Below are 144,179 nucleotides of genomic sequence, written 5' to 3'. Positions count from 1 at the left end.
TTGTCTCAACTCCAGAACTCTGTCCTCTCTCACCAAAGATGAGATTTTCTTCACTTTAGTTTTCCAATCTATAGATTTAAACACTTGCTATTAATTTCACCAAATAAGCAGATCTATGGCTTACATGACTTTCAGGGCTGAAAATAGGTATGTTTGACAAGTCAAATCTTTTCTTTTCTCTCAATGATAGATGGTAATGGAAACACAAGCTCTCAGTTCTGCTCTCAGGAAATAGCAAGGCATGGGGGTCAGGGATGTGAGCTCTAGACTGCAGGAGACTTCGGGAGACTGCATCTGAATCCCAGCACTCTAATTAGTTAGACAGGGCAGGAAAAGCAGGCATCAGCTTCTCCATACTTATTTCTCACCCAAAGACCCTGTTAATAGACAACTCTTCAGAAGAGGTAATGGATTAAGATAATGGTGTGCAAGAATCAATCACTTATAAAATAATAGCATTTAATATATTCAAGTTAGTACTAGCATGGTTGATTTTTTTTTTGGTAAACATTTTATATATAATCTTTTTGTACCATCTCAGCATTCAAATAAGGTGGGCATGCAGCTGTTTTTGTATTACCCAGTTGACTGATTTGCTTGCTGTCAGTATTGTTATATGGTAAAACCATGACTTGACCTTGGAAACCTGTCTTGAAAATGTGTGTGTGTTTAAAAACTTTATAGTGAATGCATACAGTTTTTGAAAAAATGCTAAGAGTTTAATATGAATGTGCACTGTCTAATCATATATTTTTGTGAGGACTATAAATTGTGGTTTACCACAACTGAAGTTGAAGTGAGCCTGAAGTGATAGACCCAGGTTGGACTGAATGCATTACTTTTGAGATGGGGTGGCACTGTGTTGCTCATGTTGGTCATGCACTTGTAAATTCTAGATGTCTTCCTGACACAAGCTTCTAAATTAGATTCTGGACCCATAGACATGGACCACATTTTTTGAATAAAAGGATTTCTTTTCCAGCTGAGTGTGGTGGTGTGCTCCTGGGATCCCAGCACTAAGGGAGGCAGAGGCAGGTGGATCTCTGTGAGTTTGAGGCCAGCCTGATATACAGAGCAAGTTCCAGAACAGCAATGGCTACACAGAGAAACCCTGCCTTGAAAAAAACTTAAAAAACAAAACAAAACAAAACAAAACAAAAAAACCCATAAAAGAATATCTTTTCCTATCCTAAAAGAAGTTGTAATTTTTGCTCCTTTCTTGCAAATGTATTCCTTAATTTCCCCTTACCTGTTCATTGACTCTTTTGCAGAAGATGGCAAGCATGAAGACAGCACCAATTGGAGGCCCAATGTAGCTAGAAAATGATCCCGTATAATGGAACAGCTGTCCATTTTGTGATACCTGTACCAATGGGACCCACAGGATGCTGATGACGATGAGAACAATGCCAAATACCCTGTCAGGAAAACACAGTGATCCAAAGATGAAACAAGAGCATTGTGCAGGCCTCCGCCATTCCTGAAGTTAGTCTTCTGCTCTTTCTTTGTTTTTCCAAGCAAAGTCAAGCTGCTTGACCTCACATGAACCCACATCACCCCTAAGAATTACCTGGTAGTGAAATGTGAATGAGTAAACTCAATAGTTAGCTGTAATATATTCATTTGTGAGATTATCTAGCTACTCCTGAAATGAACTAAAATTTCAGCAATTGACTATCTTTTCGATGCATACATCAATTAGAAATAAACATTAGATTATTTCTATCTATCACTAATCCTTTATATGATAAATAAAACAGTTTAATCTTTTTCCTTTTCTCTAGGTTGAGGAAAACTGAGTCAATTTACAGAGGTTAGCACCCAAATATCACACATCTCAGATGTTGTGTGGCATGGCAAGAAATGGTAACATACGCTTCCTAACTTGAGTATTTCAACAACTAAAATGAATTTGTTAAAATTCTGGTAAGAGGTAAAAAGATATTAGAGGTAGCCATCTTCCGTGAGAGGTGACCTGCTCTTGGAAACCCTAGTGTCCTAATTTACTGTAAGCAAGCAATTTGCTAGATAGTGTGATCTCCTAAGTAAACGTGATGGTGGGTTGAAGGGGACACCAAGAGTTCGTCAGGGAACGGAGGGACAAGGGTTTCATTTAAGCCTTACAAACTGCTTTACTGTTACAAATATTGGAAAAAAGAACAAATAATAGAAAGTCTTGGTGTGCTGCCTAGAAAACTAAAGATTCAATCAAGCATCCCACCACTTATCATTATCTTCAGAAAATAAGCCACACATTCTGCCCCTTTGCTCCAGGGCCTTCTCTCTCACGTTGAATAAAATCAAATTCTTTGCTGTAGTTAAGCGAACCTGGTGCACTTCTCTCAGCGTCTGGGTAAACTTGTGTTGCGTTACTCTCATGTGCTCCTCTGTGCTAACACGACTATGTTGTTGACTAAGGCACCATGTCCTGTTCACTTACTCCTGTACAACAGGTGTCAAGTCGAAGATAGATGCAAACGGGGCCTCACAGTATCTAGAAATTGATCCTAGGTAATGAAAATGCCGGGACAAGTAGCAAGATGACAAGTACAATGGTAGAAAAATTATTTGAATACTAAATAAAAACACGGATACATGAAGGCTAAGACTATCAGAAGAATGGATTCCTTATCGTTTCTTTCCCAGAGAGCCATGGGTCTCCATGCTGAATCTTCTTCATTATACTTCAGATATCTATAGACGTTGTTCCATTTTTTTATCCTGCTCTGAATTTATTCGCAGAACTTATGGCTGTGTGCTAGAGAATCTGGTTAATTATTTATTTTCCTCACAAATCATAAATCTCTTTAAGAAAAATTTAAAATATCCATATTTTTCTCATATTTTTGTTATGTGAAATTGTAGCCTTTGGAAATAATTTCCCTTATAGGGAAGACTAATTAATTTATCACTGAAATGTTAACAATGATTTTTAGTAGAACTACTCCATCTTGAGCCTCATGAAATCTAGGCCAGCACCTTCTCCATCAAGTAATTCAAAGGACTTCTTTCTCTCTCTCTTTCTCTCTCTCCCTCTCTCTCTCTCTCTTTCACTTCATTGGTAAAGAGTCAAGATCCAGGTCTAGTGAACTCTTTGCCTTTGCATGCCAAGTGGTTAATGTGTTAACATTATTGCTGCTAGTGCCACAAAAGCTCAATATTTTGAACATGTAGTCTATCCTTACAGACAACGTGACTGTAAACTTGTTAAAGCTCTTCTACTGTAGACTTCCATAGATGCTGTACTGATTTGCCAGATGGAGAGTGTCTCTACCCTGGAAGAACTGGGGCACCAACCTCCAGCTTTCCTCATTGTGCAATCTATGGAGAACGAGCAATGCCAGTTTCCTAATGGATATACTTCAGTTGCCAAGCCACACAGACGCACAATCCCTTTTCACCATAGGAGACACACATGGATATATTGCTCAAACTGAATAGTGTAAAGAAAAAATGATGTGTCTGTTATTTTATCACTTTAACTTCATTTAGAGTTATTCACTTTTGCAAAAGACATGCCTTTATTTTCAAGATCACTTTCCATATGTCTTCTTGATCAAGACTACTGAATCTTTTAAAAAATATATTAGGTTGAGAATGAAAGATACACACAGACACACAGACACACAGACACACACACACACACACACACACACACACACACACACCAATCTCCGTGATAGAAGTACATGTTTACATACACTAACAGACATATACAGAAATACTGCGGTGAGAACAGATGGCCAGGAACAGTAAAGTCTAATATATTACTATGCTGGAAGCCTATACAGTGATTAAATGAATAGTCATGCTGCACAATGCAACATGACTGAAATCATGAATGAATTAGAAAACTCACTGTATCATTCTAGTTACGATAGCCAAACCAGGGAAAGGTTGAACAGTTTGTGACGTTACTAGTTGAGTTGTTAGCTCTGGAAATGTGGGACCCAACAAGAGGTTTGGTGTCCTGGTAATTTCTATTTCTTGACAAAAGTTGTGGTTACAGGAGTATTTGATTTTTAAGAACATAACTTTGCCATGTTTAAAGTGCTCACCATATATTTTACACTTTCATTTTTGAAACCATTTACAGAATGGTTATAACAAATAGATTCTGCTTGAACATTATGAAGGAGAAAACTATGTATGTCAGCTAATCTTTCTTGCTTCCTTAGATCTCACTGTCTTCAAGATTCCCCAGCCTGCCCAGGGTCTCCTGGTTGACACAATGCTTCAATCTCTTGGACCTCTCTTTTTGAGTTTCTGTTTCTGTTTAACATGGCTCAACCTTTAGTGAATGCATCTGGTAAATATCTTTGTGTAAGTTTGCAGATACAGTAATTGATCATTTCCATACAGTATGCATAGAAACTTAAAGGAAATTTAGCTATCAGACTTATAGTGTGGAGGATATCCCGTTACACAAGGATAGACTGAAAAAAACATACATATGGTGGAGGGATAATAAAGAGGGAAAAGAATAAGTAGGTTTGGCTATAATTTTAAGTCTGTAAAGACAAAGGTTGAACATTCCCTAATGATTCTTCCCCCTTCTAGAACTACATTTTTAGTTTTGCTGAATTCAAAGACCAGTGATCTGTATTTCCTATCGATATCCACCCTCCTCAGAGGAGTCTATGCAGAGACCAGGTTCCCCTACCGTCCAGCTATCATGAGCTCTCTCTCTGATGCCTTCTTCCTCATCTTCGCATAGAGGTCCATGGTGAAGAGGGTGCTGGCACTATTGAAGATGGAGGTCAGGGTGCTCATAAGAGAAGCCAACATGACTGACAGCATCAGGCCTCGCAGTCCTGGGGTCAGGAGAGGGTGCAAGCTCTGGTTAGACAGCAGGTCATTCATGGTTTATGAGTGATTTGATCAATCAAAGAGCCATTCAAGGATAAAACAGTCACAGAGTTATTAGCTAATCTGATTATCAATGTACATCATCTCTGAATGTTTCTTGGAGATTAAATCATTTAAAGCACATAAAATGTCCAGAAAGTTATTGAAACACAAAAGCTTCAATATGTGTTAGGTACCATGATTATTCATATAAAGTGATTACATCATCACAGAATAGTTATAACAAGTGTTACTCAAATGAACCATATCTGAATGTAAAAATAAAATTTGATAGTGAAATCCTTGGTGTTTAATGTGAGAGTTCAATTTAAAAATATAAAGCTGTTGTATGGCTGGTTAGCTTCTATGGTCTAAACTTAGCTTATGAAATGTAGATATCCAGATATATAATCCTCAGGTTATAATATTCATTGCTCAGGTTTAGCTTAGTATTAGTTTAGTGCTAAATGTTTACATAAAGGTCATGTGCTGGGAACCACCTTAGGTGATACTGCTGAAAAACCTTCATGGGCAAAGCTGATGGTCTTGAACCATTGCAGGAGCTTAACCCTTCAGTTCCTTCCCTCCATCAGTTATGACTCCAGGCCTCCCAGTACAGGGTAAGATGACATGCATTTGACCTTGAGTATATGGGTTATTGTTCCTTTAGTTTGAATAAGCTTTTGTATGTCAAGGAGGAAAAATGGCACAAAAGTGTCAGACAAGACCCCAGGCCACTTAGGTCTATCAGCTCTGTACTTGCTCTGTTTATGTTTTCCACAGCAATGATCAGTTTCTGAAATTCAGGATTTCATAGGTATGGCTTATTATCTAGACTGTAAATCCACAGCGAGTTCTAAGGTGTAGGGTTTTGGAAGGGTGTGTTTGTCACTGTATATTCAAATACTGATTTCTGTACCCAGAAAGGTTATGGTCCAGACTTTGACCTTGTCATTATTAGGAAGCATCTCCTGCCTTGGTATGTTGTAAGCTTTGTTCATCACCTTCTGATTGGTTAAATAAAGAGCTGAACAGCCAATTGCTGGGCAGGAGAGAATAATGAGGAACCTCTAATCCCAGGGAGAGATTCTTGGGTGGAGAGAGAGAGAGAGAGAGAGAGAGAGAGAGAGAGAGAGAGATGGCATGATGGACAAGGATGAAGAATGGGAAGCCAAGGCAAGGCTAGGATGGCAGGTAATGGGCCACATGGCTGGGGAGTAGGCCAGGCCACTACTGACAGGTTAGAATAGCTGAGTATCTGCCCAACTATAGAGCCTGAAGCTTTAATGAAGATAAAGGTTTCTGTATCAGAATTCAGAACAAGGGCAGGCAAAGCAGAAACCTTGCATTTTACAGTAGGGCAATCATACTTATTTTACTGATAAATTATAGGATCCAAAGCAAAGCCTGAGAAATGGCAAACACTTCGGTACAAAGCATGTGCACTGAGAGATATTGGTCTAAAGAAGTGAGGGTGAAAGTTAATTTTCAGTCTTCTGACTTTGCCCCTTTGTAGCATTACAAGTTTTCCTTGGCTAACAAATCATTTAAATGTTAACTGATCTGGGAGACAGCCCTCATCCTGAGCAGTTGTTCTTTAAGAGAAATTAGCTCCATCCAGGTTGTGACTGAGTCTCAAGAACTATCTGATGAAAAGGATGGAACTAAAGGAAGGGTCAGCAGAGAGTCTGCCCCAGTGTTCCCCACGTGGGCTGTGTATGCCTCTAGACATGGTGTGGGTGTTTACTTACCATCAGGCATCAGTTCCAGCACCAGGGTGGGGTAGGCATAGTTAGTGCAGCCAACCTCGGTGCCACACTGTTTCACACACTCAGAAGGCACGACACAGGCCACCTTATCTGAGAAGAGACACAGTTCATTGAGCAGGACCCAGCTAGGTACAATCTGCAAAGGGACAGAGGGAATATGCAAGATCACAGATGGGAGAAGCTATGTTTGTCTAGAAATTGGATACTGAACTTTAAATTCAATACACTAATGCTTAGCTTGGAAAAGACAGTGAACCCTGTGTAATCCGTTGACAATTGAAATGTCTTTCATTCATCATAAAAGATTGGCTATATTTCCTTTACATTTCATCATAATGAAAAAGTGATTTTTCAAGAAAAATATTTCAGTAGTAGTCATTCTCATCTGACTCAGAAACTTATTTCTCCAATACAGAGGAAAAAAAATTCAGTTTTGAAGTTCTCTCAAAGACCAATATGTGAATATGTGCCCCCAAGACCTTGGTCAAAGATTGCCACATCCAATCACAAAAGGTCAAGCAAGTCATCCTCGCTCAGTTCTGCCTCATCCCCAAGTGTAGTCCTGGACTACCTCAGATTCCATCCACAAATGGAAACAGGATGCACAGTTTCACATGTCTGCAAGGACACAGGCAGCACTATGAAAGCGATGCTTAAGAGTGCCAAGTCTGCCAAATGTTCCACCTCCGAGTCTTTTCCCAGAGGTGCCTTTCTCCATCGAACCTACAGAAGTTTCTCTTATCTTAAAACCACAGACATCAGCATAGAGAAGAGGAGTCATGTGTCCACGGCTTGCCTGTGTACAGAATGCGGCTGATCATCCCTGGCATCACCATGATGAACATGGGCAGCAGCTTCAGGTAGCCACACAGGATGCAGGCAGCCTTCACGTGAGACATGTTCTTGCCACACAAGCAGCGCTGTACAATGACCTGCCGGAAAAAACAATGCATTAGTGTAACAATCCAACAATGACTATAAGGAGAGTGAGACTACACTTTCAAGGCTTAATGTTACAGTAAGAAATTATATGGCTAGGGCTGAAGACACGGCTCAGCACTTTAAAGCTCTTGATATTTTTCATGCAGAGGACCTGGGTTCAGTTCCCAGGAGCCACAGCCATCTTCAACTCCAGTTCTGGGAGAATCCAATACTCTCTTTTACCTCCATGGATAGAACACATACAGATTGTGCACATACATACATGCACACAAAACATTTCCCATGGACACGTCACAGTCAGAAAACCATGAAAACAGTGCATTGAGTCATTCATTGCTAGATTTCTTCAGACTACTCTGAAACCTCATCTGGTTAGGGATTGAAAGTGATAGAGTGGATAGGGTCCCGAGCGCAGGGACTTGATAGACATCCTTTAGGGTTGAGTGTTCCAAAGACTCTCACTCTCTGCACACTGTCTGCCTGTGGGTCTCTGTATTGCTTCACATCTGCTGCAGGGGGATGCTTCTGATGATGGCTGAGCAAGGCTCTGACCTATGAGTATAGCGGAATGTTGTTAGAAGCTATTTTGTTGCTAGATTTGTTTGTTTGTTTGTTTGTTTTAGCCAAACAGTAGTAATTGGTTTACCCTAGGTCCCTGGGCTGTCTGGTCTTAGGTTGTGGCCACTCAGCCAGTGTCATGTATGAGTTCTATCTCATGTAGCAGGCCTTAAGTCAAACCAAATCTTGGCCGATGACTTCCTAAGCTTTGCTTCACCATCGCATCAGCGCATCTTGCAGGCAGGTGACCATTGTAGATCGAGGGTCTGTAGCTGGGTTGGCATTTACCTTTCTCCTTTGGTAGCATGCAGAGTACCTTCTAGTACTATGAACAGAGTTTGTTGGGGTGAAAGTTCTAGGCAGGCACCAGCTCAACTTCTCTGTCCAGTGAGTTGTGTAGGTATTGTCTTCAGCAGTAGGCCCTTACTGTCCATTTGTGCAGGACAACCAATGGCCTTGGCAATAGTCTGGGTTTTTTGTGGGTTTCCATAAAAGACTTTTACCATTCCCAGATCCCTCTGCTCTGTATGCCTGAGCTCATGCTTCCTAGCTGTGATGCTAATGGGCTCTTATTCCTCTGGAGCCACAAACTCAAATAAACCCTTCCTTCTAGTAGTAGTGTTGGTCACAATGATCACAGCAACAGAATAGTACATGGTTGAATAAAAGAAATGGGAAAAAAAAGCAGAGAAGAATGTTTTGTTGTTGTTGTTTGTTTGTGTTGGTTTTTAGAAAACCCACTGTATTATTCTAGTTATGATAGCCAAAACTAGTTTTCTCTGTGTAGACCTGGCTGTCCTGCACTTGCTTTGTAGACCAAGTTGGCCTCGAACACAGAGAAATCCAATAACTCTGCCTTTCTTATTGCTGGAAGTGAAACCTTGTATCACCATGCATAGACAGAAACCTCTATCTTCAAAATTATTTACATTATGATTCATAACAGTAGCAAAATTACAGTTATAAAGTAAGCACTAAAAATAATTTTATGGTTGGGGGTCACCACAACATGAGGAACTGTATTAAAGGGTGATAGCATTAGAAAGGTTGAGAACCACTGCGCTAGAATGTTTTTATCTATTGTCTATATTTTGACAAGTTGCTCCTAAATTTTTCTCCAGTTTTCACAATCCATCACCACCATCTTTTTGAGACAGGGTTTCTCTGTGTAACAGCCTTGGCTGTCCTGGAACTCATTCTGTAGACCAGGCTGGCCTCGAACTCACAGAGATCTTCTTTCCTCTGCCTTTTGAGTGCTCCACTTCCTGGCCTGTCTCACCATTTTGTTTTTGAAGGACAGAATTTCTGAGCATAATGTTTTGGTTGGCACATCTTTTCCCTTAAGATTTTTTGAACATAAGAATTTTACTTTTTTCTGGTTTTCAAGAGTTCCATTAAAAAATCAGTTCATCCTCAGGGGGCTTCTGTCATGTGTAGAAAGTTACCTTTTTTTTTTTCAGCTTTCAATAATTTTTCTTTGCATTTATGTTTTGACAGTTTGACTGTAACGTGTCTTCATGTGAACATCTTCTGAATCATTCTATTAGCTGTTCCATGAGATTTATAGCTTTGCATTTCTATTTCCTTTCGCAGACTTGAGAACTTTCCACCACTATTTCTCTGGTTTTTATTTTGTATTGTTTTGTGTTTTTTTTTTTTTTGTCTCTATGTGTCTTCTCATTTTGGTACAATGGTAATGGGCACATTATTCTACTTATTTGTGTCTCCCCTAAAACAATCTCATTACTTTTTTACATTTAGTTACCATAGTATTTCTAGTGATTTTCTTCAAGATTGTTATTTATTTATTTATTTATTTAACTTGGTGTATCTGCATATTTACTTTTTAGCTCGGTTATGTCTCATATCCCTCAATGACTTGTTACTTTTAAATATTCTCTATTTCTTGTGAGGTTCCCAGTCTGGCTATGTGCTGCCTTCCTCTCCTCCTTGATCTGGTTCTAAGCATTCTTTTGAATACCATGCTAGATAAATCACATAGCTCCATTCCATTATGAACAGTTTATGAATATTTCACTTACTGTTAGCCGGAATAGCTTTTCCAGTTTCTACATTTTTTCAATCCTTCTGCCCATTTCTGAGTATTAAATAAAAGAGTCAAGTCTCCAAATTTAAGTAAACTGTTCTGTATGGGAGCCATATTTCTCTCATTAGCAAAGTGTGTCTTTCATTCCATGTTCCCCTGAAATCTTCTAAGACACACTGTTAGCAGCTTGTAAAAAAATCTGTGTGAAGTCTTGTTCTTTTGTTTAAGGAGATAGGAGGGGGATAGAAAGGGAGTATATTATATTATTATTATTGACATATTTAATATAGCATTGATATATTATTATAGATATAGCAATATTATTATTGGTATATATTGATGTATTAATATTATTATTGGTATGTATTATCGATACATTATTGCTGCCACAGCTTGTTGAAAAATGCTGTGAGGGTCTTTCACCAATCTGCAGATGTTTTGAATCAAAGTGAGCAGTGATTGCCAAGAAATTTCAAGATAAAAGTAAGACTTGTTAATTTAATGAAAAAGGATAAAGCTAAAGGAAACCATAACACAGACATACAAGTGTTTCCTCTGTGTGTGTGTATCTGTGTGTCTGTGATAGCAAATAATTACTTTTACATAATGACAAAAGTTTTAGACTGAACGCCGATTTCAAACATTGGGATCAAGGTCTGTAGAAAGATGGGACACTCAAAGACTGGGTTGTCCGGGAAGACTGGGAACTGAAGAAGAAAGTTAAATTCTCAACTAACAGAAAAGCCAAGTTTAAAAACCCTATTTAGTGTGTCACTTTAGAGTACTGATGTCAAAAAATTGTATCAATTCTGATGTGTCACAATATACCAAATCCAATGGTTTAGAGAATGGAAATAAAGTCCAACAAACTTAAGCAAAAGAACTGACGTGTCCCTCTCTGAGGGGGAAAAACAGTACAGTGAGGAGGGACCAAAACATCTATTTCTACAAGACAAGACAAAGAAAAGTGTTTGACAGCTTAAATATTACTTACATGTGCAAAATAGAGGCTAGAGGCTTTCACATGAAACAGGAAAACTAAGAATGAACACAGTCACACATGCAAACATACATGCTCACCTGATCTGCACACCAGTACCATATAGCTAGAATGGTCATTCCGAATATCAGTCCTGGCCATGGGATGTCACCAGTGATGGGATCCCGGAAGATGTGGAAGGCATCTGGCTGAGGAGTGTAGCACTTGGGGCTGATGGTCAGGTTGTCCCCCTCGACCACAGAGGGAATGGCGTTCATGTACTTCTCTGTGAAGCTCTCATAACCACCGACTTCAGCAAATGCTAGAAAGGCAGCAGATCAAACACTGTGAGAATGTTTCAAACACCTCATGTTCACGAGTGCTCCACTGCAGCGAAGGTACTTGAGTACTTCCTGTTAGCCTGGTCATGTCTTCAGCACTTTCCCCCAATGATCCATGGTGCCTTTATTTTTCTCCACTGGGATTGTCCATGGTAGAATATTGACATTCACAGAGAACTCAGGACTCACACATTCAAAAAAAATTACACAGTTCAAATAAAGTCACCACTTAATAACATTTGCCTAGTACCAAAGCCCATATACCTCCCTAGACTTTCCATAGTTAAAACATGGCCATTTTGAAGCAATGGAACTCTGTTATGGTTTTACACTTCCTCTGTCAATTACATTTTTACTCATCACACACCACACACACACACACACACACACACACACACACACACGGACGGACACACACACAGATTCACACACACACAGCCATGACAGCTGATACCAGAAAAAGTAGCTTTCTACCCTTTCACAGCTGCATTCTGTCCTTCCTCATCACCAAATATTACCCCCTTTCCATCACTTTTCTAAATGTTATGCTATACCCACATTTATAGTGTTTAGATATATACATGTACACATCAAGGATAGGATCTTCATTGAATGAAAAGATGTGATGCTTGTTTTTTGTTTGAGTCATTTTGCTGAATATTGTCCTGTCCATGTCCACCTACTTTTCTGCAAATTCCATAGTGAAGCAGGAGAAATTCTAATTCTTTTGAAAAGGACAGAAAGAAATGGCTTCCATTCTGGCTTTGGAGCCCAAGTGATATAAATTTTATTATAGTTTGTTTTTCTGATTCAACACTGTGTTTGTCCTTCCTTCCTTCCTCCCTCCCTCCCTCCCTCCCTCCCTCCCTCCCTCCCTTCCTTCCTTCCTTCCTTCTTTCTTTTTCCTCCTCATCTTTCTTTTTTTTTGTTGTTGGTTTTGTAAACCAGGCTGGCCTTGAACTCACAGAGATCTACCTCCTGAGTGCTGGGATTAAAGATGTGGGCCACCAATGCATAGTGCCTTTCTTTCTTAAGAGACTTAAAATGTCTAATATGTACAGAATAACCAATAAGCAATAGGAAGTAGACAAGGAATAACTATAGTAGTTTTATCTTGAAGTCATGATGGGCAGACACTGAAATTCAGTACTGAACAACAGAACCACATTAAAAACCAGACAAAATTTAAAAGTGGGACAGAGGGAGAGAAGGTGGTCAGAGTACCTAACATGAAGGATGGAGAAGATGCAGAAGGCATGCTGTATGAAATGAGGGTTCTAAAAACAAAATTACCTTTGTTTAAGGTTTTTTTCAAGGCTGATTGGTTAAAACTTCAGTGATTGGGGAAAACTGGGATGCCTCAGGTCTTATCTTGTGGTGTCTTTTGAAATGGGAGCTACAATTTCATATGAACAGGTATGAGGCAAGAGAGAGGCCTCTGTATTAGGACAGGAAGGGAAAGAGAGGAAGAAAGAAGGAGAGAGACTGAGGAGTAAAGAGACAGAGGCAGAAACAGAGAGAGACATGCAGAGGGGCACAGAGAGAGACACACACACATAGGGAAAAGAGAGAGATTGTGAGAGGGAGGGGGAGGAAAGGAGGGAGAGAGAGACAAAGGCAGACACACACACACACACACACAATCTGTAAGAGAGATGGGAAATCCTGGAGTTTGCAGAGCATATAAGCAACTATAAATGTCTTTCTTCCCATCCAGCAGTCATGGTAAATGTCATTTGAGAGAATTATGTCTGAGTCTGAGCTTGAGAGTCAAAATTCTGAGTGCAGATAGGGCTTTTGGGACTCTTCCTTCCCACTGGGTCACCTATCCAGTCTTAAGGGGAGAGATGCCTAGTCTTATTGCAACTTGATATGCCATATTTGGTGGTTATCCTTGGGACCTGTCCTTTTCTGAAGGGATAGGGGTGGGGATGGGGGACTAGGAGGAGAGGAAGAAGGGAAAACTGCAGTTGGGATGTAATATATGAGAGAGAACTAAAGATATATATATATGCCAAAAACAATGCAGAAAGTTTTGACTCTTTATATGTATATAAAGTAACTTTATATATAAGTTTATACATATATAAATATACAAATATATAAAGACCAGGTATGTAGACAAGTCAGTGCTGCCCCTGAGAGCTGATCTAGCTACAGGAGAAAGACTTCCAGAAACAGAAGTGTAGCTCAACATGGCGGGTACAGTGTTCAATACTTGTCTGTTAGAACACATTCTAGCATGGAGTTGCGCAGGGGGAATTTTGAGTGATTGTGCGAAAACTCCAAGAAAACAAGGCTCTTGTGACCTGACTTTCTTAAAAAACAAAACAAAACATAAATTGTTCATGGAATGTGCTTTCATGCCTTTCCCAGGTGTAGCAGATAGGAGTGAGTTAACATTATATTATTTATTACAACTGGCGAATGTTATGAATTTAAATGTGTCTATGGAAAAACATGTTTTTGCTATGTAAAGCTTGTCTTTGTGATTGTACATTTACTCAGGTGACTCTACAGAAGCTCAGAGTACAAACTGTCTGATGCTCTGAATAAACTTAGCTATTGCTTGTGCTACACCCACGCCAGTGTCACCATAGCAGCATGTGCTACAGGGCGGGAGACATGCTTTCTTCGGAAATTCACTCCCTGGAAGGTCCCTGGCAGACCCCCCCCCCCCTGTCTGGCAAAGAGACGTGTTCTGAGTTTTTCCACTTTTTCAGTTGCGGTTCTGGGGCTGGATTAATGAGTTTTTTGATCTTTCTCTGTGACTCCTGAAACAGCACAACTAATTTTATAAAGAAATTTATTAGTAGTAGATTATTAAAGGCTTTAATAAGAATAAAATGTAAAAAGAATAAGCTTAAGAAAAGTAATAAATCAGATTTAGTATCAAAAGACATTATAGGAATAGTAAAAGAAATGATGAGCTCCTTCTTAAGAAAAAATAACATAAGAAGTACAGCTGGCACGAGTTTACCCCTCCCTTCAATGTCTTGTTTCTAAGGAAGATTATAAATCTTTGGCAGGACATATGGGAGGATGGTTAACAAAGGATGGTTAATTAGATTTTGATACAGAGAAAGATTTTGGCAGGCATCTGACTTAGCTCCTGACTTTCCTCTTCACTGGTTAGCAATAATGAAACTACATTTGAGGTTTCTTTTTCTTTGTTTGCTCTGATCAAAAAGTTTTTAGGCCAAGATTTCTTGTGGGCACTGCTTTATGTTTGACTACATTTTGAGTTAAAATGTAAACTTTGTATTCTTGGTAAAAGTTTGAATGTTCTGGGAAGTATGCCAACTTTAAGGTGCCTTTTGTGAAATCATTATAAAAATACTAGCTTGATTTCAGTAAAGTTGCAGCAGAGCCAAAACTATCAAGGTGTCTCTGTCTGTCAATTCATCGCCGAATCCGTGTCTTCCTGTCCAAAGCCTTGTTCTCCCTTGGACGCCGGGAGCCAGACTGGGTCGGTCCGTGGCAGCTTGAGACTCTGGTGTCCCAGGTCCCACTGCCTCTAGAGCAGTAAGCATGTATAAACTTGACACGATCTAGAATGATCTAGGAGAAAAGCTCCTGGGACATATACCAAATATTAGAAAAATTTTGCCAAGAATTCCTCCAACAGGGAATTAACATACAGAATATTTAGTAAACACAGAAACTCCCAGAACTTTTGTGGTTGAAACATGATTGTCATGACCTTGAAGCCAATCCAGTGAATTCCAGGCATCCATTACATACTGAGACCATTTTTTTTAACTCAAAAAATGCAAGCATGAAAATAACAATTAATCCAACAATCTGGTGCTATAAATGGGCAATGGCACTGAACAGTTTTCAAATAAAATTCTAATAATCGTTAAGCACATAAAAGAATTCAATATCCTGAGCCATCACCTAATCCAAACTCAAACTACATTAGGATTTTTCCCCATTTTAAACTTAATTTTTAAAATTTCCTCTTCCTCCCCATCTTCTTCTTCATCTACACAACTTTGTGGTTTTTTTCCTCTTAAAATGTAAAACAACATAACCAAAAAAAAAAAAAAAAGCCCCCCCCTCCAACTCTCTCCTCTCCTCACAAAAGCATGGAGTCTGATTTTGGCCCACTACTTCTGAGCATGAATCCTGCCCTGGAATGTGACTGATATAAAGAAAACTAATATTTCTTCACCTAGCAGATATCAGTTATAAATAGCTTCTGGGTTAGGAGTGAAGCTTTATGGCCTCTTCCCTTTCTCTCTTCTGGGGTTTGTCTGGCTTGAACCTATGCAGCTCTGTGCATGCTTTCACAGTCTCTATGAGTTCATATGTGTATCACTCCTATTGTGGCTGGAAAATCCTGTTTCTTTGCAGTTTTCCATCACCTTTGGCTTTCTGCCTCCTTTTCTTCATGAGCTCCTGAGCCTTGAGGGGAAGGGAGTGATAAAGACCTCCCATTCAGGGATGAATGTTTTAAAGTCTCTCATTCTGTATACATTACAGTGTTACGGGTCTCTGCTAATTCCCTTCTGTTGCAAGAAGAAGGTTCTCTGATGAGGGTTGAATGATCCACTGATCTATGGGTATAGCATATGTCATTATGAGTTATTTTATTGTTAAATTCACTTAGCAGGATAAGAAGAGTAAGTTTTCTCCTAGGGCCCATGACAGATCTAGTCTCTGGTTACTGGCTTGATCAAGTTTGCAAAGCTGATTTCTATCTCATGGAGTGGGTCTTAAGTTCAATTTTAAAAACAACAACAACAAAAGCGATTGGTTACTCCCATAATATTTGTGCCACTATTGCACATTGTGGAAGGCACCAATCATTGGTTGGTGGTCCTGGGTTCTATAAGAAAGCATGCTGAGCAAAGCATGAAGAACAGCTAGTAAGCAGCACTCCTCCGTGTCCTCTGCAAGAGCTCCTGCCTCCTGTCCTGTCCTGACTTCTTTCAGTGATGAACAGTGACGTGGAAGTATAAGACAAATAAGTAAGCAAGTCTTCCTCCAACTTGCTTTTTGGTTATGATGTTCCATTGCAGCAAGAGAAACCCTAACCAAGACAGGAAATATGGGCTCGTTGGGGGCGCGGTGTAACAAGATGGGTGGGATTTGAGCTTTCAAGAGATTCATAGCACTCTCAATGTCCTCTTTGCTTCCTGTTTGTGAGCTCAAAGCTTCTGCTCTGCTACCTTGCTCCTTCCACCAAAGATCATGAATTCATATACCTTCCAAGCCCCAAGCAAACCTTCCTTCTAAAAGTTGCTTGGTCACTGTGTTTTGTCACAACAGGAGAAAAGCAACTAAGACATAAGTTTCTGTGACAGGCTTGACCATGGTGGGAATTTTGGAGGAATGTGAAAGGTTTTAGGACTTTGGACTAGAAAAGCAGTTGGATGCTATGAGTAGAAATTAGTGGGCTGCCCCAGTGCAAGCTAGAAAAACGCAGTGTGTTCTAATAATCTACACATCTGTTTTTGTGCCAGTACCATACTGGTTTTATTATTATGACCCTGTAATATATATTGAGATCTAAAATGGTAATCTGTCAGAATTTCTATTTTTTCTTCTCACGATTGTTTAGCTATCTGGTGTCTTTTGTGCTTCCATATAAATGTTAGGATAGGTTTTTTTTTCTATTTTTTTTTTAAAGATGAGATGAGAACTTTGATTGGGACTGTGTCAACTCTATAAATAGCTTTATAGTTATTTTACCAAATGTTTTTTCCCCTAGTGTCTTTATCTTTTTCTTTGGCGGTTTAAAGTTTTCATTGTGTTGTCTTTCATTGTCTTGTTTAGCTTCATGCCTAGATATTTTGTTTTCTTTGAAGCTGTAGTGAATGGAAGAGTGTCTATGATCTCTTTCTCTGTATGTTTGTTGTTGGTATTTAGAAAGGCTATTGATTTTTACAAACTTATTCTGTGTGCTGCCACCGTTAAAATGTTTGATTATTTCTAGAAATTTTTTTTTTGTAAATTTTTTTAGTATTTCTTATGTATAGTATTTCATTTGCAAATAGGCATAGTTTGGTGGCTAGTACCACCATCCCTGGCTCCAATGATTTCTTTTCCCATTTGTATGCCTTTAATTCCTTTCCATTCCCTTATTGATCCAGCTATTGTTTGAGCATAATTATCTAGTTTAACGCCAAGATACAAAATTGAAAATAGCAATCATATACTCATAAAAAATCAAGAAATTTAAGAAAGACACATCTAGATGAACTGAAAGAAAAGAAACTTCCAAGGTGATGCACAAGAAAACATAAATACAAGGTTGGAGGAGATGATGAGGAAAAGAGTACAGAATTTGAAAATGTCATAAGTGATGGAAATTTGAAAAGGGCTCAAGCTGAAATGAAGATGGAATTGAAAAGTATACAACCCAACTAGAAAACTCCAGGGAAATCCTTTCAAACAGAATGGATCAAGAAGACAAGAATACCTAGGAGTGGTATAGCTGGGTCTTGAGGTAGCACTACTCCTAGTTGTCTGAGAAAGCACCAGATTGACTTCCAAAGTGGTTGTACCAGTTTACATTCCCACCAGCAATGGAGGAGGGTTCCTCTTTCTCCACAGCCTCTCCAGCATGTTTTGTCACTTGAGTTTTTCATCTTGGCCATTCTGATGGGTGTAAGGTGAAATCTCAGGGTCGTTTTGATTTGCATTTCCCTAATGGCTAATGAGGTTGAGCATTTCTTTAAGTGTTTCTCTGCCACTCGATGTTCCTCTTTCGAGAATTCTCTGTTTAGCTCCATTCCCCATTTTTTAATGGGATTACTTGGTTTGTTGCTTTTTTCTGCTTCTTTAGTTCTTTATATATACTGGATATTAGCCCTCTGTCAGACCCAGCTATACCACTCCTAGGTATATACCCAAAATTTGCTCAAGTACACAACAAGGACATTTGTTCAACCATGTTTGTAGCAGCTTTATTTGTAATAGCCAGAACTTGGAAACAACCCAGATGTCCATCAATGGAGGAATGGTTACAGAAATTGTGGTATTTTTACTCAATGGAATACTACTCAGCAATCAAAAAGGAGGAAATCATGAAATTTGCAGGCAAATGGTGGGATCTAGAAAAGATCATTCTGAGTGAAGTATCCCAGAAGGAGAAAGACAAACTTGGTATATACTCGCTTATAAAGACCTAGAAGATATGATAAACATAATGAAATCTACACACCTAAAGAAGATAATCAAGAAAGTAGACACGGGAGAAGGTGATCAATCCTCATTTAGAAAGACAAATGGGATGTGCATTGAACGTATGACAGGAGTCTACTGCAAAAGGCATCTGAAAGACTCTACCTAGCAGTGTTTCAAAGCAGACACTAAGACTCATAACCAAACTCTCGGCAAAATGCAGGGAATCATATGAAAGAAGGAGAGTTAGTATGATATGTAAAGGATAGGAGCTCTACAAGGACCAAATATATCTGAGCACAGGGTCTTTTCTGAGACTGACACTCAACCAAGGACCATTTATGGATATAACATAGAACTTCTGCTCAGATGTGACCCGTCGTAGCTCAGTAACTAAGTAGTTTTCCAAAGTAAGGGGAACAAGGACTATTTCTAACAGGATCTCAAGGGCAGGCTCTTTGACCTCCCCAGGGGAAGAACAGACCTGCTAGGCCACAGAGGAGGACTTTGCAGCCAGCCCTGAAGATACCTGATAAAACAGGGTCAAATGAAAGGGGAGGAGGTCCTCTCCTATAAGTAGACTTGAAAAGGGGCAGGGAGGAGACCAGGGAGGGAGTGTGGGGTTGGGGAGGGAATGAGGGAGCAGGATACAGCTGAGACACAGAGTTAACAAAATGTAACTAAAAAGAAAAATAAAAATTAAAAAAAAGAAGACAAGAATATGAGCCCTTAAGATAAAGTAGACAGTTTAGATGCTTGCTCACATCTGCCCAGGAAAAGTTTATGTGACAGTGACTACCAAGAGATGAATGAGCCTGGTGCTGCCAGGACTGCTATTTCCCCTGTCCACCCACAGTTTCCATCACAGCCAAGAACCCCAACCAAGTGACTGGATGGTTAACATTACTGTTAAGAGAATTATAGGATATGGAAGTATGACCCAGTAAAACTGGGAGACAACATCACAGAAGAAGCAGTCAGAAACATCTCTCATAGCTTCCCATGGCACGGCACACTGCCATCACTTACCATAACCCATGAGAATGAAAGAGCCAACCAACATGATGAAAGTCTGGATAGAATCTGTGTAGATCACTGAGGCCAGGCCCCCTGTGGGGAGAAAATAATGGACAGGATGTTTTATCCATGCACACTGATTACCCTGTCTTCAGCACTGGGCTCTATTCCAAACACACAAATGAGTCCATGTAACATAGCTCCCATGTGAGTCCCAGCTTCTCTTGACACCAGTTTCTCCTCAGTGTTCATTGATGCATTTAGTTCATGTCCTCTTTCTCCTGTCTTACTGAGATGCAAAGTTCTGTGAATTATGGTGGAGTTCTGTCTTGGTGAGTTTTTGGATATTAAATAAGGGAGAAGTGAAGATTTTATGCTATGAAAGTTTATCATGACACTCTACCCAATTCTCCTCCCCATTTGGGTTGATATATCTTATCTCAGAAAACCTTGTTTGTTTGGGACACATCATTGTTTTATTAGTTGGAGTCCAGAAATAATTACTGACTTGTGTATTGTAACAATGCTGTGTGGGGCCTATGATGAGGAAGCAAGAACGATCCAGGAAATCTGAGGTCAGGCCCCCAGTCCTCGTGAGTCTGAAATTGTGTTCAGTGTGCAGCAGTGACTTCAGATTATCTTGTTCCGACTTTTATTTTTTCCAAGTCAGCTAGTATAACCTATCGCAGCTGTTTTAAAATGTGTGCAAATGCTTTTAGTTTAGTAGGCAAGAGACACTAGACCAGCATCTTAGGTTCAGGAGAGTCTGTTGGATCATTGCCACCCACCTTCCCAATCAACCTACCCCCGCAGTTCCTCCATTTCACTTGTGACAATTGTGGCTCATTCTGTGATCCACCATGTTTATATCTGTTTAGCCTCGGCTTACATTTTCTAGTGGGATGTTGAAACTTCCTCATCTAAGCCTTCTATGTATTCTATCAGCATAATTTTAAATGGTGTTTTAGTTACCAACACACAGCTGAGTGAAACCATGAACTCCTCAATATGTCTCCACACCATTTTCTTTTATTTTTCCTACTTCAAAGCTTTCCCTTTCTTGCTCTTTTTTCAAACTCATGGCCTCTTTTTCCACTAAATGCTGTCCTATGCATGTATGTTATATGCACAAATACACACACGTACATTTCTAAATATAATCTTCTTAGTCTTTATACTGTTTTTGATCAATCTTCTTGCATCTAATGAGGAGCATTGTGTTGTTTTTATTGTAATTGCTGTGCTGGCCCTGTGCTTTATTCCCATGGTGCCAACAGAATGGTACTTCAATTTGGCAGTCACAAGGCTAGCACTGAGGTCTCTAATCACAGACAGTAAACAGAACACATTATTAATGAGTCAAACAAGAGGCAGACTCACCAGCAACTGTGTAAAAAGCGGTGATAGCCAAGAGGATGAAGACTGCCAGGTAGAGGTTTAATCCCATGGCCAGTTGAATGAATATGGCTCCAGAGAATATGGTTGCCTAGGAAAGCAATAGTTGGGATGAGAAAGAAGCATGCATTTCAGGCCTCTGTTTGTTCTGCTCCAACATCTGCCTCCTCTTTTTGCCCACATGATAGGCTCCTGCCCATCCTTCAAGACTCTACTCAGATGTCTCCACCACAATATCCCCTACAAGTCACCGAACAATTTTCACTCTATTCTGTATGCAATAACCACCATCACAGGTGGTTTATTGTTCAGTGACTACATAAAGGAAGTGGCATGTCCTGCAACCTTTTTCTGTACCATAAGGCTTATAGAGCCCCAGCAATTGCTTGTGGGAACTCTCTTGATGAGGGTATTTCAAAGAATATATTATTGGCATCAGCATTCTCTCAATGAAAATTTTGGGATTATAATAGTTGTTTTTTAAATATATACACTGATGTAAAAAAGAAGCTATGTTGACCAGGAGAACAAAATAGACAATCCATAGATGACTGCATTTAACTACAGCCATGTGATACTTGACAAAGTTGACAAACACATACACTAGAGAAATGACATTCTCTTCAATAATTGCTATGGGGACAGCATTTTTGCACAGGGTTATAGATATATGAGTCTAATTTAAGTCTTCTGTGCAAAAATCATTTTCAAATTCACAAAAGACTTCCATGTAAAGCCTGAAATACTGAACCTGCCAGAGAAAGCATGGGCACTGCACTATAAAATACAGGCCCAGGAACGTACCTGTTGAATAGGATGCTTTTTGCTCAGGAATTAAGGTCAACAATAGACAAATGGTACCTCATGAAAAGAAAACACTTCTTTACCACAAGAGAAACAATCAAACAAGTGAAAAGGAAGCCCCCAGAATTGCACACATTCTTTTACAGCTTTATCTGATAGAGGATTTATATCCATAACAGACGAAGACTTAAAAAAACAGATCTCTGCCAACCTTGTCTACAAAGTTAGTTCCAGGACAGCCAGAGCTGTTACACAGAGAAACGCTGTCTCAAAAATAAAAAAGTTAACCATTGGTAATTGCTGGGGAAATGCAAACGCAAACCACGTTTGAGTAGCTAGTAGTAAAGAAACAAAATTAACAAATGCAGTTGAAGATACAGAGAAAGTGGAAGGTTTCCACACAGTTTCAATGTAATTTATGCAACCATTTCAGAAAGTAGTTTGTAGATTTCTGATAACACTAAAGTTAGACAAGATTTCGGAGTCACCCAGGCACAAGGCCTTGGAACATGCAGTGGCAATGCCAAGACAGCCTGGGCCCAGCCCTCCAAAGGTGAAGCGCTGGACAGAGGTGTGTGGACCAACCCTAGGGGGAGCCAACAGGAAAGGGAAACCCAGCATAATGAAACACATTCATGATGACAGTGCAGATTTGCCTGAGGCAGACAGGCAGTTATTCCCAGAACAGCAAGAGATTAAAACAAACAAACAAACAAACAAAAAACCTGAAGTAGATTGTAAGAGCCAGCAGTGAAGTGAAAGAAACTGGGTGTCATTTCAAAAGGACACCTACTGATTGGGGATCTCTGTCGACTGCATTTTTAAAAACCTCAGAGCAAGCGACAGGGAATAGCCTAACTATGCCAACTATGCCCATCGAGACAGAAGCCAGCATATTGACAAACAGGGCCCGAGGACACACAGGGGACATAAGTCAAGAGCTACAGTATTTCTCCCTGTAGCTAACACAGACTTTTGTTAAACTGTCACAGTTCTCACTGAAGTAAAATTTCCCCTGGAGCATAAATCCAAATTCATACAACTTACCGGGAAGACTCATACAAAACAACACAGACAGAAAATAGAAAAGGGACAAAAGCTACAAAATAGAAGATGTATACACTCAAACAGGGACAAATGACACTAGAAATAACACAAGAAACACAGCTAACACATCAGACAGCACCACAAATGCTGAGAAGCTAGAGTCTGGGATTCTCCCAGCACTATAAGACAAAGACAAAAACATAATGGAAGATACCAGATAGTCTAGAGTATTATTTTTCAGAAGGGTTAAAAGCCAAGTAGAGGACTCCAACAAATAGACAATAAATTTAATTCAAGACATTAAAAAAAAGAAACATGTACACACACGGTATATACTCACTCATATAGACATACAACGTAGGACAAACCCACCAAAATCTATGCATCTAAAGAAACCAAGCAAGAGAGAGGACCCTAACTAAAATGTTCAATCCCCACCTGAAAGGCAAAGAGGATGGACATCAGAAGAAGAAGAAAATAGGAAACAACCTAGAAACCTGCTACAGAGGGCCTCTGAAAGCCAGAAGAAGAAATCAGGAAACAACCTAGGAACCTACCACAGAGGGCCTCTGAAAGCCTCTGCCCTTCAGACTATCAAAGCAGATGCTGAGCCTGATGGGCAACTGATGGGCAGAGTGAATGGAATTTTAGGTAAGAACTGGGAAATAGTAAGAGCTGGAGAGGACAGGGTCTCCACAAGGAGAGCAACAGAACAAGAAAATTTGAACACAGGGAACTTCCCAGAGACTCATACTCCAACCAAGGACTATTCATGGAGATAACCCAGAACCCCTGCACAGATGTAGCCCAGGGCAGTTCAGAGTCCAATTGGGTTACATAGTAATGTGAAGAGGGACTGCCTCTGACATGAACTGACTGGCCTGCTCTTTAGTCACCTCCCTCTGGGGGGGAGCAGCCTTACCAGGCCATAGTAGAGGACAATGCAGCCACTTTTGATGTGAACTGATAGACTAAGATCAGAAAGGAGAGGAGAACCTCCCCTATCAGTGGACTTGGGGAGTGGCATGCAAGCAGAGGGAGGAGGGAGGGTGGGATTGGGAGGGGAGGAGGGAGGGGCTTATAGGGGATGCAGAATGAATAAAGTGTAATTGATGAAAAATTTTAAAAAAAGGGAAAAATATAATTTAAGAACCTTAAATGACTTTCAAAAGTGGAGGAAAACATGGAGTTAGTCAATTGGCATGGAACACGTCTCGCCCCTGGGGGCAATGGTCTCCTGAACCTACTCAGACCTCGGACACCACCACTGCTAGTTCTAGAACTGATGCAGGATGTTCCAACGAGGGGGTTAAGGCTTCCCATAATATTTCCTACACCTGTTTGTTTATATCCCCCATTTTATTCATTATTAGCCAGATAGAGCCAAGTAATTGTGGTAATGATACTTGCTTTTTTGCCCAATGCTGGAATGCTAGTAAATTTAGGTATGCCCTGGTTACTCGCATGCCTCGCTGGGTTCCTGTGTCCGTTGATGCCCCTCATGCTATGACTCTCTTCAGACAGAAAAGGGATCTTGGAACTACAGCCACCATTTTTACTGTCATCTCATTGGCAGCTGTTGGAGCTACCACCGGGGCATTAGCCATGAGTCATACTGGGCAGACTGCTCAGACCCTGAATAATCATTTAGCCAATGTAGCTCATGCCTTAGTTGTACAAAAAGGAATTAATGCTCAACTAAAAGGAAGCTTGATGGTGTTCAATCAGAGGATTGACCTCGTGCAGGAACAAATTGATACCCTATGGCAAATCGCTCAACTTGGCTGTCAATGAAAATATGCTGGACTTTGAGTCACTAGCATATAACATGAGAATTTTTCCTGTGCTGCAAATCTGTCTAAACAATTGTCGAGCTATATTTTAGGTAATTGGACTGGAGAATTCGATACTACGATGGAGCAGCTGAGAGTGGCCATTGTCACAGTAAATTCTACCAGAGTGGACGCAGAACTAGCCACAGGATTATCATCATGGATTGCTGCAGCCATGAATCATCTGAAGGAATGGGCGGGCATGGGAGCGTTAGCAGGCCTTCTGGTGTTGGTCTCCTTGGTTTGCCTGTGATATATATGCAAGATTAGAGTCTCATAACAGCGTAATGCAGCCATGACCATTCAGGCCTTACAGCCATTGAAGCAGGACAGTCTCCCCAAGCTTGGTTGGCTATCATAAAAAGCTAAAATGTTACGCTCAGGATGCGAGGCTAAGCACTGCACTCAGGGTCAGCCACTTTTGACCCAGAGAAGAGCATGTCTGATTGCATGCGGGTTGATGCCCCAGGTCCCGCCTCTGAGAAAAAGGTATTGGACGGGTCTGATGCTCTTTGGGTGGATGACACCTAAATGAACATCAGTACAAAGTCCCAATTTATTTCTAATATCAGAGATCAGACCTCTACTCTTGCCTGATGCGTCTAAAACAAAAAGGGGGAACTGTAGAGAGCTGCGGAATGCTATGCCTTAAAGATGGAGCTGGTTTCCGCCTTCCACCTTCCTGATGGTGAGTGCTCTCTGTCACGAACAATTCCACATTTGGCTAAGGCTGAGGATCTGGCTTGCTTCCATGTATGTGGACCTGGACCTATCTGCATTGCCCACGTCGCACGCTGGGGTTGGCTACCCAGAGGCTATTTAAGCTGTGGGCTGGCTTTCCCCAGGGTCAGATGATTGTTCAAGGTTCCTGAATAAACTGCATTAAAAAAAAAGAAAAGAAAAAAGAAAACAACAACAACAAATATAAATTCTGGAAATGAAAGAATCAGTTAATCAAACAAATAACTCAAGAGAACGCACCATCAACAGATAAAACCTAGCAAAAGAATGAATATTAAGGATGAATGTCAAGGCCTAGACAATAATATATACAGACACAGATCAAGGGGAAAAAGAAGTACAATAAAATCCTTCAAGAAGCCTGAGGTATACTGAAAGCAAATCTAAGAATCAATGGTATAGAAGAGAGTTGAGAAACACACTAGTGACTCAGAAAGTTTGTCACTGATATAGGCGAGAATTTCTTATCAGAGAGAAAAACAGCATTCCAACATAGAATGTATTTAGAACACCAAATAGACACAATCAGAGTGAACCTCCCCACAATACATCAAAACGTTCAAAGAGAAAAAAGTTAAAAGAAAACAAGCAACACTAAAATCAGAACCATCAGAATAACATCAAATTTGTTTTCAGCAACAGTAAAAGTCAAGAAACCATGGAAAGATTTTGTGAACCCGCAAATTTATCTGTTACAATATATGACTGGGTTTAAATCATAGATATTACCAGTACACGTCACACAAGTAATTTATCTATACATGTCTATAGATATATGTTACAGATTACAAACGATTAAAGAGGGACACAATCTAGTTCAAGGAGTCTCAGGCACTGGAGAGATGGTTAAGAATGCCTGCTGCTCAATCTTCAGGCACAGAATTTGGATCCCAGTAACAAGCCAGAGGCCTCAGCCATGCCTGCAACTCCAGCTCCTGTATCCCAGCCTACCAGTGGGGAGGTGGGATTTGTTTTGAGGTGCTGGCTGAAAGTCTTGAGTCCAATGTCACCAGAAAGGCAGGCACATAGCAAACCTATCAAGTCAGTACCTCACCCTATCATGGTGGAGGCCACCTTCCTTTAGGAAAAAAAAAAAAAAATTCTGGCTTCTCTTCACGTATCATGCAGGAAAATCTCAGGTAACTTGGATAAGGTCTCACAATCAGAGTCACAAAAAACAGACCCTAACTACCAACTTCCAGAACTTTCTTTGATCTTTATATGGTGACACCTGTCTGATTACAACTCCAAAGATGTCTTGTGAATGTATTAAAATTCTTGTGAGTTTTAGCAATATGACTCTAGTTTTAAGGACAGAGGCAGAAAAATTGCTGAGGCTTGTTGTTGTTGTTGTTGTTATAAACAACAACAACGTTAAGGCAACACATGACAAATCAGCAGTATAGAAAATTATCAAAAAATTGCTATAGATAGAGGAAGAAGAAAGATAGTCTTATACACAAGAATGTGATAGAGCCCTGAAAGCAATGGATCTATGGAAGAGAATGGAGAAGGAGCTAGTCATATTTGACATAGCAAACCAGCAAACACCCAGCACTACCAGGAAAAAAAACGCTATAACTAACAATTAACCTCCAACCAGAACAACCAAAATAAAATCACAGACAATAGCAAAACCCTCCTCATTCATAATAGTAAAAGGAAGTGGCCTTACCTCACCAATTTAAAGACATGCACTAATGGACTGGATTTTTAAAAACGTTGACCCAGTTATGTGCTGACTTCAAGAAATATACATATCTAGGAAATACATCAATAGACTGAGGGTCAAAGGTCAGCAATTTACCAAGAAACATGAAGCCATAAAAAAGCTGGCATAGCAATGGTCATTTCTGATAATGTAGATTTAAAATCATTTCTAATCAGAAGTGATAAAGAAGGCAGCTAAGCATTGATAAAGGAACAATTCATTAAAATCTAGCTATTGTAAATATTTATATACCGACTCTTGCTCTCAGTTTCATAGAAGAACGTTTAAGGCATAAAAGACCACATATGCCTAGACTCAACAATAATGGGAGACTTCAATAGTCTATATATCTACAGGTCCTTCACATCAAAATCGGAAAGGAACCTCAGAGCTAGATTATGCTCTAGATCAATTGGCTTGAACAGCTGAAAGGGCTGAAGATTAGACAGAAAAACGCTGTCTATTTTTATCTGCCTATGATGTGGTCTCATAGTTAAAAGACTCCATGGCATTCACCTTTAAAAAAAGTTACTGGGTATAACAAATACTTTCAGTAAATATCAGGATACAAAGCCAACCTATAAAACCCAGTAGCTTCATATTCACCAACAGTGAAAAGAAACTGCAAACAAACAAACAAAATCCCATTAATAATGGTCTCAAAAATATCTAGGACCAAATGTTATCAAGAAGGTGAAAGACTCCAATAAGGGGAACTTTAAACCTTGAATGAAATAAGCTGAGGAAGACACTGATAAAACAAACACCTTCTGTGTTCCTTCATTGAGAAAATTAATGTAAAAATGGTATACTATCAAGCACAATCTACAGATTCCTGTGATACTGATCAAAATACCAATGTCATCTCTCACAAAACTAAAAAACAGTACTAACGTTTGTATAGAAGCACACACACGAAATCTATGAGCAACCAAAACAATTTTAAACATAAATAACGTAGCTAGAGAGAGAGATCACATTACCTGACCTGCAACTCTATTACAGAGCCACAGTGATAAAGACAGCATACACCAGGCAAATCTAACACCAGCCCGGAGATGAACCCACAAAGCTATGCATACCTAATTTTAACAAGGAGGAAAAAAATACTCTAAAAACAACAAACAAAAAAATTAGTCTTTAGCAAAGGGTACTGGCAAAATTGAATATACACCTTCAGAAGAGTAAAAATAGATCCATATCTCTCACACTGCATACAAGTCAACTCCAATTGGTTCGGAGACCTGGGGGGAGTCTGAAAATCCATCTGGGGGGAGTTTGAAGGGCACTGTATACCTAGATTTTTTCCAAAGAATTAATGAATTTATTTTTTAAAAGAAAGAAACCTGAAAACACTGAAATTGTAAGGGGAAACATTTCAGGACATACATATGGGCAACACATTCAAATGCCAGTGGCAAAGGAAACAGTACAAGAGTTGACAAATGGGTGATAAAACGAAAGAACTTTTGCACCTCAAGAAACTATCAGCAGAAGGGACAGATCACAGAATGGGGAGAAGCCTTTGACAGCTATACTTCAGGCAAGGACTTAACATCTCATAAAAACTAAAAAACAAACAAAAAAATTAAATATCAGGAAAAACGCAAAATTTCCTATCAATAACTGAACCAATAATACAATCAGAAAGATCTCAAAAGAAGACGTACAAATGGCTAGTAAGTATTTAAAGGTGTCCAGTATCTATCCAACAGAGAAATGCAAGTTAGAGCTAATGGGAAATTCCACTCAGAATGGTTATCATCAGCAAGAAACAGAAGACAACAAATGCAGGTAGACCATGCAGAGTCGAAGCTCATTTCATTGATTCTAGGAGAGTAAACCAGTACAGCCATCATGGAAATCAACGTGGAGGATTCTCAAAGAACTGGAAACACAGCTACCTTGTGACCCTGCTACACTGCAACTGGGAATATCTTTTAAGGACTCCACGTCCTATCTAGACACTACATTTGCACACCCACAGATATCAATGCTCAGTTCATGACAATAGGAAATGGAGCCACCCCACATGCGCAATTACAGATGAACAGATGATGAAACTAAAGAAAATAAAATTATGGAATTTCCTGAAGCATGGATGCAACTAGAAAACATTATGTTAAGTGGGTTAATCCCTCCCAAGAAAGAAAAATACCTCATGTTCTATTTCATGCACAGATTCTACTCTCTAACTGTTAAGATGCATATCTGGGTAAAGGCCAGGGTACTAGATAGTGGTTGTATGACTGTGAATGAAGACAATTTTGAAGAGGGAGATGTGGACAAGAAAATATAATAATTTATAAAGGCAGAAAGTTACAGTGGGAGAAGAAGGTCAGGGAGATTAGTGGAGAACTTGGCAGGAGAGAACCAACCCAAATGAGCTATATATGAAAACTGTGCAGAAACCTATTTGTAAGAGATATTGAAAAACAATGAAATTTTGAAAAATAATTAAAATGTTGAAGCTAGAACTTCATTGCAATATAGCAATTCCTATAATTTTATGTAGAAGTGAACATAAATTAGTGCCTTGAAGAGATGCCTGCATTCTTTTCTCCAGGGAATGATGGACCACACGTGGCCTCTTAGTCTTCTTGTCAGCCAGCCATGCTCCCCTTCCATGGAGCATTTCTTCACTTCCAAACTAAAGCCATTTTTATTGATTTGTTTTTAACCCATTTAATAAATTTCTAGTTCACATTATACAGTGGAAAAAAGAATGTGACAGATATCCTTTAAGTCACTGAGTAGCCATCACTTAAAGAGAAATTTTTCTTTGTATATATCCAATCTTTATATCTGAAGGCTAGTAGATGCTCTATACCTCTATTAATAGTCTCTTATCTTGTAAATGTTTTGAAGAAAGAGCTGCAGGAGGTAAAGGCATCTACAGAGCTCCAGGATGCTGACACATTACCCCCCATTTTCTAATACTGTCTCTCTATCAAGCAACCTCTTACAGGTAATATGCCAGGAGGTTCTGAACTCACAGAGGTTTGGATGGCCACCATGATGAAGAGGGAGAGGACAGTGAGGTAGATCTGGAGTCTCTTCCCACCAAATCGCTTCCTGAGATACTCTGGCATGGTCATCACCTGCAGAGAGAGACAGCAACAGGGATTCACCTCTGCGCCGACATCTGCTAAACACCTATGGGTAGCTAAGTTTTACGCATCTCATCCTGGGGATAACCAGGTGAGAAAGGTGTGCTTCCCACGGTAGGCTACAGGCTGGAACGATCATGGACACTAGAGGCAGACCATTTTAGGATTTCTTCCTAACAGTTACTAGATGCTGTGACCTTTGACAAATAGTTTTGAAACTCTTTTTATTGTTTGACAAGTGAGCCAGTTTTCTTTCTTCCCTCCCTCCTTTCCTACCTTAAGACACTCTAACAATGTATTCTAGGATGATCTTGAACTCAAGATCTTCTGGCTTCTGATTCTTGAATGCTGGAGTTATAAGTATATGTTACTGAGCTCAGCTCTAGGCTGGATTTGTTTTCAGTGTAGATATTAAATATCTACAACTACAATTGACTTATAGGCATACATTTATATTATTCTCACTAATAGTATTAGAAACGTAAAGAGCAACATCACTTGTGAGTAAGGGACCACAATCATGTGTTGTGCTGGCTACTCCTATGTGAACTGGACACAATTAGAGTAATTTGGGAAAAGGGATAGCCTCAACCAAGAAAATCATCCCACCAGATTGGCCGGTAGACACACCCTGGGTACCATTTTTTAATTAATTATTGATGTGTGTAAGCCCACCCCACCAGGGGCAGTGCCATTTCTGGAATCACGCTCCTGTATCATATAAGAAAAACCATGGTGAGCAAGCAAGTACAGAGCATTCCTTCATGGCCTTTGCCTCAGTTTCTGCCTTTGGGTTCCTGTCCTGCCTTCCTTCAATGATGGACTGTGACATGGAAACGGAAGTGGAAGTAAAATAAACCTCTTTCTCTCCATGTTGTTTATAGTCATGGTGTTTTATCATAGTGAGAGAAATTCTAACTAATCCATACAGTGAAGAGTTTTCCAAGAGTCTCCAATAAGACTTTGGATTTGGACTGATAAGCTGCTTCTAAAATGACTTCAGACTTTGGAACCGTTGTCATAGATTGAGTGTGTTTTATATTATGAGGAAGAAATGCTCTTTGGAGACCAGGGACAGAATTCTGTGACTTGGATGATTTGTCTTCCAAAGGTTTCATGAGGTTCAAATTTGGTGTTTGATATAATGGTGTTGGGACTGAGCAATCTGTACAAGGTAGGGCTCAGTGGGAGGACAGTTAGGAAATGGAATGAATGGTTATTCTCACAGAGTAAGACTGGTGGCTATAAACACACTCCTCCAGGCAATCATTTTATATTTCACCTTTTCACCATATTTTGATGCAGCAATGGCCAAAGTGTTCTGGGTATCACGTGGCCTGACCTCCATGACTGTGAGATAAAAAAAACTTATTGTTTTTATAAAGTACTTTGCTACTGGCCTTCAGATAGATATACAAAATTAGTTAAAACATACTCCAAAAGGCACCAACTACCAATTTCCAAAGTGGATCATTTTCCCTCGTTTACCCATCACTTAGATCCTCTCTGTAACTTCAAGCTCCACTAAGAGAGGTTTCACACCTCCAGAACATGAAGCTTCAAGTCTTCAAGTTGTTATAACGCTTCTCTCTTTACCCCTTTAGTTTTTATCTGTCATTAAGCAAGTTGTTTTTAGGCCAGGAAAATCTGTCATTTTTCTCCTTTCCTGTAAAACCATGATTTATGAGGGTTGTTTTTTGTTTTTTTTTTAAGTGTCTGCCATAGGCCCATTGCCCAGGTTCATTCTCCTCTCAACTGATAGAGTAGAGCTTCCTAAAACATTAAGTATGGTCATGAGCCTTGAGTTACTGGAAGCCTGTGCTGCTGCTTATTTCTCAGGAGATGAGGAGAACACCTGTCTACTACACTTGAACCCTTCCTCTCCCACACATACATGCAAACCCACTTATGTGTCCTACACATTTCCTGCATATAGTCTCTATTTTTTAACTGACCTCCAACTTATGCAAGATCTCTCATGATGTTTAACTTCTACGTTTTCTTAGCACTCTCGAGTCTGACTTTATTTTGCCTACAAAGGTGATGCTCCTCAGAATAATCCAGCTCATTTCCAACTCCTTCTGATGAGTTTCTCTTAAAGTACTTGGGTGGTCCTAGATTCAGGTTCCTGCACCAGCTAAAGGCAACCACAGTGGCCATTACAGAAGGCCTTGGAGATATTTCTCACCCATCTGTGTCCACATTTTGCACTGAGCCCTTCCAGGGAAAGAATGGCAATTTTGTCACCTGTTTATTTTGTAGCAGCAGACCATGAGAAGGTTGAATATTAAGTTTCACTACAAAGAAGTTAGTGAACAAAAGCCTGTAGAGATTCCTTCTGGCAGGCTCATTTGTAGGTCTGGGAATACTCACCCCTGCCTTGATGTAAATGGGGACAAACACCCACCCAAGAACTAGCACCATGAGCAGGGCCTGTGAGAAACCAAGGGGAGAATGTAAAGTTCAAGAGGCATTGCTTATGAGACAGAAGCCACTGAGTAGCAAAAACAAAGAAATAAACACAACAACAACAACAAAACCCAACTTGTTAAATCTTGTCCCACTTCAGCTGTTAAGATATTTGAAGATAACTGTCACTTCCTTTCCTCTGTGCTTGTGACTGAGAAGCCAAACTTTCTGAGACATAGGATGTGACTCAAGACATGAGGTGAAAGATGATTAAACAACATGGCTGAGTGGGACAAATACTTGGACCTCTGGAAAAGCACAAAACTTTTTATCACAAAGTATTGCGCTTGGATGGCAGGTGGTAAGCATGATATTCTCGAATGGATAAAGCAATCAGAAGGAAATTTCAAGCTATTTTAAGATCCTTGATGCTGATCACAGCTCCCCAGGGAAAACATTAGCAAAATCATAACTGCTCATTAACACGTGGTGTTTGCATGTTTTTGTCAGCAGTAACCATGTTCCTTCAACAACCAAGTGAGGCAACTACTTTAAGCAATTTTCCTTGTCTTATAGAGGTGGAAACCACACCTCAGAGAGATTAGACAAACACAATGTCACAGGCTTAATGAGGAGAGATGAGTTATTTACAGCCTGAGAGTTGCACCCAAGAAGCCCATCTGAACGTGAGTCTAAAGGTAAAGTTTATGGCACTATCAGACTCAAACTCTGGGTAAAGGGCATATCTAGAGGATGGGTGTATCCTGGAGGCTCTCACCCTACTAACGTATAATTAGGAGAAATATGTAACAAGGGAAGAGCAAAAGTTTTTGTGATGATTCTCAGTCATTCCTAGGTCCACCCAGGGATGGTCTGTCTAAACATTGATCATGATCTGACTTCTACACTAGTGTCTTCCTCTTCCCAGTATGCACACATTGCATGAAAAGATAAGATCAAGTTTCTGAAGCAGCCGCCAAGTCCTCTCCATTATCTGTAAAGGATGTGATCACAAAGGATCCCGCAGTGCACTATGCACGTTTTTCTCTAGGTGTTTTCTACATTATGGGATTCATTTGGAAGCTTCTTCGATGGGATAACTGCTGCTTTAGTATTTTATATATTTGATTTCTAGAAATATACACACCCTAGAAATATAGGGTCCAGGAAGGAGAGATACAACTGATCAATGGGGAAATGATAATGGATATTGAGTCATAGACACAATATTTTCTGGCAGGAGTAATTTCAGAAGAATGGTCATAGGGTCAGTAATGATGTGGTCAATGTTCCAGAGATGCTTAAGGACAAAAAAAATGGGCCAACATAAAGAAAAGTAGAAAGAAAAGCAAGGAGGAGGACATTCTATATGTCCCAAGGGTTTTTTGGAATAAGTAGAATTTAAGTTTGATTGAAATAACCTCAAATGGGCTTGCCTGAAAGGAAAAGCCTTTGACAGCACTTACATTCCATTCTACTGCTGCAGTAGCGATTCCTGAAGCCGCTCCTGTCCCAGCCAAGCCCACAAAGTGGTTGCTGCCAATGTTACTTGCAAAGAGAGAGGCACCCATCTGAAATGCAAGAGAAGAGAGTGTGGATGGAGTTAAAAGATGCAAAGTAGAGTTATTGGCAACAGAGATGATGTTGTGTTTAAATAACTTCTTAGAACAGAATTCCACCAACTGCAGCTCACATTCTGAAATTGTGTGTGTATTGTGATTTTTGTTCATTTTATTGAACTAAAGAAAACATATCTCAAGTAGAAGAAAATCAAAAGATTACACAGGGTGTGTCACTGAATTTCAATGAAAAAAATACTCTCCGATGGATTTCTTTAAAAATTGCCTTACAGCAGTGCTTCTCAACCTTCCTAATGCTGTGACCCTTTAACACAGTTCCTTGTGTTGTGGTGGTCCACACTCATAAAATTATTTCGTTGCTACTTCATGACTGTAATTTTGCTTCTCTTATGAATCATAATGGTAAATATATGATATACAATACCCAAATGGAGTCTTGATTTACAAGGTAAGAACCACTTCCTTACAGGGACTGGAGAGATGGCTCAGTGGATAAAGTGTTTTTGGTTAAAAATGAAGACCATGTTTCAGAGTTCAGACCCAAATAAATCCAGGCAATTGTGTCAGCCGCCTGTAATCCTAGAACTCCAGAGATAGAGAGTGGGCTCTCTGGGTTAAGCTGTCTAGCTAAAATGGGGGAGCTCCATGCTCAGAGAGAGATTATGGTTCAATCAATGAAGTGGAGAGCAACAGGGTAGATACTCAGTGTCAACTTCAACTTGTTTTGTAGACCAGCTGGCCTCAAACTCACAAACATCTGCCAACCTTTGCCTCCCAAGTGCTGGGATTAAAGGAATGTGACAGCACAGCCGGGCTCATTTATTTCTTTTGATTTTTCAGGAGTCCACAGTTGAGAAGCTTTGAATATTTGAGAAAGACTATGAATTTTCAAAGAGACTTTTGATATTTTAAAGCAACAGGGCTTTTGAAGGGTTTGAATTAAAAAAAGAAAAAATCTTCGGGGCTTTTACAGTTACTTATATTTTACATTGTGATGTAAATATATTAATATAATCTTGAGAGATAAACAAGAAAGGAAAGGTTGTTGGTTAATAGTAATGTACTAGTATATCAAGTAATTCTTTTTTTTTTCAGTTAGTATGACACAGATAGAGTTATTAGGAAAAAGAAACTTGAATTGAAAAAAGTCATCATATTGCCTTTAAACAACTCTGTGGGGTATTTTCTTCATTAATGATTGATACAGGAGGCTGGAGCTCACCTCTGGGAAGGTAGTCTTGAATGGTATAAGAAAGCAGACTCAGCAAGCCAGTACCTACATATCTTGAGTTCCTGCCTCCAGATTTCTAGCTTGGCTTGTTGACTGTGTTGCAGGATATTTGATCACACTGTGAATCTCAAGATAGTGTTGTTTACTGGGAAACCTGTTTCTCGTTGTGATGTGGCTCAGCCCTAGCACAAACCTTTAACTAGAAGTTTTGTGCTTGAATTAAATAGAATCAGTCCTAAGTCAAGAGGTGGAGCAAGCAACAAGCTGACATGTAGTGAACATAGGGAAAAACCATAGAGAGTAAGAGGAAGTCAGGAGGACAGATAGGGAGATGAACCGGAAGTAGAAAGGAGGGACATTCAGCTTAAGGGGTTTTTGAGATGGCACAAAGGAGACTTTTTTCTTTTGTAGCGTTGGCTGAGTGGGAAGATCGCCTGGGTGTTTTCTCTACCTCTCTGAGCAGGCAGGCGGCTTTCATCCCAGCATCTGACTCCCAAGCTGTTATTGAGAAAACTGAACAACTGAGATTTTGTTAAAAACATATTTGGTGCTCCAGTGCATGGCATGACCACAAAGAGAGAGAAATCACGCCAGCTGTGGAGAAACTGAGAAGCCATCAGATTTGGTAAGTCACCTGGGAGGTCCTCAAGGAGAGAGTTAAGGATGGGAAATACCATAATACAAGGCATTAGAAATCTGTATAGTGTTACTTTTGATGCCTTAAAAATAAACACAGAAAATGAAAAGCTGTGTGACTTAATTGAAATTTGCTCAATACTGGTTATGATTATTACGATTTTGGTATTTCATATTTTATTAATATTCATAGTGGATATTCATAGTTCTGCATCCTCTCAAAGAAAAAAGCTTTAGAGATACAGAAAAGAGAAAAACATAAAAAGTGGATTGATAAGATATAAGCCTTAGAAGAAAAATTACAGAGACTTATAAACAAAAATGAAAAAAATACTCAGACACAGGTGGAGTATTTGGACAAGAACCTATTATCACTGCATGATGAAACTGAAGAGGGGTGGCCTAAGGTTGCTAGAAAACTAACCTTGGTTTATCCAGTAACTACACAAGACCTACCTGTAGATGATAGGTACCCCCAAGGTTATGAAGAAGTTAATGGAATCCTATAAACACATGTTGAGGACATTTAAGGAAGCAATCATTTCATATGATGTGCTTAGATATAATGACTCTTGATGAAAGCAATACTACTCTGGGTGTAACCAAGGACAGAAAAGTTTTCAGTAGATAAACCAAAAATTTCAGGAAAGACCAGAAAACAAGTATTTTGGCAAACTTCTATAAATGATGAGACCAAGGCTAAAATACAAGTAAATGGCATTGAAATTGAAGGTTGAGTAGACACAGAAACAGATATAGCAATAATTTTATCAAAATCTTGGTATCCAGATTGGCCTCTTGGGAAGGTAAATATCTAGCTTTTGGGGATTGGAACTTTATTCCAGCTAAAGCAAAGTGAAAGATGGGTCAACTGCATAGAGCCAAATGAACAAATAGGAAAATTAATATCATGTGGTTAGTATGGTCATGAATTTATGGGGACAGTGGTAGAATATATTTTAAAATGCCAACAGATCTGATATAAAGTGATTTATTTGGGGGAAGGGATGGGGAGAAGAGTCAGGGCCTGAGTATGCCAGGAGGGTTTAGAAAGAGACAGAAATAAACACACACACACATACACACACACACACACACACACACACACACAGACTGTGAGAGAACATAGGAGAAGAGAAAGAGGAGCATCATGGGGGGCAGGAGAGAAACCAAAGCAGAGAGCGTTTAAGAGAGAGAGACAAGAGTGGCAGGTTGATCCTTTTATATCAAGTGCACAGCTGAAATGTGTCTGTCACACACTTGATGACATCATAGATTACTAGGCAACCTAGAAGCAGGCTGTCTTTACACTAACAGACATGATTTGTTGTAGCAATGGAAGACACAGATTAACATTCCTCCAATCTCAGAAACAAATCAAAAAATAAAGGGTGCTTCTGAGAAAAATATTAAAAGGTATTATCAAGAACAGTCACAGACTGTACAGATTGCACATAAGCAGGACACAACAGCTGTTCATCTTTCAAATGTACCAACAACTCTACCTTTAAAATAACTAATTGGCAAGCCTGTGTGGATAAGAATGGCCTATGACAAAAGAAAAATTACTGATCCTAGAATAGCTATTACTGGAACATCTAAGTGCTCAACACAATGAAGGATCTAACAGCCCAGCCCACGGAAATTCCCTGTGTTTGTTATAAAAAAAAAAGAAATCAGGAAAATGGAGGATGCTAACATATTTAAAAGTCATAAATAAGATGATTCAGCCAATGGACTCTTTATGGCCTGAATCCCATTGCATTTCTTATAACCTAAATCAAGGCCTTTGACAGTAATTGATTTAAAAGATTGCTTTTTACAATCCCTTTGCATGAGCATAATAGTGAAAGGTTTGTTTTCTCAGTACCTACTTATAATAATAATTGCCCAATAAAGAGATATTATTGGAAAGTCTTGCCACAAGGAATGTTAAACTGTCCTTCTTTGAACTAATATTTTGTACAACAGCCACTAGAAATAACTCATAAACTGTTTCCTCAGTCTATAAGTTACCATTATGTGGATGAGGTCTGCCTGGCCAATTCAGATGCAGATACCTTAGAAAGAATGTATTATGGAGTAAAGATAATTTTTCTGTGCTGGAGATTACAAATTGCTCCTGAAACAATACAAAGAACAGATTCTATCAATTATCTAGAATATAAAATATATTTATGGAAAATTTGACAGCGGAAAGTACAAATCAGGAGAGATCAATTACAAACTCTTAATGATTTTCAAAAACTGCTGGAGATATTACTTGGCTGCAGCCCATAATTGAGTTAATTACTCAAGAGCTAAGTAATCTATTTCAAACCTTACAAGGTGATAAGGACTTAAATAATTCAGAAAAATTATCAGCTGAGCCTGAGAGAGAATTGGCTCTGGTAGAAAAGAAATTACAGGATGTACAAGTGAATTACATGGACCCAAAGCTAGATTTTGCAATGCTTATTTTGCTTTCTACTCATTTTCCCACAGGAATTCTTATGCAGAGAGAAGATGATATCTTAGAATGGATAATTGTAGCACACAAACAGAGTAAAAAAAAAAAATAAAGACCTATGTAGTTTCTGAAAGAAAAAAAAAACAAGACTTTGTCAGTTAGCAGGAATAGACCCAGCAGAAATTGTAGCACCCTTTACTAATGCTGAAATTAACTCATTATGGGCAGGAAAATAAACATTGGCAAAGAGGTTGCAGTAATTTTTTGGGAGAGCTTAACAACAAATCTCCCTAAAGCATGGGACTTCAATTTATAAAAAAAGAACTAATTAGATTCTCCCTCATGTAGTAAAAGGGACACCAATTTCTGTAGCACCTACATTTTAGACTGATGCAAATAAGTCAGGAAAGGCAGGTTATAGGTTAGGAAAAGTCAGTAAAATGGTTCAGAACTCATATGACTCATTTCAAAAATCAAAGCTGTATTCCATTCTTATGGTATTACTAGATTTTCCCAAATCTCTTAATATAGTTACTGACTCTCACTAATGAGAAAGTTGTTTTGCATTGAAACTTCTGAGCTTATTCCAGAAAAGATCTAATTGCACTTTGAGATACTCTTAATAAGGGGAAAGGGGAAATGAAGGCCCCCAGAGATAGAGATGTTGGTATAATGTTCTTGTGCAATGTATATAGTGTACCATTCAAATGCTGATTTCTCTACCCCACTATCTGGTTTCAATCTGGACATTGCATTGTGATGCTTATTCTAAGCATCACCTGTCTCAGGTTTATGTAAACATGCCACCATTTGTTCTCTGTTATTTCAATAAAACAACCAGCCAATGCTGTGCAATGGAGAGTATAGGATGGGACATCCTGGTCCAGAGGGGAGGAGTCAGGAAGAGAGATTGGAAGGAAAGGACTTTAAAGGGGAGATGAACAAGACCCAAGAAATGACTAAATGCAAATATAATGTGGGAAATCTGAATGAGAGGAAGCTATGCAGGCTGGGAGTTTTAGGATGGAATAATTATCGCCTAGCTTCATGCTCTAGGTTAACTAAATATATCCTAGTCTGTGTATGTTGATTTGGGTATACAGTTGGTTTAGGAATAACCACTATTTAATCAAAACATAAATCAATAATAAATATTATCATCAACAGATAGATTATATAGTGCTTTTCTAACTTTAAAGTTTTAAATACTAATGAGAAAGAAACAAACAACTGCAGAGAGATATTGGATAGTAGAAAAACTGCTGAATTAAATCAGTCTGTATATTTTAAACACATCTTGACCTCAGAATGGAAACTGAGATATGTGTTATATTGGGGAAGAAGTTTTGCCTTTGTTTCCACAGAAGAAAAGCTGTAGATGTCATCAAAACTGATAAATATTTGAACAGGAGAGACCTCCTGAATAAAGACAGGTGATAGTTTATCAGACAGTTTGGTCATTTCATCCAAACTAACTTATAAAGACTAAGAAATGCCTTTCATTTGATCAAACATGAAAAAACAAAAAAATTTTTTTTTCAAGTAATTTACCAAAGGCACACTTGCCTTACTGACCTGAAGTGAAAAATAAATTTTCTTAAACAACTTAATTCCATGTTAGAATGTTAGCCTATAGATGGCCACTTGGCCCATGCCATCTTGGACATCAGCTTTTGAGTTTTATTCTTAAATAAAAAAGGTTTTATTTGTTTATTTATTTATTGGCCATTTGGTATTAAAAACATGATTAAGAGATTTTAAATGTTTTAGGTAAACTTAAAGGGTACTAAAGTTCAAACTTGTTTTCTAAATCTCCAAGATTTAGAACAACTAACTGTTAGATAAATGGCAAAGATATCTGGTCATGGCATGAATAGAAATGGCAAAACCTAGCAAAGAGTGGGAGCGACTTGGAGCTAAGATAAAATGTTTGAGCAGGGCAATGGTAGCCCATGCCTTTAACCCCAGAAGAAAAAGATGAATCTCTATAAGTTAATTGTTTTCTAAATTCTAAAGTTACAGTGAACAAGGTAGTGGTGATGCACACATTTAAGTTTCCCACTACCCAGGAACAAAACCTCAGATACAGCTCCTAATTGGTATGCCTGCACACTAGAGAAACCACATACCATATTTACTCCTTCCCCAAAAGAGGCACATATTGAGCTGTGGGGACCAATGAAATGGCTGATGCATGGTTTACTGATGGTTCATCAACCACTAATGGAACCAAAACTAATAGAAAAGAATAGCCTATAGGCCTGGGGATGGAATGGCCAATACTGAGGAAGGAATCACAAATTAGTGCAGCACTATTGGCTATAAGACAAACAACTATGAAAACAAAAGGAAAATCTCTAATCTTCTACAATTCATGGGGTATGTACAATGGTCATCAAAATAGAAAACCACTACTGGCAGATAAATGGCAATGATATCTGGTCATGGCATGAATGAAAGTGGTGAAACTTAGCAAAGATATCAAATTTTATGTAGTTCATGAAGGCAAGAGAGTGATTTAAATTTATGAGCACTGGCACCCATGCCACCATCTTGCCCCATCCTGTTGGACAGTTACCCAATGTAGACTGATGGTAGGATAGCTCAGGTGAGCACTCCCTTTTTTCTTCCAACCATGAGGCTGGTCCCACCATGGGGGATACCCAAATGCTTGTCTCTTCTGTCCTACACAGAGATAAGTGGCAAATGGTCTTTATGTGGTCCCAATTCAATGAAAAATGAAAGCTGGATTTGGGGCTGGAGCATGATTTTCTCTTCCTGTAAACCCACACATGCCTGTTAAAGGAAAATCTAAAATCTGTGTCTTGTATCAGAAGAGCTATCTGGAATGGGACAAAGGGAAACAAAAAAAAAAAAAAAAAAAAAAAAAGCTCTATTGCTACTAATCTCATAATCTTTGTTTTTGCATTTGACTCTTCAAAACTTTTCTTAAGGTATAACTATTACCTCAAAACCTCTAAGATTATTAGGTATATATACATTTTCTGAGGTGATAGCATTCATGTATGATAACATTCTGTATGATAGCATTCATACAGAATAGTACTTAATTCTAGAAATAGGTTTCATCTAGCTTTCTGTACATGTTTTCATGTTTGAGTCTGAAGCAGGTAACTAGGAACAAAGCTTGTATGCCTTGGATGTACTTAACAGATTGTGGTCCTCAAACGTTTCAGAGTTCTGCTGAATATGACATTTAAAATGTATAGGTTCTCCACAACAAACTATGACCACTCCTAACTGTAACCTTTGAGGTCCCCAACAGGGTGATGGTGCCCTACAAAGATGAACCCACCTGGACTGTGGTAACACTAACCACTGGGAAAACTGCCCTATGCCCCTCCTGCTGCCAGGCTCTGCACTAAGATTGACACAAAGCTGACAAACACCATCCAAAGATCAGTTTGGGACTGCAAACTGCTCGGCCATTCAAGTAACTGAGTTCACAGGAGACTGGCACAAACATTTTACAGAACTTTGAAACAAGCAATCCTTAACCCTAAGACTGTTAGACAGTCTTAACAGTCTAAATACAAGTTAGACAGTGTGAAAAGCTTGGCAGCAATAGCTTCGTTAATATAAATAGTTTTACTGTGTTAGAGTTAAAATCTTTCCTTTTTTATTTAGAAAAAAAGGTTGCAGAATTTTTAATTACACTGCAACCCCCCAAGATTTTGTTGTGTACTGGAAAAACCTGTTTCTAGTTGTGCTGTGGCTCAGCCTAGCACACACCGTTAATCCAAGAGCTTTTTTTTCCTGAATTAATTAAAATCAACCATAGGTTAAGAGGCAGAGCAAGCAACCAGTTGTCAGGAAGTGAACATAGGTAAAATCCATAGAAAGTAAGAGGAAGTCAGGAGTATGGAGAGAGAGATGTACAGGAAGTAGAAGGGAGAGACATTCAGTTTGAGGGTTTTTCAGATGGCATGGGGGAAGGAGCCTTTTTCCTTTTTGGACACAGGCTGAGTAGGAAGGTCAGCTGGATGCTTTCTCTGCCTCTCTGAGCTAGCAAGCTTTCACCCCAGCACCTGGCTCCTGAGTCTTTACTGGTAAAATTGAACAACTGAGACTTTGTTAAAACAACAGGACTGTAATTTGTGATATGTAAGGCAAACAAACTCTGTTTTCCTCAGGGTTTATTATTATTATTATTATTATTATTATTATTATTATTATCACAGCAATAGAAATCCAAACTAAAATACTTGCTTTGTATCCTAATAGGTGCTTTGTTCTGGAGAAAGTACCATAAGCTGGTTAGAAAAAAATGCAAATTCTTTATTGTTTGAATGGAATGTTCTATACATAGATATTGTGTCTAATGAATTATGATGCCATTTAACTGCTAAGTTTCCAAGTGACTGGATTAGAACAAGTCTAATCCCTCTTTAACACAATAGACTTGAGAATGTTACATAAGGCTTTTGAATGGACAAATTGTTTTAAAACCACAAGAGTGGTAATATTTTGGAAGATAATCATGTTTCTTGGCTTTGCTATTGACTTCATTGCAATAGCAGGGTATTGTTGAATATTGAATAGCAAACAAAGTCTCATGTCCTTACAATTTTGCTTCTCAGACAAACTTATTGAGCACTTTCTTAAAGGTACTATGATGGTTCTATCAGTAGTCTCTGAAATGAGCCTGTCTGCTAGTCCCCTTATCAGATTTTTGCAATTTAAATCAGCGTTAAGAACCTCATCTGCCAGAGTGAGGGACTTCCTAGCCAACCTCCTAGACATAGGACATTCTTTTCACTTATCTTCCTCTCTGTTCTGTCTGTTGTTCTTAAGATTCAAAGGTTGAAAGGTCTCTCCATTACAGAGAACAACAACTGATCAAAATGTAGGGTTGTGGATCCCACACCCAGCTGACACATCTGCAGCACATCTCCTACACCTAAGGCTCAGGGAACATTGCTGAAGAAGGGGTGGCAAGACTGTAAGAGCCAGAGAAACAGAACGTTTCCTATTGGTTTGTGTCTCCTAGAATTGTCAGAGAACCTATGCCTATGAAGTCTCACCATGGTTGCCTAAACATGTCCTGAACAAGGAGAGCACCAATAGATATGCTAAAGTAGAAGAAAGAAATCTCATGAGGCCTCAACCCAGGATGAAGAACTACAGGCAACTAAGGAATGCTGAGATCTGGATTAGTCTTCCCCAAGGAAAAGCACACCAATTGGCTATCCAATTGCAAACAGGCATCCCTGAAAGCATATGCGCAAGTAACATCACGTAGACTGAGCAGGTGTGTAGTTCATCTCTCTCTCTCTCTCTCTCTCTCTCTCTCTCTCTCTCTCTCTCTCTCCATTTCTGTCCAGAAATCTCTGGCCCACTTACTGGCCACCAGGCTACATCTCGACCAGCCAGGAAGAAGCCTCCAACAGTGCCTCTGTTGCTTTTCATCATTGCCTGAGGAGAAAGGAATTGAAGAGATGGTGACAGAGCATCAGGTGCATCACAGCCCTCTAGTCACACCGGACAGAATGCTGGTGGAAGTGAGTTCTCAGCACTCTTCCAGAGGGACACACTCTCTGTGGACTGTTGCATGGACTGAGTTGCAGTGGATGTCAAGGACTGAGAATATTTTAAAAAGCAGCTGTCTGCTGTCAGTTGTGGAAATGATGTGAGATGTCCTGTGATGTGTTGGGTGAAAATCTGCAGCACAGAATTAAATATTGAAAATAACAAAAAGAACAAAATGATATAAGTGACCAACTCACCAAGTTAGAAATTTGAACAATAAATGGAAACAAAGAAAATGAGGTAATGTGGTTTGTTGTTTGTTTTTTTTTCCCTATTTTGTCAGGTGCTGGAGATCCAAACAGAGTAAGCCTGCTGTTCTTGGTCCTCCTTCTATTCAAATAATTATGTTGCCTTAAAAATGAGCCTATTTGGCACTATCACATACATTATATATATATGTATATATTCATATACATGTATATATGATTTACACGGAAAGACAATGACATGAGTAATGATTTCTTGTCTCAGTTTATCGTGACACACCTCTTCCCCCATAACACTGTACCCCAACCCCACCCGAAGGCCCATATGGTTTCCACGTACCCACAGCCCCACAGCTAGCACGACTAGGAAGTAGATGACAATGACGGAGATGTCAGCAGCATTTTGAATGCGCTGTGACAGTATAGGAGGCTCCTCAGTCGGGGCCATAGAGCTAGGACTTAGAGTGCTAGCCATGGCTTCAGGTGGTTCAGCCTCCTTCCAAGGATGAGTCCTATCTTTATGTAGGCACTGGATTAATGATTAATCCTCAAGCAAATGGAGCGAGATATCAGGGATGATCTTGGACACATGGACCTTAAACCTCTCCTGTGTTTCCAAGCTTTGGGACCTTGGCCCTTCAGCAGTCAGTGTTCTTGATAGTGTGTAAGAGTGAGTGATAACAGTCAGAAATGGGGTACAAATAAGAAGTGATGAGCAGAGCATTCACTGATGGAAAAGACAGCACATTCAAGACTGGACAGGTTCAGCTGCAGCCTAGGGAGAGAGTAACAGGGTCTGGGGAAGATGCTGGGAGTGTAACAAGAGAGGGATTAGGCAAAGGCTCCTTATAAAACATGTAACGTAAAATAAGGTTTATTTTAATGCTTCCAAAGCCCTGTATTTCTCAGGGATGGATACTATGAATGGGGTTCATACCATAGTTTGGGAAAATGTGGGATTCTGGTCAAATAGGATTACATCATGTTCTCCTCCTTCCTCTCCCTCAGCCCGCCCTACCCACTAGCTCGTAAAGCCTTCTCATGTCCTAATGTAACAATAATAATCAAAACAATAGAGGAGAGCAGCTTTTTTTAATTCAATTTTTATTTTTTATATTAAGTGCAGCTTATATACTTTGTATCCCAGCTGTAGCCCTCTCCTCATTCCTTCCCAATCCCACCCTCCCTCCCTCATCTTCTCCCTGCCCCTGTCTAAGTCTACTGATAGGGGAGGTTCTCCTCCCCTTCCATCTGACCCTAGAATATCAGGTCTCATCAGGACTGGCTTCAATGTCCTCCTCTGTGGCTTAGCAAGGCTGCTACTTCCTCAGGGGTGGGAGGGAGTCAAAGAGCCAACCACTGAATTCATGTCAGAGACAGCCCCTGTTCCCCTTACTAGGGTGCCTGCTTGGATACTGAGCTGCCATGGGCTATGTCCAAACAGAGTTTCTAGGTTATATCCATGCATGGTCCTTGGTTGGAGAATCAGTCTCAGAAAAGACCCCTGTGCCCAGATATATTTGGTCCTTGTGGAGCTCCTGTCCTCTCCAGGTCCTACAAACTCCCCCTTCTTTAATATGATTCCCTGCACTCTACCCAAGGTTTGGTTATGAGTCTCAGCATCTGCTTTGATACACTGCTAGGTAGAGTCTTTAAGAAGTCTTCTATGGTAGGCTCCTGTACTGTTTCTTGTTTTCTCCTACTTCCAGTGTCCATCCCATTTGTCTTTCTAAGTGAGGATTGATCTTCTTAACCTGGTTCCTCCTTCTTGTTTAGCTTCTTTAGATGTACAGACCTTACAGGTCTATTACCCACTTATGAGTGATTATATTGCGTGTGTGTCTTTCTACTTCTGGAATACCTCACTCAGGATGATCTTTTCTAGATCCCTCCATTTGCCTGCAAATTTCATGATTTACTTGTTTTTAATTGCTGAGTAGTATTCCACTGTGTAAATGTACCAAGTTTCTGTATCCATTCCTCTGTTGAGGGACATCTTGGTTGTTTCCAGATTCTGGCTATTACAAATAAAGCTGCTACAAACATGGTTGACCAAATGTCCTTGTCATGTACTTGAACATCTTTTGAATTTATGCGTAGGAGTTGCATAGCTGGATCTTGAGAAAGCACTATTCCTAATTGAGAAAGCACCAGATTGATTTCCAAAGTGGTTGTACCAGTTTACATTCCCACCAGCAATGTAGGAGGGTTCCCCTTTCTCCACAACCTTTCCAGCATGTGTTGTCACTTGAGTTTTTGATCTTAGCCATTTTGATGGGTGTAAGGTGAAATCTCAGGGTCGTTTTGATTTGCATTTCCCTGATGGCTAATGACGTTGAGCATTTCTTTAGGTATCTTTCCGCCATTCGATATTCCTCTACAGAGAATTCTCTGTTTAGCTCCATACCCCGTTTTTTTAACTTTTATTAATTACACTTTATTCACTTTGTATCTCCCCATAGATCCCTCCCTCCTCCCCTCCTAATCTCACCTTCCCCCACCCCTTCTTCACTCATGCCCCTCCCCAAATCCACTAATAGGGGAGGTCCTCCTCTCCTTCCTTCTGATCTTAGTCTATCAGATCTCATCAGGAGTGGCTGCATTGTCATCTTCTGTGGCCTGGTAAGGCTGCTCCCCCTTCAGGGGGAGGTGATTAAAGAGCAGGCCAATCAGATTATTGTACCCCATTTTTTAATTGGAGTATTTGATTTGTTGCTTTTTAACTTCTTTAGTTTTTATATATTCTAGATATTTGCCCTCTGTCAGATATAGGGTTGGTGAAGATCCTTTCTCAGTCTGTAGGCTGTCGTTTTGTTCTGACAACAGTGTCCTTTGCTTTACAGAAGCTTTTCAGTTTCATGAGGTCCCATTTATTAATTGTTGCTTGTAGAGCCTGTGCTGTTGGTGTTCTGTTCAGGAAGTTGCCTCCTGTGCCAATGAGTTCCAGGCTCTTCTCCACTTTTTCTTCTAATGGATTTCATGTGTCTGGTTCTATATTGCAGTCTTTGATCCACTTGGACTTTAGTTTTGTGCAGGGTGATAAGTATGGGTTTATTTGCCTTTTTCTACATGCAGAGATCCAGTTAGACCAGCACTATTTGTTGAAGATGCTATCTTTTTTCCATTGTATGGTTTCGGCATCTTTATAAAAAATCAGGTGTCCATAAGTGTGTGGGTTAATTTCTGGGTCTTCTATTCAGTTCCACTGATCCACCATTTTGTTTCTATGCCAGTGCCATGCAGTTTTTATTACTATTGCTCTGTAGTACAGCCTGAGATCAGGGATGGTGATACCTTCAGACAATCTATTGTTGGACAGGGTCATTTTGGAAATTCTGAGTTATTTTGGAAAACAGCTTTTAATTGCGTTAGCACTCTCAATTTTCGAAAGAAGGGAGTACAATTATTTTTTTAATTGCTTTTTTGTATTCTCTATATGGTACTTTGTAATTTTGTTATTTTAAGAACCTCATGGTGAGATTCTAAAGATGTCTCACACTTGTAGTTGCTTGGGTATGTAGCAAAGTCTCATTTAGACATTTCAGCAGAGCCTAGGCCACATGGTGGTGGCTTTAGTCTTCTCTGATTGTCTCTGGGAAGGCTCCCTAAGCAAGGAAGTGGTAACAGCAACAATATAACTAAATTTATACACGTTTATGGAGGTTGCTCAATCCATTTGCTGTTTCATTGATTCTCTTTTCCTTTGCTGGTGGGAATTCCCAGCACATTCTCACCTTTGCTGCTTGGATCCTGTCAAGATAATAAGCATCATCCTGATTTAGGGGCTTATATTTACATAGCATGATATGTGCAGATATGTGTGTATTTGCTTTTCTCCCGAACAAGACCTCATGACCAGGGAGGCTGTATAGGACACAATCATACAGGCCCCAATATTAAAATCTTGGTACCTTTGAAGATCTCGAATCTCCCTCAAGTCGAAAACTATCCTCCCAATAAAATATACTGGTTCCATTCACTCTAAGTCCATATAGGGACTCAGGAAGCTCTTTAGTGGTGCCTCCAATCTCTTTGTGAACCTTTATTATTCATTTGCAAGAAGTCAGATTTAATTCATGGCTCCACATGCATCAAATGATCATGTTGGTTGTCCCGAGTTAATAATTTGGGCTGAGGATATGGGAATTCCCCTGTTTATGAGTCCTCTGTAAATGTAGTCATTTTTAGTTGATGGAATAGTACTGTGTGTCAAAACAAGAGTGTGTATGTGTGTGTGTATGTATGTACATATACATATATATAATAAGCAGATTTCCCCTGCTCTGTGTTCAGTTACTGTTCTCTAACATTTTGTATATATTAAATTTTCATGTTATTCTAACTATACATACACACATATATACATATATACATACACACATGCTTTAGAAACTCCTCTGTGGCAAGAGAAATAAGTACGTCAGAATTCTGGCCTGATTGGGTCATGTGAGTTCATGGATCATAAGAGTAAGCCTGTGAAATCCCAAAAGAGGACCAATTAGTACAACATTAAAATTTACACACCATACTCAAATTAATTGAAAGCATGTCAATAGAAACCTTTTTAGCACAAGCCGAGCCAAAGAGGGCCCACTCTTCCAATCCCATAGCAAAAGGTCACAGCAAGAGATGAAGGCAAGGGGTGAAATGGGGTAATTAGTAAGTAAAATGACTCAGTTATTGATTGTCTATTTTCTCTGGGCCTTGTTGTTTTTATTTATGTGTAGTGTATCCCATCTCTTTCTGCCTTTTGAACTATGGTTACAGTAGTTGACAGTACCAGAAAGAGCCCCTCCCAGATTGGTTTCAATTTGTTCTCCTGACTGCTTTGTGTGTGTGTGTGTGTGTGTGTGTGTGCATGTGTGTGTGTGCTTATGTAAATTTATTATTATTATTATCATTATTATTTATAATTTATTCACTTTGTATTCTAGCTGTAGCCCCCTCGCTCATCTCCTCCTGGTCCCACCCTTCCTCCCTCATCCTCCCCTCTCCCTTTCCACAAAGAGACCAACAAAGCCAAAAAAAAAAAAAAAAAAAAGCAGGGCCCATGGGAGACTGCAGAGACTGATGCATCAACCAAAGACCATACATAGGACCTGGACCCCCTGCTCAGATGTAGTCCACAGACGGCTCAGCCTCCTGACTGCCTTTTTAAATTAGTATTTGGCTCCCAGGCTGGAAAAGATGGGCTGGCCATTTGAGTGGAGGAGTCTGGTTGAGAAAGCCTCCTAACCTAAGAGAAAATAAAGTGGAGAGACCTAACACGTTGTTTTAGAGAAACTGATCCTTATTTTCCATGGTGGGAAGGCATGTGGGCACACTGAGATACCACCTTGAGATACCAGAGTCCATACAACACTCTGTGCGGAGATGGGCCCACATCCATTCTGGATCTACTCAAATCCTAAGGAAGGTTAATAATATTTTTTCCTTTTATTGAAAACAGAACTTTTATACAACATATTATGACTACAGTTTCCCCTTCCCCTCTTCCTTCTCAGAGTTCCTCCCCATCTTCTCTCTAATCTGGATCCACACACTTTCTGCCTCTCATTAGAAAGCAAACACAATAAGATAAAACAAAAACAAATCAGAAAAGCACACAACAAACAGAAGAAAAAGAGTCAAAAAGCATGAGAAACGCATATATACATAGATACATACACACACACACACACACACACACACCATTAAACCACAAAACCATAGTGGTGTTTTGCAACCTTGGAACCTTGAGGAGACAGAGGAAGGAGACTTTTTGAAGCTTTCTAAGCCAGGTCGCTTCCTCTCTGTCTTCTGTTTCCTCTTCCACCAAGACTTGAGAAGGTGAGGCTCGGGAATAGCACGCTCCTCCCACCATAGCGATGTCTGTTGCCTTCCCCGCCAAAACAGACTGTGTCCTCTGAAACTAAACCGAAATTCCCCTTCCTCCTTTCAATAGTTTCCTGTCAGATATTTGATCAGAGCCCACAAACAAGAAGTACCAGGCCTGGAGAGGAGGCTCAGAAGGTAGATGTGCTTGATCCAGGTCCTACATGGTGGAAGGGGAGGGAGGACTGAATTTGTCTTCCGACCTCTACGTGTGTGCCTTAGCACCCACATACACGTGTGCACTTGCATACATGCACACTCGCCTCACTAAATAGAGAAATTCAGCAACATAGAAGAAACTAAGATACATCTACGCCAATTTCTCTAGGCTCATGTGTGATCAAAGACGGGTGGTCAATAAAGTCTCCTGTTGTGGTCTGCATAGAACACAATGCCTATAGATTCCTGCGTTAAAATAAGCAGGTTTCCCCTGCTCTGTGGTCAGTTACTGCTCTTTAATATTTTGTGTGTATTAAATTTTTTGTATTATACTAACTATATTTTTTGTGTTATACTAACATTATTTGAACAGATATGTATGTGTGTGTGTGTGTGTGTGTGTGTGTGTGTGTGTGTGTGTGTGATTGTCAAGGATATCATGTAACTCCAAGCATGCTCAGATTACTGGGGTGACCAGTTTGTACCTAGAAATCCACACTCTGTCTGATTCAGCAGTTTTGAGCTTGTGATTATATTGGCACAAAAGGTATGAACTTAATTGTCCTAGGGGACTGAGACAACCAAAGCATTCATCTTATTAAGTGCGAGGGGGCCTCTGTGCCAAGTAAGAGCCAATTGCCTCACAGCATTCTCTATAAAACAAGTTGCCACAGTCCTCTGTACCGACATAGTGGTAAAATGTGGCGTCCTCAGAGGACCCTGGGGAAGAAAGAAATGCTGATTCAGGAATCTACAGCACGGCGGCGGAGGGAAAGAGACGGCGGCCGGGGGAAAGAGCTCTGGGGTGGGTTTGGTGCAGTTAAACCCTCAGCTGACATTTTTAAACAAAAGTTGTAGTTTGGGTATTATAGGTTTCATAGTTTTATTTAATGCATCCGTTTGTTTTAGCTTATGATTGCATAAAAGCTATAACTTTAGGAGCTTACGCTTTATGTTGAGATTCATTTAAGCAAGATTGTCGTCGATATGAGTTAACCGAAGAGTGGGAGGCCGACACTGCTTTCCTTGTCAAAGTGGTGAATTACGTATTAACGGGGAGACAGGAACCGAGGGCAACATAGTTACTCTAGAAATCAAAGGAAGCAGGGCCCAGAGCTCTGAATGGTCCCATATGATTTCTGCTCAGCAGCGGGGTAGCTGCAAGTTTCTTCTACTGTGCTGTATTTAACTATACTAGTGTCACTTTTTACTTTATATTACATCCCCAAGCTAATAGCTCACATAAAATGCAGCACTCATGGTGCTTTAGATTTTTATTTGACTTTTAAAAAATTAATATATCATATGCAAGTCTCTCTTTCAGTTTAATTTTGAGATATTACATTTGCTGTTCCCTTCTAAAAATGAAATAAAAGGTTTTAAAAAGTGTGTATCCTGAAGAATAAAAGTATCACTTGAATTCTTCTCTAAACAAACAAAGATCCCTGAAACAACATTATGAGACAAAGAACCTCCAAAATACCATTGAATACATTTTGTGTTGGTCATTTACTCCTTGGCCTGGAGCCTCGTCTTAAGAGGGGTCTGTATACCCAGTAAGACTCTGTTGGAGTGAAAAGTTAAGTTTTTACTTGCAAGTGGTTATCAATCGGAGACAGCTTCTGAGTTAGGGACGGAGGCTTGTGTCCACTTCCTCTCGGTGCTGGGACCCCATCTGATGCAGGACCATGCAGGTCCTACTCATGCTGCCATAGTCTCTGAGTTCATATGTGAACCAGCTCTCCTGTGTTTAGAAGGCCTATTCCCTTGTCCTCCATTCTCTCTGGCCCTTACACTCTTCCTGCCTCCTGTGCCTCAGAGTCCCCTGGGCCCTGAGGGAAGGAATATAATGGAGACATCCCATTTAGGGCTGACTGTGCTTCACATTGTCTGGCTGTGGGCCTCTGTATTTGTTCCCCTCTGATGCAGAGGGAAGCATCTCTGTTGATGGCCGAGCAAAATATTGACCTATGAGTACAGCAGAACTTTATTAGGAGTCATTTTATTGCTGTGTTCCTTTAGCAGAACAGTGGTATTTGGTTCTTCTCCTAGTCCTTGGCCTATCTAGTCTCAAATGAAGATGTCGTTGTTTGAATTAAAATGGCTCTTATTGGCCCAGAGGGAGTGGCATTATTAGGAGGTGTGCCCTTAATGGAGCAGATGTGGCCTTGTTGGAGGAAATACATCACTGGAGGCGAGCTTTGAGGTCTCAGATGGTCAAGCCTGGCCCAGTGTCTCTCTTCCTGCTGGTTACCTATCTGGATTTAGAATTCTCAGATACCTCTCCAGCACCATGTTTGCCTGTGTGCTACCATGTTTCTTATCACGCTGACAATGGACTAAACCTCTGAACTATAAACTCAGCCCTAGTTAAATACTTTCCTTTATAAAAAGTTGCCATGGTCATGGTATCTCATGACAGCAATTAAACCCTAACTGAGACACCAGGTCTGAGTTTCATCTCATGGAATAGGCCTTAAATTAAATTAGATCTTGGTCGGTTAAATGCTAATTCTCTGTTTGTCAATGCAGAATTCAAATGCTTTTTATCAGGGAGGATAAAAACCACACTCGAATAGGAAACAGTATAATGTTCTTTTGCCATGCTAAGAATTGCTTTGTTTTTGTCTCCCCTCCCCGCCATGGCTATTTTGGTTGGACTTTATCACAGTCAAGTACTCTTCAGAGAGCTCTGGTAGTGGAAATTCTAGTTGTATAAAGGTGAAAAAAGGACTATCCGATGCATTGCTTTCTAAAGTTGGTATTATTGTGTCTAGGAGAGTACCATCTGTTGCCAGTGATTTTGAAAATAATCTATGGCTTTGTTTGGCACATGGCGAAAATAATCTATGGCTTTGTTTGGCACATGGCAGTCAACGATAACAACCTTTTTGTATCCGTGGAGACCTGTTTGTTCCTGGGCTCTTAAAAAATAACTTGTTATATGGCCTAAGAGTTACTCATATGAATGATGCAGAAATAACAGGGGACAAAGGCAAATCTGTCTGCACCCGTATTCATAGGGTTTCCCCAGATAGTCTTGTCAGTGCTATCGTTTTTTTAAGTCACAATGTCTATGATTTAAATGTGTTTCTTTTTGCAATTCTACCTCTAATCATACCCTTCCCTCTGGTAAACAACCATCTTTGGGATGAAGCTTTTTTGTTTCGTGTGTGTGTGTGTGTGTGTGTGTGTGTGTGTGTGTGTGTATAAATGGTACTTACACTGCCCTTTTCTCAGATTATAAAGGTTTACGTGGGGTCTGCCATATTACACCCATTTTGCTCAGTAAATCTTTGCAATCAATCAATAGAATTAACAGATTTCTTCCCCCCCCCCAAATTAGATGGATTATTGTTATATATTGGATCCTGTAATGGTTGAACCCGTAATGACTTTTGTATTGTCAGTCCTAGAAATGATTACCAGACTACAGAGAGAGCTCTCAGAGATGGCCTGTATGATTAGTAAAACTACTGATAATATTAGTATGCCAAAATGTTAGCAGATGTTAGTCAAGAGGTGAGCAAATGGAGCTACTACAGATTATATGTTGCTCAAGCATAATCTTGGTTGCCAACCATTTCCTTTCATGTGTTACCTTAATATGTTAAATGTCTCTCAGATAATCAGTGGTCAAATTAATGATGTACATAAGGATATAAACAAAACTCTCAAGTGACCTTTGAATGGCCATCATGGTTAATACAGCTTTTCTCTTTTGGTGGCCCTTTGTTAGCTATTTTTACAATTATATTTTGCTTGACTATATATATTAGACCAGCCATGCAGGCAATGAAGTCAACATTGGCCTCTCTTACAGTCGGGTGGTGGGGAGAGATGTGTGAGGTACAAAGGTCCTTGTGCTCACAGATAAGCACTCGGGGGAACAAAGACTGTTAAATACACAGGATTATTCCTTCATAGGGAGGGATGTATAACCAGTTTTCTCCCCAGTAGGCTTGGGAGCAGATGTGGTTAATAGCATGGCGACCTTTGTGCTATCTGTGTGGTCGAGACCGCACTGCAGCCTCCTCCAGACCCTTACTGTGAGCTTGTCAATCTACAGAACCCATCTTTATGGAGGAAATCATACGTATTCAATAAAGCACATCTTTATGGAAGATGTCACACGTACTTTACAAAGAGTTTTGATGGTGTCATGACTTAAGTCTTATTGTGCCCACAGGATTGAGTTATTTATCACCAGGAAAGTTTTCACCAAATTGCGCCATGTTTAAATATGCCTAAAATAAACCACTCGGGATCAGATTCCCAAAGTTTGAACCAACACTGGCTACTGAGTCATGTTGAACTGAGCAACCTTCTTGCCTCCCACAGATCATTACTCCTGTGGCCATGGTGGTTTCAGACCTCCCCCCTTCCCCGCAACGTCATCACTAGCAGCAGCTGAAGATGTGGTGTGTTTTTTGCCAGTATATATTTTACTGTTTTGATTTTAAATTTAGATTTATTAAATGTCTGAGTGTTTTGCCCACATGCATGTCTGTGCGCCACGTGCATGCCTGGTACCCACAGAAGTCAGAAGATGGGGTCTGATCTGCTTGAATTGAAGTTACTGATAATTGTGAGGCGCCATGTGGGGGGTGGAAACTAAATCATCATCATCATTATCATCATCATCATCATTATATTCTCATATCTCCTGTTCCCCATGGCAAGTTACATATCCTTTGCATAACTGTTTAGCAATGTTGTAGACCTCTATACAATTATAACTTTTGCATCACATCTCGCATGACCCTGGGGGTCCCAGTGACTCCCCTTTTTATAGAGTGCACATTGGCTATAGTCTACTCTCTAGAGAGTCCATAGCCTCTCTGATCAAAAGGACAGGTGACATGTCAGAGAGATCTCCTGTTCTCCCGGATCCTGTCTGATCTCAGAGGGAGGGAAAGGGTTAAGGTATTGCACGTCCTCCATGTCTCTCTTATCATTAGTGTAGGCTTCCAAGGTTTTTTGAACACCCAGAAAGAAAGCTTTACCAGCCTTGTAATTTTCACTTTGTATCACATTTAGATAAAGACAGACAGAACAATTTTAAATAAATTTTGGTTTTGTTATGACTCAGTTTCCCTAAATGGTTAAAATTATCGAAGTTAGCAAAAACCTTAAAGGACTACCTTGATTTGACATACATTTTTCTTTTTCTTTTTCTTTTTTTTTTTTTGAGTCTCAGATGAATAGATCACTCTAGCTTAAGGAATTTTAATAAACTTTAGTCATCAAATTGTATCATCATTAAGTCCCACACTCCACAATCCTTGTACAGCTTACCTATCCCTTCTGTGACTAGCATTAAGCTTTCACGGTTCTGCCCTCATTTTTAATTTTTAATACAAAAAACTGTAATTGCAGTTTTAGATTATGAAGCAAATTTATTGCTGCCTTTTAATCATCATCAAAAGTCATCAGTGGTATTATTTGTCTTCTTTTGAAATAAAGGGCAGTCACTATTAAAATACTCTTTTTTCTACATTTATACTATTTTCTCCTTGGAGTTACTCTTCCCACAAGTTCCTTGAGGTTTCTCTGTTTGATGATTTGGACTTCGTGTTTTTGGATCCTTGCCTACCCTCATTCGTCTAATTTATGGTTGTTGATACTATCTCAGCCTTTTTACTTTTGTTTCCTTTGTCCCTGTTCAGTCTCAACATCTTCTAAGTTCCTGTCCTTCAGGTCCTCAGTCTTTTGTAACATTTCTAGCCACTAGTTAGTTCACAGAGTATATTTGCAACACTTTTCTCAAGGGCCTTTTTATGTCTAATTCCAAGTACCTTTTCATTTGATTCTTTAGTTTTTCCAGAATGTCTAGAGTTAGCTTAACAGACTAATTTTCTGAATATTTTTAAAGTTTTAAATCATACATTCTAAATGGGTAACCTTACTCTGTCTACCACCCTTTTTTTCTGAGTGGTAAAAGATGGCACTTACACATAAGAAGAATGAAGATATGGGCAAAGGAAGGGCTTGTTGTATTGCTGGTCCCTGGCCTCTTCTGTAATGGGAATATTTCCTGTGTCCCTTAGTGTGGTTCAGAGCTAGAAATCCAATATTGGCATCCTCATAGGAACAACCCCCACCATCTGAGGATAACTCCAAAGTCATAATTCAAGAATCAACATTCATCTCACGAGAATCATTCATATGTCATCTCCATCCCACGGCCCAGTACCTTGAGCATCTATAGAAAGGTGGTTTCTTCTCTAGCCTGTGTGGGGTTACTCTGTAAATCCTGGGGCTCCCCTTCTGCTCTTAGTAGCAGGTTTACAGTGAGCCAGAATGAACCCAGTTCTCACCAACTTAATGGGTGTGCTTCCTGAACTGGTCCCTGGCCCTCAGGGAACCAGGAGGGTATATCGCCTATGGATATATAGGGGATATATATCTGGTCTGCTGGGTGCCAGGGTAGTAAGCACTCCCCCTGCATGCGGAAGTCTGGCACCCCTGTGAAGACAGAGGTGGAATCACCATCACCCCTGTCTCCTGGCAGAGCTCACAAAGATGTGAGGTTCTGATAAAAGAGATTCAGGATACCTAGGCTTCTTCAGGAGAAGAGCCTTTAATGATGCTAACAGACTCATCCAAACTTCTACTCGAAAGAACTGAAGGATGAATAAAATATAATAGGGCTTTTTATACGACTTTTCACTTCTTTGTCTTCCATATGTGGCAATTTATAATTGCATTGATTAGTTTAAAACCCCAAGGTGGGATTCCAAAGATCACCAGGTTTTGGGGAAGAGTGCTTGGGTGACGGCAAGGTCTCACACCAGAATTCCATCAGAGATCGAACCTCGTGGCAGCCACTTTGTCTTTCCAAGGTCTCTGGAAGAACAAAGGAGGAGGAGGAGGTTGAAGGAAAGACGTGGTCAAGTTTATGTACATTCAAGGATATCGCTCAGCAACAACGGTGGTTTTCTGTTTTTCTCTTTCTTGGCTCATGGGGACTCCTGTCCTGATGGCAGCTCATGAAGAAAAGAAACAAAACTCAGGACAACATAAAATAAAATGCGTACGACTTGCTGTTTCAACCATTCTGAGTAAGCCATTTAACGATGTGAAGTACATCCATAACACTACAAAGCCATTGCCACTCCCTCATTTCTAGAACTTTTAATTATTCCAATGAAGTTATAGAATACTACAATTTCCCAGCACCCCCTCCAGCCAATGGTGGTGACAATTCCTTTTTTTTTTTTCAAAATGGATTTGTCTGTTCTAAAAACCTCACCCAGATGATGTTATACCCAGTTCGCAAGCCCCCCAAAAATCTCCAGGAATCGACTCTGTTGCAAAACACATGAGGGTCTTTTTATTGAAAATTACAAGCTGCAGCTTGGGCTACACAGCCCCACCGCCGAAGCAGTGGGAGCTGAGCGTGCCATGCCCAGGTTAGTGGGGTGATTTATAGATTCTGGTCCATCCCAGCATGCCCAAGGCAGGGGCAATTCCTGCCTGGCAAGCATCTATTGGTCAAGGTGCTACATTTTGAATTGATTGGCTATAGGAAGGTCCCCAGACCATAATGACCTGGTGTCCCTCCCTAGAGAGATGGGCCAGTTTCCTAGCAACTGTTATCTCTAGTAGGTGGGGAAAGAATGCAATAAGGTGGTCCTTCCCCTCAGGGCATCACCAGACTTCTCCACCCACATAGCTCAGGCCTCAATAGTTGCTAATTTTTAATCTTTTTGGTCTCTCATTTCCCCCTTTCCAATGATCATTTGAAGACCCAATCTTGGGTCTTCCAGATATGACCCCTTGTATCTTATAGATTTATTTTTTTATAATGGGATCTGGGGTCCCTTCAGGGTAGATATAGGGGTAGTAAGCCAAGGAGAACTATTATAGGGTCTCTCTAAGCTTTTAGCCCAGTTGCTGCAATATTAGTGTCCATTTCAGCTAAGCAGATGCCCAAGATAATAGCTAATGCCAGGGAGCCCCTTTTGACTTAGCATTTCAGCCTGCTAGGGGGGATTTGGGCATAGATCCGTCTTCTAGAGCTTCTTCGATGCTGACCGTTGGACCGTAGGCATCAGGGGCTAGGGAGGCTGAAATGCCAGTCAAAGGCTGGGCAATGGGGAAGTCCCAAGCATTTGGTTAGTTGATCCACCCGAAGAGGCAGGGAGCAATCAGGTCAGTTTCCAGAAAGTCCAGATTTCAGCTTGCAGTCCACAGCTGATCCCGGAACAGAGTCAAACATGTAAAAATCTGCTGAGACAAATTCAGACTGGAGACAGAAGTTAAAATTTGTCTATTAAATGGGAAAGATCAGGGAAAATCTCATCTGCGATCCTTTTGAGCTATGCCAGATCCAGGTCACATTCTGAAACTTATATGAATTTTTTTAGTACACAAAAGGAAATATACAATTTTAAATACTCGGAAAAGTAACATATCAGCAAGTCAAACATTTTGAGAGTAACAGGTAAAACTGCATCCCACTGAATGAGTATCAGTTAGCTGTTTGTTTTATAACCTTTATACACAACTTAAGTGTGTCCACAGTAACATTTTTTTCTGTGGGCATAGCTGTTGGTAATTAGTCACGAATGGAGCTTGGTCATTTTTATACACTCAGCATCTACTTTTAGCTCCCAATTTTATGTTTACACTGGAAAGTTAGGCAGAAATACATTACAAAAAAGTCAAAAGTTAGGCAGAAATGGCTTTAGTACTAAACCCTGGATGTTTGGGTTTTTCTTTAACAAAGCAACTAGAAAGAATAGATTTAAGATATTTCTGTGTTAAAATCTACTCCAGAAATGGCAGATATTAAGAATACTATAGTAAAAGTTATGACTTTTGGGTCAGAAATACATATTAAACAGATGTTTTTAACACAACGAGAAGCACCTTTAAGTCTATCTCCAGAAGCCAACCAAAGGAAATTAAAATCTCAACCTGGTGACTGAATAATAAGCAGTTATTGCTCCATCAACTTATCAGAACTCTATTGATCAATGCCAAAACTCTGAACTTCTGAAATCTTATAAGCACAACAGTAGCAAAAAGGGGGGAGGGAGAAATTTAAAATATCTCCCATTTTTAATCTGCTTTAAAATATTTTTATTTTTTTATAACTCATAATTATATACCTAAAAAAAAACTACTTAGACTCTCCAATCTTTTGCATTTATCAACCCTGAAACATTTTCTCAGACCAAATAACAACAGTCTCTAGATTTTTATAACCTAAACTCCTGTATCCTCAGACCCTACATAAGCTCTATTTATTTATCTTAAGATACAGGCAACTAACATGAGTCCTGTGAGCAAGACAAACCTGTTTTTCTTCTAAATAAGAGATCTAGTACCCAGTAGTTCTAGCTAATGAACTGATCAATGAGCTAACAGTTGATCTAATTGTCTTCTCTCTAGCTGCAAAGCTACCGTGAGCTTAGCATAGCAGTCAAGGTGTTCAGAGACCTGAGAAGGATAAATTATAAGCTAAATAAATATTTTAATCCATGTGCCAATCAAAATGACAGGGATGACTAGTTAGTCCATTACCTAGGCAGTGTCCCTGGTTCCTGTGGTCTCACGGCATCCTGAACAGAGGCAGTTCTGCCAGGCACATAAGATGAGAGACTGTTTCTGTGGAGAAAGAAACGAGAGAATGGCCTCACCTCGCCCTTAGCAACGTGAAACATTGACTCCAGGTGTCCACAGTTTTGGCTGGGCCATAGCAGTGGGCCAGTTGAGGCAGTATTTCCCAGTGGTTAGCATACCACAATCCAGAGTAGCAGTCATCTATCGTTGTGCCCAAATCTTCTCAGAGACCTTAGGGGAGCTACTGCCAGGATTTTGGGACTTCCCGTCACAATAAGCTTACACATGTTAAAATGCCATATTCAGATTTCTGACAAGCTTGAGGGCCAGCATATCTGAGTTACTCTATTTTTATCATCTGCTCTAAACTGTGTCCTATAAAACAGAATGTTATATTCTCTAGTTCTAGCATATTTCTGAAATGCATGTTCTAGAAGTATATATTTTAAGTAGATTTACAAAGGCAACTTTATAGTTATTTATTCTAGGCTTAACCTTAAAAAAAACTTGAACAAGGAGACTAGGTAAGGCTCAACTGCAGAATTAGCATGACTTTAAATCTGCTCTTTCTGAACTAAAATCAAAGCAAACCTTTTAATCAGATACAGTTCATAGAGGCTAGCAAATTTTGCTGCTCCTACCACTTGCATTAAAATTGAACAGTAAAAAGCTTTGCATTTAGCACTAATATGACTAAACATAACTGAGATATGGCTCCACCCTCTTTATCTCCGGATCAGCATGGCAGCTGGCCACGTGTAAATGAACTCAGCTGGAATCCCTAAACAAATATGGCAGCCAAACTACAGCTTCACGCGCTCTCCATTGCTGAACCATCATGGCGGCTGGCCATGCGCTAGCACAGCCTGCGACTGACAACACCAAGCACAGCCACTAGGTGCTGCTGATGATACAGCAAACACTGTGGCGCATCCATAATCCCCCACAACCAAAAGTTCCCAGTGATCAAACAAGCTTTAGAACCAACTGCATAACAGAACAATTTTAAACTGTAAGAATTATTTTAGCCATACCAAACATATCAGCTAGAATTTTTTTTTCCTTAAAAGAGCACAAAAAACATTTTGTAATGAGGAATGACCAGCCTTTTAAATGAAGTACAACATATTTAAATACAGTTCTTTTTTTAAATCATATTAACTCTCTGGCTTTTTATAACATATCCACTAACCTTCTGCAACATTTTATATACCTTTAGGTTCCTAGCTTTCTTTTTCTGGCTTAACCAGACATGCTTACTTTTTTGCTTTTTAGACAACATAAAAACTCTCATCAAAATCCTTTTTATCCTAACATGATCCTGCTGGAGCCCAGTGTCTAAGATTTGCTTTTTATAGGCAAAGCAAAAACAAGTTACATTACTATAAAGAGGAGTTCTGAAACTGCCAAAATTTTTTAAAATAACTTCCCTGTAGCAGATAAGATGGTCACAAAGCAGCTTAACAAACAAACAGCTCTCCATAAGATACATTCTAAAAACTGCAATTTTCTCAGTTAGCACAAACAATACGGCGGGGTTTTTTTAGTAAGGTTGATAAAATACCCAAGATCATTGTCATACCCAAATGCCTGATAAACTTTAAACATTTTACAGCCTTAAACATTTAAACATTTTTTAAAACCCGTTTTTGCAATATCAAAACAAAGTACCCCTTTTGTAGGAGAGAACTCACAAGGCATAAACATAATCTTTAAAATTAAAACCAGATTTTAAAACCAGAATTTATCAGTGTAAGCAATTTAATTTTTAAAACCAATATCAATATAAAATAAGTCATTCTTTTAACCTAGAAGGAAATGAGAATTATTTGACCAAGGTTCTCTCTTTTTTTTTTATCCATACCAAGATGGCGGTCACATTATAAAATCACATGGTAAAGTCAAGATGGCAGCGATACACTGAGACACTTTATACCACGTGGCAACCTATACATATGCACATAGGCACACATTTTAAATAAGTTTTGTGAGGCCTTTCAGAACAGAAAACAGAAAGTAGACAGACAAATACTGCAGAGACATTGAGACAAAAACATCCACCAGCTGGCCAAATTTCCCAGGACTAAAACTGACTCTTTTCAGGCTGGCCAAACATAGGCCTTACAGAAATTCCTCCAGGATGGGCCCAAGTTCCTTCCTGGGTAAGGTACTGTAAAAACAGACCTTCAGATTCCCACTCTGCTCCTCTCTCACAGAAGCCTGAGTGGTGGGTGGTTCTAGACCACCTCCAGATACTGATGAAGTTGGGGGACGTCTCTCCCAACTTCAGTGACTGTGATTGTTTGACACGTCTGTCCAAATCACATTAGTCACTCATACAGATGCCTCGAGGCAGAACAGAATTCAGAAAATAGGCGCCAATGGAACACTGCACACCGCACAAAGCGACAATGATGGAGACTGAGACAGACACCACACTTACCAGCTGGAATGAGACCCTCCGGATCGGTCCTGAGGTCTTGGGGGGCCCTGTAATCTCAGTGGGACCTCCAAATGTTATACACAGTTCGCGAGCCCCCAAAAGATCTCCAGAAATTGACTCCATTGCAAAACACATGAGGGTCTTTTTATTGAAAATTACAAGCTGCAGCTTGGGCTACACAGCCCCACCACCGAAGCGGTGGGAGCTGAGCGCGCCACGCCCAGGTTAGTGGGGTGATTTATAGATTCTGGTCCATCCCAGCATGCCCAAGGCAGGGGCAATTCCTGCCTGGCCAAGCATCTATTGGTCAAGGTGCTACATTTTGAATTGATTGGCTATAGGAAGGTCCCCAGACCATAATGACCTGCTGTCCCTCCCTAGAGGGATGGGCCAGTTTCCTAGCAACTGTTATCTCTAGTAGGTGGGGAAAGAATGCAATAAGGCGGTCCTTCCCCTCAGGGCATCACCAGACTTCTCCACCCACATAGCTCAGGCCTCAATAGTTGCTAATTTTTAGTCTTTTTGGTCTCTCAATGAAATATGTGCTGTCTGCCCTGGGGGAGGGGGGTCTGCCTTATATCACTTGGGAAGATGTTTTAAAGGTTCACTCCTATTTTGGCATGTGCCATAACTGTATTTGTTTTCAGGGTTGAATAATATAAAATGCTACATTTGTCATATTTATCAACTTATCTATTGATGGAGATGTGTTGTGCATTTGTCAGCTTTTCTTTTTCTTTTCTTTTTTTTTTTTTTTTGGCAGCATAATGAAATGCCTCATAGAGATTGACTGTGTAAAACTGCAGTTTCTGCCGCAGAGCTACTTGCGTGAGCATGTTCCTTGCACTCTGTTTACAAAAGCTAGGCAGTGGAAGCAGCCTAGATGTCCAACAACAGATAGTGAATGGACAGTGAAAATTCCCTTTACGGATGCAATGAAACTCTATATCCACCTCAAAGAAAATTGAAATGTTGATATTTGTAGGTAAACTGATGGAAATGGAATATATTATAAGGGAAGTAACTCAGACCCAGAAAGACAAATGCTGCCCAGTGTCTATTATTTGTAAATTTTAGATCTGAATCTTTTTTAAATGAGATTTTATGTGTGTGTATGCGAGAGAGAGAGAGAGAGAGAGAGAGAGAGAGAGAGAGAGAGAGACTGCATGAATTTATGTGCACCACACCATGCAGGGGCCTATGGAGTTTAGCAGAGGCTTTAGAACCCTTAGACCTGGAGTTACAGGCATTTGTGAGCCACCGTGTGGGTCCTGCACCATGTAGGTGATCCTCTGCAAGAGTAGTAAGCATTCTTGTCTGCTGCGCCCAACCCCTAGATCCAAATCTCTAGGTTCGTCCTAATAGCTTGGAATAACCCGTAGAAGCCAGGTGAGCTCTCACTGGCTGAGAGGGTGAGTGGGAAAGCCCTCCGGAGAAGGGATAATAGGATACAGGTGCAGTGAGAGGGTAAAGAGGAACAAGGAGGGAGGAAGCTCAGCTGGGGAGGCTAAACTGGGGAAAGGGGAGAAGACTGAGGGGTAAATACTAAGGGTGTTTGGAAACGCTGTAGGGATACCTATTACTTTAAAGCTTATTTATGGTGCCTAATTAAACAGTTATGGATTACACCCAAGATGAAAGTTCTGTTAAAGTGCTGTTGAGGGATGCTGTATCCATCCAGTCATTACAGTTAGATAGAATGGTGGATAAATTTTTTCCCTTGGCTTGCACGGCACCTTCCAACACTATGAGAGCTAGCATCGGAGAAGAGGCTTCCAGGTCCTTGTTTTTTTTTTTCCACAGGCTATAACTGAAGCGTGTGGACTCTTTGGCAATCGAGAACTGACTTCATGTTCTGGCAACAGCAGTAGCTTACAGCATTTTGGTGGTCTGCTAGACACCCCAACTAGAGCTTAAAGGGAGGAATCCCCTGCTGGCACTGGGGTTTTAGTTACTCTATGGCTCCGGGGACCTGGTAGCATTATCTCATCGCATGGAGGCAAATCCATTAAGACAGTCTGCTTTTATACACGCACACACACACATTTATACACACACATATGTATACATCACACAAACATATATATGCACACACGTATATACACACACTTACACCATAAATACAGCACGGGTGCCTTGTGCTGTACACCTAGCTATGAGCCCATGACTGGAGAGCTCATAGGTCCCAGAGGAGAACGAACTATTGATATGTTATTGCTAAAGGAATATGGATCACAAACTGCCTTTAAATACTTCTCTTTATGCTACAGATAAATGCGGCTCTCAAGCCTCAGTAAAGACGCTCCAGTTTGCAGTTAACAGAGGCTATCAGAGATATGTACAGCTGCTCAAAATGTGAAGAATAAGTCGCTGGGGGATGTCCAGCCCCAAATGGAGTATAGAAAACACAACTCCTAGGCCTCAAGCTCAGGAAAGATGGTGGAACTGGTGAAGGAAAGACTGCAAGAACCTGAGGCCCAGCATGGCTAGATGTATGTATCACCATAATTAAAGGAAAGGTCATTAATTCAGTAAAGGAGGGCAGACGCTGGGTGAGCTGGAGGGGGAGAGAGGGAGGAATGGATGCAGATACAAGGTCTCATGCGTGAAATTCTCAAATAAATTAAAAAAGATTTTGCTCTCTCTCGGGTCTTAACAATCGCTGCAATCAGCCGAGAGTGGTGGCGCGTGCCTGTAATCTCAGCACTCAGCGTGGCAGAGGCAGGCGGATCGCTGTGAGTTCGAGGCCAGTCTACAAAGCAAGTGCAGGACAGCCAAGGCTACCCAGAGAAACCCTGTCTCGAAAAACCAAAAAAATAAAATAAAATAAATAAAAATCACTGCAATCATAAACTCCAGTTGAGGTTTCCTGCGCTGGCACAACAGGACAGGATCTGCCAACATTCATACAAGCGGGAGGAGCTTGTGTGTGTGTGGGGGGGGGGGGATATCCTTTACTACTGAACCGTTGGTTACAGACAGGTTCTGGGATGAGGGACTCTCCAGCTACCCTGTTGTGTACGTGTGCTGAGCCCATGGAGTCCCAGCAGATAGCCCAAACCCATGATCAAACCAGACGGACATGAAGAGAACAGTCCGTTGTGGCAAAAATTTCTTATCTCTCCTACCGAGACTGGTTCTGAGCACAGATGGCTCAAGGGTCGTTTTTAGTTTTTAGTTCTCCCCCCCACCCCCAACACACAGAGCTTCTTGCACCTGGGAGCTTTCCTTGTTTAATGCATCAGGATCCTCTGCTGGCTACTCGTGGCATTGCAGCCTGTGAGAACAGGCACGTTCTTCCCTCACTGGAGATTCGGCAGTTTGTGTACCACGGGGTGGCTTCTGTCTGGCATCTAAGGAAACAGCACCTGAGTGTTTCACTGATGGAACTCTGCTGTGGCAAGGCCCTTGGAAACCCCTTCCCCCTTCGCAACCACCTGTGGTGAATTCGGTGGCCTCTACCTGGATCGCGTGTGCTACGAGCTCTCGTTGCTTTCGCCATGCCTTTTATGCTCTTTGCAATACAGTTTCACTTTGTCGGTCACGGGAAGGGCTGAAATCAAGGAGGCTGAAAGCCCCGGGGATGGTGTTATGTTTTTCTCAAGACTCATTCGAGGGGTAAACCCCACCTCTCCTCTCTCCGCTTCTATCGATCCTCCGGATGTGAGCATGAATCCTGGGTATTTGGGGACACGTAATCATGTCTCTAGAGAAACAGCTGCAGTCGCACTGGGCAGGCCCGTGGCGGTTGTGGAGAGCAATGGGCCCTGCTTGCAAAATTGTTCTGAGGAAGCTGTGTCTGATCAGCAGAGACTTAGAAAATAGGGAAGCTGTGACTCGATCAATAAAGACTTTAAAAATGGTTCTTCAATGGTATCAGAAGTGGATAGGTGCATCTCAGGAAAGGCTGCTTAGTGAAGCGAAGCATGCCTGCAATTAAAAATGTATTATGACAGAGCGGTGCATTTGATGAACGGACTTATAGCCATAAATGGTTAATCTGGCTCTCACCTGGTACAGCTGTGCGTACTGGCGGTTCTTTGCTGCCAGCTGGGTGTGTGCTCTCTCCCACAGGCCATGCCTGGCTAGACATTTACTCTTGGCTTGCTGAAATTGTGTTTTGTAGTGCAAAATAAGGATGGGGGTGTGGTGATTGACCCTGGGAGGGGGGGAGGGAGGATGGGAAACTATTGGGGGGCTTTGTGTAATGAGGGGGCTTGTGTCATGCAGATGTTATGATTTCTTTAAATAAAATACCAATGATGTCACTGCTCAGGAGAGCAGGATGATATAAATAAAGATGGCTCCAGCTATATGGGGGACCACTTGCTTGAAAGTCAAAAGGTGGTCCGGGTCTTCACTTTGTGATGATGACCCTTCCCCATCTCAGGACCTGAACCTTTGCAGCTGGAGCTGGTCTCTAGCATATGCCCAAGCCAAGAGAAAGATGCCCTGTGAAAAACAGTACTGAGATCTATACTGAAGAACCAGCTTTGGTGCTTTCAGATCTCACCCAGCAGAAATCCCATGGATGGGAGGAGGCCAAGGAGATGATGAAGGCTGTGCTCCACCTGAGAATCAGATGATGGTGGACCAGAGGCGATCAGTCTCCATGGGATGACGATTTATTGCTCATCTCAGACAGGACAAGCAACAACCAAGCTCTCCAGCGCCTGAGCCTCCTGCCACCCGAGTGCCCAAGTCCCTTCTTGTCTCCATCTGCACAGCTGCAGTGTGTGCTCATCCCAGCACAAAGACTCTGTGCTCCTAGGCGCCCTGAATCTGTGGTGATCCCAGAGTAGCTATCTCAAACTAGCCTTCTGGGATATGGAGAGAAAGAGCGAGAGCGCGCCTGATTTCTTCTTCAGTGTTGACCCGTTATGCAGGAAGAAAAAAAAAAAAAAACAACTGTCATAGCAAATACCCCAACTCCCTACAAGCCGTGTGGGAAATAAGGGCATTCACTGAAGTGGGCTTTCAATCTTTCTTTACCAGGGTTACCACGGTGGCTGGCTCTGAGGATTAAGCATTGTCAAGAACTGGAGCCTCAGACTACCTCTTTGCTGGTTTTGGTTTTGTTTCTTCTGCATTCTCTTTCCACCTTCCTCTGTTTCTCAGCTGTCTTTTCTTCTCTCTCATGATTTCTGAGTCTCTCCTCTCTGTTTGGAATAAAGTCTATCTATCCTTCAGTAACTGGTCAGTTCTCATTCATGATATCACATGGAGACAACTTCTCATCAACCAACAGGCTTCAGAAATATTTCGAGATTACTATTGATAAGTATGGGCATATTCCTGTTATACTGTTCATTTTTTCTGTCTGTATTCTATATTGTTTCACCCCTCTTTCCTCTACTGTTCATCCTCATGATTTGGTGGCTTTGTGTAAGTTTTTTTTGTGTGGCTTTGTGGTTTGGTAAGTTTTGGTTCTCCTCCTTTTGTTTGGTGAATCTGCTCTACTACTTGGTCTTCAATTTTTTATTTGATTTAAAATTTAAATTTTTGATCATTTCTCCCCTCTCCCAGATGCTTCCAGATCCTTCCCACCTCTCTAGCTCATGCTTTCTGGTGGCTCTCCTTTGCTTTTGGGGTCAACTGACCACCGGTCCTCAGGAACAAAGAGCAGAGGTGATTAACTGAGGATTTGGATGGCCTGCAAGTATGACAGATTAACCTCATGGAAACCACTTAAGCAAGATAGCGCAACTTTATTCTGGGTGAAAAAAGGTTATATAGTCCTTGAGGAAGGGGTGGGGTTCACAGGATAGGTGTACATAATTGGTTAAGGACAGGAATTCCAGAGATGTTTTAATTTGCTTTTGTCTACAAAGCCCATCATATGAACAGCAACACAATACCTAATTATCCTATGGGTCAAGGAGGGAAGAGCTAGCAGGGAACTGTAGTAACGGATATATTCCAGATGTGGTTAGAAGCATCTATGCCTAAAGACACTCTCCAGATGGGGCCTGTCAGAGAGTAGAAGGCCCTGCTGGGGAGAGGGAGTTTTTCTTCTAGCTCAGAGCTCAGAAAGGCTATCCAGTCCTGGAGGACTGCAACCTCAAACATTAGGGTCCTCCAACACACACTCTCTCTCCCTCAAAATAAAATAAGCCAAGATAACTCCCCAAAAGAGAAAATGAAAATCAAAGCAAACAGACATGTTTTAAATTTTTTGTGGTTTTATGATAGTATTTATTATTTTTTTCACTTCTAAATGCAACATTTCTTCCCTTTTTCCCTTCCTTCCTTCCTTCCTTCCTTCCTTCCTTCCTTCCTTCCTTCCTTCTTTCCTTCTTTCCTTCTTTCCTTCCTTTCTTCAAGACAGGATTTCTCTGTGTAGTCCTGGACTTGTTCTGTAGATCAGGCTGGCCTCAAACTCATCAAGAGCCACCTGCCTCCATCTCTGAGTGCTGGGATTAAAGGCATGCGCCCCGCTCAGCAATGCAAAACTGTTTTAAGCATTTTGCTTAAGTCTAGACTGCTGGTGATGAGGGCCTTCAATTTTTGTTTATTTGGAAAGTCTTTATTTCTCACTCCCTTGTGAAGAATACCTTTACTATGTGGTGTTAGCCTTCCTCCCTCCTCCACTTTGTGCCTTAGAGAGTATCTACACGTGATATTCTGGACTGCATGTTTTCTGCTGAAAAATCCACTGATGGTCAAACGAGAATTCCCTTGGGATGATCTGAACTTTCTCTGGGTCTCTTTTTAACTTCCTGTTTGCTTGGGACACTTCCTGTCCCAAAGAGGATATTTCTTAGTCAGTTCTAATTGGAGTTCTTTGCTCTGTAATGGCTGGTATTGAAGTTTTTGTTAGGTGGTTTTTGTCTCTTGGAGGGAGGGGTTATTATCCGAAAACAGAGGGGTTATTATCAGAAATACTTTTTTTACACAGAATTTTCTGTATTATAGGTTTTAGGTAAATGCTTAATGTTATTCTTCATGTGCTTTTCAGACACCCTTATTGTTACTTTCACTGTTTCCCACCTTCTTCTGGATTTACCTTCCTCCTTCCTCTCTAAAATCCCATCCTTTCCAATTTCCCTGATCAGATCCTTCTACCCTGTTAGTCTCCCTTTCTATTGCTCTCCAATGCCCCCTCCCATAAGTGGTCCCATTTTACTTTCCTAGTTTTTTGCCATTATTACACACCATGTACTTATATCTGAATATTTGAAGCTAGGAGCCTCTGATGAGATAGAACATGTGACATTTGTCCTTTGTGTGGACCTGGGTTACCTCACTCAGTGTGGTCTTTTCTAATTCCATCATTTGCCTGACAAGTTCACGATTTTGTTTTTCTCTAGAGCTCAAGAGTATTACATAAGTACATTTGTACCACATTTTCACCATCCATCCTTCAGTTGTTCGACATTTAGTTTGTTTCCATTTTCTAGATATTGTAAATAAAGCAGCAATGAGCAGGGCTGAGCAAGTACCTCCAGGATAGGATATTGATTGAGTCCTGTGGGCATAGGCTAAGAAATGGTAGAGCTGTATAACATGATAGATTCATTTTTAACCTCTTAAGGATTCTTCACATGGGTAGCTTAGTGGCTATACCAGTTTTCAATCTTACCAACAGTGAATGAGAATTCTCTATTCCCCGCGTCTCCTCCAAATTTGCTGTCAGTTGTCTTGTTTATTTTATTTTATATTTTATTTTATTTTTTGCCATTCTGACTGGGGTAAGCTGAAATCTCAAAGTTGGTTTCATTTACATTTTCTTAATTGCTAGAGACAAAGGTCATTTGAGATACTTCTTACCCCTCCCCCCTCTTTTGAGAACCCTCTGTTCAGGTCCCATATCCATTTTCTGAGAGTATCATTAGCTTTTTGATTCCTTTTCCTTTTGAGTTTATTATATATTCTGCATATTAATCTTCTGTCAGATGTATAATTGGCAAAGATTCTGTCTTCTTCTGTTGGTTTTCTCTTCACCCAGTTCATTGCTTCTTTACCTGTGCAGAAGCATCTTGGTGTTCTGAGGTCCCACTGGTCAATTGTTGGCCTTCATGGGCAGGTAGAGTCCTAATCAGAAAGTCCTTTCCTACGTCTACGTCATGTAGGATGCTGCCTGTGTTTTATTTTAACAGTTTCAGTGTTTCAGGTTTAGGTCATTGATCCATTTAAAGTTAGCTTTTGTGCAAGGTAATAGATATAAATCTGATCTCATTATTCTGGATGCGGACATCAGTTCTCACAGCACCACTGTATTGAAGATGCTCTCTTTTCTCCAGCTTTTTTTTCATCTTTGTCAAATATTAAATGAATGAAGTTATATGTACTTACTTTTGGCTCTTCAATTTGTTCCATTGGTTGGCATGTCCTTTTTTTGTGCCAGTATCTTATTGGTTTTATTACTCTGGCTCTGTGTCACCAGCCTGCAGTGACACTTGAATACCACCTGAGTGAGGGCTGGGGGAAAAAAGCAGGGCTACACAAAGACCAAGTCCAGACTCTGATCAAGGTGTTGATTCAATAATAGGAAAACCAGCCCTTATATAACAGAAAATTACAAGCAGTTTCTCATGGCAGCAGCTCCACTTGGCAAAGCGTCCGAGGATTCACTCAAGGTCACACAGAATTTGCTGTCTGGTTTCCGTGGTTGCACGGAGTTTATTATCTGGTTCTCAGGGTCAGAGCTCTCCACTGTAGGAAAGCCAAGGTCAGTCTCTGAGACACTGAGCTTTATATTAGACCCATGTCTGCCAGAGCCAGGAGGCAAAATTCCACTGCTCAGACTCAGGACCAAATAGCAATATGCACTCCAATTCGGCTACCAACTCCATTTTGGCTGCCACAGCTCTGTAATATTTTTTCAGATTTTTAACAAAGTTTTAAGAGATAGTAGTAGGACATGATTTCACCCTAAATACACATGACATCATTTCATTCTATCTTTCTGGAGATGTAAATAAATTTTTTTTTTCTCTATAGTATATCTTAAGATCTGGCATTGTAATCTGGTAGAATTCTACTATGAAAGGCTGAAGAGATTCAGAGGTTAAGCTGCTCTTCCAGAGGTGCAGAGTTCAATCCCCAGCAACCACATGGTGGCTCACAACCACCTAAACAAGGATCTAATGCCCTCTTCTGGCGTGCATATGTAAATGCAGGTAGAAAATTCATATGCATAAAATAGATTATCTATCTATCTATTAGATAGATAGATAGATAGATAGATAGATAGATAGATTCTTTAAAAAAATAATTCTGCTGTGAATCCATCTGGTTTGTTTTGTTTTGTTTTGTTTTGACTCTCCTTATTTCTTATGGGTCTGTTTATGCTGCTGACTTCTTTGTTTACTTGTTGGTGGTTTGGCTAAATCTAGAAATTGGTCCTTTTTGTTTAGGTTTTCTAGCTTAATGAAGTACTATATATATATTTACATAAATAATATCTATTATCTATCTATCTATCTATCTATCTATCTATTGGTGACTCATTCCTGAATCTCTGAGATAAAGTATATTGATCATAGTGGATTCAGTTTGCAAATATTTTATTGAGAATTTATGTATCTATGTTCATAAGGATAATTAGTCTATAATTCCCTTTCTTTGTTGGGTCTTTGTGTGGTATAGGTATCCAGGGAGTCCAAGATGGCGTCGATGAGCATGAGGGACACAGGATCTGAAACTCTGAAATTGGTGAGTGGAGGGGCAGCTTAAACCAGAACATCAACATTGAGGCTTCCTGGGCAAGAGGGGACAACCCATGAGCTGGGACAGTTTGGATCCAGGTCACCCCAGAGAGTGGCAAATATTCAACCCCCCCACTCCCCCCGCACTTCCCTTTGCCCCAAGCACAGACAGGCCTCTCTGCTTGGCAGAGGCAGCAGTGGTTGCCCCAAGCAGGAGCCTCGGTGCTCCCTGAGAAGGCAGAAGAAGAGGCAGCTGCCCCAACTATGGGTCTCCCTTCCCTGCAGCCAAACAGTGAACACCGGTGAACTGACAGATTTCCTACACTCTCATTTGCCCCTGTGGACCCAAATCTGAGAGTAGAGAACAGGAGGAACCCCTGTGCTTTCTGATTAGGGCTGTGAGCAAGTGAGTGCACCTTCAAGCGAGTGCATGCAGAGTCCCAGATCCAGGGTCCCTCTACCCTAGCAGCCAGACATCAGATCCCACACACTCACACCCCCACTGTGGGCAACATAAGGATCCTTGGGACAGCATTCTCAACACTGAAGCCCATGTTCTGTGGATCTACCAGTGGAGTCCAGGCAAACAATTCCTGGAGCCCAGATAGATCTGATTACCAGCAGGACAGTACAACAGACCTGTAGGCCACTGAGGAATTAAGGACACCTGTGCATGTGCACTGAGCCGGCGAACAGTGACAGCACCCCCAACTGTGCTTAACCTCCACCCTTCCAGGCGTCTACGCCCTCTAGCACCCTGTCCTTTAAGGCACACTTACATGCGCGCTCCCACTCTTGCTCACACGCACCTGGACCTTCCTCCCTTAGCTACAGCTGAAACACCAATACCCGCTGTCAAAGAGGTGGACCTCTCTCATCTTCCTGAATAATACTCCAGACACCAGAGAAGGAAAGATCCAGTCTGAAGTACAGACTCCAGGAACAAACAGCAAAAGTTACAGATAAGTACAACAAAGACATTTGCTCAACATGTTCGTTGCAGCTTTATTCACAGTAGCCAGAATCTGGAAACAACCCAGAGATCCCTTAACTGAGGAATGGTACAGAAAGTGTGGTACATTTACACAATGGAATACCACTCAGCAATTAAAAACAAGGAAATCATGAAATTTGCAGGCAAATGGTAGGAACTGGAAAAGATCATCCTGAGTGAGGTATCCCATAAGCAGAAAGACACACAGGGTATATACTCACTTATAAGTGGATATTAGACATATAATATAGGATAAACGTACTAAAATCTGTACACCCAAAAAAGCTGTCTGAACCTTGAAGAAATGTCTCCCTGGAAAGTCTGCACTTGGTGCTTCGTGAGAGCTTGCAGTTGCACAAACCTTTGTCCTAAGACACTCCTGACAAGCCTGAAGTTCTTACTTTTGATAATAGCTAGCCATGGTCAAAGGGACTGAGATTTGTGTGGGTTGCCTGCTCTCCCGGGCAGCAAGGGCAAGATAACTTTGGTAGCTGGAACCTTTCCCAGCCCCAATTAACCTTGTGTAATGATTGAATAAAAATACCTGGAGTGAGCTAACTGGAGGTCAGTCTTGTCCAAGAAGGCTGAAGCCCTCTGATCTTTCAGAAAAATGAAGGCTTGGCATCTTGGTGAGCTTCTCTCTCTACTATGGCACCTATGACTAATATCACTCGGTAGGCCAAATTTGAGAAGTTTTTGATGCCTCCATTCAGACTTGGATTGGCTAGAGGTCAGCTGCATTATTTGGAGGATGGTCTTCAACTTTTGAAAGATTCAAGATTCTCAAAAGTGTCATGCTTTTAGTATCAGGGACTCATCTGATTCTTCACTGTTGCTCCTCCTCCTGAGGTGCGCCTCATGGGTGAGGGCACGGGTTCAGGCCAAGGGGGCGAGCAGTGTACAGCCACCATACAGACACTGGGAATCGGGTGAAAGCAAACGGAGGGCTAGTGGCTGCAGACACGTTTACTCAGGAAGAACCAGCTGGTTATATGGCTTTGGGCAACCAATCAGGTTCCTCCACACCATCTCCGTGCTAACCAATGTATGTTCATCTCTGGACAGACTCTCCAAAGTCAGGTCCTGTACATTCTGCCTGACTACTTCCATAGTCACATCTGTGGAAGCTGCCCCAGGCTGTGGGCCCTAATGGCCTGTTGCCAGGAATACGCACACTTCACTGTATAATTCCCTTGGTCTAGAGGTCGGTGTCCAGCTTTATGGAGGCCTTGATTGAAACAAAATAGCTACCCATGTTATGATGCTATGAAAACAAAAGGCTCTACATTCAGGATGATAGTCTTTAGACATCAAAGAAAGGAATGTGCTGGGGCTTCTTAAACAACGAAGAAAGGAAAAACAGAAAGCAGCCACACTGACTGAACAAGGTCCATAAATTTGATGACAACTTTTCTGTAAACCTTCTTTCCTTGTTTAGTAAGCCTTTCCAGAGACCCGGAAAGAAGGAAAACATAATTGCCATATGACTTAGTATAGTGGGACTCTCAGACCCACCAGCAATATAAATAATGACAAAAGGGCTTTCTTTTTTTATTGATTTGTTATTTATTACAATTTATTCACTTTGTATCCTGGCTGTATTTTCTGAGACCTGGCAAGGTGGCCTCACCCCCCTTAGGGGGAGGTGATCAAAGAGCCGGCCACTGAGTCCAGGTGAGAGACAGCCTCTGCTCCCCTTACTAGGGTACTCACATGGATATTAAGCTGCAAGAACTCTAGGTCCTCTTCATGCAGGCAAATGAATGGAACTAGAAAAGATCATCCTGAGTGAGGTATCCCAGAAGCAGAAAGACACACATGGTATATATTCACTTATAAGTTGATATTAGGCATATAATACAGGATAAATATACTAAAATCTATAGTCCTAAAGAAGCTAAACAACAAGGAGGAGTGTGGGGAAGATGCTTAATCATCATACAGAAGGGCCAACAGTATAGACATTGGAAGTGGAAGAAGACAGGGAACAGGACAGGAACCTACCACAGAGGGCCTCTGAAAGAATCTACCTAGCAAGATATCAAAGCAGATGCCGAGACTCAGCCAAACTTTGGACAGAGTGCAGGAAATCTTAGGGAAGAAGTTGGTGATAGAAAGACATGGATGAGACAGGAGCTCCACAAGGAGAACAACAGAGCCAAAATATCTGGGTCCAGAGGTGGCTTACAGATACCGATGTGCCAACCATGGACACAGAGGCTTTCTATTTTAAAGCTTGGGCCTTTTAGCTAAGGGAGCCTCCCAGCCCGCTCTCTAGCTTAACTGAACTAATCTTGATACCTCATCCCGTTATGTGGCAAGCTCTATTACCTCTCTGCTCTTGTTCCTGTCCATCTGTTTCCTCTCATGTCTGCCTCTGAAACTCCAGCCCTTGTTTTCTTCTCCCAGAGCCCTTCTCTCTCCAGTGGGTCCTGCCCTCCACCTCCTGCCCAAATATCAGCTGTCAGATCTTTATTTCAACCAATAGACAAGAGAGGAAGTGTGGATGTTTACAAAATATAAGACTGGTGATGGGACATAAACTAACAATATGAATACCAGGCTGGCACTTAGCTCCCTGACAGCTTAGCAATCAACAACCGAATATACAGACACACACCTTCTCACAATGCACCCCGACAGGATAGTCCTGCCTGAATGCTCATGTGAGGCCTTGCTGGACTACCCAACAGGCCTTGCTTCCTCCACATCCAGACCACCTTCAGACTCACACCTTGAGCTTTTAAAATAACTAATGAAATTGTAAGTTATCAGGTATGGGTGATGAAGTAACAAAACTCATATTTAAAAAGCCCTATTATACTTGTCCTGGGTCCTTTTGAGCATGGGCTCTGGCCAACGTACTAGCATAAATAAAAGCTGTTCCCTGAAGGAGGCTTTGAGTCCCATCTCTGTGATCAGAATCCCACACCACCAATGGTCTTGACCAGGCACATAAATTTCACTTAAATTATAAGTCTCAGGGAAATACAGGGCCTTGGAAACCTTGACATAAAGAATTAACCTTATTTTCAAGAGGTAGCTTTTTTTGACAAAAAATATTATATGTTTTATAAGGAGCCTTTTCTCAGTCCTTCCTCTGTTCTGCTCTGTCATCTCCTTACACCTTTCCTACTTGACTCCCTTATTCTTTTCCTAGGCTGCAACTGAACCTGCCCAGTCTTGAATGTGCTGTCTTTTCCATCAGTGAATGCTCTGCTCATCACACTTTCAGTTTGTTCCCCATTTCTGACTATAATCACTCACTTTTACATACAACCAAGAATACTGATTGCTGAAGGGCCAAGGTCCTAAACCTTGGACACACAGGAGAGGTTTAAGGTCCATGTGTCCAAGATCATCTGTGATATCTCACACCATTTGCCTGAGGATTGATTATTAATCCAGTGCCTACATAAAGAAAGGACTCATCCTAGGGAGGGAATGGAACTACCTGAAGCCATGGCTAGTACTCTAAGTCCTAGCTCTATGGCCCCGACTGAGGAGCCTCCTGTACCATCACAGCGCATTCAAAATGCTGCTGACATCTCCGTCATTGTCATCTACTTCCTAGTCGTGCTAGCTGTGGGGCTGTGGGTACGTGGAAACCATATGGGCTTTCGGGTGGGCTTGGGGTACAGTGTCATGGGGGGACGAGGTGTGTCACGAGAAACTGAGACAAGAGATCATTACTCATGTCATTGTCTTTCCGTGTGAATCATATTATATATATATATATATACATATATATATATATATATATATATGATATATGTGATAGTGCCAATTAGGCTCATTTTTAAGGCAACATAATTATTTGAATAGAAGGAGGACCAAAACAGCAGGCTTACTCTGTTTGGATCTCCAACACCTGACAAAAGGGAAAAAAAAAAAACATATTATCTCATTTTCTTTATTTCCCTTTACTGTTTGAATTTCTGACTTGGTGGGTTGGCCACTTACAACATTTTGTTCTTTTCATTATTTTCAATATTGAATTCTGTGCTGCAGATTTTCACTCAACACATCACAGCACATCTCACAGCATTTCCACAACTGTCAACAGACAGCTGCTTTTTAAAAATACTCCTAGTCCTTGACCACCACTGAAAAACAGTCCGTGCAACAGTCTCCAGAGAGTGTGTTTCTCTCTCAGCAAGAGTGCTGAGAACTCACTTCCGCCAGCATTCTGTCCAGTGTGACTGGGGCACTGCAATGCATCCGCTGCTGTTTAACTCTCTCTCCTCTTCCTTCCTCCTCAGTCAATGGTGAAAAGCAACAGAGGCACTGTTGGAGGCTTCTTCCTGGCTGGTCGAGATGTGGCCTGGTGGCCGGTAAGTGGGCCAGAGATTTCTGGACAGAAATGGAGAGAGAGAGAGATATCTGAACTACAGACCTACTCTGTCTACATAATGTTAATTGTACATATGCTTTCAGGGATGCCTGTTTGCAGTTGGATAGCCAATTGGTGTGGTTTTCCTACTTCTCCAGATCTCAACATTCCTTAGTTGCCTGTAGTTCTTCATCCTGGGTTGAGGCCCCATGAGATCTCTTTCTTCTACTTTAGCATATCTACTGGTGCTCTCTTTGTTCAGGTCATGTTTAGGCAACCATGGTGAGACTTCATAGGCATAGGTTCTCTGACAATTCTAGGAGACACAAACCAATAGGAAACGTTCTGTTTCTCTGGCTCTTACAGTCTTGCCACCCCTTCTTCAGCAATGTTCCCTGAGCCTTAGGTGTAGGAGATGTGCTGCAGATGTGTCAGCTGGGTCTGGGATCCACAACTCTGCATTTTGATCAGTTGTTGTTCTCTGTAAAGGAGAGACCTTTCAACCTTTGAATCTTAAGAACAACAGACAGAACAGAGAGGAAGATAAATGAAAAGAATGTCCTATGTCTAGGAAGTTGGCTAGGAAGTCCCTCAGTCTGGCAGATGATTTAAATTGCAAAAGTCTGATAAGGGGACTAGCAGACAGGCTCATTTCAGAGATAACTGACAGAACCATCACAGTACCTTTAAGGAAGTGCTCAATAAGTTTGTCTGAGAAGCAAAATTGTAAGGACATGAGACTTTGTTTGCTATACAATATTCAATAACACCCTGCTATTGCAATGCAGTCAATAGCAAAGCCAAGAAACATGATTATCTTCCAAAATATTACCATTCTTGTCGTTTTAAAACTATTGTCCATTCAAAAGCCTTATGTAACATTCTCAAGTCTGTTATGTTAAAGAGGGATTAGACTTGTTCTAATCCAGTCACTTGGAAACTTAGCAGTTAAATGGCATCATAATTCATTAGAGACAATATCTTTGTATAGAACATTCTACTCAAACAATAAAGAACTTGCATTTTTTTTCTAACCAGCTTATGGTACTTTCTCCAGAACAAAGCACCTATTAGGATACAAAGCAAGTATTTTAGTTTGGATTTCTATTGCTGTGATAATAATAATAATAATAATAATAATAATAATAATAATAATAAACCCTGAGGAAAACAGAGTTTGTTTGCCTTACATGTCACAAATTACAGTCCTGTTGTTTTTAACAAAGTCTCAATTGTTCAATTTTACCAGTAAAGACTCAGGAGCCAGGTGCTGGGGTGAAAGCTTGCTAGCTCAGAGAGGCAGAGAAAGCATCCAGCTGACCTTCCTACTCAGCCTGTGTCCAAAAAGGAAAAAGGCTCCTTCCCCCATGCCATCTGAAAAACCCTCAAACTGAATGTCCCTCCCTTCTACTTCCTGTACCTCTCTCTCTCTCTCCATACTCCTGACTTCCTCTTACTTTCTATGGATTTTTCCTATGTTCACTTCCTGACAACTGGTTGCTTGCTCTGCTTCTTGACCTTTGGTTGATTTTATTTAACTCAAGGGAGGAAAAAAAGCTCTTGGACTAAAGATGTGTGTCAAGGCTGAGCCACAGAACAATGAGAAAGAAGTTTTTCCTATAAACAACACAATCTTTGGGTTCACGGTCTCATCAAATATCCTGTAACCTTCCCCTCCCCCTGCTTTTTTTCTAAATAAAAAGTAAAGATTTTTACTCTAACACAGTAAAACTATTTACAAAATTATTTACAGTAATTGCTGCCAAGCTTTCCATACTGTCCAGCTTGTATTTGACAGTCTTAGGGTTAAGGATTGCTTGTTTCAAAGTTCTGTAAAATGTTTGTGCCAGTCTCCTGTGAACTCAGTTACTTGAATGGCCTGAGTAGTTTGCAGTCCCAAACTGATCTTTGGGTGGTGTTTGTCAGCTTAGTGTCAATCTTAGTGCAGAGCCTGGCAGCAGGGGGGGCATGGGGCAGTTTTCCCAGTGGTTAGTGTTACCACAGTCCAAGTGGGTTCATCTTTGTAGGGTACCATCACCCTGTTGGGGACCTCAAAGGTTACAGTTAGGAGTGGTCATGGTTTGTTGTGGAGAACCTATACATTTTAAATGTCATATTCAGCAGAACTCTGAAACGTTTGAGGACCACAATCTGTTAAGTACATCCAAGGCATACAAGCTTTGTTCCTAGTTACCTGCTTCAGACTCAAACATGAAAACATGTACAGAAAGCTAGATGAAACCTATTTCTAGAATTAAGTACTATTCTGTATGAATGCTATCACCTCAGAAAGTGCATATATACCTAATAATCTTAGAGGTTTTGAGGTAATAGTTATACCTTAAGAAAAGGTTTAAAGAGTCAAATGAAAAACCAAAGATTATGAGATTAGTGGCAATAGAGCTTATTTTTTGTTTCCCTTTGTCCCATTCCAGATAGCTCTTCTGATATGAGACAGAGATTTTAGATTTTCCTTTAACAGGCATGTGTGGGTTTAGGGGAGGAGAAAGCCATGCTCCAGCCCCAAATCCAGCTTTCATTTTTCATTGAATTGGGACCACATAAAGACCATTTGCCACTTATGTCGTGTAGGATAGAAGAGACAAGCATTTGGGAATCCGCCATGAGCGGACCAGCCTCGTGGTGGGAAGAAAGAAGGGGGTGTCCACAGGGCTGTCCTGCCCTCAGCCTACATTGGGTGGCTGTCCAACAGGAAGGGGCAAGATGGTGGCATCTGTGCCAGTGCTAATCTATGACTCTGAGTAAGTATTTCAGGTGGGTCAGCTAGAGGTAGTCAGTTAGAGTTGGCCAATTTACTCTTTTTCTTCAAACATTTTCTCCTGATGATCTGTTGGTTTTTTTTTTTTACATGTTCCCCTTGTCCAGGGGTCTCCAGACCCCTTAGTTGAATGCTTTTATTCTCCTGAAAAGAGAAAATAAAACCCTGCCCCACCCCTAACTCTCGGGGGTTCCTTTTTTGGCCAGTTGTATTCTTCCTAGGGTAAAACGTTTTTTTTTTTGGCAACAGAAAAAGTATTGTTGGGTTCAAGGTGGATGCTGAGAAAACTCATTTGAGAGACAGAAGCTTAGAATGAAAGCTTTATTTTCTGAGCTCAGGGAGACAGCCAGTTTGGGATCCGAACTGCATCCAGCTCTCCTCTTTTGGGCCTTGGATTGGTACCACAAAACAGATTCAGACTTGCCAGCGGAACACCCCAAAACTGGTGTGATCACAATGAACATTCACTTTGAATTTCAGCCTGCCTCTTGGAAGACGTTTTTAAATTTAAATCCCTGTCCTGCCTTCATGAGCTACATAAAATTGTATATCTTTGCTAAGTTTTGCTATTTTCATTCATGCCATGACCAGATGTGTTTGCCATTTATCTGCCAGCGGCGGTTTTCCATTTTGATGACTTTTTGCTGTTCCATTGTACATGCAGCATGAATTGTAGAAGATTAGAGATTTTCCTTTTACTTTTGTAGTTGCTTGTCTTATAGCTACTAGTGCTGCTCTGGTTTGTGGTTCCTTCCTCAGTACTGGCCATTCCATCCCCAGGCCTATAGGCTGCTGTTTTCCATTAGTTTTGGTTCCATGAGTGGTTGATGAGCCATCAGTAAAACTATGTGTCAGCCATATGTTGTGAGCTTTTCATTGGTCCCCACAGTTCAGTAGGTGCCTCTTTTGGGGAAGGAGTAAATATGGTATGTGGTTTCTCTAGTGTGCAGGCATACCAATTAGGAGCCGTATCTGAGGGTTTATCCCTAGGCAGAGGGATTAAAAGTGTGCATCACCACGCCTTGTTCACTGTAACTCTAGAATTTAGAAAACAACTAACTTATAGAGATTCATCTTTCTCTTCTGGGATTAAAGGCATGGACTACCATCACCCTGCTCAAATATTCTATCTTAGTTCCAAATCATTCCAACTCAGAGATTTAGAAAATAAGTTTGACCTTTAGTAACTCTTTAAGTTTACCTAAAACATTTAAAATCCCTTAATTGTGTTTTTAACTCTAAACAACAAAAATATCTTTTTTATTTAAGAATAAAACTCAAAAGCTGATGTACAAGATGGCACAGGCCATGTGGCCAGCTACAGGCTAACATTCAAACATGGAATTAAGATGTGGTTTAAGAAAACTTATTTTTCATTTCATGCCAGTAAGGCAAGTATGCCTTTGGTAAATTATCATTCAAAACTTTTATTTTTTTTATATATTCATGTCTGATCAAATGAAAGGCATTTCTTAGTCTATATTTATAAGTTAGTTTGAACTGAATGACCAAACTGTCTGCTGAACTATCACCTGACTTTTTTCAGGAGGTCTCTCTTGTTTGATATTTATCAATTTTGATATCTACAGCTTTTCTTCTCCTGTGGAAACAAAGGCAAAACCTCTTCCCCAGCATAACACATATCTGTTTCCATTCTGAGGTCAACACATCTTTAAAATATACAGACTGATTTAATTCAGCAGTTTTTTTTCTACTATCCAATCTCTATAGTTGTTTGTTTCTTTCTCATTATCATTAAAAAATTTAATAAATTTAATAAAGCACTATATAATCTATCTCTGGGGGGTCTTTATTTCCCCTTTCCCCTTATTAAGCATATCTCTTAAAGTGCAGTTAGATCTTTCTGTAACTGCTCGTCCTGTGGGATTGTATGATATACCTGTGCTGTGCTTTATACTGTAACATACAAAACACTGTTTCATTTTACTAGAGACATATGCTGGAGTATTGTCAGTCTTAATTGATTCAGGTGTCCCCATAATAGCCATAATTTCTAATATATGTGTAATTACAAAATCAGCCTTTTCAGAAATTAAAACAGCTATGGTATGGTGCACATACTTTAATTTTCCAAACTCTGAAAAATGAAACACATCCTAAATTTCATTTCTTTGGGTTTCTTTTGGGTTGTTTCCTGCAGGTAATGGAGTTTGGTTATACAAAGAACAAGTAGGACATTGTCCTTATAATTTTCTTTTTGTCAAGTAATAGAAAAATCTTTTTTTTTCAAACCTTTGCTGTTTTTTTTTTCAAGCCTTTGCTGTTACCATGGTGTTTCTTATCAAATTCTGAGACTTCCATCATATTTCCTAGTAATAGCTGATCACTTTCATCATTACCTTGTGCTAGAGGACCTGGTAGACTCATATGGGATCTGACATGTATTACACACAATACATGACTTTTATTTCTGCTTATTTCTTGTAGTTGAATAAATAATAAAGTTAGTTCTAAATCATCTGGAATAAGTTCTCCAGCAGTTTGAATGTAAAACAACTCTTTCTACGTATTGAGAATCAGTTACTATATTAAGAGATTCAGGAAAATCTAGTAATACCATAAGAATGGAAAACAGCTCTGAGTTTTGAACTGAGTCATATGGGTTCTGTACCATTTTACAAACTTTTCCTGACCTATAATCTGCCTTTTCTGACTTATTTGCATCAGTATAAAATGTAGGGGTTACAGAAATTGGTGTCCCTTTTACTACATGAGGGCAATCTAATTAGTTCTTTTTTATAAACTGAAGTCCTTTGCTTTAGGGAGATTTGTTGTTAAGCTCTCCCCAAAAATTACTGCAACCTCTTTGCCAGTGTTTATTTTCTGCCCATGATGAGTTAATTTCAGCATTAGTAAAGGGTGCTACAATTTCTGCTGGGTCTATTCCTGCTAACTGACAAAGTCTTGTTTGTTTGTTTGTTTTTTCTTTCAGAAACTACATAGGTCTTTAATTTTTTTTTTTTTACTCTGTTTGTGTGCTACAACTATCCATTCTAAGATATCATCTTCTCTCTGCATAAGAATTCCTGTGGGAGAATGAGTAGAAAACAAAATAAGCAAAGCAGAATCTAGCTTTGAGGCCATGCAATTCACATGTGCATCCTGTAATTTCTTTTCTACCAAAGCCAGTTCTCTCTCAGGCTCAGCTGATAATTTTTCTGAATTATTTAAGTCCTTATCATCTTGTAAGGTTTGAAATAGATTACTTAGCTCTTGAGTAATTAATTCAATTATGGGCTGCAGCCAAATAATATCTCCCAGCGGTTTTTGAAAATCATTAAGAGTTTGTAATTGATCTCACCTGATTTGTACTTTCTGTTGTCGAATTTTCTGTAAACATATTTTATATTCTAGATAATGGATAGAATCTATTATTTGTACTGTTGCAGGGGCAATTTATAATCCCCAGCACAGCAAAATTCTCTTTACTTCATGATACATTTTTTTCTAAGGTCTCTGCATCTGAATCGGCCAGTAAGACATCATCCATATAATGCAGAATGATAGATTGAGGAAACTTTATGAATTATTTCTAATTCATAATTATTTCTAATTCATAAATTGTTGTACAAAATATTGCCACAAGGTAGGAAAGTTTAACACTCCTTGTGGTAAGACATTGCAAATGATATCTCTTTATTGGACAATTATTATAAGTAGGTACTGAGAAAGTAAACCTTTCACTATTATGCTCATGCAAAGGGATTGTGAAAATGTAATCTTTTACGTCAATTACTTAGGTAAGAAGGAAGGCAATGGGATTCAGGCCATAAGGAGTCCATTGGCTGAATCATCTATGTATGGCTTTTAAATATGTTAACATCCTCCATTTTCCTGATTTTTTTTTTTTAATAACAAACACAGGAAAATTCCATGGGCTAGGCTGTTAGATCCTTCCTTGTGTTGAGCATTAAGCTGCTCCTGAACAAGCTATTCCAGTATTGGTAATTTTTCTTTTGTCACAGACCATTGTTCTACCCATATAGTCTTATCAGTTAGCTATTTTAAAGGTAGAGTTATTGGTACATTTGAAAGATGAATAGCTGTTGTGTCCTGATTACATACAACCTGAACAGTCTGTGACTGTTCTTGATAAAACCTTTTAACATTTTTCCAAGAAGCACTCTTTATTTTATGATTTGTTTCTGAGATTGGAGGAATATCAATCTATGTCTCCCATTGCTACAACAAATCATGTCTGTTAGTGTAAAGGCTGCCTGCTTCTAGGTTGCCTAGCAACCTAAGATGTCATCAAGTGATCATTTGATGACACATTTCAGCTGTGCACCAGATATAAAAGGATCAACCTGCCACTCCTCTGTCTCTCTTGTACTCTCTCTGCTTTGGTTTCTCTGCTGTCCCTCCCCCACCATGCTCCTCTCTCTTTTCCTGTGTTCTCCTGCTGTGTGTGTGTGTGTGTGTGTGTGTGTGTTTATCTCTGTCTCTTTCTCTAACCTCATGGCACACTCAGGCCCTAACTCTTCTCCCCATCCCTTCTCCCATATAAATCTCTTCATATCAGATCTGTTGACTGCCTAGCATTTTTAAATTATTCTAACAACGTCCCCATAAATTCATGGCCATACTAACCACATGACATTAATTTTCCTATTTGTTCATCTGGCTCTATGCAGTTGACTCATCTTTCACTTTGCTTTAGCTGAGATAAAGTTCCAGTCCCCAAAAGCTAGATATTTACCTCCCTAAGAGGCCAATCCAGATACCAAGATTTTGATAAAATTATTGCTACATCTGTTCCTGTGTCTACTAAACCTTCAATTTTAATTCCATTTATTTGTATTTTTAGCTCTTCTCTCTTATTATAGAAGTTTGCCAAAATACCTGTTTTCAGTTCTCTCCTGAATTTTTTGGTTTATCTACTGAAAACTGTTTTGTCCTTGATTACAATCAGAACAGTATTGCTTTTATCAAGAGTCATTATATCTTTTATTTGCTTTGTGAAAGGGAAGGATTGAATCAAGTTTAATAATAGGGCCTTCAGGGAGGCCCCCTAGGGCATTTCCCAATAGCAAAGGGTTAATTTGCATGTCCCTTGCTGATCTGCATGCGGTAGTCCAGTGCTGGCTTTTGCCACACCTTCTGCATTCTCCAGAAGTTTGTGCCTTCTTTTTGATACTGCTAGAAAAAACATTATTTCTGGGAACACCTTGTCTACAATCCCTTTTCAAATGACCTCGATTACCACAATTAAAACATTTGACATTTTGATTTTTCTTAAAACTTTCAGAGATTATTTCAGAGTAACATCATAAATATGAGATCCAATATCAGCGGTATTTCTAATCCATTCATCTATTAGTGCTGATCTTGCCTTTAAAGATATGCATTCTGACTACTCAGCAATTAAAAACAAGGAAACCATGAAACTTGCAGACAAATGGTGGCAACTAGAAAAGGTCATCCTGAGTGAGGTATCCTAGAAACAGAAAGACACACCAGTAAATAATCACTTAGTGGATACTAGACACATAATACAGGATAAACCTACAAAAATTTGAACACCTAAATAAGGCGAGATAGAAGGAGGACCCTGGGTAAGATGATCAGTCCTCACTCAGAAAGGCAAACAGGATTGACATTGGAAGAAGGAGAAAACAGGAAACAGGACAGGAATCTACCACGGAGGGCCTCTGAAAGACTCTACCCAGCATTGTATAAATCAGATGAGACACATAAACAAACTTTGGGCAGAGTGCAGGGAATCGTGGGAAAGAACGGGGAGATAGTAAGACCTAGAGAGGACAGGAGCTCCACAAGGATAGCAACAGAAAGAAAATATCTGGGCACAGGGGTCTTTTCTGAGACTGATACTCCAACCAAGGACCATTCATGGATATAACTTAGAACCCCTGCTCAGATGTAGCCCATGGCAGCTCAGTATCCAAGTGGGTACCCTAGTAAGGGTAACAGGGACTATCTCTGACATGAACTCAGTGGCTAGCTCTTTGGCCGCCTCCCCCTGATGGGGAAGCAGCCTTGCCAGGCCACAGGGAAGGACAATGCAGCCAGTTTGGATGAGACTTGATAAGCTAGGATAAGATAGAAGGGGAAGAGGACTTCCCTATCAGTGGACTTGGAGAGGGACATAGGAGGAGATGAGGAAGGGAGAGTGGAATTGGGAGGGGAGATGGGAGGGGCTTCAGCTGGGATACAAAATGAATAAACTGTAATTAATATAAAAAATAAAAATTTAAAAAGGTATGCATCCTGAATTAGCATATCAAAAGACAAAAATTTTTAAGCACTTATTTTTATTTATTTATTTATTTATTTATTTTAATCAGTTACATTTTATTAACTCTTTATCCCAGCCGTGTCCCGATCCCTCATTCCCTCCCAGTCCCTCCCTCATCTCCACCGTGCCCCTTTCCAAGTCCACTGATGGGGGACCTCCTCCCCATTCATCTGATCCTGTTTTATCACGTATCTTCAGGACTGGCTACAAAGCCCTCCTCTGTGGCCTAACAGGACTGCTCCTCCCTTCGGGGGTGGGGAGACCAAAGAGCCAGTCATTGAGTTCCTGTTAGAAATAGTCCTTGTTCCCCTCACTTTGGGAAACCAATTGGTTACTGAGCTACCACAGGCTACATCTGAGTGGAGGTTCTAGGTTATTAGCACATCAAAAGACAAATTAGCATATCAAAAGACAAAAATTTTATTAATTTTTTTTTCTGACTGATGAATCTGATACTATTATATTTATAGCCGAAGTCAACATTTGCAAATAATTAGTGAAGACTTCTTTCTGGCCTTGTATAATTTTACTAATGATTCAGACCTCTTGATTCTTCAATCTTGTTCTAACCATTTAAAGCTGTTAAATGACATAGCACCAAGCTGTGATTATCAAATTCAAGAGGACTTTGTAACTCAGCATATTGACCTTCACCTAGCAACTGATCCTGGGGAATATTAATACCTCTAGCCCTATTTCATTGTTCTAGTGCCCTAGCTTGCTCTTTCCACCATGTTCACCATTGTTACTGAGGACCAGCCTCCAATTTTGCTATTACCAAATTTTGCCAGTCTTGGGGGATAATTCTGTTCAGAGTGTTATGCCAGGTTCACAGGACCCTCAGAGACCACCAGGAGATGACTCAATGCAATTGCGAGAGCGATCGAACTCGGGACCCAAGACTCATTGGCGCAGCAGTAGAGAAGTAGGACCCCGAGCTCTGAGTGAACAGAATTTTTAAATGGAAAGTCTGTGAGCCAGGGGTTTCCATTGCAGCAAGCAGGGGGGCACAAGCCGTGGCGTTACAGAATCGGGTAAAGTTTAGCAGGGCGGGGTGACCTTTTCTGAGGCACACAATCACAATGGCTAAGGCATATACTCACAATGCTATTTTTCTAAACCACATCTGAAACATTGGGGAGAATTTTCCCACCCGATTCTCAACCGATTCCCATTGATTATTGCCAGGGAGTTTGTCTCTATTTTCTATGAAGCATTTATTCTCTGATATTTCCTGGAGGCTGTTGCTAGGAGAGTTAACTTTGTTTTCTGCCAGGTGTACACTCTGTGATATTTCCTGGTACCTGAATTCAGTTCCCAGTCAAAATCTTTATTTCAAAATGGAGTTATATCCTGGCTAATTTAAACTCTTCATGAGTTGCCCATGAATTTAATATCTGCTTCATATAGAGTATATGCACAAGATATGAAATGACTATGGCACGTCTATAGGATTCCATTTATTTTCTTCATAACCTTGGGGGTGCCTATCATCCTCAGGTAGATCTGTTTAGTAACTGGATAAACTAAGGTTGGTTCTCTAGCAACCTTAGGTTGACCCTCTTCAGTTTCATCATGCAGTGGTATAATAGGTTCTTGTCCAAATTCGTCTGCCTGTGTCTGAGAATTTTTTCATTTTGTTTATAAGTCTCTGTAATTTTTCTTCTAAGGCTTGTATCTTATCAATCCACTTTTTATATTTTTCTCTGTCCTGTATCTCTAAAGCTTTTCTCTTTGAGAGGATGCAGAACTATGAATATCCACTATGAATATTAAGAATAAAATATGAAATACCAAAACCATAATAATCATAACCAGTACTGAACAAATTTCAATTAAGTCACACAGCTTTTCATTTTCTGAGTCTATTTTTAAGGCATCAAAAGTAACTCTATACAGATTTCTAATGCCTTGTATTATGGTATTTCCCATCCTTAACTCTCTCCTTGAGGACCTCCCAGGTGACTTACCAAATCTGATGGCTTCTCAGTTTCTCCACAGCTGGCGTGATTTCTCTCTCTTTGTGGTCATGCCATGCACTGGAGCACCAAATATGTTTTTAACAAAATCTCAGTTGTTCAGTTTTCTCAATAACAGCTTGGGAGTCAGATGCTGGGATGAAAGCCGCCTGCCTGCTCAGAGAGGTAGAGAAAACACCCAGGTGATCTTCCCACTCAGCCAACGCTACAAAAGAAAAAAGTCTCCTTTGTGCCATCTCAAAAACCCCTTAAGCTGAATGTCCCTCCTTTCTACTTCCGGTTCATCTCCCGATCTGTCCTCCTGACTTCCTCTTGCTCTCTATGGTTTTTCCCTATGTTCACTACATGTCAGCTTGTTGTTTGCTCCACCTCTTGACTTAGGACTGATTCTATTTAGTTCAAGCACAAAGCTTCTAGTTAAAGGTTTGTGCTAGGGCTGAGCCACATCACAACGAGAAACAGGTTTCCCAGTAAACAACACTATCTTGAGATTCACAGTGTGATCAAATATCCTGCAACACAGTCAACTGGGGGAAGCCAAGCTAGAAATCTGGAGGCAGGAACTGAAGATATGTAGGTACTGGCTTGCTGAGTCTGCTCTCTTATACCATTCAAGACTACCTTCCCAGAGGTGAGCTCCAGCCTCCTGTATCAATCATTAATGAAGAAAATACCCCACAGAGTTGTTTAAAGGCAATATGATGACTTTTCTCAATTCAGGTTTCTTTTTCCTAATAACTCTATCTGTGTCATACTAACTGAAAAAAAAAAGAATTACTTGATATACTAGTACATTACTATTAACCAACAACCTTTCCTTTCTTGTTTATCTCTCAAGATTATATTAATATATTTACATCACAATGTAAAATATAAGTAACTGGAAAAGACCCGAAGATTTTTTTTTTTAATTCAAACCCTTCAAAAGCCCTGTTGCTTTAAAACATCAAAAGTCTCTTTGAAAATTCATAGTCTTTCTCAAATATTCAAAGCTTCTCAACTGTGGACTCCTGAAAAATCAAAAGAAATAAATGAGCCCGGCTGTGCTGTCACATTCTTTTAATCCCCGCACTTGGGCAGATGTTTGTGAGTTTGAGGCCAGCTGGTCTACAAAACAAGTTGAAGTTGACACTGAGTATCTACCTGGTTGCTCTCCACTTCATTGATTGAACCATAATCTCTCTCTGAGCATGGAGCTCCCCCATTTTAGCTTAACCCAGAGAGCCCACTCTCTATCTCTGGAGTTCTAGGATTACAGGCGGCTGACACAATTGCCTGGATTTATTTGGGTCTGAACTCTGAAACATGGTCTTCATTTTTAACCAAAAACACTTTATCCACTGAGCCATCTCTCCAGTCCCTGTAAGGAAGTGGTTCTTACCCTGTAAATCAAGACTCCATTTGGGTATTGTATATCATATATCTACCGTTATGATTCATAAAAGAAGCAAAATTACAGTCATGAAGTAGCAACGAAATAATTTTATGAGTGTGGGTCACCACAACACAAGGAACTGTGTTAAAGGGTCACAGCATTAGGAAGGTTGAGAACCACTGCTGTAAGGCAATTTTTAAAGAAATCCATCGGAGAGTATTTTTTTCATTGAAATTCAGTGACACACCCTGTGTAATCTTTTGATTTTCTTCTACTTGAGATATGTTTTCTTTAGTTCAATAAAATGAACAAAAATCACAATACACACACAATTTCAGAATGTGAGCTGCAGTTGGTGGAATTCTGTTCTAAGAAGTTATTTAAACACAACATCATCTCTGTTGCCAATAACTCTACTTTGCATCTTTTAACTCCATCCACACTCTCTTCTCTTGCATTTCAGATGGGTGCCTCTCTCTTTGCCAGTAACATTGGCAGCAACCACTTTGTGGGCTTGGCTGGGACAGGATCGGCTTCAGGAATCGCTACTGCAGCAGTGGAATGGAATGTAAGTGCTGTCAATGGCTTTTCCTTTAAAGCAAGCCCATATGAAGTTATTTCAATCAAACTTATATTCTAGTTATTCCAAAAAGTCTATATAGAATGTCCTCTTCCTTGCTTTTATTTGTACTTTTCATTATGTTGGCCCACTTTTTTGTCCTTAAGCATTTCTGGAACATTGACCACATCATTACTGACCCTATGACCATTCTTCTGAAGTTGCCCCTGCCAGAAAACATTGTGTCTATGACTCAATATCCATTATCACTTCGCCACTGATCAGTTGTAATCTCAATTTTCTCTCTCTGTCCTAGACCCAAATATCTAGGATCCAATTATATAAAATACAAAAGCAGTGGTTATCCCTATTGAGAAGCTTCCAAATGACCCAGTGGTATGGAATACACCAGGAGAAAATCATGCATAGTGCACTTAGGAATCCTTTGGGATCACATCCCTCACAGCTAATGGAGAGGACTTGGTGCCTGCTTCAGAAACTTGATTTTATCTTTTCCCCACAGTGTTTCCTTGCAGTGTGTGCATACTGGGAAGAGGAAGACACTAGTGTAGAAGGAAGTCAGATCATGGTCAAAGTTTAGACAGAGCATCCCTGGGTGGGCCTAGGAAGGACTGAGAATCATCACAAATACCTTTGCTCTTCATTTGTTAAGCCTCTCTCCTAATTATGTTAGTAGAATGAGAGCCTCCAGTACACACCCAGCCTCCAGATAAGCTCTTTGGCCAGAGTTTGAGTCTGATAGCTCCATAAACTTTGCCCCTAGACTCACGTTCAGATGGGCTTCTTGGGTGCAACTCTCAGGCTATAAATAACTCATCTATCCTCATTTAGCCTGTGACATTGTGTTTGCCTAATCTCTATGAGGTGTGGTTTCCACCTTTATAAGATAAGTAAAACTACATAAAGTAGCTGCCTCACTTGGTTGTTGAAGGAATATAGTTACAACTGTCAAAAATATGCAAATACCACATGTTAATGAGTGGTTATGATTTTGCTAATGTTTTCCCTGGGGAGCTGTGATCACCATCAAGGATCTTAAAATAGCTTGAAATTTCCTTCTGATGGCTTTATCCATTCGAAAATATCATGCTTACCACCTGCCATCCAAGCGCAATACTTTGTGATAAAAAGTTTTGTGCTTTTCCAGAGGTCCAAGTATTTGTCCCACTCAGCCATGTTGTTTAATCATCTTTCACTTCATGTCTTGAGTCACATCCTATGTCTCAGAAAGTGTTGACTTCTCAGTCATAAACACAGAGGAAAGGAAGTGACAGTTGTTCAAATATCTTAACGGTTGATGTGGGACAAGATTTAACAAATTGGGTTTTGTTGTTGTGTTTATTTCTGTTTGTTTTTGCTGTTTCTCTACTCAGTGGCTTCTGTCTCATAAGCAATGCCTCTTGAACTTTCCATTCTCCCCTTGGTTTCTCACAGGCCCTGCTCATGGTGCTAGTTCTTGGGTGGGTGTTTGTCCCCATCTACATCAAGGCAGGGGTGAGTATTCCCAGACCTGCAAATGAGCCTTCCAGAAGGAATCTCTACAGGCTTTTGTTCACTAACTTCTTTGTAGTGAAACTTAATATTCAACCTTCTCATGGTCTGCTGCTACAAAGTAAACAGGTGACAAAATTGCCATTCTTTCCCTGGAAGGGCTCAGTGCAAAACGTGGCCACAGATGGGTGAGAAATATCTCCAAGGCCTTCTGTAATGGCCACTGGGGTTGCCTTTAGCTGGTGCAGGAACCTGAATCTAGGACCACCCAAGTACTTTAAGAGAAACTCATCAGAAGGAGTTGGAAATGAGCTGGATTATTCTGAGGAGCATCACCTTTGTAGGAAAAAATAAAGTCAGACTCGAGAGTGCTAAGAAAACGTAGAAGTTAAACATCATGAGAGATTTTGCATTAGTTGGAGGTCAGTTAAAAAATAGAGACTATATGCAGGAAATGTGTAGGACATATAAGTGGGTTTGCATGTATGTGTGGGAGAGGAAGGGTTCAAGTGTAGTAGACATTTCACCTCCTAAGAAATGAGCAGCAGCAAAGGCTTCCAGAAACTCAAGGCTCATGACCATACTTAATGTTTTAGGAAGCTCTACTCTATCAGTTGAGAGGAGAATGAACCTGGGCAATGGACCTATGGTAGACACTTTTAAGAAGACATTACAAATCATGGTTTTATAGGAAGAAGAAAAAATGGCAGATTTTTCCTGGCAAAAACACAACAAGCTTAATGACAGATAAAAACTAAAGGAATAAAGAGAGAAGTGTTATGACAAGTTGAAGACTCAAAGCTTCATGTTCTGGAGGTGTGAGGCCTCCATTAGTGGAGACGGATGTTACAGAGAGGAGCCAGGTGATGGATTAACAGAGAAAAATGATCCAGTTTGGAAATGCGTACTTGGTGCCTTTTGGAGTATGTTTGAATTAATTTTGTATATCTATCAGAAGGCCAGAAGCAAAGTACTTTATAAAGAAAATAAGTCTATTTATGTCATGGAGGTTAACTCACATGGTACCCAGAACACTTTAGCCATTGCTGCATCAAAATATGGTGAAAATGGGAAAAATATGGACTCGAACACATACTCTGTAGTGTCTTTATAGCCACCAATCTTTTTATTTTATTTTTTTTTTCAATGCAGTTTATTCAGGAACCTTGAACAATCATCTGACCCAGGGGAAAGCCAGCCCACAGCTTAAATAGCCTCTGGGTAGCCAACCTCAGCATGCCACGTGGGCAATGCAGATAGGTCCACATACATGGAAGCAAGCCAGATCCTCAGCCTTAGCCAAATATGGAGTTGTTCGTGACAGAGAGCACTCACCATCGGGAAGGTGGAAGGCGGAAACCAGCTCCATCTTTCAGGCACGGCATTACGCAGCTCTCTACAGTTCCCCCTTTTTGTTTTGGACGCATCAGGCAAGAGTAGAGGTCTGATCTCTGATATTAGAAATAAATTGGGACTTTGTACTGATGTTCATTTAGGTGTCATCCACCCAAAGAGCATCAGACCTGTCCAATACCTTTTTCTCAGAGGCGGGACCTGGGGCATCAACCCGCATGCAATCAGACATGCTCTTCTCTGGGTCCAAAGCAGCTGACCCTGAGTGCAGTGCTTAGCCTCGCATCCTGAGCATAACATTTTGGCTTTTTATGGTAGCCAACCATGCTTGGGGAGACTGTCCTGCTTCAATGGCTGTAAAGGCCTGAATGGTCATGGCTGCATTACGCTGTTGTGAGACTCTAATCTTGCATATATACCACAGGCAAACCAAGGTGACCAACACCAGAAGGCCTGCTAATGCTCCCATGCCCGCCCATTCCTTCAGATGATTCAGGGCTGCAGCAATCCATGATGATAATCCTGTGGCTAGTCCTGCGTCCACTCTGGTAGAATTTACCATGACAATGGCCACTCTCAGCTGCTCCATCGTAGTATTGAATTCTCCAGTCCAATTACCTAAAATATAGCTAGACAATTGTTTAGACAGATTTGCAGCACAGGGAAAATTCTCATGTTGTATGCTAGTGACTCAAAGTCCAGCATACTTTCATTGACAGCCAAGTTGAGCAATTTGCCATAGGGTATCAATTTGCTCCTGTATGAGGTCAATCCTCTGATTGAACACCATCAAACCTCCTTTTAGTTGAGCATTAATTCCTTTTTGTACATCTAAGGCATGAGCTACATTGACTAGAAGGTTATTCAGGGTCTGAGCAGTCTGCACAGTATGACTCCTGGCTAATGCCGTGGTGGTAGCTCCAACAGCCACCAATGAGATGGCAGTAACAATGGCAGCTGTAATTCCAGGATCCCTTTTCTGTCTGAAGAGAGTCAGAGCGTGAGGGCATCAACAGGCACAGGCACCCAGCGAGGCATGCGAGTAACCAGCTAGTAAATTTACTAGCATTCCAGCATTGGGCAAAAAAGCAAGTATCATTACCACAATTACTTGGCTCTATCTATAGCCACCAATCTTATGCTGTGAGAATAATGCAATTCATCTGTGGTGGTGGATACCTAAGAGAAAGACCCGTTACCTAACTGTCTTCCCACTGAGCCCTACTTTGTACAGATTGCCCAATCCCAACACCATTACATCGGACACCTAATTTGAACCTCATGAAACCTTTGGAAGACAAATCATCCAAGTCACAGAATTCTGTCCCTGGTCTCCAAAGAGCATTTCTTTCTCATAATATAAAACACACTCACTCTATGACAATGGTTCCAAAGTCTGAGGTCAGTTTAGAAGCAGCTCAAAAGTCCAAATCCAAAGTCTTATTGGAGACTCTTGGAAAACTCTTCACTGTATGGATTAGTTAGAATTTCTCTCACTATGATAAAACACCATGACTATAAACAACATGGAGAGAAAGAGGTTTATTTCACTTCCACTTCCATTTCCATGTCACAGTCCATCACTGAAGGAAGGCAGGGCAGGAACCCGAAGGCAGAAACTGAGGCAAAGGCCATGGAGGAATGCTCTGTACTTGCTTGCTCAGCATGGTTTTTCTTATATGATACAGGAGTGTGATTCCAGAAATGGCACTGCCCCTGGTGGGGTGGGCTCACACATCAATAATTAATTAAAAAATGGTACCCAGACTTGTCTACAGGCCAACCCGTTGAGAGTATTTTCTTGGTTGAGGCTATCCCTTTTCCCAAATTACTCTAATTGTGTCCAGTTAACATAGGACTAGCCAGAACAACACATGATTGTGGTCCCTTACTCACAAGTGATGTTGCTCTCTACGTTTCTAACACTATTAGTGAGAATAATATAAATTTATGCCTATAAGTCATTTGTAGTTGTAGGTACTTAATATCTACACTGACAACAAACCCAGCCTAGAGCTGAGCACAGTAACATATACTTATAACTCTAGCATTCAAGAATTAGAAGCCAGAAAATCGTGAGTTCAAGATCATCCTAGACTACATTGTTAGAGTGTCTTAAGGCAGGAAAGGAAAGAGGGAAGAAAGAAAACTGGTTCACTTGTCAGACAATAAGAAGAGGTTCAAAACTATTTGTCAAAGGTCACAGCATCTAGTAACTGTTAGGAAGAAATCCTAAAATGGTCTGCCTCTAGCGTCCATGATTGTTCCAGCCTGTAGCCTACCGTGGGAAGCACACCTTTCTCACCTGGTTATCCCCAGGATGTGATGCGTAAAACTTAGCTACCCAGGGGTGTTTAGCAGATGTCAGCGCAGAGGTGAATCCCTGTTGCTGTCTCTCTCTGCAGGTGATGACCATGCCAGAGTATCTCAGGAAGCGATTTGGTGGGAAGAGACTCCAGATTTACCTCTCAGTCCTCTCCCTCTTCATCATGGTGGCCATCAAAACCTCTGTGAGTTCAGAACCTCCTTGCATATTAGCTGTAAGAGGTTGCTTGATAGAGAGACAATATTAAAAAAAATGTGGTGTACAAAATATTTGGGCACAGGGGACTTTTCTGAGACTGATACTCCAACCAAGGACCATTCATGGATATAACCTAGAACCCCTGCTCAGATGTAGCTCATAGAAGCTCTGTATCCAAGTGGGTTCCCTAATAAGGGGAACAGGGACTGTCTCTGACATGAACTCAGCAGCTGGCTCTTTGATCACCTCCCCCTGATGGGGGAGCAGCCTTGCCAGGCCACAGAGGAAGACAATGCAGACAGTTCTGATGAGACCTGATAAGATGGAAGGGAAGAAGGACCTCCCCATCAGTGGACTTGGAGAGGAGCATAGGAGGAGATGAGGGATGGAGGCTGGGATTGGGAGGGGTTAGGGAGGGGGATACATCTGGGCTACAGAGTGAATAAACTGTAATTAATATAAAAAATAAAAATTTAATTTAAAAGAGAAAGAAAACGGGGTGTAATATGTCAGCAGCCTGGATCTATGTAGATGACTTTACCTCCTACAGCTCTTTCTACAAAACATTTACAAGATAAAAGACTATTAATAGCAATATAGAGCATCTACTAGCCTTCAGATAAAAAGATTGAATATATACAAAGCAAAATTGTCTCTTTAAGTGATAGCTACGCAGCGATTTAAAGGGTATCTCTTACCTTCTGCTTTTTTCCACTATACAATGTGAACTAGAAAAATTTTAAATGGGTTAAAAACAAATCAATTAAAATGGCTTTAGTTTGGAAGTGAAGAAATGGTCCATGGAGGGGAGCATGGCTGACTAACAAGGAGAATAAGAGGCCACGTGTGGTTCATCATTCTTTGGAGAAAAGCGAGGACTGAGTGGGAGTTGTAGAAAATGACAGCTCTGACAGGAATCAGAATAGTCAAAAAGTTTGCAGATCCATTGAAATATCTGTGCCAGGGGAGGATTGCACTCTCTGGAATCTTTCTGGTCCAATTGAATATTCATAAAGTATTGAAAATTTTGCTCATGTTCCCATATGTGAGAACTTTTGCATACCCCTTTGCCATTCTGCAGTCATTTTCTTTGTTTTCGCCACAGTCACCCTTTCATTTTTTCTCAGAGTCAGTCCAGGTTAATATTTTCATTTTCACATGAGCCAGAAAGGAATTATTTTGATCTATTATACTTACTTTTTTAAAAATTTACCTTCTCTTTTTCTAAAATTCCGTTTTAAAAGTAGATACCACAATTAAATGTTTAACTAATCTTAAAGATTTTTTTTAAGTTGTGTCTTTGAAGATAATTGGAAAGAAGGAAGGAAAAAAATGTAAAGATCCCAACGTCCTGGACAGGCTATATGGAAAAATGCAGTGTGTTCCACGTTGTTTGGTCTAAAGATACATTATCAGGTTTACAGCCCTTTGGGTGTCATGGTTTTTATGAGAGAACGGCTGGCCTTAACCTTTGCCTTTCCGCTGAGCTTAGTCATCGTTACAAGCAAAGCAGATGCAGGTGACATGAGCATTTACTTACCGATGAATGAACTTGTCAGTTATCCTTCTGGAGGCAGCACTGAAATAGCCAGCAAAGAAAGAAAATTTGAACAGAAAGAGGGAAGCAGATGAGACCGGGGCTGTCAGGACCCGAGTGTTTCCATGTTGCAAATAAAAGTACCCAGTTCCCCTCAAGTCTGACAGCCTGAGCTTTGGCTCCAAAGAGCATGGACTCAAAAAGAATGCTAACTTGAGAGGTTGTCCTCCAGAGTGGAGGGCTTCTGGTGATGGAAGAGGGTAGGGTGTTGGTGAGCTAATTGGAGGTGCAAAGAAGCCAAGAACCTGGGAGCAGTTGGAAGGGGGAAGGGCTTCGAAGGATATGTGATTAGCCACAAAGGAACAACGTCAGGGAAGTGTTTTAAGGGGTATCAGTGATGATCATTTAGACATGGGCACCTGTGTACTTTTCCCTTTCATTTTCTGTTTCTGTAATTAAGGCCATGACCAAAAGCAACTTGGAGAGAAAATTGTTTGTTTCATCTTATAACTTACAGTCGGTCATGACAAGAAGTCTGGGTAGGAACTCAAGGCAGGGCCTCCAACAGCAAGAATTGAGGCAGACATTGTGGAAGAATGCTGCTTACTGGCTTGCTCCCTATTGCTTGCTCAGTTTATTTATTTATTTTTTTCCAAGACAGAGTTTATCATGTAGCCCTGGCTGCCTTGGAGCTCACTCTGTAGACCAGGCTGGCCTGAAACTCAGAGATCCACCTGCCTCTGCCTCCCGAGTGCTGGATTAAAGGCGAGCGCCACCGCCGCCTGGCTTCAGGGAAATTGCTTATACCACTCAGGACCACCTGCCCAGTAGTGGTAGTGTCCACACTGGGCTGGACCCGCCCACATTAATATTAACCACTAATCAAGAAAATTCTCTCCATAGACTTACCAGTAGACACTCTCATGGAGACAATCACCCGGTTATGGCTGCCTTCTCCCCAGATGACAACTCTAGTTATGTTGATTGGACAAACAACACCAGAACCTAAGCGGCACGGTGCTTTTACACTGTGATAACAGATTCTGAGCTGGGTGGTTGTTACTCTGTCCTGAAGGGACGACATTATTCTCAGATATAATCATTTCTTAGGCTGTGAAAAAGGAAGTCACTTGTTTTCAACCTCCAATAGCATACAGAGAGTTAGTTAGAGGTGCTCCCTAATTCCTTAATGTTTTGGTTTGTACCTCAAATTGTTCAAATATGAAGTTCTATGTTGGGTGTATTTAAAAATAGTAAAATAGTCATTGATAAATAAGCCAATTATATATGGCTTCTGTATAATAAACTCAATGAGTTAGTAGTACTACACAATGGAAAAAGTAATAAATTAAGAGTGTGGTTTTTCTTTTTTAAACATTTTAATTGATAAATAAAAATGTACACTGTGTGCTGGTTTGATACCATACAAAAGTACAACGATAGAACCAGGGTGATTAGAATACTCAGGATATAGAGACATATCATTTCTGCACATTGAGAAGTTTTAAACCTTCTTTTCTAACAGTTTTAAAATACATAATGAAGAATGAATAGTTCAGTACGCAATACTGCTATGATGTAGGACACAAGAATCGAGTGTTTTGTGCCCAATCGCTGTCTGTTTGTTGCCTTTACCTACCCACCCTTTCCAGCCTTTGGTAACCAGTACTCTACCCTCTTCCCCTGTGAAATCAACTAATTTAGCATCCTCGTGTGGGTAAGATAATTTTCTTTTCTCTAAAGATTTATTTCTTTTTGTGTGCATTGGTATTCTCTCTATATGTCTATACAAGGGTGGCATATCCCCAGGAACTGGAGTTTCAGACAGTGGTGCGTCGCCGTGTGGGTGCTGGGAATTGAACTCGGGTCCTCTGGAAGAGCAGTCAGTGCTCTTAACCAATGAGCCACTTCTCCAGCCTCAAGAACATTTTCTACTTGTTCTCTGTGCCTGGCACAATACACTATTGTTTCATTAATGTTCATTCAAATGATTACATTATGTACCTCGAGATTTTTTTTTTGTGGCTGGGTAATAATTCATTATTAATATGGCTCAACAACATATTTATATATTGTTCTCTTTACCTATTTCCCTACACGAGGGCAGCAAGGTTTGTTCTATGTATTTACTATTGTGCTTAGGGGCAACAAAAAACAGAATGTGCCTGTGTTCTCTTCAAGTCACTAATTTATGTTCACTGGTACATAAAATTATAGGATTGTTATGTTGCAATGAAGTTCTAGCTTCAACATTTTAATTATTTTTCAAAAGTTCATTGTTTTTCAATATCTCTTACAAATGGGTTTCTGTACAGTGTTCATACATACAGAGAGGTTGATTCTCTCCTGCTAAGTTCTCCACTAATCTCCCTGACCCTCTTCTCCCACTGTAACTTTCTGCCTTTATAAATTATTATATTTTTCTTGCCCACATCTCCCTCTTCAAAATTGTCTTTATTTACAGTCGTACAACCACTATCTAGTACCCTGGCCTTTACCCAGATATGCATATTAACAGTTAGAGAATAGGATCTGTGCATGAGATAGAACATGAGGTATTTATCTTTCTTGGGAGGGATTAACCCACCTGACATAATGTTTTCTAGTTGCAGCCATGCTCCAGGAAATTCCATAATTTTATTTTCTTTAGTTTCATCATCTGTTCATCTGTAATTGTGCATGTGGGGTGGCTGCATTTCCTATTGTCATGAACTGAGCATTGATATCTGTGGGTGTGCAAATGTAGTGTCTAGATAGGATGTGGAGTCCTTAAAAGATATCCCCAGTTGCAGTGTAGCAGGGTCACGTGGTAGCTGTGTTTCCAGTTCTTTGAGAATCCTCCACGTTGATTTCCATGGTGGCTGTACTGGATTACACTCCTAGAAACAGGGAAATGAGGTTCGACTCTCCATGGTCTACCTGCATTTGTTGTCTTCTGTCTCTTGCTGATGATAACCATTCTGAGTGGAATTTCCAATTAGCTCTAACTTGCATCTCTCTGTTGGATAGATATTGGACACCTTTAAATAATTACTAGCCATTTGTATGTCTTCTTTTGAGATCTGTTTGTATTATTGGTTCAGTTATTGATAGGTAATTTTGAATTTTTCCTGATTTTTTTTTCTTTCAGTTTTTATGAGATGTTAAGCCACCTATACCTGGCAAAGGCTTCTCTCCATTCTGGGAGCTGTCCCTTCTGTTAATAGTTTCTTGAGATGCAAAAGCTCTTTAATTTTATGTAACCCCATTACTCAACTCTTGTACTGTTTCCTTTGCCACTGGCATTTGAATGTGTTGCCCATATGTATGCCCTGAAATATTTCCCCTTATAATTTCAGTGTTTTCAGGTTTGTTTCTTTCCTTTTAAAAATGACTTCATTAATTCTTTGAAAAAAAGTCCAGGTGTACAGTGCCCTTCAAACTCCCCCCAGAAGGACTTCCAGTTTTAAATTAAGGTCTCCGATCCAAATGGAGTTGACTTGTATGCAGTGTGAGAGATATGGATCTATTTTTACTCTTCTGAAGGTGTATATTCAATTTTGCCAGTACCCTTTGCTAAAGACTATTTTCTGTTTGTTGTTTTAATTTTACAGTATTTTTTTTTCCTCCTGGTTAAAATTAGGTATGCATAGCTTTGTGGGTTTATCTCTGGGCTGGTGTTAGATTTGCCTGGTGTATGCTGTCTTTATCACTGTGGCTCTGTAATAGAGTTGCAGGTCAGGTAATGTGATATCTCTCTCTAGCTATGTTCTTTGTGTTTAAATTGTTTTGGTTGCTCATAGATTTGTGTGTGTGCTTCTATACAAACGTTAGTACTGTTTTTTAGTTCTGTGAGAGATGACATTGGTATTTTCATCAGTATCACACGAACCTGTAGATTGTGCTTGATAGTATACCATTTTTACATTAATTTTCTCAATGAAGGAACACAGAAGGTGTTTGTCTTCCTCAGCTTATTTCATTCAAGGTTTAAAGTTCCCCTTATTGGAGTCTTTCATCTTCTTGATAAGATTTGGTCCTAGATATTTTTGAGACCATTGTAAATGGGATTTTGTGTTTGTTTGTTTGCAGTTTCTTTTCACTGTTGGTGAATATGAAGCTACTGAGTTTTATAGGTTGGCTTTGTATCCTGATATTTACTGAAAGTATTTATCATACTCAGTAACTTTTTTAAAAGGTGAATGCCCGAATGCTATGAGACCACATCATAGGCAGATAAAAATAGACAGAGTTTTTCTGTCTAATCTTCATCCCTTTCAGCTGTTCAAGCCAATTGATCTAGATTGTAATCTAGCTCTGAGGTTCCTTTCCGATTTTGATGTAAAGGACCTATAGATATATAGACTATTGAAGTCCCCCATTATTGTTGAGTCTAGGCATATGTGGTCAGTTATGCCTTAACTGAGAGCAAGAGTTGGTATATAAATATTTACAATAGCTAGTATTTTATTGAATTATTCCTTTATTAATACTTAGCTGCCTTCTTTATCACTTCTGATTAGAAATGATTTTAAATCTACATTATCAGAAATGACCATTGCTATGCCAGCTTTTTTATGGCTTCATGTTTCTTGGTAAATTGCTGACCTTTGACCCTCAGTCTATTGATGTATTTCCTAGATATGTATATTTCTTGAAGTCAGCACATAACTGGGTCAACGTTTTTAAAAATCCAGTCCATTAGTGCATGTCTTTAAATTGGTGAGGTAAGGCCACTTCCTTTCACTATTATGAATGTGAAGGGTTTGCTATTGTCTGTGATTTTATTTTGGTTGTTCTGGTTGGAGGTTAATTGTTAGTTATAGCGTTTTTCTCCTGGTAGTGCTGGGTGTTTGCTGGTTTGCTCTGTCAAATATGACTAGCTCCTTCTCCATTCTCCTCCACTGATCTATTGCTTTCAGGGACTCTTCCACATTCTTGTGTATAAGACTATCTTTCTTCTTCCTCTGTCTACAGCATTTTTTCCTGATAATTTTCTATATTGCTGATTTGTCATGAGTTGCCTTAACTTGTGTGTGTCTTGAAATTTTTTGTTCTCTTCATCTACTTTTTTATTTCCATTTTATTCTATCTGGAAGCCAGCAAGCCTCATCAATTTTTCTGCCTCTGTCCTTGAAGCTAGAGTCATATTGTTAAAACTCAAGAGATTTTTAATACATTCACAGGACATCTTTGGAAGTTGTATTCAGACAAGTGTCACAGGGTAAAGATCAAAGAAAGTTCTGTAAATTCTTGTTTGGGCTCTGTTTTTTGTGACTCTGATTGTGAGACCTCATCTACCTTATCTGAGATTTTCTGAGATTTTCCTGCATGATACATGAAGAGAAGCCAGAATTTTTTTTGCCTAAAGGAAGGTGGCCTCTACCATAATAGGGCCTAGGATGAGGTACTGACTTGATAGGTTTGCTAAGTGTCTGCCTTCCTGGTGACAGTGGTATCAAGATTTTCAGCCAGAAGCACCCAAAACAAATCCCACCTCCCCACTGGTCAGCTGGGATACAGGAGCTGGAGTTGCAGGCATGGCTGAGGCCTCTGGCTTGTTACTGGGATCCAAACTCTGGGCCTCAAGATTGAGCAGCAGGCATTCTTAACCATCTCTCCAGTGCCTGAGACTCCTTGAACTATACTGTTGCCCTCTTTAATCCTTTGTGATCTGTAACATACATCTATCAAGTGTGTAGACAAATTAGCTGTGTAACATGAAATATAGTATGTATGATTTAAATGTGGTCATATATTGTCAAAGATAATTTTGCAGGTTGTAACCATCTTGGTTCATAATCATTTACTTTCAAGGCTTGGGCTGTATCTTCCCATGGTTTCTTGACTTTTAGTGTTGCTGAAAACAGATTTGATGTTATTCTGATGGTTCTGGTTTTAGTGTTGCTTGTTTTCTTTCAACTTTTTTCTCTTTGAACATTTTGATGTATTGTGGGGAGGTTCACTCTGATTGTGTCTATTTGGAGTTCTAAATACATTCTATGTTGGAATGTTGTTTTTCTCTCTGTTAAATTCTCGCCTATATCAGTGACAAGCTTTCTGAGTGTGTTTCTCAACTCTTCTTCTATACCATTGATTCTTAGATTTTGCTTTCAGTATACCTCAGGCTTCTTGAAGGATTTGATTGTACTTGTTTTTCCCCTTGATCTGTGTCTGTACATATTATTGTCTAGGCCTTGACCTTCATCCTTAATATTCATTCTTTTGCTAGGTTTTATCTGTTGATGGTGCGTTCTCTTGAGTTATTTGATTAACTGATTCTTTCATTTCCAGAATTTATATTTGTTATTGTTGTTTTCAATGTTTCTGATTCATTGCTAAATTTTTTCCTCCATATTTTTTGATTGTTTTCCTCCAGCTAACTGATCCTCTTGCCAACTTTGGTTGTATTCTTGTATGTCTTAAACTGATTTCACATGTTTCTTTTTTTAATGTCTTGAATTAAATTTATTGTCTATTTGTTGGAGTCCTCTACTTGGCCTTTAACCCTTTTGAAAAATAATACTCTAAACTATCTGGTATCTTCCATTATGTTTTTGTCTTTGTCTTACAGTGCTGAGAAAACCCCAGACTCTAGCTTCTCAGCATTTGTGGTGCTGTCTGATGTGTTAACTGTGTTTCTTGTGTTGTTTCTTGTGGCATTTGTCCCTGTTTGAGTGTATGCATCTTCTATTTTTGTAGCTTTTGTCCCTTTTCTATTTTCTGTCTGTGTTGTTTGGTATGAGTCTTCCTGGTAAGTTGTATGAATTTGGATTTATGCTCCAGGGGAAATTTTACTTCAGTGAGAACTGTGACAGTTTAACAAAAGTCTGTGTTAGCTACAGGGAGAAATACTGTAGCTCTTGACTTATGTCCCCTGTGTGTCCTCGGGCCCTGTTTGTCAATATGCTGGCTTCTGTCTCGATGGGCATAGTTGGCATAGTTAGGCTATTCCCTGTCACTTGCTCTGAGGTTTTTAAAAATGCAGTCGACAGAGATCCCCAATCAGTAGGTGTCCTTTTGAAATGACACCCAGTTTTTTTTCACTTCACTGGTGGCTCTTACAATCTACTTCAGTTTTTTTTTTTTTTTTTTTTTTTTTTTTTTTTTTTTTTTTTAATCTCTTGCTGTTGTGGGAATAACTGCCCCTCTGCCTCAGGCAAATCTGCACTGTCATCATGATGTGTTTCATTATGCTGGGTTTCCCTTCCCTGTTGGCTCCCCCTAGGGTTGGTCCACACACCTCTCTGTCCAGTGCTTCACCTTTGGAGGGCTGGGCCAAGGCTCTCTTGGCATTGCCACTGCATGTTCCAAGGCCTTGTGCCTGGGTGCCTCCGCAATCTCGTCTAACTTTAGTGTTATCAGAAATCTACAAACTACTTTCTGAAATGGTTGCATAAATTACATTGAAACTGCATGGAAACCTTCCACTTTCTCTGCATCTTCAACTGCATTTGTTAATTTTTGATTCTTTACTACTAGCTATTAAAACCTTAGCAATATAGCATCTGAGTGTGGTTTGCGTTTGCATTTCCACAGTAATTATCAGTGCTTAACTTTTCCTTGTTTTGTTTTGTTTTGTTTTTGAGACAGTTTCTCTGCTCTGGCTATTCTAGAACTCACTTTGTAGACCAAGCTGGCAGAGATTCTCTTGCCTCTATCTCTCGAGTACTCAGATTAAAGGCATGCACCACGATGCCAGGCAACTTTTTCTTGTAAGCATGAAGAGATGGCTCCGTGGTAAAGAGCACTTAATGTTCAGGAGCCCTGGGTTCAGTTCGCTCTCGGGGAGGATATGTAACTCCAGTTGCAGGGGCCCTGGAATCCTCCTCCGGCCTCCACTAGTCCCAGGCAGGCAGAAGTACACCTACATTCAGGCAAAGCATGCACACAGGTAACAACAACAAACAAATAAGTAAATTTTAAAGATTTTAGTGCATTATTTATATTTCTCCTTGTGAGAATGATTTGCTTATATCATCTCCTTATTTTTAATCAGTTTGCCTGTGCTTTCTGCTGCTGAATTGTTTTAGTGTCTAGTTTGTAACTATCTTCCCTATCTGTGCAAAGGCTTTGATAAGAATTATTGTTAACCGGCATACAGCTTAACAGGGTTCCTATGGCATTTCCTCATGTTTTGTTTGGGTTGGATTCACACACCCCTGTATCTCTGGCCCTTCTTTCCACCCTTCCATCCATTATTCCCCTTTCCTCCTACATGTTGCACATGTTCCGCTACCCTCTCTACAGGACCACTCTAAGGCCGTTTTCCATGCTTACAGGCCCCTCTCTACTTTGATAACCTCTGTTCACACTCATATACCAGTGATCGATCTCTGTGTGTGTGCGCATATGTGTAATTTTTATTTTATCTATATTTATTGTATTCTATATATTATCATATTAAATAATGTATACATTTACTTTATTTATATGAACATATAAATTAGAGGCTAAGATCCTCGTATGAGAGATAATGGGATGTTTATCTTCCTGCACCCGGGTTACCTCATTCAGTGTATTTTCTGCTTGTAGCCATTTCTTGCAAACTTCTTGATTTCATTTTCGTCATGGTCAAATAAAATTTCGTTGTGTGTATGTACCACATTTTTATTATACATTCATCAGTTTAAGAGCATTTAGGTTGTTTTCAGTTCCCAAACTATTGTGAACTGAACACAGCTATTGTGTCAATGAACATAGTTACCTGATCAAGTACCTATGGGAGTAGTATGGCCGAGGCACATAGTAGATTTATCTGTAGCCTTTTTTTATTAATTACACTTTATTCACTTTGTATCCTCCCATAAGCCCCTCCCTTTTCCCCTCCCGATCCCATTCTCCCACCCCCTTCTTCACGCATGCCCCTCCCCAAGTCCACTGATAGGGGAGGTCCTCCTCTCCTTCCTTCTGATCTTAGTCTATAAGATCTCATCAGGAGTGGCTGCATTGTCATCTTCTGTGGCCTGGTAAGGCTGCTCTCTTCTCAGGGGGAGGTGATCAAAGAGCAGGCCAATCAGATTATGTCAGAGGCAGTCCCTCTTCCCATTACTATGGAACCTATTTGGACACTGAACTGCTATGGGCTACATCAGTGCAGGGGTTCTAGGTTATCTCCATGCATGGTACTTGGTTGGAGTATGAGTCTCTGGGAAGACCCCTGTGTTAAAATTTCTGGTTCTGTTGCTCTCCTTGTGGAGGCCCTGTCCTCTCCAGATCTTACTATTTCCCACTTCTTACATAAGATTCCATGCACTCTGCCCAACACTTGGCCATAAGTCTCAGCATCTGCTTTGATAGTCGACAGGCAGAGCCTTTCAGAGGCGCTCTGTGGCAGGTTTCTAGCTTGTTTCCTGTTTTCTTCTTCTTCTAATGTCCTTCCTCTTTGCCTTTCAGGATGGGGATTGAGCATTTTAGTCAGGGTCCTCTCTCTTGTTTAGTTTCTTTAGATGTACAGATTTTAGTAGGTTTATCCTATATTACATGTCTATATGAGTGAGTATATACCGTGTGTGTCTTTCTGCTTCTGGGACAGTTCACTCAGGATGATCCTTTTCAGGTCCCATTCGTAGCTTTTTGAGAATTCCCTGCACTTATTTTCACAGTGGCTGGCTCAGTTTGCAATCACACTAAGGGTGAATGAGGGTCCCTTTTTCCCCCATTTACTGTCCAGCATTTGATGTCAGTCATCTTGCTGATCTTAGTCAGTCATTCTGACTGGAATAAGATGAAATATCAAGGTTGTTTTAATTTGCATTTCCCTAGTTGCCAAGGCTGTTGAGATACTTTTTTGAGATACTTCTTGGTCATTTTCATTTCTTCTTTTGAGAGCTCTCTATTCAGATCCATGGTCTATTTTTTAACTTAATCATTTGTTTTCTTGACTCTTTGTTTTTTAAGTTCTTCATCAGCTATGGATATAAATCCTCTATCAGATAAAGCTGTAAAAGAATGTCTCCAAGTCTGTGGGCTCCTTTTTCACTTGGTTGATTGTTTCTTTTGTGGTAAAGAAGTGTTTTCTTTTTATGAGGTACCATTTGTCTATGGTTGACCTTAAATCCTGAACAAATGACATCCTATTCAAAGAGTCCTTTCCTGGGCTTGTATTTTATATTGTAGAGCTTATGCTTTCTCTAACAGGTTCAGTATTTCAGGCTTCACATGGAAGTTTTTGTCCATTTGGAAATGAGTTTTGTGCTGAAGACTTAAGTTACACTCATATATGTGTAACCATGTGCCAACATGCTGTCCCCACGGCACTTCTTGTAGATGATGTATTTTCTCTAGTGTATGTGTTTGTCAACTTTGTCAAGTATCACATGGCTGAAGTTATATGCAGTCATGTCTGGATTGTCTATGTTGTTCTATTGGTCAACATAACTTCTTTTATGTATATATATGTACAGCTATTATAATCCTAAAAATTTCATTGATAGAATGCTGATGCCAATAATATATTCTTTGAAATACCCTCCTCAAGAGAGTTCCCACAAGCAATTGCTGAGGCTTTATAAGCCTTATGGTACAGAAAAAGGTTGCAGGACATGCCACTTCCTTTATGTAGTCACTGAACAATAAACCACCTGTGATAAGTGTACAGAAAAAATTGAAAATTGTTTGGTGACTTGTAGGGAATATTGTGGTGGAGACATCTGAGTGGAGTCTTGAAGGATGGGCAGGAGCCTATCACGTGAGCAAAAAGAGGAGGCAGATGTTGGAGCAGAACAAACAGAGGCCTGAAATGCATGCTTCTTTCTCATCCCAACTATTGCTTTCCTAGGCAACCATATTCTCTGGAGCCATATTCATTCAACTGGCCATGGGATTAAACCTCTACCTGGCAGTCTTCATCCTCTTGGCTATCACCGCTTTTTACACAGTTGCTGGTGAGTCTGCCTCTTGTTTTACTCATTAATAATGTGTTCTGTTTACTGTCTGTGATTAGTGACCTCAGTGCTAGCTTTGTGACTGCCAAATTGAAGTACCATTTTGTTGGCACCATGGGAATAAAGCACAGGGCCAGCACAGCAATTACAATAAAAACAACACAATGCTCCTCATTAGATGCAAGAAGATTGATAAAAAACACTATAAAGACTAAAAAGGTTATATTTAGAAATGTATGTGTGTATATTTGTGCATATAACATACATGCATATAACAGCATTTAGTGGGAAAAGAGGCCATGAGTTTGAAAAAAGAGCAAGAAAGGGAAAGCTTCGAAGTAGGAAAAATAAAAGAAAATGGTGTGGAGACATATTGAGGAGTTCATGGTTTCACTCAGCTGTGTGTTGGTAACTAAAACACCATTTAAAATTACGCTGATAGAATACATAGAAGGCTTAGATGAGGAAGTTTCAACATCCCACTAGAAAATGTAAGCCGAGGCTAAACAGATATAAACATGGTGGATCACAGAATGAGCCACAATTGTCACAAGTGAAATGGAGGAACTGCGGGGGTAGGTTGATTGGGAAGGTGGGTGGCAATGATCCAACAGACTCTCCTGAACCTAAGATGCTGGTCTAGTGTCTCTTGCCTACTAAACTAAAAGCATTTGCACACATTTTAAAACAGCTGCGATAGGTTATACTAGCTGACTTGGAAAAAATAAAAGTCGGAACAAGATAATCTGAAGTCACTGCTGCACACTGAACACAATTTCAGACTCACGAGGACTGGGGGCCTGACCTCAGATTTCCTGGATCGTTCTTGCTTCCTCATCATAGGCCCCACACAGCATTGTTACAATACACAAGTCAGTAATTATTTCTGGACTCCAACTAATAAAACAATGATGTGTCCCGAACAAACAAGGTTTTCTGAGATAAGATATATCAACCCAAATGGGGAGGAGAATTGGGTAGAGTGTCATGACAAACTTTCATAGCATAAAATCTTCACTTCTCCCTTATTTAATATTCAAGAACTCGCCAAGACAGAACTCCACCATAATTCACAGAACTTTGCATCTCAGTAAGACAGGAGAAAGAGGACATGAACTAAATGCCTCAATGAACACTGAGGAGAAACTGGTGTCAAGAGAAGCTGTGGCTCACATGGCAGCTATGTTACATGGACTCATTTGTGTGTTTGGAATAGAGCCCAGTGCTGAAGACAGGGTAATCAGTGTGCATGGATAAAACATCCTGTCCATTATTTTCTCCCCACAGGGGGCCTGGCCTCAGTGATCTACACAGATACTATCCAGACTTTCATCATGTTGGTTGGCTCTTTAATTCTCATGGGGTTTGGTAAGTGATGACAGTGTGCCATGCTGTGGGAAGCTATGAGAGATGTTTCTGACTGCTTGTTCTGTGATATTGACTCCCAGTTTTACTGGGTCATACTTCCATATCCTATAATTCCCTTAATGGGAATGTTAACAGTCCAGTCACCTGGTTGGGGTTCTTGGCTGTGCTGGAAACTGTGGGTGGACAGGGGAAATAGCAGTCCTGGCAGCACCAGGCTCATTCATCTGTTGGTAGTCACTGTCACATAAACTTTTCCTGGGCAGATGTGAGCAAACATCTAGACTGTCTACTTTATCTTGAGGGCTCATATTCTTGTCTTCTTGATCCATTCTGCTTGTAAGGATTTCCCTGGAGTTTTCTAGTTGGCTTGTATGCTTTTCAATTCCATCTTCATTTCAGCTTCAGCCCTTTTCAAATCTCCATCACTTATGACATTTTCAAATTCTGTACTCTTTTCCTCATCATCTCTTCCAACCTTATATTTGTGCTTTCTTGTGCATCAACTCAGGCATTTCTTCTCTTTAAGTTCATCTAGATGTTTCTTTGTGTCTTTCTTAAATTTCTTGATTTTTTTTATGAGTATATGATTGCTATTTTCAATTTTGTATCTTCGGGTTAAACTAAGTAATTGTGCTTAAACAATAACTAGATCAATAAGACAATGAAAAGGAATTAAAAAGATACAAATGGGAAAAGAAATCATTGTAGCCAGGGATAGTGGTGCTTGCCTTTAATCTCTGCACTAAGGAAGGCAGAGGCAGATGGATCACTGTGAATTCAAGGCCAGCATGGTCTTCAAAGCAGGTATAAGACAGCTAAAGCTATACAGAGAAACCCTATTTAAAAAAAAAAAAAACAGAAAAAGAAATCAAACTACACCTATTTGCAAATGAAATAATAGCATACATAAGAAATACTAAAAATACTTCTAGAAAACCGTCATCAAAACAAAACGACCGCCTGCAGATTGGGAAAGAATCTTCACCAACCCTTTATCTGACAGAGGGCTAATATCCATTATATATAAAGAACTAAAGAAGCTGAAAAGCAGCAAACCAAGTAATCCAATTAAAAAATGGGGAACAGAGCTAAACAGAGAACTTTCCGTAGAGGAATATCGAATGGCAGAGAAACACTTAAAGAAATGTTCAGTAAGCAATTGGTTTCCTATAGTAAGAAAAAAAAAGAACTATTTCAAAATAGGAACTCAATGTCAGGCTCTTTGACCTCCCCATCTCCCAAGGGAGGAGCAGTACTGTTAGGCCACAGAGGAGGATTTTGCAGCCAGTCCTGAAGATACCTGAAAAAACAGAGTCATATGAATGGGGAGGAGGTCCTCCCCTATCAGTGGACTTGGAAAGGGGCAGGGAGGAGATGAGGGAGGGAGGGTGGGATTGGGGAGGGAATGAGGGAGCAGGATACAGCTGGGATACAGAGTTAACAAAATGTAACTAATAAGAAAAATAAAATTTAAAAAAAACTTCTAGAAATAATAAATAATTTTAACAGTGGCAGCATACAGAATAAGTTTGTAAAAATCAATAGTCTTCCTAATACCAAAACAAACATACAGAGAAAGAGATCATAGACACTCTTCCATTCACTACAGCTTCAAAGAAAAAAAAAATATCTAGGCATGAAGCTAAACAAGACAATGAAAGACAACACAATGAGAACTTAAAACCGCCGAAGAAAAAGATAAAGACACTAGGGGAAAAAAACATTTGGTAAAATAAGTATTTTACCAAAAGCTATTTATAGAGTCAACGCAGTCCCAATCAAAGTTCTCATCTCATCTTTTAAAAGAGTAGAAAAAAAAAAAAAAAACAACCTATCCTTACATTTATATGGAAGCACAAAAGACACAAGATAGCTAAACAATCCTAAGAAAAAAGAGAAATTCTGACAGATTACCATTTTAGATCTCAATATATATTACAGGGCCATAATAATAAAAACAGTATGGTACTGGCACAAAAACAGATGTGTAGATTATTGGAACACACTGAGTTTTTCTAGCTTGCACTGAGGCAGCCCATTAAGTTCTACCTATAACATCCAAATGCTTTTCTAGTCCAAAGTCCTAAAACCTTTCACATTGCTCCAAAACTCCACCGTGGTCAAGCCTGTCACAGAAACTTATGTCTTAGTTGCTTTTCCCGTGTTGTGACAAAACACGGTGACCAGGCAACTTTTAGAAGGAAGGTTTGCTTGGGGCTTGGAAGGTATATGAATTCATGATCTTTGGTGGAAGGAGCAAGGTAGCAGAGCAGAAGCTTTGAGCTCACAAACAGGAAGCAAAGAGGACATTGAGAGTGCTATGAATCTCTTGAAAGCTCAAATCCCACCCATCTTGTTACACTGCGCCCCCAACGAGCCCATATTTCCTGTCTTGGTTAGGGTTTCTCTTGCTGCAATGGAACATCATAACCAAAAAGCATGCTGGAGGAAGACTTGCTTACTTATTTGTCTTATACTTCCACGTCACTGTTCATCACTGAAAGAAGTCAGGACAGGACAGGAGGCAGGAGCTTTTGCAGAGGACACGGAGGAGTGCTGCTTACTAGCTGTTCTTCATGCCTTGCTCAGCATGCTGTCTTATAGAAGCTAGGACCACCAGCCAATGATTGGTGCCTTCCACAATGTGCTGGGCTCTCGCCATAAATCACTAATTAAGAAAATGCTTTTCAGGACTGCCTCCAACCCAATCTTGAGGAGGCAGTTTCTTAATTGGAATTCCCTCCTTTCAGATGGCTTCAGATTATGTCAAGTTGACCTAAAACTATCCACAGCACTTCCTAATTCTTCACAAACAATTCCACCAACTAGGGACAAAGTATTCAAACATGTGAAGGCCATTCTCATTCAAACTGCCAAACTAACACTAAAAGAGTTTTGAAAAGCTCTATAAAAACCCACTAATGTAGACTCATCCTAATATACATATAAATATAAAGGAATTTAAATAGTGTTACCATATAATGGTATGGTTACCATATAATGTTCAAAACAAAACCTCAGTACCAGGAGTGGGGTACGTCTTTTGAGGTTTTGGCTAAAAAGGTCCCCTAGGTGCTCCCTCCCAAACATTACAGGTTATCACTAATGTTCTTGGTTCCCCTTCCATAACTTGATTATAAGACACTATTGCTGAGAACATCACATACTTATGTTATCAAATATAGAAAAAAAAAAAGCAGATATACAACTAGAAGCTTTACCTCAAATGACTTACATCTAGAGTGCTAGAAACTAGTGTATGGACTACCAGAGGATAAAAGTAAGCATCAATCTCATCCAGCTACAAACCCTAAAATCTACAATATGGCCTGCTTGCAAGATATATCCATTGTGCAATAGTGGCACAAATATTATGGGAGTAACCAATCATTTTTGTTTTTGTTGTTTTTAAATTGAGCTTAAGACCCACTCCATGAGATAGAAATCAACTTTGCAAACTTGATCAAGCCAGTAACCTGAGACTAGATCTGTCATGGGCCCTAGGAGAAAACTTACTCCTCTTATCCTCCTAAGTGAATTTAACAATAAAATAACTCATAATGACATATGCTATACCCATAGATCAGTGGATCATTCAACCCGCATCAGAGAACCTTCTTCTTGCAACAGAAGGGAATTAGCAGAGACCCATAACACTGTAATGTATACAGAATGAGAGACTTTAAAACATTCATCCCTGAATGGGAGGTCTTTATCACTCCCTTCCCCTCAAGGCTCAGGAGCTCATGAAGAAAAGGAGGCAGAGAGCCAAAGGTTATGGAAAACTGCAAAGAAACAGGATTTTCCAGCCACAATAGGAGTGATACACATATGAACTCATAGAGACTGTGAAAGCATGCACAGAGCTGCACAGGTTCAAGCCAGACAAACCCCAGAAGAGAGAAAGGGAAGAGGCCATAAAGTTTGACTCCTAACCAAGAAGCTATTTATAACTGATATCTGCTAGGTGAGGAAAAATTAGTTTTCTTCAGTGAACTGACAATAAGTGTATCAGCCAAATTCTAGGATAAGACTCAGGCTCAGAAGTAATGGCCAAAATCAGACTCCCAAGTTTTTGTGGGGAGAGGAGGGAGTTGGGGGGGGCTTTTTTGGTTGGGTTGTTTTACATATTAAGAGAGAAAAAACATGAGGTTGTACGGATGAGGAAGAAGATGGGGAGGGAGATGAGATAATATGATTAAAATATGTTTTATGAAAAAAATTAAATTTAAAAAGGGAAAAAAATTCTAATGCAGTTTGGGTTTGGATTAGCTGATGGCTCAAGAGGTTGAACTGTTTTGTTATATGCTTAACGATCATGAGAACTTTATTTGAAAACTGGTCAGTACCATTGCCCATTAATAGGACTAGATTGTTGGATTGTTTGTTATTTTGATGCTTACATATTTTGAAGTTAAAAAAGTAGTCTCACTATGTAATTCTGGATGACTGGAACTCACTTTAGAATGGCTCCAAGATCATGACAATCCCTTGTTTCAACCACTAAAGTTCAAGGAGTTTCTGAGTTTATTAAATATTCTGTACGTTAACTTGCTGTTGGAGGAATTCTTGGCAAAATTTTTCTAATATTTTGGTATTTGTCCCAGGAGCTTTTTTCCTAGATCTTTCTAGATCTTGTCAAGTTGATACATGCTCTAGAGGCAGTGGGACCTGGGACAATGGAGTATCAAGCAATAGCTAAGTTTATTCAGAGTATCAGACAGTTTGTACTCTGAGGTTCAGAAGAGTTGCCTGAGTAAGTGTACAATCACAAAGACAAGCTTTACATAGCAAAAACATGTTTTTCCATAGATGCACATAAACATGTAACAATCGCCAGTTGTAATAAATAATCTAACGTTAACTCACTCTTATCTGCTACACCTGGGAAAGGCATGAAAGCACATTCCATGAACAATTTATGTTGTTGTTTTTTTTGTTTTTAAGAAAGTCAGGTCACAAGAGCCTTGTTTCCTTGGAGTTTTCTCACAATCACTCAAAATTCCCCTTGTGCAACTCCATGCTAGAATGTGTTCTAACAGACAAGTATTGAACAATGTACCCGCCATGTTGAGCTTCTGTTTCCAGAAGTCTTTCTGTGTAGCTAGGTCAGCTCTTGGGGCAGCACTGACTTGTCTACATACCTGGTCTTTACAGTGGGTTCCCAGCGACAGAACAATGCAGGAAATGTTGACTCTTTATATTAAATATATATATAAATTTAGTTGTCTTTCATATATTACATCCCAACTGCAGTGTTTCCTTCCTCCTCTCCTCCTAGTCTCCCATCCCCTCCCCAGCCCTCACCCCCAACCATCACTCTATCCCTTTAGAAAAGGGCGGGTCCTAGGAATCCCCACTGAACATGGCATACCAAGTTGCAAGAAGACTAGGCATCTCACCCTTATTAAGGCTGGACAAGGCAACCCAGGGGGAAGAAAAGGGTCCCCAAAAGCCCCATCTGCACTCAGAATTTTGACTCTTAAAGCTGCAGATTCAGACATAATTCTCTCAAATGTCTTCCTGACAATGTACCATGACTGATGGATGGGAAGAAAAAACATTTCTAGTTGCCTATATGCTCTGCAGACTCCAGGATTTCCCAATCTCTCTTACAGTCTCTCTCTCTCTCTCTCTCTCTCTCTCTCTCTCTTGACCCTGTTGATGTGTCTTTCTCTGTGTGTGCCCCTCTGCATGTCTCTCTCTGTTTCTGCCTCTGTCTCTTTCCTCCTCAGTCTCTCTCCTCACTTCCTCTCTTTCCCTTCCTGTCCTAATACAGAGGCCTCTCTCTGGCCTCATACCTCATATAAAATCGTAGCTCCCATTTCAAATAGAACAAAAGATTCTTGAGCCAAATATTGTGACTATGATTCAGGTTACCTCAAATTCTATGCTCCAATATGGTGGCCCTTTTACAGCAACATAACAAGAAAGCCTTGAATCACGATTTTAAAAATTCACTGATAGGAACCTCAGGTTAGAGCAGAGCAAAGAAGTCTCTGCAATCAGCCTCAGATGTTATCTGATGGCTTCCTTCAGGCCAAGGGTTTGTTTGTGCATTCCAAAAGCTTTACCTAATTGACTCAAGGATGGATAGTAGGCTAACCACAGAGGTGTGTGAAGAATGGCTGTTAAAGGCTAAAGATACCCTAGGAAAAGACCTGAGGCAACCCAGCCTTCTGCAATCTCTGAAATTTTAACCAATCAGCCTTAAAAAAAAAAAAAAAAAAAAAAAAAAACTTCAACAAAGGTAATTTCCTTTAAAGAACCCTCATTTCATACAGCATGCCTTCTGCATCTTCTCCATCCTTCATGTTAGGTACTCTGACCACCTTCTCTCCCTCTGTCCTACTTTCCAGTTTTGTCTGGTCTTTAATGTGGTTCTGTTTGTTCAGTACTGGAATTTCAGTGTCTGCCCATCATGACTTCAAGATGAAACTACTATAGTTGTTCCCTGCCTACTTCATGTAGTTATTGGAAATTCTGTGTATCATTAGCCATTTTAAGAGTCTAAAGAAAGAAAAGAGCTTGGGTATTGGTGGCCCATGTCTTTAATCCCAGTACTCAGAGGGCAGCAGGAGACAGATCTGTGAGTTTGAGGCCAGCCTGGTCTACAGAGTAAGTTCCAGGACAGACAGAGCTACACAAAGAAACCATGTCTCAAAAAACAAACAAAAAAAAAGAGGAGGAGGAAAAGAAAGTTGGAAGGAAGGAAAGAAGGGGAAAAAAAAACAGTGTTGAACCAGAAAAACAAACTGCAATAAAATTTAGATCACCCAGGCTCCAAGGCCGGAATGGAAGCCATTTCTTTCTGTTCTCTTCAAAAGAATTAGAATTTCTCCTGCTCACTATGGAATTTGCAGAAAAGTAGGTGGACATGGACAATACAACACTGAGTAAAGTGACCCAAACTTAGAAAAAAAAAAAAAGTCAAACAGAAAACAAGCATCACATATTTTCGTCCAATGAAGATCCTAGCCTTGATACATACATGTATATATCTAAACACTGTAAATGTGGGTATAGTATAACATTTAGAAAAGTGATGGAAAGGGGGTAATATTTGGTGATGAGGAAGGACAGAATGGAGGTGTGAAAGGATAGAAAGATACTTTTTCTGGTATCAGCTGTCATTGTTTTCTGTGTGTGTGTGTGTGTGTGTGTGTGTGTGTGTGTATGTGTGTGTGTAATGAGTAAAAATTGTAATTGACAGAGAAAGTGTAAAACCATAACAGAGTTCCCTTGCTTCGAAATGGCCATGTTTTAACTCTGGAAAGTCTAGGGAGGTATATGGGCTTTGGTACGAGGCAAATGTTATTAAGTGGTGACTTTATTTGAGCTGTGTAATTTTTTTTTAATGTGTGAGTTCTGAGTTCTCTGTGAATGTCAATATTCTACCATGGACAATCCCAGCGGAGAAAAATAAAGGCACCATGGATCATTGGGGGAAAGTGCTGAAGACATGACCAGGCTAACAGGAAGTACTCAAGTACCTTCGCTCAGTGGAGCACTCGTGAACATGAGGTGTTTGAAACATTCACAGTGTTTGATCTGCTGCCTTTCTAGCATTTGCTGAAGTCGGTGGTTATGAGAGCTTCACAGAGAAGTACATGAACGCCATTCCCTCTGTGGTCGAGGGGGACAACCTGACCATCAACCCCAAATGCTACACTCCTCAGCCGGACTCCTTCCACATCTTCCAAGATCCCATCACTGGCGACATCCCATGGCCAGGACTGATATTCGGAATGACCATTCTAGCTATATGGTACTGGTGTGCAGATCAGGTGAGCATGTACGTTTGCATGTGTGACTGTGTTCATTCTTAGTTTTCCTGTTTCATGTGAAAGCCTCTAGCCTCTATTTTGCACATGTAAGTAATATTTAAGCTGTCAAACACTTTTCCTTGTCTTGTCTTGTAGAAAATAGATATTTTGGTCCCTCCTCACTGTACTGTTTTTCCCCCTCAGAGAGGGACACGTCAGTTCTTTTGCTTAAGTTTGTTGGACTTTATTTCCATTCTCTAAACCATTGGATTTGGTATATTGTGACACATCAGAATTGATACAATTTTTTGACATCAGTACTGGAAAGTGACACACTAAATAGGGTTTTTAAACTTGGCTTTTCTGTCAGTTGAGAATTTAACTTTCTTCTTCAGTGCCCAGTCTTCCCGGACAACCCAGTCTTTGAGTGTCCCATCTTTCTACAGACCCTGATCCCAATGTTTGAAATCGGCGTTCAGTCTACAACTTTTGTCATTATGTAAAAGTAATTATATGCTATTACAGACACACAGACACACACACACAGAGGAAACACTTGTATGTCTGTGTTATGGTTGCCTTTAGCTTTATCCTTTTTCATTAAATTAACAAGTCTTACTTTTATCTTGAAATTTCTTGGCAATCACTGCTCATTTTGATTCAAAACATCTGCAGATTGGTAAAAGACCCTCATGGTATTTTTCAACAAAACTGTGGCAGCAATAATATATCAATAATACATATCAATAATAATATTGATACATCAATATACACCAATAATAATATTGCTATATCAATATATATCAATAATAATATATCAATAATATATTATAATATGCCAATAATAATATAATATACTCCCTTTCTATCCCCCTCCTATCTCCTTAAACAAAAGAACAAGACTTCACACAGATTTTTTACAAGCTGCTAAGTGTGTCTTAAAGATTTCAGGGGAACATGGAATGAAAGGCACACTTTGCTAATGAGAGAAATATGGCTCCCATACAGAACAGTTTACTTAAACTTGGGGACTTGACTCTTTTATTCAATACTCAGAAATGGGCAGAAGGATTGAAAAAATGTAGAAACTGGAAAAGTTATTCTGGCTAACAGTAAGTGAAATATTCATAAACTGTTCATAATGGAATGGAGCTATGTGATTTATCTAGCATGGTATTCAAAAGAATACTTAGAACCAGATCAAGGAGGAGAAGAAGGCAGCACATGGACAGACTGGGAACCTCACAAGAAATAGAGAATATTTAAAAGTTACAAGTCATTGAGGGAAATGAGACATAAGTGAACTAAAAAGTCAATGGAGGAATTCAGCATCAGATACACCAAGTTAAAAAAAAAAAAAGAAAATAATAACAGTCTTGAAGAAAATCACTGGAAATTCTACGTTAACTAAATGAAAAAAAGTAATGAGTTGTTTTTTATTTGTTTGTTTGTTTGTTTTTTTAGGGGAGACACAAATAAGTAGAATAATGTGCACATTACCATTGTACCAAAATGAGAAGACACATAGAGACAAAAAAAACAAAACAAAAACCAGAGAAATAGTGGTGGCAACTTCCCAAGTCTGGGAAAGGAAAGCAAAGCCAGAAATCTCATTGAACAGCTAATACGATGATTCAGAAGACATGTTACAGTCAAACTGTTAAAACTTAAATACAAAGACAAAATATTAAAAGCTTAAAAGAAAAAAAAGGCAACTTTGTACATATGATGGGAGCCCCCTGAAGCTGAACTGATTTTTTTAATGGAACTCTTGAAAACCAGAAAAAAAGTAAAATTCTTCCGTTCAAAAATGATAAAGGGAAAAGATGTGTCAACCGAAAACATTATGCTCAGAAATTCTGTCCTTCAAAAACAAAAGGGTGAGGCAGGCCTGGTGGTGCAGCACTCGAAAGGCAGAGGCAGGAAGATATCTGAGAGTTTCAGGGCAGCCTGGACTACAGAGTGAGTTCCAGGACAGTCAAGGCTATTACACAGAGAAACCCTGTCTCTAAAAGGTGGTGGTGGTGGATTGTAAAAACTGGAGAGAAATTTAGGGGCAACTTATCAAAATATAGACAATAGATAGAAACATTCTAGCGCAGTGGTTCTCAACCTTTCTAATGCTATCACACTTTAATACAGCTCCTCATGCTGTGGTGACCCCCAACCATAAAATTATTTTTGGTGCTTACTTTATAACCGTAATTTTGCTACTGTTATGAATCATAATGTAAATAATTTTGAAGATAGAGGTTTATCAAAGGGATTGCAACCAACAGGTTGAAAACCGCTGCCTAAGCTGGGCATGGTGACGCAAACCTTTACTCCCAGCAATAGGGAAGGCAGAGGCAGTTGAATCTCTATGAATTCAAGGCCAGCTTAGTCTACAAAACAAGTGCAGGACAGCCATGTCTACACAGAGAAACCCCGGTTTGGCTATCATAACTAGAATAATACAGTGGGTTTTCTAAAACCCAAACCAAACATACAAACGAACCCATTCTTCTCCACTTTTTTTCCTCATTTCTTTCATTCAACCATGTACTATTACATTGCTGTGATCATCTTGACAAAGACTACTTCTAGAAGGAACGGTTTATTTGAGTTTGTGGTTCCAGAGAAATAAGAGCCCGTTAGCAGCACAGCTGGGAAGCATGGAGCAGGCAGGCATACAGAGCAGAGTGACCTAGCAATGGTGAAAGTCTTTACAGACTCCTAACAACCTTCCGCTGTACTCATAGATCAGAGCCTTGCTAAGCCATCATCAGAAGCATCCCCCTGCAGCAGATGTGAAGCAATACAGAGACCTACAGGCAGTGTGCAGAGAGTGAGAGTCTTTGGAACACTCAACCCTAAGGGATGTCTATCAAGTCCCTCCCCTCAGGACGCTAGCCACCCTGTCACTTTCAATCCCTAACCAGATGAGGTTTCAGAGTAGTCTGAAGAAATCTAGAGATGAATGACTCAATGCACTGTTTTCATGGTTTTCTGACTGTGACGTTTCCATGGGAAATGTTTTGTGTGCATGTATGTGTGTGCACAATCTGTGTGTGTTCTATCCATGGAGGTCAAAGAGAGTATTGGATTCTCCCAAAACTGGAGTTGAAGATGGCTGTGGCTCCTGGGAACTGAACCCAGGTCCTCTGCATGAAAAATATCAAGAGCTTTAAAGTGCCGAGCCGTGTCTTCAGCCCTAGCCATATAATTTCTTACTGTAACATTAAGCCTTGAAAGTGTAGTCTCACTCTCCTTATAGTCATTGTTGGATTGTTACACTAATGCATTGTGTTTTCCGGCAGGTCATTGTACAGCGCTGCTTGTGTGGCAAGAACATGTCTCACGTGAAGGCTGCCTGCATCCTGTGTGGCTACCTGAAGCTGCTGCCCATGTTCATCATGGTGATGCCAGGGATGATCAGCCGCATTCTGTACACAGGCAAGCCGTGGACACATGAATCCTCTTCTCTATGCTGATATCTGTGGTTTTAAGATAAGAGAAACTTCTGTAGGTTCGATGGAGGAAGGCACCTCTGGGAAAAGACTCGGAGGTGGAACATTTGGCAGACTCGGCACTCTTAAGCATCACTTTCATAGTGCTGCCTGTGTCCTTGCAGACATGTGAAACTGCGCATCCTGTTTCCATTTGTGGATGGAATCTGAGGTAGTCCAGGACTACACTCGGGGATGAGGCAGAACTGAGCGAGGATGACTTGCTTGACCTTTTGTGATTGGATGTGGCAATCTTTGACCAAGGTCTTGGGGGCACATACTCACATCTTGGTCTTTGAGAGAACTTTAAAACTGAATTTTTTTCAAAGCATTGGGGAAATAAATTTTGAGTCAGATGAGAATGACTACTGCTGAAATATTTTTCTTGAAAAATTACTTTTTCTTTATTATATAATGTAAAGGAAATACAACCAATCTTTTATGATGAATGAAAGACATTTCTATTTTCAACATATTACACAGCGTTCACTGTCTTTTCCAAGCTAGGCGTTAGTGTATCAAATTCAAGGTTCAGTATCCAATTTCTAGGCAAATAGAGCTTCTCCCATCTATGATCTTGCATGTTTCCTATTTCCCATTACAGATTGTACCTAACTGGTCCTGCTCAATGAACTGTGTCTTTTCTCAGATAAGGTGGCCTGTGTCGTGCCTTCTGAGTGTGTGAAACAGTGTGGCACTCCAGTTGGCTGCACCAACTATGCCTACCCCACCCTGGTGCTGGAACTGATGCCTGATGGTAAGTAAACACCCACACCATGTCTAGAGGGATACACGGCCCACAAGGAGAACACTGGGGCAGACTCTCTGCTAACTAAACCTTCTGTTAGTTTCGTCCTTTTCATCAGATAGTTCTTGAGACTCAGTCACAGTCTACCAGTCACACCCTGGATGGGTCTGCACATTTCAGACAGGAGCTAATTTCTCTTAGAAGAACAGCTGCCCAGGATGAAGGCTGTCTCCCAGATCAGTTAACATTTACAGGATTTATTAGCCAAGGAAAAGTTGTAACGCTACAAAGGGGCAAAGTCAGACAACTAGAAAGTAACTTCACCTTGACTTCTTTAGACCAATATCTCTCAGTGCACATGGTTTGTACCAAAGTGTATACCATTTCTCAGGCTTTGCTTTGGATCCTATAACTTTATCAGTAAAATAAGTATGCTTGCCCTTCTGTAAAATGCAAGGTTTCTGCTTTGCCTGCCCCTGTTCTGAATTCTGATACAGAAACCTTTATCTTCATTGAAGCTTCAGGCTCTATAGTTGGGCAGATACTCAGCTTTTCTAACCTGTCAGTAGTGGCCTGGCCTACTCCCCAGCCATGTGGCCCATTACCTGCCATCCTAGCCTTGCCTTGGCTTCCCCTTCTTCATCCTTGTCCATCATGGCAACTCTCTCTCTCTCTCTCCCTCTGTGTGTGTGTGTGTGTGTGTGTGTGTGTGTGTGTGTGTGTCTGTCTGTCTGTCTGTCTGTCTGTCTGTCTCTCCCTCTCTGGACCCACTTGAGACACTCTCCCTGGGATTGGAAGTCCCACCTTATTCTCTCCCGCCCAGCAATTGGCTGTTCAGCTCTTTTTTTAACCAATCAGAAGGTGATGAACAAAGCTTACAACATACCAAGGCAGGAGATGCTTCCTAATAATGACAAGGTCAAAGTCTGGACTGTAACCTTTCTGGGTACAGAAATCAGTATTGAATACACAGTGACAAACACACCCTTCCAGCACCCTACACCTTAGAACTCACTGTGGATTTACAGTCTAGATAATAAGCCATACCTATGAAATCCTGAATTTCAGAAACTGATCATTGCTGTGGAAAACATAAACAGAGCAAGTACAGAGCTGATAGACCTAAGTGGCCTGGGGTCTTGTCTGACACTTTTGTGCCATTTTTTTTCCTCCTTGACATACAAAAGCTTATTCAAACTAAAGGAACAATAACCCATATACTCAAGGTCAAATGCATGTCATCTTACCCTAGACTGGGAGGTCTGGAGTCATAACTGATGGAGGGAAGGAACTGAAGGGTTAAGCTCCCGCAATGGTTCAAGACCATCAGCTTTGCCCATGAAGGTTTTTCAGCAGTATCACCTAAAGTGGTTCCCAGCACATGACCTCTATGTAAACATTTAGCACTAAACTAATACTAAACTGAACCTGAGCAATGAATATTATAACCTGAGCATTATAAATCCGTATATATACATTTCATAAGTTAAGTTTAAACCACAGAATCTCACCAGCCACATGATGACTTTGTCTTTTTAAAATTGAACTCTCACATTAAACACCAAGGATTTCACTACCATGTTTTATTTTTTACATTCAAGTATGGTTAATTTGACTAACACTTGTTATAAGTATTCTGTGATGATGTAGTCACTTTATGTGAATAATCATAGTACCTAACACATATTGAAGCTTTTGTGTTTCAGTAACTTTGTGTGTGTTAACTGATTAAATCTCCAAGAAAAATTCAGAGATGGTGTACTTTGAAAATCACATTAGCTAATAACTCTGTGACTGTTTTATCCTTGAATGGCTCTTTGATTGATCAAATCATAAACCATGAATGGCAATCCTATCTAACCAGAGCTTGCACCCTCTCCTGACCCCAGGACTGCGAGGCCTGATGCTGTCAGTCATGTTGGCTTCTCTCATGAGCACCTTGACCTCCATCTTCAATAGTGCCAGCACCCTCTTCACCATGGACCTCTACACCAAGATGAGGAAGAAGGCATCAGAGAGAGAGCTCATGATAGCTGGACGGTGAGAGAACCTGGTCTCTGCATAGACTCCCCTGAAGAGGGTGGATAGAGACAGGAACTACAGATCCCTGCTCTTTGGATTCAGCAAAACTAAAAATCTAGTTCTATAATGGGGAAGAATCATTAGGGAATGTTCAACCTTTGTCTTTACAGACTTAAAATTATAGCCATACTTACTTATTCTTTCCCCCTCTTCATTACCCCTACACCATATGTATGTTTTTTAAGTCCATCCATGTTTAACGGGATATCCTCCACACTATAAGTCTGATAGCTAAATTTCCTTTAAGTTTCTATGCATACTGTAAGGAAATGATCAATTACCTCATCAGCACATTTACAAAGAAATTTACCAACTGCATTCACTAAAGGTTGAGCCATATTAGATAGAAAGCCATATTAAATAGAGACAGAGCCTCAAAAAGAGGAGTCTGAGAGGTTGAAGTGTTCTGTAAATAAACCCAGGAGACCCCGAGCAGGCTGGGGACCTTGAAGACAGTTATATGGAAGGAAGCAAGAAATATTAGCTGACATACATAGTTTTCTCCTTCATAATGTTCAAGCAGAATCTATTTGTTATAACCATTTTGTAAATGGTTACAAAAATGAAAGTGTAAAATATATGGTGAGCACTTTAAACATGGCAAAGTTATGTTTTTAAAAATCAAATACTCCTGTAACCACAACTTTTTTCAAGAAATAAAAATTACTAGGACACCGAACTTCTTCTTGGTTCCCACATTTCCAGAGCTAACAACTCAACTAGTAACGTCACAAACTGTTCAACCTTTCCCTGGTTTGGCTATCGTAACTAGAATGATACAGTGGGTTTTCTAATCCATTCATGATTTCAGCCATGTAGCATTGTGCAGGAATAGTTTATTCATTTAATCACTGTATAGACTTCCATCATAGTAATATATTAGAATTTACTGTTCCTGGCCGTCTGACTGCGGTATTTCTGTGTATGTCTGTTAGTGTACATAAGCATGTACTTCTATCAGGGAGATTGGTGTGTGTGTGTCTCTTTCATTCTCAACGTACTAATATTTTTTAAAAATATTCGGTAGCCTTGATCAAGAAGATAGGCGAGAAGTGATCTTTAAAAAAAAAAGACATTATACCTTTTGCAAAAGTGAATAACTCTAAATGAAGTTAAAGTGATAAAATAACAGACACATCATTTTTCCTTTACACTATCCAGTTTGAGCAATATACCCATGTGTGTCTCCTATGGTGAAAGCGGATCATGCATCTGTGTGGCTTGGCAACTGAAGTTTATCCTGAAGCCATTAGGAAACTGACATTGCTCGTTCTCCGTAGATTGCACACTGAGGAAACCTGGGGGTTGATGCCCCAATTTTTCATGATAAAAACACTCTCCATCTGGCAAATCAGTACAGCATCTATGGAAGGCTACATTAGAAGAGCTTTAACAAGTTTACAGTCACCTTGTCTGTAAGGATAGACTACATGTTTAAAATATTGAGCTTTTGTGGCACTAGCAACAATAACGTTAACACATTAACCACTTGGGGTGCAAATCCAAAGAGTTCACTAAGCCTGGATTGTGATTCTTTACAAACGAAGTCAGAGACCGAGAAAGAGAGAGACAGAGAGAGACAGAGAGACAGAGACAGAGACAGAGAAAAAGACAAAGAAAGAGAGAGAGAGAGAACCTCTGAATTTCTTGATGGAGAAGGTGCTGGCCTTGATTTCATGAGGCTCAAGATACACATTGTATATACTCACTTATAAGTGAATATTAGACATATAATATAGGATAATCATACTAAAAACTGTATACCTAAAGAAGCTAAGCAAGAAGGAGGACTCTAGGTAAGGTTCTCAGTCCTCTTTCAGAAAGGCAAACAGGATAGACATCAGAAGCAAGGAACAAGACAGGAGCCAACGAAAGACGAAGTCTGAAAGACTCTGCCCAGCAGTGTATCAAATCAAATGCTAAGACTCATAACCAAACTTTGGGCAGAATGCAGGGAATCTTATGAAAGAAGGGGGAGATAGAAAGGCATGGAAGGGACAGGAGCTCCAGAAGAAGAGCAACAGAACCAAAAGATCTGGGCACAGGGGTCTTTTCTGAGACTGATACTGCAACCAAGGATCATTCATGGAGATAACCTAGAACCCCTACACAGATGTAGTCCATGGCAGCTCAGTCTTCAAATGGGTCCCTAGTAAGGGGAACAGGGTCTATCTCTGACATAAACTCAGTGGCTCGCTCTTTGATCACCTCCCCCTGATGGGGAGGGGCAGCCTTACCTGGCCACAGAGGAAGACAGTGTAGACAGTCCTGATGAGACCTGATAGGCTAGGGTCAGGTGGAATGGGATGAGGTCCTCCCCTATCAATGGACTGGGGAAGGGGCATGGGAGGAGATGAGGGAGGGAAAAAGGGTAGGATTGGGAGGTGATGAAGATACAGGCTACAGCTGGGATAAAAGGTGAATAAATTGTAATAAATTAAAAAAATATATTAAAAATTATAGGCACAAATCCTGTTGACATTTGAGTGATAAATTAATGAGTCTTCCCTATAATGGAAATTATATCTAAAGCCTACAATCTCACATAAGAAAAATATGAAAAAAAAACATTGTTTTAAAATTTTTTCTTAACTAGATTTATGATTTTATGAGGAAAATAAATAATTAACCAGATTCTCTAGCACACAGCCATAAGTTCTGCGAATAAATTCAGAGCGGGATAAAAAACTGTAACAACGTTTATAGATATCTGAAGTATGCAGAAGCAGATATAGTTCAGAGACGCATGGCTCTCTGGGAAAGAAACAATAAGGAATCCATTCTTCTGATAGTCTTAGCCTTCATGAATCTATGTTTTTATTTAGTATTCAAATCGTTTTTCTACCATTGTACTTGTCATCTTGCTACTTGTCCCGGCATTTTCATTACCTAGGATCAATTTCTAGATACTGTGAGGCCCCTGTTTGCATCTATCTTCGACTTGACACCTGTTGTACAGGAGTAAGTGAACAGGACATGATGCCTTAGTCAACAACATAGTCGTGTTAGCACAGAGGAGCACATGAGAGTAACGCAACACAAGTTTACCCAGACGCCGAGAGAAGTGCACCAGGTTCGCTTAACTACAGCAAAGAATTTGATTTTATTCAACGTGAGAGAGAAGGCCCTGGAGCAAAGAGGGAGAGTGTGTGACTTATTTTCTGAAGATAATGATAAGTGGTGGGGATGCTTGATTGAATCTTTAGTTTTCTAGGCAGCACACCAAGATTTTCTATTATTTGTTCTTTTTTCCAATATTTGTAACAGTAAAGCAGTTTGTAAGGCTTAAATGAAACCCTTGTCCCTCCGTTCCCTGACGAGCTCTTGGTGGCCCCTTCACCCCACCATCACGTTTACTTAGGAGATCACACTATCTAGCAAATTGCTTGCTTACAGTAAATTAGGACACTAGGGTTTCCAAGAGCAGGTCACCTCCCACAGAAGACAGCTACCTCTAATATCTTTTTACCTCTTACCAGAATTTTAAGAAATTCATTTTAGTTGTTGAAATACTCAAGTTAGGAAGCGTATGTTACCATTTCTTGCCATGCCACACAACATCTGAGATGTGTGATATTTGGGTGCTAACCTCTGTAAATTGACTCAGTTTTCCTCAACCTAGAGAAAAGGAAAAAGATTAATCTGTTTTATTTATCATATAAAGGATTAGTGATAGATAGAAATAATCTAATGTTTATTTCTAATTGATGTATGCATTGAAAAGATAGTCAATTGCTGAAATTTTAGTTCATTTCAGGAGTAGCTAGATAATCTCACAAATGAATATATTACAGCTAACTGTAGAGTTTACTTATTCACATTTCACTACCAGGTAATTCTTAGGGGTGGTGTGGGTTCATGTGAGGTCAAGCAGCTTGACTTTGCTTGGAAAAACAAAGAAGAAAGAGCAGAAGATTAACTTCAGGAATGGCAGACGCCTACACAATGCTTTTGCTTCATCTTTGGATCACTGTGTTTTCCTGACAGGGTATTTGGCATTGTTCTCATCGTCATCAGCATCCTGTGGGTCCCATTGGTACAGGTATCACAAAATGGACAGCTGTTCCATTATGTGGGATCATTTTCTAGCTATATTGGGCCTCCAATTGGTGCTGTCTTCATGCTTGCCATCTTCTGCAAAAGAGTCAATGAACAGGTAAGGGGAAATTAAGGAATTCATTTGCAAAAATGGAGCAAATATTACAACTTCTAGGTTAGGAAAAGATATTATTTTGTGTTTTGTTTTTTTAGGTTGTTTTTTTTTTCAAGATAGGGTTTTTCTGTGTAGTCTTTGCTGTTCTGGAACACTCTGTATATCAGGCTGGCCTCAAACTCACAGAGATCCACCTGCCTCTGCCTCCCTTAGTGCTGGGATCCCAGGAGCGCACCATCACACTCAGCTGGAAAAGAAAGCCTTTCAAGCACGGTGGTCCATGCTATAGTTCCAGAATCTTATTCAGGAGCTTGTGTCAGGAAGACATCTTGAATTTAGAAGTTCAAGACCAACCTGGACAACACAGTGACACCCCATCTCAGAAGAAATTCATTCAGGCCAACCTGGGTCTATCAGTTCAGGCCCATTGCAAACTCAGTTGTAGTAAACCACAATTTATAGTCCTCACAAAATTATGTGACTAGGCAGTGTACATTCATATTAAACTCAGCATTTTTCACAAACTGTGTACATTAATTGTAAAGTTTTAAAACATAAACACACACAAACACAAACACATACATTTTCCAGAGAGGTTTCCAAGGTCCAGTCATAATTTTACCGTATAACAATACTGACATCAAGCAAATCAGTCAACTATGTAATACAAAAACAACTGCGGTACCTGCCTTAGTTGAATGATAACATGGTAGAAATAGAAAATATGTAAAATGTTTACCAAAAAAATCAACCATGCTAGGATTAACTCAAATATATTAAATGCTTGTATTCTATAAGTGATTGATTCTTGTAGACCATTATCTTAATCCATTGCCTGTTCTAGAGAGTTGTCTATTAACAGGGTCTTTGGGTGAGGAACAGGTGTGATGAAGCTGATGCCTGCTTTTCCTGCCCTGTCTAACTAACTAGAGTGCTGGGATTCAGATGCTGTCTCCCGAAGTCTCCTGCAGTCTAAAGCTCACATCCCTGACCCCCATGCCTTGCTATTTCCTGAGAGCAGAACTGAGAGCTTGTGTTTCCATTACCATCTATCACTGAGAGAAAAGAAAAGATTTGACTTGTCAAACATACCTATTTTCAGCCCTGAAAGTCATGTAAGCCATAGATCTACTTATTTGGTGAAATTAATAGCAAGTGTTTAAATCTATAGATTGGAAAACTTAAGTGAAGAAAATCTCATCTTTGGTGAGAGAGGACAGAGTTCTGGAGTTGAGACAAATTAAAATGTGATGTCTAGGATTTAGAAATTAAGATCAGTCATTCCAAAATATGTACATCATAATGTAAGCCAGTTGCACCTGTAGGTGTATACAAATGGCACTTGTCAATAATGAATAGAATGGAATAGTAATAAATGCACAACAGAGATCAGGAGTTAAGAGCACTCGCTGCTCCTGCAGAGGACCCAGGTAGGTTTCCAGCACCCACACTTGGCAGCTCTCATCCACCTGTAACTCCAGGTTCAGGGAATCGAACTCCCTCTTCTGGCCACTACAGGTACTTCACACACATGTTACACATACAAATAAGCAGACATACGCACATATATGTAAATAAAAATCAGTAAATGTTGAAAGGTTATTAATATTTAATATTGATTTACATTTATAGTAAAGCAGCAGTTACTCCCTAACCAGCTATATACACAACTAACCACACAGAGAGACTAGGGTTTATTTAGTTAGCCCAGAGCGCAGTGCTGCGCACTAATTACTACATCCTAAACCTCCAAGGAGGTAGAGTTTCCTCCCATTCAGATTTCCCACATTAAACTTGCTTTTTAATCATATCCTAGGTCCAGTTCATTTCTTCTTATGTTTCCTGGTCCTCTTCTCACCAATCCATCTCCTTTCTCCTCCATTCACTGGCCCAAGATGTCTCACCCTCCTCTGTATTGCTCAGTGCTGGCTGGTTGGCTTTTATTGGCAATACAAAGAACAAATGGTGGCATGTTTACACACACTAGAGACAGGAGTTGCTTAGAATAAACATCACAATGCAATGTCCAGATTGAAACCAGATACTGGGGCAGGGAATCAACATTTGAACGAACAAGGGTAAACTGTACCCAGTCCACAAAAACATTATGCCAACAAATAGGTTTTACAGTGCTCTGGTACTGAAAAACAAAGATAGCAAAATCCCACTAATAAAGGCATATTTTGAGCTTTCCTTACTCTGAAAAACTTCTGTTCTTGACTTTTTCTTAAGGGAGCCAGCAAGCAGAATGGTAACTTTTTTCTTTCTTTTCTTCTTTCAGGGAGCATTCTGGGGGCTAATGTTTGGACTTGTGGTAGGCCTTGCCCGTATGATTCCTGAGTTTATATATGGAACAGGCAGCTGCGTGACTCCCAGTGACTGTCCCAAGATTATCTGTGGAGTGCATTATACATACTTTGCCATCATTCTGTTTTTTGTGTCCATACTAGTAATCCTGGGAATCTCCTTCCTAACGAAGCCAATTCCTGATGTTCACGTGAGTAATGAATGATGACTTCATGCTCATTTAAAAATAACCTTTCTTCCTAACACTGTTGGTTATGATACAGGCTAAGGCAATGGAACCATTATAATACTAGAGCTAGAATCCAAACAAGCAACAGCTTCACAGCTAGCATATGCAAAGCACCAGAGAATGAAGATGTAAGAGATTAGGAAATGAACTGGAAATTAAAAATCTTCCTGACAGAGCTGGGGCATAACTCTATGCCACTGTTTCTGTATACCAGAATGACAGCACTTGGTGTTGCCTAAGAGACCAGGAAATACCACAGAGCAGAAGAGGCACCTGGGCAGGGCCAACTTAGGAGATGCAACAAAAAACATCCACAATATGACCAGAGATAAAAATGCACACAGCAACAGGGATGAGAACATAGAACATGTGATATTCATTTTTTGTCATTCAAATTGCCCATAGAAAATACAAGTAATTTTCTGTGTTGGTAAGAAAGTGGTGAATTCCCACAATCCACAGTTTTTAGTAAATATGTGAAGCTTATGCTTTCTAAGAGGGCAATTTACAGTTGCCAGTTTTTAAATTCTTATATCTATGGGTAAAAAAAAAATATAGTTTTATTAGTGTATTTAAAATATATACAAAAGTAGAAAGATATGAATAGTTTCTCTGAAAATTTCTAATAGAAAAAAAAGAACAATCCAGATTTTTATCACTAAAAGAGTAAGTATATAATGAGGAAGCACTAATATATATTTAATCATGTTCATAGCATGACTATATCAGGAAAAGACATGCAGAATATTATAATATGTTATACTATCATTTTTTATATAGAGACACAAATACATATAAACAGAAAAAAATTAAACACGAATCTGAGCTGGACGGGGTAGGGTAGGACATACCTTTAATTCCAGCACTCAGGAGGCAGAGGCATTTTGGTCTTTGTGGGTTCCAGGACAGCCAGGGCTAAAATAAAACACTGTCTCAAAAATAAATAAATAAATAAATATATAAATAAATAATATATGGACCTATAATGCTCAGCAAAATTACCTGTAGAATGGGACAAACTGTGGGACTCCAGAAAAATGTTAATCTTTTGAAAATACGAATACTCATTATTTAGTGACATTGTTTCAGTTTATTGCTATCATGTAATAATACTTCTATGAATTTTATGTTTATCACTCAAAATCTTTAATGCAATTCTTACTATACTGAAGAAGTATCCAGTATCAGATATCTACTTTGAAAACTTGAAACATATGCAGCTAAAAACAAAAAACAAAACAAGACAAAAACAAAAACAAAAAAAAGGAAAAAGGAAAAAAACTTTATTAATGACATAGTACCAGAATCTGTTACTAAATACTTATGTTTGATAGTGGAATTGAATAAAAATAATATAAGAAAGCACATAATTACAAAGATAAATGTAATGGGAAATTATGTGAAAGGAATAATCATAACTTATTAATACTTTTTAAGAACTTGTCTCAAGGATCAATGAGATCATCATTGTGTTCAAATATATCGTGAGTTTTCAGCTTCTGAAGTAGACTAATTGTCGTCAAGAGCTATTTCACAGATAGCCATGAAAACTCTTGCAGACGCTTGTAGAAAAGGAGTAATGAAACACACGGGTAACATTTTGAGGACTACCACAAGGAAGCTAATGAAAATTAGGGTGAGAATTCAAGGACTCTGAAGAAAGAAGTGCTAACAACAACTGTAGTGAGAATTTTGTTTCTTTAAAAGCACAGAAATATTATAAAAATGTGTTTTTATTTTAAAGACCTGTGTAGAATAGGGAGGGGTCTGTTTCAGATTGTCTCCAGCAGTTGACTGATTTGCTTCATGCTCTACCCAGGGTGTGGTTTTGCCAACTGCAGATAGTTTCTGCAAGAAGATGATGTTTTGGAATTCTGGGGACTTTCCCCAGGGTATATAAATGCTAGTGCCCCAAGAGGTTGTGTAATGCCAGGTTCACGGGACCCTCAGAGACCACCAGGAGACGACTCGATCCAACTGCAAGAGAGCTTTGTTACGAGAGCAATCGAACTCGAGACCCAAGTCTCACTGATGCAGCAGTAGAGAAGTGGGACCCCAAGCTCTGAGTGAACAGGGTTTTTAAAGGGAAAGACTGCAAGCAGGTTTCCATGCCAGCAAGTAGGGGGACACAAGCCTTGGCGTTACAGAATTGGGTGAAGTTTAGCAGGGCGAGGTGACCTTTTCTGAGGCACACAGTCACAATGGCTAAGGCATATAATCACAGTGGGTAAAGCATATAATCACAATGGCTGTTTTTCTAAAAAGCATCTGAAACATTGGGGAGAATTTTCCCACCCAATTCTCAACCGATTCCCATTGATTATTGCCAGGGAGTTTGTCTCTATTTTCTATGAAGCGTTTACTCTGTGATATTTCCTGGAGGCTGTTGCTAGGACAGTTAACTTTTGTTTTCTGCCAGGTGTACATTGATTTTTCCTGGTGCCTGAATTCAGTTCCCAGTCAATATCTTTATTTCAAAATGGAGTTATATTCAGGCTAACTTAAACTCTTCAGTTCTTGTGGGTTATTGGTAGTTTGTCAAGTAGTCAGGCATGAAAAAGAAACAAGAAGGAGAAAAAATTGGATGTTTTGACATAAAGCTCAAACTTGCCCCAAGGAATTCAAAACACCTAATCAAGCAGGAAGTAGTCTAAGGATAACAATGCCCCTTTCCCCTCTATCCTTTTTCTCTCCTATATATGTTAAAGGGCTGAAAGGGTAGCATAAGGGTAGAAGAAAGAAAAACCCACAAAGCAGCCAAAAGTCTGGCTACAAACAACAAAAAGATTTAGTATGAGAAATGCTATTTTAAGAGTTTATTATGGTATAGCATAGAAGCACATAATTTTTATGTCAATATCAGTAAAGCAAGATAATTCTTCACCTACTAATGCAAGAAATCCATAGATAAAATTGACATGGCTGAAAATATTATGATTATAAAATTAAAACCTATTGATACTTGAAACAATTTTCTTAGAATGACTAGTGAGCATGCAACTTAAATTTTTGACAAATAATAATGATGATGATGGTGATTATGTCATATACATTATTTACTTTTTTTAAAGTTTTCAAGACAGGGTTTCTCTGTGTAATAGCTCTGGCTGTCCTGGACCGGCTTTGTAGATGAGGCAGTCCTTGAACTCAGAGAGATCCACCTACCTCTGCCTCCCCAGTGCTGGGATTAAAGGTGTATGCCACCATGCCCAGCTTACTTTCAATTTTTAAAATATTTTTTGAGACAGAGTGTCACTGTATAGTCCTTGTGGCCTGGACTTTGCTATTAAAGATAGGTTGATTTGGAATTCACAGATCTCTGCCTGCCTCTGCCTCCCAAGTGCTGGGATTAATTAACAAACATGAAGATCAAGCATGAACATATAAATTATATCACAGATAACCATCAAAATGATATCAAACAGTTAAAATAATTGTTGATAGAAGTGTGCAGATGAGTGAGGAAAGGCACATGAAAAGGTGAAATTCAAAAACAGCTCACAGACACTAAGAATGATGGATCCTGAGAACGAACTTAATACAAACATTTTATAGTAACTATTAGACCAAATCAAAGTCATCAGGATGCAGCACTGACAAAGGCAAGACAGGACAGAACAGCAATTGCAGCTGAGGTTCTGTGTAGGATCGCTGCATCTGTGCCTTTCCTGACATCACAAACCCAGAAGTAGGAGTCTAAGAATACTGTTTGGAGTTGTGAACAAATGCTAGAGTTAAAAACAAGCAATTCAAAATAGTTGATGTGTTTTGCTGAGAGAGTTTGTAGGAGACCTTTCCTTCTAACCTATACTGTTTTGGCACAGTTATGTTTTTAAAACCATACATTAAACAAGGTATTGTTGGAACATGTTTCATCACTAATAAACTTGTGTGTTGTCTATGGCTAGCTATACCGCCTGTGCTGGAGTCTTTGGAACAACACAGAAGAACGCATTGACTTAGATGCAGAAGAGAAACCTCTAGAAGAAGATGACAGTGCTCCTGAAGAAGGTAATATTTGGCTTACATCTGGTTTTACTGTAATAGCACTGTGCATAGTTTGGCTATATGGGCTTTTATGGGTTATGTTTGTTTTTAAACCCACTAAATTCAGCTTCTGAGATTTACATGTGTATATGTATAAAAGCTAAAAATTTTAAAATATATGCTCAATATCTGGGGCTACTGATCATTAAATATGACATCCATTTATTCATCTTCAGTCTCTCTGCCTGTCTATCCATCATCTGTTCATGAAACTGAGTGCCAGCTGCTAAAATAACAATTAATTACAGACTGCCTGTCTCTAATTACATATTGTACTCAACAAATCAGTCTCAATTGGTTATGCCTGAGTGTCTGACATCATCTCCTCTCCACCCTTACTCTTCAGTATTCTCCCTAACACATATTCTACTCAGGGAAGGCAGATTTCTTCATAGTCCTGATAAAGACTAAGCTAGCCTGTTTTATCAATGAGCTAACTTTCAGGTGATCCACCATTCTGTTTCTATGCCAGTACCATCCAGTTGTTTTTTGTTTGTTTGTTTGTTTGTTATTGTTGTTTTTTTACTGTTACTCTGTAGTATAGCTTGAGATCAAGGATAGAGATACCACAAGGAGACCTTTTATTGTAGAAGGTTGTTTTAGTGATTCTGGGTTTCTTTTTATCCCATATGAAGTTGAGAATATTTCTTTCATAGTCTGTAAAGAATTGTGTTGGTAATTTGATGGGAATTGCATTGAATCTGTAGATTGCTTTTGATAAGATAACCATTTTTACTATGTTAATCCTTCCAAGCCATGAGCATGGGAGATCTTTCTATCTTCTGATAATCTTATTCTAGTTCTTTCTTCAGAGTCTGGAAGTGTTTTTCATACAAATCTTTGACTTGCTTAGTTAGAATCACACCAAGCTACTTTATGTCCTTTGTGCCTATTGTGAAGGGTGTTTCCCTAATTTCTTTCTCAGCCTATTTGTCTTTTGTATACAGGAGGGCTACTGATTTTTTATTTTTTTAGTTAATTTTGTATTCAGCCACTTTGTTGAAGGTGTTTACCAGCTGTAGGAGTTCCCTGGTAGAATTTTTTGGGGTCACTCATGTAAACTATTATATCATCTGCAAACAGTGATACTTTGACTTCTTCCTTTCCAAATTGAATCCCCTTGATCTCCTTTAATTGTCTTATTGCTCCAGCAAGGACTTCAAGAACCATGTTGAAGAGATAGAGAGAGTGGGTAGCCTTGCCTTGTCCCTGATTTCAATGGGATTGATTTAAGTTTCTCTCCATTTAGTTTGATGTTGGCTATAGGCTTGCTGTATATTGCCTTTACTATGTTTAGGTAAGTGCTTTGTATCCCTGATCTCTCCAGGACTTCAAACATAAACTTATGTTGGATCTTATCAAGTGCTTTTTCAGCATCTAAGGAGGTTATCATGTGATTTTTTTTCTTTCAGTTTGTTTATATTGTGGATTACTTTGATGGATTTCTGTATATTGAATCACCCCTGCATGCTTAGAATGAAGCCTACTTGGTCATAGTGGATGATATCTTTGATATGTTCTTAAATTCAGTTTGTGAGTATTTTGTTGACTACTTTTGCATCAATGTTCATAGGGGAGACTGGCCAGAAATTCCCTTTCTTTGTTGGGTCTTTGTGTGGTTTAAGTATCAAGGTAACTGTGTCTTTATAAAATGAGTTTGTAATGTTCCTTCTGTTTCTATTTTGTGGAATAGACTGAAGAGTATTGGTGTTAGCTATTCTTTGAAGGTCTGGTAGAATTCTGCACTGAAACCATCTGGCCCTGGACTTTTGTTTTTTTTTTTTTGGATGGGAGACTTCTGATAACAGTTTCTATTTTTCTTAAGTGATATAGAGCTATTTAATTTATTTACCTGGTCTTGATTTAGCTTTGAAGTAAGACCTAATGATTGTTTGGATTTCTTCAGTGTCTACTGTTATGTCCCACTTTTCATTTCTGATTTAGTTGATTTGGATAGTGTCTCTCCTTTTAGTTAGTTTGGCTAAGGGTTTGTCTATCTTGTTGATTTTCTCAAAGAACTAGCTCTTGGTTTCATTGATTTTTGCTTTGTTTTATTTGTTTCTAATTTATTGATTTGAGCCCTGAGTTTGATTACTTCCAGCCCTCTACTCCTATTGGGAATGTCTGCTTCTTTTTTTTTTTTTTTTTTTTTCTCTAGAGCTATCAGGTGAGCTATTAAGTTGCTTGAATGAGATTTTTTGAATTTCTTTTTGAAGGCACTTAGTGCTATGAACTTTCCTCTTAGCATGGCTTTCATTGTGTCCCATAATTTTGGGTATGTTGTGCCTTCATTTTCATTGAAATCTAGGAAGTCTTTTATTTTTTTCATTATTTCTTCCCTGACCCAACTGTCATTGAATAGCGAGTTATTCAGTTTCCATGTGTGTATAGGTTCTTTGCTATTTCTGATGTTGAGATCTAGCTTTAATGGTCAGATAGGATACAAGGGATTATTTCAGTCTTCATGTATCTGTTGAGGCTTGCTTTGTGACCAATTATATGGTCTATTTTGGAGAAAGGTCCATGAGGTGCTGAGAAGAAGGTAAATCCTTTTGTGTTTGGGTAAAAGGTTCTGTAGATGTCTGTTAGGTCCATTTGATTCATGGCCTCTTTTAGAGTCATTGCTTCTTTGTTTAATTTCTGTTTTGTTTTACCTGTCCTTTGTTGAAAGTGGGGAGTTGAAGTCTCCCACTATTAATGTGTGGGCATTGATGTGTGATTTCAATTTTATTAATGTTTCTTTTACAAATGTGGGTGCCCATTTATTTGGGGCATAGATGTTCAGAATTGTGATGTGTTCTTGGTGGAATTTTCCTTTGATGAGTATGAAGTATCCTTCCTCATCTCTTTTGATTAATTTTGGTTGAAAAATCTATTTTATTAGATATTAGAATGTCTACTCCTGCTTGCTTCCTGGGTCCATTTGCTTGGAAAACTGTATTCCAGCCCTTCTCTCTCAGGTAATGTCTATCTTTGTGACTTAGGTGTGTTTCTTGTATGCAACACATTGTTGGGTCTTGTTTACACATCCATTCTGTTAGCCTGTGCCTTTTTTTGGAATATTGACTCCATGTATATTAAGAGAAATTATTCACCAGTGGCTGTTAGATCTTTTGATTTTAATGTTGGTTGTGGTAGTGTGTTTGTGTGCTGGGCTACTTATAGTTTTGCTGTAATGGGGTTATTTATTTCCCGTGTTTTCCTGAAAACAGTCAGTTTTCCTGGGTTGTATTTTTCCTTCTACTATCTTCTGTAATGCTGCATTGATGGGTACGTATTGTTTAATTTTTTTTTTTTTGTCACTGAATATCTTGTTTTCTCCATCTATGATGACTGAGAGTTTTGCTCGGTTTAGTAGCATGGGTTGACATCTGTGTTCTCTTAGGGTCTGCATGATATATGTCCAGGCCCTTCTGGCTTCCATAGTCTCTGTTGAGAAGTCAGGTGTGATTTTGATGGGTTTGCCGTTATATTTTAATTGGCAGTTTTCCCTTGCAGCTTTTAGTATTGTTTCTTTGTTCTGTATACTTACTGTTTTGATTATTATGTGGCCAGAAGATTTTCTTTTCTGGTCTAATTTATTAGGTTGTCTGTAGACCTCTTGTATGCTTGTTGGCCTCTCTTTTAAATTGGGAGAATTTTCTTCTATGATTTTGTTGATAATATTTTCTGGGCATTGGAAACAGGAATCTTCTTTTCCCTCTATTCCTATTCTTAGGTTGTGTCTTTTCATGTTTTCTTGGATTCCTTGTGTGGTTTGTATCAGGAATTTTTTAGATTTAACCTTTTCTTTGACAGATACATCGAGTTCTTCCATTGTATCTTCCACACTTGAGATACTTTCTATCATCTCTTGTAGTCTGTTGGTTATGCTTACTTCTGTAATTACTGTTTTCTTCCCTAAGTTCTTCCTCTCCATGATTTCCTCTGTGTTTTCTTTACTGTTTCTAATTCTATCTTCAGATCTTGAATCATTGTGTTGATTTCCTTCACCTGTCTAACTGTATTTACCTGCTTTTCTTTCATTTCCTTCACCTGTTTGTTTGAGCATTCCTCTGTTTCTTTTATTTCTTTCAGTGATTTAATTATTTCCTCTCTGAAGGCCACAAACTGTCTGGCTGCATATTCCTGTATTCTTTACGGATGGCCATAGTTTGTTTGACTTTCTCTTCCTGTATTTCTGTATGCATTTTATTTGTTTTCTCCATTATCCTCTTCATAAACATTTTTGTAAGATCATCTTCTTGAATCTCACTTATGTTACGGTGTCCAGAGATACTTGCCCCTGGATAACTGGGTTTTGGAGATGCCATATTGCTTTGGTTTTTGATGGTTTTGCTTTTATGCTGGTCTCTACCCATCTGGCTGTCTCAGTGTTGGCTGTTAGTTTCTGGTGCCTGATGGAATCCTGGGGTGGGGAGAATCCCCTTGGCAGGAAGGTAGTTGTTCCTGAAGGAAGCCTCCTCGGCTTTTTGGGTATGGTCACCGAATGGCAGTGCTTCTCAGGAATTGCCACTTCTCACCTCAAGCGTATGGACCTATGTGGTAATTGTGGTTGTTGGTAGACTGGGGGGGGGGGCTCTTCTTTCCCCAGGAGAAATCCTGGAGACAGCTGCCCTACCACTGGGTTTCTTGCTCTGAATTTAGTGAGCTGCTGCTGCTGCTCTTACACTGTGTGTGCTGGGCACAGCCCTCTTGAAGAACCAGAGAGCCCCACGGTTTGGTTAGTTTAGCTAGGGAGACAGTTTGTGCCTTGGAGCACTGTCTGGTGGATCTCAGGCTTCTGTAGGTCTTAGGTTGGAGCTCTGTGCCTCAGTACCCAAGTTGTAATCAGTGGCACATGAGTGGCAAGTAAGCACCGCACTCATGTGTGCAGCAGGAAGCTAGAGCCTGGAGCCTTCGGGAACCCAGAAACTTTTCTGGAGTTGGGTATCCTGAGGTAAGATCTGATGTTTCCCCCACCATAGGGTTTCCTCCCAACAGGGAGACCCAGTCTGTGGTGTTTTGGGGTCCACAGTTCAATCTGGGATGGTGAGTAGAGCACACAGGTGCAGGGGAGAGGCTCTGTGATGGTGACTGTGTGCCTGCAGGAACCCAGGAACTTCTCCTGAGAACTTTTCAGGATGCAGAGGGCAGGTTCAGCTGAGTGCCTTGAGGTCAGACCTGATGTTTACCTCACTGTGGGGCTTCCTCCCAACAGGGAAACCCAGTCTCTGGTGCCTTGGGGCCCACAGTTCTGTGTGGAACCGTGAGTCAGGTGCACAGGTGGGTCCCTGGGCTGGTGGCTGAGTGCCTGATGGAGCTAGGACCTTTTCTAGGAATGTCTGGGTGACCTCATGTTTGTCCCGATTTCTTCCTTCTCCATGGGGTTTTCTCTCAACTGGAAATCCCAGTCACTGGTCTTGTGGGACCCACAATTCAGTCTGGGATGGTGATCAGAGCACGAAGGCATGTGGCTCTTGGCTGGCAACTGATTACCTTCTGGGACCCAGATACTCTTCCAGGCTTTAGCTGGGTGACCTGAGAATGAACTTGATTCCTTCCCACACTGTGGGGGTTCCTCTCACCTGGGAAACACAATTGCTGGTGTTTTAGGACCCAGAGTTCAGTCTGTTGGTTGCTGTGCAGTCACTGCTGTCCTGATCATCAGACACAGTATCCTCTCAGGGCTGCTATCTTTGATTCCTCCATCTTCTATTTTTAAAACCTTATTGTGACATGTCAGTTTCCCCAACCCCCAGTTTTTATTTATTTTTTGTCTGTTTATTGGATTCTTACCATGCAGTTTTCTATTTTATATAAGCACATTTAACGATACTTTCCCATAGAATCCCCTCACACTTCTAAGTGGTTGTGATATTTGCTCACAGCCATTTGTAGGGCAGCAACAGTGATTTCCATTTCCTGTCTTTGGTGATGATTTATTGATGCTTCTTCCTGTTACAGATGATTCTGAGCAATCCAGTGGATGTCTTAAGAGAGCATGTAGCCTATTCTGTGGTTTGCAGAATAAAGGGCCTAAGCTAACCAAAGAAGAGAAAGAAGCTTTGAGGAAAAAATTCTCAGACACATCTGAGAAGCCCTTTTGGAGAAATGTAGTGAATATCAATGCCATCATCCTCTTGGCTGTGGCTGTCTTTGTCCATGCCTATTTTGCCTAAACCCCGAGTGAAGAACTGAGTTTTCTTCTATAAAGTTTGTCGTATGACAAGTAGATGACCAATTGGAAATGTTGTGCAATTAGATTGATATATATATATATATATATATATATATATATATTATATATATATATGATTTATTGCTTTTATCGTGCTTTTGTGTTAATTCTTTTTTCCAGATGGAACTAAAAATGTACATATTTAAGATATACACCGTGCCCATTTGATATTATAATAAAACTCTGAAATTATAATCATGATCAAATTAATATATCTGTCATCTGATTTGGTCATCTTTTGCGTGCCAATGGTGACAATATTTGAGATGTGCATCACTTAGGAAACTTTGGTTTACAATAGCATTTTTTGAGTATAGTCACTATAATTTGCATAAATTCCCAGAATTTTTTGTATCCAAAATTCGATGCCCTTTAAACAACATCTATTTCAAACTTTATAACTATGAAAACAAAGCATTTACTGGATCTAATGTGAAGTCTTAATGAGTTAATATCCCATTGTTGCAAAGCAAGCTTGCCTTCTTCTATGCATCTTTCAGAACAATTTCTTCTTAGCAATTGTTTCTGTAGGGCAAGCTTCCTTCAGCACCGATATTAAAAATATTTGTAATGTATATGTTATGTTCTACCTCCCTGAAAAGGGAATATAAATGTAATACAAATGAATTAAAAAGGTTATGTGACTTTTATATTCACAAAACCTGTTATTGGGCAGAGTTTGGTCATCAACCCACATTTTTCAATTCCACATACCTTTATGCAAAACCTCATGGTTCATTTTTAGTGTGGGTTTCAATATTTAACTCTAATGGAAAAATGGATGTGGCCACATATATTACAGTTTGGTAAAAACAAAAACATTAGAGTCTGTAGCTGGGCATGATGGAACACACCTTTGATCACAGTACTCAAGGAGGTAGAGGCAAGCGAATCACTGTGAGCTCAAGACCAACCTGGTCTACAGATCAAGTCCAGGACAGCCAAAACTGTTACATAGAGAAACTGTTTGGAAAAACAAACAAAAACTGCCAAGAACAATGGGTCAATGAGATGGTTCAGTAGATAAAAGCTTAATGGTCCAAGAGGCCCACCCACCCACACATCAGGTTTGAGGAGCAAGTATGTGGTGGAGAGAAGGGAAAGAAACAGAAGCTGAATGGTCTATGTACTATGAAAAGGAAGATGAGGAACAGCAGATGGGAGTAGCCTGAGCTGCAACCTGAGGCCATGGTGATGTCCTGAAGCAGCAAGGGTCTCTTCAATGTCCAGGACTCATGTTACCACCAAAGGCCACACAGATGTCCCTATTCTTGTCTGGGAACCATGTTGATGTTTGAGAGCTGAGCAGATCTGATCCCACTCCTCCTGTGCTGTGGCGGGCTGGTGGGTTGAACAACTCAGCTACCACCCAGGCCAGATCCAGGCCTCAACTCTACTCCATCTATGAAGTGCTAGAGCACGTGAAGGGGACAGTCCTGCAGACCCAAAGGTGCAGGATCTCCATGACACAGGGCAACAACAGAGTATCTGTGAGGAGTCCCAGTGAGGATCCAGTATTGGTGTAGCAGAGGCCAGAGGCTTCAACCAGACCAATGACTCAGTGCAACGAACATTTGCAAGTAAAGCTGTTTGGACAAAAGGGTAAACTGTGTGACACACCACAGCTTTCACAGAAACATATTTTATTTTTTGGTGGGGGAGGGGGATGTTCAGTTTTCTTTTGGGGGTAGGTTGCAAGGGCAGAGAGTGGATATGGAGGGAGGGGAGATGAGGGGCACTGGAATACACTGTGTGAAATTCACAAAGAACCAATAAAAGGATTTAAAAAAAAGATTAACAGCCCAGAGTTCAATCTCTGGATAGAATAATCAACCCCAGAAAGTTGCCCTCTGACATCCACACATGTGGACCGGCACACATTTCCACATCCCACACACAAATCATAACACACAATAATAAGTAAAATAAAACATTTAGAACTCAAGACTACTAGCTCCCCTGAACATATATCATCTAGAAGTTCTAACCAATGAGAGTAAAAATAAACTTAATGCAGAAAATACAAAACAAAAATTAAGCTAAAATACAGTTAAAAAAACAATAAAGCCAAAGGTTTTCACAAAATGTTTTATTTCCTTAGTTGCTATTTCTTATAAATAACTTTGGCAACATTAACAAAATAATGACTTTTATTTGAAAGAACAAGCAACAAACTTCTGAGTAACAAAATAGTAATCTTGACAGATAAATTTAATACACATACAAACAAAACAAAGTGACATTGCTTTAAAAATAGAGCTATCAATATAAAACAGAAAGCTTCTGAAAGACTCAGCTCACTATACTTCTTTGTGTAATAGGCACAGAAATGGACTTAAGCTAGCTCACTTCTACGACAGAACCGAAGTGATTTCTTCCTCAAGTTCTGTGACTAGGAAACTCAGCTAGACAGCAGAAGGAAGAAAGGTGCAACACGAGGTAAACTGCCTTCAGAGAGAAGGAATAAGCTGGACTTCACAAGCAGGGGAGTTTCCAGTCCCTCTCGAAATCCTGACGAGCGTAATCTAACAGAGCACATGTGAGGTAGCAAGCCATGCAGGCTTAGGGGAAAGCACTGTGACGAGAGAGCAGCTGTGCAGCCTTTGCATCAGGAAGAAGAAACGGGAGTTTACTAGAGGAATGACAAGGCCAAGAGATCAGAACAGCGAAGCAGCGAGGAGAGCGGCAGGAGCATGGCAGCCCAGGGAGACAGGTGGGCAGGAGACCGAGCGCTGGGCCTCCCTTAGCAGTAAACAGCGGCCTGTGCTCCTCAGGAGCATGATTTACTGAAACAGCAACTACAGCAACGGTGCTGGCGACACTAAGCACAGGTCTAAGGTGGCTTATTTTTACCACAGATAGTACAGAAGTCTGCAGATTCCTTTCAGAAACAGCGCGGTTCTCCACCTGAACAAACGGAACAAACACTCTTTCCACACCTAAAGGAAAGGTACAAGATGAAAAGTTAGTGTGCCTTGTCCCAAAAAGACACTCACTGAAGAGGCCAATCAAAATCATAAAGATGCAGATCACAGTCAATCAATGAATCAAGCACAGAGTAAATACACACAACCTCTTACCTCCCTCTGCCTTAGCAGAGATGCCAAGGCCTAGGGAGGACTTCTTCCCATTTTGGGGGGAAATCTAGAAGACTTCACTAGACTGAGAAAGGAAAAACGGAATAAAAACTGTCTCCATTGATCCTTTCTTCTGCTGTAAGGGGACAGGTCTTGGTGTGTATTCTGGAACTCACTGAAGAGGCCAGAGCTGACTCTGAACTCCAGATCCATCTGCCCCAGCCTCCCAAGAGCTGCTATTACCAGTGTGTGCTACCACAACCAGCAAGATAAGGTACCTTTAAAGAAAGGAACAGGAAACTCAAGAGATTTTCCCAGACAGTGACTATAACCAGCAGGTGTCCAGACTCCTTCCTTGAGGGATGGACAGAAGCCACTGGTCGTCCGGGCTGGAGATGGAGGAGCAGAACAGTAGGCGGCACTGGGCCCGACTCAAGGAGACAGCCCTGGAAATTTACAGAAATGGCCAATGCTACTGAGGCTGCTGAAGGCCAGTCTCCAGGGGGTGTCTGCAGTTCTATGAAGGGCTGTTCCTCCATAGACAGTGGCCGACTAAGCAGCACGACATACTA

At 40.0% G+C, this 144,179-nt stretch overlaps 3 protein-coding genes and 1 long non-coding RNA gene across 5 annotated transcripts in view; 2 read left to right on the top strand and 2 right to left on the bottom strand.

Moving 5' to 3' along the window:
* The window catches only part of LOC132648348 (uncharacterized), a 10,472-nt gene extending 8,145 nt beyond the window's left edge, over positions 1 to 2,327 (top strand). The window contains exons 3-4 of one of the 2 annotated variants that reach the window (XR_009586723.1): positions 1,272 to 1,485; positions 1,785 to 2,327. This is a non-coding gene — a long non-coding RNA (uncharacterized LOC132648348). Of the gene's footprint in view, positions 1 to 1,271 lie in introns of both variants that reach the window. The other variant, XR_009586722.1, reaches the window with a different exon arrangement.
* Positions 1 to 44,814, bottom strand: part of LOC110561760 (solute carrier family 5 member 4-like) — a 51,503-nt gene extending 6,689 nt beyond the window's left edge. The window contains exons 1-12 of the mRNA XM_060369343.1: positions 44,677 to 44,814; positions 43,945 to 44,016; positions 34,151 to 34,255; positions 32,649 to 32,708; positions 30,162 to 30,266; positions 21,016 to 21,121; positions 19,648 to 19,728; positions 11,245 to 11,465; positions 7,414 to 7,549; positions 6,600 to 6,707; positions 4,664 to 4,814; positions 1,250 to 1,418 (exon numbers count right to left, since the gene is read on the bottom strand). Coding sequence (XP_060225326.1) covers positions 1,250 to 1,418; positions 4,664 to 4,814; positions 6,600 to 6,707; positions 7,414 to 7,549; positions 11,245 to 11,465; positions 19,648 to 19,728; positions 21,016 to 21,121; positions 30,162 to 30,266; positions 32,649 to 32,708; positions 34,151 to 34,255; positions 43,945 to 44,016; positions 44,677 to 44,811 — 1,449 coding nt within the window. The 5' untranslated portion in view covers positions 44,812 to 44,814. The remainder of the gene's footprint in view (positions 1 to 1,249; positions 1,419 to 4,663; positions 4,815 to 6,599; positions 6,708 to 7,413; positions 7,550 to 11,244; positions 11,466 to 19,647; positions 19,729 to 21,015; positions 21,122 to 30,161; positions 30,267 to 32,648; positions 32,709 to 34,150; positions 34,256 to 43,944; positions 44,017 to 44,676) is intronic.
* A 31,677-nt stretch (positions 44,815 to 76,491) lies between these two features.
* Positions 76,492 to 140,940, top strand: LOC110541189 (solute carrier family 5 member 4-like). Its single transcript, XM_060369346.1, has 15 exons — positions 76,492 to 76,626; positions 77,292 to 77,363; positions 90,236 to 90,340; positions 91,787 to 91,846; positions 95,602 to 95,706; positions 108,017 to 108,122; positions 109,410 to 109,490; positions 117,057 to 117,277; positions 120,556 to 120,691; positions 121,394 to 121,501; positions 123,382 to 123,532; positions 127,562 to 127,730; positions 130,009 to 130,224; positions 134,172 to 134,274; positions 140,257 to 140,940. The coding sequence occupies exons 1-15, from the start codon at positions 76,492 to 76,494 to the stop codon at positions 140,469 to 140,471; spliced, it is 1,983 nt and encodes a 660-aa protein (XP_060225329.1). The 3' UTR covers positions 140,472 to 140,940.
* A 1,663-nt stretch (positions 140,941 to 142,603) lies between these two features.
* The window catches only part of LOC132648347 (zinc finger protein 280B-like), a 7,816-nt gene continuing 6,240 nt past the window's right edge, over positions 142,604 to 144,179 (bottom strand). Inside the window, exon 2 of the mRNA XM_060369342.1 lies at positions 142,604 to 144,179. This exon is cut by the window's right edge and continues 3,078 nt beyond it. The gene's annotated coding sequence lies outside the window, so the exon portion shown is untranslated.

The sequence above is a fragment of the Meriones unguiculatus genome, chromosome 16 (genome assembly GCF_030254825.1).
Source record: "Meriones unguiculatus strain TT.TT164.6M chromosome 16, Bangor_MerUng_6.1, whole genome shotgun sequence".
In the NCBI taxonomy this organism is placed as follows: Eukaryota; Metazoa; Chordata; class Mammalia; order Rodentia; family Muridae; genus Meriones; species Meriones unguiculatus.
Note: the sequence above shows the minus strand (reverse complement) of the source record. Positions and strands in the feature narration are given on the sequence as shown.

Bases quoted from the DNA above. Each gene is read 5' to 3' on its own strand.
- LOC110541189 (XM_060369346.1), top strand. From the start codon at position 76,492: ATGGCTAGTACTCTAAGTCCTAGCTCTATGGCCCCGACTGAGGAGCCT. The intron at 76,627-77,291 runs GTACGTGGAAAC...CTTCCTCCTCAG, and splicing joins TGCTAGCTGTGGGGCTGTGG to TCAATGGTGAAAAGCAACAG. The intron at 121,502-123,381 runs GTAAGTAAACAC...TCCTGACCCCAG, and splicing joins GCTGGAACTGATGCCTGATG to GACTGCGAGGCCTGATGCTG.